The sequence below is a fragment of the Equus caballus genome, chromosome 25 (genome assembly GCF_041296265.1).
Source record: "Equus caballus isolate H_3958 breed thoroughbred chromosome 25, TB-T2T, whole genome shotgun sequence".
Lineage (NCBI taxonomy): Eukaryota > Metazoa > Chordata > Mammalia > Perissodactyla > Equidae > Equus > Equus caballus.
In genome coordinates this window covers 27701902-27846080 of record NC_091708.1, presented here as the reverse complement: position 1 = coordinate 27846080, position 144179 = coordinate 27701902, and the positions used below count along the sequence as shown (strand labels likewise).

Genomic DNA, 144179 nt, shown 5'->3' with positions numbered 1-144179 from the left:
TAACTCCTCATATTTCATTGCTTCAAACTAGTCACATGGCTCTACCCTAAATGCAAGGGAGACAGATTATTGGAGACTTCATGGTGACCTTGTGTGTTCAGAAACAAAAAACAAATTGGTGAGTATGAGTAAATATTTAACCAAATGCCTTGGCTTTCTTTATGAGTTAAGCTCAAAGCACTATTCCCTGGAAACGATTTCCAGATAAAGGTGGAATGACATTGCTAATGGGGAAAATGACCCCTGATTGATAGATTTGGGCTTCTCCCAGTGCAGGACCTGGAAGCTGTGAAAACAGATATTGGTTCCTGAGGAGCTTGGGGCTTTTAAACTGGGGGGGGGGGGGGGGGGGGTGTCCTTCTATCCAAGTATGGAGTCTCATTACGAGGACAACACCTGTGTTGTTGGGGGGAGAGAGACAATAGCCCTTGGACTGCCATGCAGACTCCCACTGAAGAGACACTTGATGCGGCTCTCTTGGCCCACTGTGTTTCTTCTGCCATGTTCTTCTAAGTGAAGTGGACCTTTGTGGTCTTGTAGGCTTGATCATCTATCCTCCCCATCAAAGTATGGCTCTTGAAAGGACAGCATAAGCGTTACCTGGAACTTGAAATGTAATCAGCCCGACTCCAGACCTACTGAATTAGAATTGACATTTTAATGAGATCCTCAAGCAATTCGTATGTATAATTAAAATTTGAGAGGCAGTAGTAGAGACAAACCCAGGTCCAGAAGAAGTGGCCTCACAGAATGGGCGTAACAGTGGACACTAGCCAGTCTCTGTCGCTCTTAAGAACCTCTTACTCATGCCCAGATCAAATTAATATTCATGTATATTTTCCTCTTGTTGTTTCTAGTTTTTACTTGTAATCCTTTAATCACAACATTACTGATGTTCTCCAGAAGGCTCTGTAAGAGAGATTGGGTCCTTTTATTTTAACCTACAGCTAATTAATTAGCCCTCAGTCCCAATGCAGCCTGGGTGACAGCTTCCACAATGTTGCAAATGTATTAACTTTGGGCTTGTCAACCTCCATCATATCAACGCAAGAGAAAGAAGAAAGAAAGGCAGAGCCTTGTGGTCTCCGGAGTGGGGGTTTCCCTGATTCCATGAAGTCCAAGAGAGCCAGGATCCTCCAAGGGGCATGCATAGGGAAACCAAAGGCAGGACTTCATGAGAGGAGCTCACTGCCAAGAGCACCTTGCCAAGCCATGGCTGAGCTCCACTCCTCTAGGGACCGGGGAGTCATCTTCTAAGGTTTTGCCAAACTGTCAGATGAACCCCTTAGACTAATACTTTATTTGCTCTCAGTTCCCATAGAAGGGGTTCAGCCTGTCTAGCTATTGGAGAGCCATGCTGACATTTTCTGACATGAGGACAGAATAGGATATCCCAGAAAGTAACGTTACACAGCAGGAAGAAAGGGGCACACAGGCCTGTCTCAACCACTCTGCGGGCTGGTTTCAGAAAGAGAAGTTTAATTTTATTTCTTACATATTCCACATTCCCTAGATAGAGGTAGTGAAAGGCAGTACACAGTATTCAGACAAGAAAATAATAGATTTTCCTATAACCTATGGGAAACTTCTGATATTAAAAAAGAAAATAACAGTTTGACATGAATTCAGTATGATCCCAGGGTATGACTGTGTTCTTCCCTCTGGTACAGATTATGGACTGTTTCTAGTATTTTCTTACAAAAAGCAATACATATTCATCACCAATTTGGGACAAAGAAAAATATATAACAGGAAGATAAAAGAGAGAAACATGCTTGGTAAAATTGCAGCTGGGACACGAGCAGGAGGGAATAGAAGAACCCAAGAAGGAAAGGGATGCATGAGAAAAGAGAGAGAGAAAGAGCTTGGGAAGGGAGAAGGGAGCAATGGACATCTTGGTGATTTGATGGGGATGATGGAGGAGGAGTTTTCTTGTCTAGACACGCACTCAGTGGTTTATTCAGCTAGATTAGCGTCTAGCACTTCAAGTCAACAAAAGAAAGACTCAGATCCTTTCATCAAATGTAAACCAAGTGCCACTTCGTACCAGGAGGTGTTCTAAGGTGTTTTCAACATGATATCAATCTTTCAACCACTCCCAAAGTGAAAAATGATTGTTGTCACATTACCAATGAAAACAAGTGAGACTTGGGGTGCCTACGTGGACCCCCTCCCAAAGGTTCAAGCACCTATCTTACTGTGAGTACCCAACAAACGTTTGTTTTGAGTAGAAGGAAGGGAAAAGGGATTGAAGTCACATGCGTATTTCCAGGACACCTCTGAATGCTTCTCAAACTTTCACACTCTTCTCTAGCTTCCCTGAGGACAGACTTTGAAAAGAGATGCTCCACTACATATTTTCCCACTTTTAACAATTTTTGTGTTCTCCTCCCGTCATTACCGCTCTGCAGAGGCTCACGTTCTGGCATTTTCCATCTGCGAATTCTCCCTTTCTTTGCACAGCTGAAAGTTTGATGTTAAGAAGGCAAAGCCAGGTTGAGACTTATTCTCTTTCTCAGTAAAAATAACAACTATACAAAACAAATTGGTGCATTCTGTTGTGGTTCACACGTGTTCTCGCTTACTTATCCCTTTCTAACTGAAAATACGTGGCACTGCACAGCTAAAGCACCAGCTCAATTTGAAGTAGTTCAGTCGACGGATAAATCGAGTTTTACTTCAAAACCAAGACCCATCGAGCTTCAAATTTCGTAGAAATTGAAAAAAAAAAAAGTTAGCCCACTTTAAAGAGAAAAGAAAAGGTCACTTCCTGATTTTGCTAACATCAGGAAACAACACTTTAGGACATCTTTCGTTGTCAACCTCCACCCCCAGTACAGTCAATAAATCTAGCACAATCGGAGGACAGAAGCTGGATTCTACGTGCAAAATGTTTGAGTAATTCGGAAATGAGCCATTCTTCTCTTCAAAGAAAACAGATCCTGAACTTCTGAAATGTTTCAAAATTTCTCTCTCCCCACCTCCTCTCTCTCTCTCTTTCTCCCTCCTTTCTCCAAATAACATTTGTTCACCTAATTCTTTGCCCATCAGTTACGTTCCAGGCACCATTCCAAGAAGACACTGATTTTCTTACTCATCTATGTGTCATAGTTTCTGTCTGCTTCTTCTCCAAGATGTGTATGTGCATAGACTTGGAGGGAAGGACTGCAGAAGGACAGAGAGCGGAATTTGCAGGATGGAAGGCAGCAAGAGGGAAGAGATGAGGGAGAGAGTCAGGCCTGGTATCTCTTTTCCGGGACAGGCACATGTTTAGACATCATTTATGTAAATATAAGAAAAAGGGGGGGGGCCTTTAAAAAAAATGGTGTTTTCCCCAATATTATGTATTTAAAATGGGTTTATTAGGTAAATGTACAGTTTAAACATTTATTCGGAGCCAGCAAAACATGCTGTGTTGTCAAGGTGCTTATAGAGTAGCTGGAGACAGAGAGTTCCAGGTAGCTACTAAAGTACCGGTAATATGATTGCGTAGTGGTTAGAGCAACTTGCTCTCCTGTCAGGCAGATCTGTGTCAGTATGCCAGCTCCATCACTGAATAACAAGAAGACCTTGGAAAAGCCACTTGGCAGCTCCAGGCCTCAGTTTCCTTACCTGCCAAATGGGAATTTGCACTTACAGGATAATCATAAAAATTAGGTGAAATTACTTATGTAACGTGCTTGGCACACAATACAAGCTCACTAAATGTAGGTGGTGGCTGTGATCATAAAATTATTATTATTATTATCATCGTTATTGACTGGAAGTAGAAGCATGCTATGAAACCCTACAAGGAAAAGAAGGATGTATTTCTTACTGGAGTTTGGGAGTGGAAGCTCGGAAAAGAGACAGTATTTGAATAGTGACTTTAAAAAAAAAAAAATGTGTTGAATTGCCGGAGCAAGAGATGTAAGAAAGGGCATTTGATATTGCGGTAAGGATGCTGCCTGCACAAAAATGCAGTTGGGTAAGGGATAGCAGGCTCAGGATGAGAGAAAACAGTGTACCTGGAGAGGGGGTAGGGTTTTAGTGGATCAGAGGCTGAAACCAAAGCTTAGGGAAAAGCTAGGAAGGCTTGCAAATAAATGTGGCCAGGATTCCACAGGCAAAGGGAGATGCTGAAAGATTTTAAACCAGAAAAGGACGGGAGTGAACGATCTGGTAGAATTTGGGTGGAGTTTTACTCATTAACTTAGTGTCGAAGTCAAAGAGTTCATCTCAAGGAAGACTCCTAGAAAATGAGATCAGCTTGAGTTTTCCCACTTTGCACATATAGCGCCGTGAAATCGCCTGTTATTGACATCAGTAATGTTATATTATACTGTTCATTTAATGGCCCATCTCACTTACCCAATCATAAGCTTCATGAAAGCAGAGATGATGTCTGTTGTGTTCATTGTTATATTGACAATGCCTAGTACATAGTCAGCTCTCAAACCCCAGAGAGATGATGTACCATACAGCACATCGTCCTGTCTTTTCTGTAAACAATACCAATTTTTTATTGATGTGGAAGGATCTTGTGTCAGCTTTGCAAAAGAGCACAGACTCATCTCTCTTCTTTGAGTGACAATAGAGTTCTTAAGGACCATCTACCTTAAGAATTTTCTAGTCCTTCAATTCTACTGGAAGTGCCTGGAGGCCAAGAAAGTGATGCTTTTTCTTTTTCTTGAATCTCCAACTTCCCTAATATTTGTTTATCATCAGTTCTGCATCATTGAAAATGATAAAACTACATTTCTTTTGAAACGTTCCATTATTTTCACTTGCTGAAATTGGCTCTTATTCTAATTCGTTGCAATGGCATGCTTTCAATTCACAGATTACAATTATCTACCATTTCAGAAGATGTTATATATTTCAAAGCACTGACCCAACGAGCGAAGGGCCCATTTCTCCATTTGAATTCATCTGCTTTTCACGATCAAAGAGAGTTGTGTAACCTAATGTGTTTTCTTCTTTGCCTTGGTTACCAGGAAGCTCAGAGCTATACAGGTTGTGTTCAACTGCTGAAACTGTCATCAGCCAGGATTTCTTAACCCATTCACTTTACTCTCTACCTTCACATCTTAGCTCCTACTTTTTGCTTTGTTTTAATGGCTTCACTTCTTCTATATCTGTGTATTTATTTTAAGTTGCCTCAAAACCTTTTTAAAGGCAGGAATAACATACATATGTATGTATGTGTGTGTGTATATGTATATATTCATGTATATATGTATAATAAACACATATGCACATATCAAATACTGAAAGTATATCTATTTCCCAGATATCTTCTGCCACACATTTCTCAGCTCCTGTGTCCCCTCCAGTAGTCTATTTTTCCACGTACCCATTAGAACATCCAGCTCCTCTCGAGTTAGTGGATCTAAAAAATAAACTTCCCCCATGAAAGCATGAGTTAGCAATGTAAACATAAGTGAAGATTTTACAGACGACCCTTAAGAAATACGTTTCTGTTCTTTTCTCCAAACCCCTTCTTTGGTTAACCTACTATGAGTTAATTTTAATAATCTAAACCAGGAGTCAGAAAACTTTTTCTGTAAAGGGTTAAGACTTTGTAACAGTCTAGACTTTGTGGACCATGAGGTCTCAGTCACAACAACTCTAGTCTGCCATTGTATTACAAATGCAGCCATGGACAATGCGTAAACAAATGGACATGACTGTGTTTCAATAAAACTTTATTTATAAAAATATGTTCTGGCCCATGACCCTAGTTTGCCGGCCCTGATCCAAACCTTACCCCCTCGTATCTGTCCTCACTGGATCCCTCTCAGTGAAGTGTCACTCCAGCCAACTCCAATGTGCCATCTATTCAAGTTAGCTCAAGCATAACAGAAGGTTCTCCATTTAATGGGTCAGAATCCTCTCTCATCAGTTGGCAGTTTCATCACATATTTTATGCTTGAAAAATACCCTGTGTGAGTTTCTCCTCCTCTCACATATACCAATAGTTTTAAAAAATATTTCTTTCTACCACATACAGTGATCACAAAACAAATTTAGATAAATATTAAAAATATATCAGCATCTGTATAAGCTATGGTATCTTTATAGCCTATAGCTATACTTGAGGTTAGAAAGAAGGTTCAATCAAAGGGCAGAAAAACAAGTCTTCATGCCAACATTCCTCAGCCACGTGACCCTGGACAGTAATCTTTCTATGCCTCAGTTTTCTCGTCTGCAAGATGGGGGTAGGAGTTCACCCGCCCAAAGGCCAGTGTCTGGACCAGAAATCCCTTGGAAGCGCTCTCTGGAACTTAGGTCATTTCCCAGAGTAGTGATTTCCAAGTGATTTCAGGAATGAGAATTCCCCGGGGTGCTTGTTAAAACACAGATTGCTGGACCCCGGCCTGAATTTTGATTCAATAGGTCTAGGGTGGAGCCTGAGAATGTGCAGGACCACCTAGTTCTGCTCCTGCTGGTCCAGGGATCACACTTCGAAAGCCACTAGTCTCCATGATGGAGATCCCACATGCCCTCATTTGAGAAAGTAATGGCGGAGCAGGGCTGGAGAGGGGTGTCATACAACAAGTTCTTCTTCATTTTTTCAAAATGGAGTTCCTTCTTGAAGGAATAACGAATGAGTTTTGTGTGCCCACTAAGTCTCAGACACTGCAGCCACACCTCACTACTATTCACAGGCCGAAAGGAGGCAAGGGGTCACTCTCACGGGGCCATGTTGGAACATAAAGGCCAATGGGCAGCCAGGTGAGCCATCTGGGGAAGGATAGGGAAATGGGAGACAGTGGAGAAGCGTGAGGCAAATATACCATCACACAATTCCTTTGTATAAGCCAAACTTCTAGAACTTTCTCTTTCCATAAGCACAAAATCAACACAAGCATTGACTGAGAGTCGATCATACACAAGCCCAGTGCCAAGTAAGGCAATGTGAGATGCAAGGAAACTGCAGACTGCCCTCAGGGACTCTCCATCTTATGTGTTCACACACTTGATTATCATATGTCAAGACAAACAGATAATTAGATGCAGTCTTACTTAGTATGGAGATAGAGGGTTCTGGAGAGAGGAGGTTGGTGGACTTGAGAGAACTGGACAGGCTTTCCCAGAGGAAGTGAGATAGGCTGGCAGGGTCCTGGATGGACAGGAAGGATCTGAAGTAGTGGAAGGGTGAGGAGAAGATGGCCAGAAGCCTGAGTGCGCCTGGAATATCAGCAGAGGGGATGAGAATGAGCATAGGGGACGTCTAAGCCTGTCTCTACCCCTCCTTATGTGAACGCCCTCAAATCATTTCCATTTCTTTGTCTCAGTTTCCTGATCTGAGGAACAGGAGTTTTGAGCTAACTTGCAAGTTTCCAAACTTCGGGCCATCTTGGAGAGACCCTGGGCCACTCGAAGGTAAATGAGCAAGCTGGGCTCGGCCCTTCTTCTGGTCCCACCTCTGGTTCAGCCAGAGAAGCTCTGCGTTCTTACATTTTTCACCCCTTGTTGAGTTTCACTTCCAGAAAGGATTTGAGAATCACTCAACAAGAAACTCTGTAAAGGCTTTTTCCATTTGTGTATTGGGTGGCTGAGTAGAAAAGAGAAAGATGCCAGTTAACACAAGGGATGGGATCGCTGGGTTGGCTGGGCTAGCTTCTGGAACAGCTTGGCAGCAGAGGGGAGCTGAGCCCAATGGGGACAGGAATTAGGGACCCATTGAAGGTTCATGAGTGGAAGAGTACCACAGGGAGGTGAGTGAAATAGGGCCACGAGTGCTGGAGAAGCAAACTGATCTGAAAATCTCAAGAGCCCAGAAGGCTCTGAGTAAAAACAAAGGGTGATTTTTCCCCCTTGTCAGCCTTCCCTCCCAGGACACTGTACTGTATGCAAAGCGGGTAACTGTAAGACAAACATTTTTTTCCACTGCCCTTCTCAGCCTCACGGGCCTTCAGAAAGACCTGCACTTCAAGCAAAGCCCTTTTATTTTTCAACACCCACAGCTTCCATTCAATAATCACAAGTTTTCCACTTTCATCAAAGAGACTGAAGAGAGAGGCCGAGGGAGCAGCCTATTCTCAGCAGCTCTGGGCAGACTACAGAGCCCCCGGCTACCCACTCGCTGCCCGTGCCCACCACAGGACACAGCTTTCTCCCCAGAGCAGCCAGGGACACACACCAAAAAACACTGGCTAGCTTCATTCCCATCTCGATTACCAGACCAAATGAATGCATGCACCTACTTCTTCCAAAACCAAGTCCAACTTGGGATCAAGGGGGCCTCAGTTTCCGTGACTGTAAAGTGGGTATATTACCTACTGCTCTATTTAGCCCACAAAAACAATTTACCTCTTGATGGCTCTTCCATCTCCAGGATCTATGATGTTACGAGGTCACTGGGAAGGAATATCCAGACCAGCTCCTAGTGTCTGACCCAACTCGAGTGATGCTCAGCAGTTTGGGATCTGCGCAAGGCAGCATTGGGAATCCTCCAAGCTTGGTTTTGGACACAGGACATTTCCCCAGGAGGACGTGGGATTTCTGCTGCCTCTCAGAGATATACTGCAGCCAAAAAGGGAGCAGAAAAAGGAGGGGTGCTACAAAGAATTGGGGACTTCCAAATGAAGTCTTCAAAGAGCCCTACCGGAGGCGGCAGCGACGCAGTGATTCACATTTTAAATGGTGTTTGGAAGTGGAGATGGTTAGTAACCACAGATGTGACCAGCTCTGTCCCACAGGGAATCTATCTACTGTATCTATCTAAATTCCAGACTGGGCCCCAGGGGAATATCTAACCGGAATGGTCCAACACCCTCTGCCAAATCTATTCCCATTCATGAAGTACGCTTACATCACCATCTCACTTGTTCTTCACGGTGGCTGTCAGCGCAGATGGGGAAAGGGAGGGGCATAGCAATTTGTACAAGGCCTCAAGACCAATAAGGGTCCGACTGACATCGGACCTCAGGTTTTCAGCCTTTGAGTGCATAAAGGTTGGAGGATTTAGCATGGGCTTGGGGACCAGCCAGGTATGACTATGCACCTAAGTTATTTCATTCATCCATGGTTGTAACTTTGCTTGAGACGCTTTTCACTTTCTCTGATCCTCAATTTTCCCGTCCGTGAAAAAGAAAGGTTACCTGCCTCAAAAAGCGGAGATGAGGGTGGAGCGAGGCAGCGTGAAAAGCTCCCAGCACCGTGCCCGAGTCAGTAGGGGTTCAATGGTGGCAGTCAAATACATACACACACCACACCCAATAGGCACCACACACATACACACAGAACATGCACCACACAACACAAATGCACACCACACATGCACCACAAACACAAACCACACATGCATCACCCACATGCAGCACACGCAGACACCACATACCCACCACCCACACCTAGCACACGCACACACTGCACGGAACACAGCCCCTCCCACATTCCACGCCACACTGCTTCCCCACCCTCACCCTCCTCGCCAATTCCTTCCCCTTTTTATGAGTTTTATAGCAGGTCCAGGTTTATCTGCCAGTTTCGCAGATCCCAATACACCTTGTAGGAATTTTTGTTCAGAAGATCAATGTTTCCAGACTCCTGCTTTCAAACAATATCTTTGAACCTGTCCCCACACTGCATACTGCCACAAGCCTGTCCCCCTTTGGATAAATCTTCACATTTTCGGGCTCTTCCTTCCCAGATAGCTGGCAGCATTTCCAGTTTTCAGCAGAAGCTGATCGAATCAAACTGAAGACTTTTGAGTCATTCTACTGCGGTCCAAGGAATCCAGTCTCCCCAGGACATTCTCTGATGAGGTCTTCTGAGCCGCAGGCCTCGCAAAAGAGAATGTGCTGTTTCTCAAGCAGGAAGGCGTTTTGTGGCTGAGTCTAAACTGAAACAGGAGTTTCTTTGTGCGCGCACACACACACACACGCGCGCGCGTAGGGAAACCGTCATTTTCCTACTCGCGCCCTCTGACATCAGCCACCTTGTCTGTAGCTACAGTTTCTCTGCACTCAGATATTAATCCCAGGAGGTGAAAAATGAGCCTCTCCCCCACCCTTGCTGCCGCCTTTCGCCTCACGCCCCCAGAGAAGAGTTTCTTCACCAGGCAGCCGGTGAAGGTTTTTTTCCAAGTCACATGATCCAGGATACAGGGGAGAATCCTTCTTGGAACGGAGATGGGCCCAGAACCGAATCAGATGAGGACAGATAAGGTGTGATGTGGGGGAGACTATATAAGAATGGACCCAGGGCTGCAGCAAGCACTCAACCGAGTGGCCCCTTCTCAAGACGCAGTCATGCATGTGCCAGGAGGCTCCGTCGCCAGCCACTTGGGAACCACCAGGCGCAACTACTATTTCACCACGGCCACGCTGGCTCTGTGTCTCGTCTTCGCCGTGGCAACCATTATGGTGTTGGTAGTTCAGAAGACGGTAAGTGGACTCCTCTTTCTCGCCTCTCCTTTCTTATTTATGTTCCATTTTCCCCAGAGAGAGAGCCTTGGGGATAAACTAATAAATTGATTGAGAGCCAAAGCAAAACATATATCATGTAGAGAAAGGGAGAAAAGAAACGGGAACTTAACTCTGAAATAGTTTGCATTTTTGAGAGAAAAATGTGGTGAGCTATCATTATTTCAAAACTTCCCTGTCTTGTATAAGCCAAGAGAAGGGAGAGGAGCTATCAGCCTCGAGAAATTAAGATTTAAATCTTGCTGAGCCAGCGACTTGTACCAAGGAAGGAGGCCATAAGGAAACCTGATAATATATTTGCCCAACTTGCTATCATGGATTCAAGGTCTTCAGATCAGGTTCCAAGGATCTATATTTTTGGTCCAAATGTTCCTGAGATTTCTAAGGCTTCATCTATAACCAGGAGATTTTTTAACAAGGAGCTAAGTTTCAGAGGCCCAGGGCTGTAAAGGAAGGAGGCAAGAGAGAAGAGCAGGGCTACCTAAAGCTTTGGGCATTTCAGTGTTAAAACACCAAGACGAATTGAACGCTCCCTCCGTAGCCACTGCTTTGAACAGCTTAGGCTGTCACAAGAAACAGCACAGAGGCAGAACGCAGAAATGTTTTTAACACCTGTTCCCTCTAAGACTTCTCAGAATACTAAAACTACAAGCAATTATGGGTACACATTGTGGAGTCAAACTGTTGCAGGAAATTTACTTCATCTGAAGTAAATGGTAAGATTTGTCACCAAAACAGAAGAGATGAAGAAGGAAGCTTCTTTGTATTTTAGGAAAGGGGTGTTTACAGAGAATCCACCAGTATGTGTTTTATAGAAAATACTGCACTGATAGGATATACTGCTCATGAATTGTTTTAATGAAGTAAAGTTTTTGTTAATTTTGATAATTTAAGAACTCTACCCCCACACCCCCAAACATACCCTGCCAAAGTGAGAACATTCTGTTGATTCCTTTATTCTTCCCATTTTTCACAGTATGAAGTCCTGCAAAATGTGTTCTGGTTTTCCTTTAATTCTCAGGCTGAATGCTCTATAGCTTATCGATTGCTAAAAAGAACCAGGCTTTAAAAGACTTTGGTATCTCTTTCTCAAGTGTCATCCAGCTTTGAAATTTAAATGAAGCTCTAAGGCTCATATCTCTTAGAGAAAGAAAACAGAATGGCCAACATTTGATTTAGATAGTAGAATTTAGAAAACTCATCACTTAATGGGCTCATAGACATCTACTAAAAATAGTGCTCTTGAAAACATTCCAGGGCACGTTTTTTTCTGTAGAGGCTCTATAATTTCTGTAATTCTAATTTGAAGTAAATCAGAGGTGTATCATTTTATAGCAAGGGCCAAAGAAAAGAAATTGAAGTGGACTTCTAAAATTTCTTTAGTTAAGCTTGAAGGGAAGAAAGAGAGAGAGAATGAATGAAAGAAGGAAAGAGAGATGGATGGATGGATGGATGGATGATTGGATGGATAAATGGATGGAGGGATGATGGATGGATGGATGGATGGATGGTTGGATGGATAAATGGATGGATGGATGATGGATGGATGGATGGATGGATGGATGGATGGATGGATGATAGGAGCAGGGGGTTGGGATGTGATTGTGATACATAAAGCTACAGACACCTCCAGAATGGTCCTTATTCAAATCCCAATTTTAGTTAAACTAATTCTTTCTATAAAGGAACTGGAGTGGATCTTTCTGCTTCGTTTTTGTAAATGTGGAAAAAGAATAACAGAAAGAGAACAGGGCTTGAACTAAGTCATCCTGAGAAACGGGTAGAGTCAAGAATGCTTGATTGTTTAATGAGAACAGCATTCCCTTTGCCAATACAGACAGCAACAAAGCACTAAGACATTGTGCTCCTACTCTTCTCTTGGAAGCTTTATCTTCTTGTGCACCTGTTTCCTTGACTGACCCCTCGTATTTGGCTATGTAAAGATTCACTTCACAATCTGATTGTATGGTGTGGTGTGCTGTGATTTCTTAGCCTGAGAAATATCAGTTACTTACTTAAAAGCTAAGGCCTATAATACTAATTGTGGTAGTCAATGTTAAGTGTTTTACACATTTCATTTCCAAGAAATTATTCAGACATTAAGTGTTGTAAGAGTCAAGAAGAGCTATCCCCTTGAGCTTGATTTGTCATGGGAAACTTCCTGTAGCAAGAGGGAAAGCAGGCTAACTTTAGAAAAGGTAGAACTTAGACCAAGAAAAAGACTCTAACAGGACCTCTGGTAAAGAAATCCCTGCGAGAGACCCAAGGAACTTAACCTCACATCCCAATTATTAAAAAAAGGAATCAGTTGATGGCTACATAGCACTCTATGTGTGAGGTTGGATGGGGGCAGGGTTGGAGAACCATGAGAACGGTTTTTGGCCTAACAAGTCATAGTTCTAGGTAAAAAGGCAAATTTACAGACAAAATTTAAAACAAGATAAGTCATAATATATAATAAGTGATGGAAGGTAGACACATAGGGCCACCATAAGACCACAAGTTAAGGAGACAGTGTTTTCCCAGGTTTAGGAAAATCTTTTCTGGAGATTAGAGTTTCAGACTAGCTTGAGAAATGTGTACAATTTAAAAGAGGTGGAGAGGGAAATCAGAGGAGGGGTCCCTCCTGGCCAATGGAGCTGTGTGAGCCAGAGATGGAGAAGAGAAGATATAGACCATGTGGGAAAATCAAAGATCACCCTGAGGTTTGGCCTGAAGATCAAATAACTCCCAGGTCAAACTCCTTGGGAGAGACAAAGAAGGCACTTGGGTTTCAATCTCAAGTATTTATTGAGCATCTACACTGTGCAGGACGCTGTTCTAAGCAGTATGGATACAGCCTTGAACAAAGCCAACAGAATCCTTCTTCCATGTTGCTTCTGGAACTTACTGTCTAGCAAGGTCTATAAAGTCTCTATAGAGGTTTCATTTTGTTTTACTTACATTTAAACCACTATATTTGTTATAAAATATTATGTTCACATGGCTTAAGAAAGGTAAACAGTGAACAAGGAAGAAGAAAGAAATCAAAAATCTGTTATACCCTCTCCACTCAACCACCAGCCCCCCTTCCCTGAGATAACCACCATTGACAGATTCTTCCATGTCCTCCACAAAAATCTGTGTGTCTACAAATATATAGTACACACATGTCATTATAGTAAACTCACAATTTTGCACCTTGCTTTATTGACCTGACAGTGTATCATGGAGACCCTTCCATGCCAATACATGGAAGTCCATCTCATTCATTTGAAGAGTCATAGAGTGTTCTCTTGTATGCCTGCTTCATAACTTTTAGAGAAGGATGCATGTTTTTCTTTAGAATTTTTGCTCACTCTGCACATCTCCAAGTATATCTGTGGGATAAATTCCTAGTGGTGGGAATAGAGTGCATTTTTCACTTCAATAAATACTGTCAGTCATGGGGGCCGGACCCATGGCCGAGTGGTTAACATTCCATGTACTTCGCTTCAGAAGTCCAGGGTTCGCAGGTTTGGATCCCAGGTGCCAACCTACTCCCTTCATCAGCCACGCTTTGTGGAGGCATCCCACATACAAAGTAGAGGAAGATAAGCAGCATGTTAGCTCAGGGCGAATCTTCCTCAAGCAAAACAAGAGTAGGATTGGCAATGGATGTTAGCTCTGGGAAAATCTTCCTCACGCACACACACATACACACACACAAACCCAAAAAGCTGTCAGCCAGCCTCCAAAGAGATTGTACCAATATACTCTTGAGGGAGTAAAAGTCCTACCAACAAAGACGCACCTCTTAGTGTCAATATGGAAAGAATGAAAATTGATTTATTATTGAGTAAGCACAACATAGTACACGCACATATGTCAGGATGAAATGCCACACAATTTATACAGTGAAGCAAAAGGAAAAACTATAAAATTTCTCTTATCTCTTCCAGAGACAGAAGTTTATATAAGGAGATGGGCTGCAAGATTGACACTAGAAGTCTTTACATTTCAAGGGGCTCTGAGGTCTTCCATCTTAGGGACATCTCTGTGTTATAAACCCAGAGAGTGGGCTTATCCAGTCCCTGGAGAGATTTATTTACATTCCAAAAGGTTGCAGCAAGGACCCAGGATCATTAAGTTTTCAAGGAGAATCTTTCTAGAAAGAAGAGAAAGCAGCTGCCACCTCTTCCCTTTATTAGCAAAGAAAATTCCCTTTTTTAAAAATTTTATCCTTACAGTACCACTTAGTGTCCCCACCAAGAGTGGAGCTGAGCACCTCTGAAGGGGTAGTGATTGTTGGAGGTGGTGGTATGGTTTTTTGATTTGCTTATAAGCTCAGATAAAATATCGGGTGAGTTGAAATGCCCTGTGATGCTTCCTTCTACCCAAGTTACTCTCTCCAGTGCATTCATTTTATCAATGAAAAAAAATCCACTGAGAATCTTTTCAGGGGCAAGCCCTGTGCTGGGCTGTGAGGGAAGGGCCCCCGTGGACAGAGCAGAACCTCTGCTTTCTGGGACTTCTCTAAGTTGGGGACACTTAGAGTTTGAGTTTGGGGCAGAATGACACAGAATGCCATAGATCAGAGGAGAGGAAGACAATTTCTGCTTGGGATGAGAGACGAGTTTGCAGAAGAGCCAGAACGGAAGCTGAGCCTCCTCCAAGAATTAGAAGGATCATGCCTTATGCCCAAAGTTTTATTTTGAAAATTTTCAAACCTGTAGAGAAGTAGAATGGTAAACACCCATATACTCTTTCACCTAAATTCGCTGTGTTAGTATTTTTCCATATTTGTGCTCTTCCTAAAGTATATATGAAAGTAAGTTGCAGACAGCGTGACTTTTTGCCCACGTCTATCTCAGCACCCATTCCCTACTTACAGCAATGCCGTTATCATGGCAACGAGAGTTAATGTTAATTCAGTAATATCATCTAATAATAAACAGTCCATATCTTAATTTCTGCACTTGTCCAAAAATATCTTCTATAGCTGTTGTGCCTTGTTTTGTTTGGGTATCCAGAATCCACTCTCAAGGTCACACACAGCATTTGGTTATGTCTGTTTTAATCTAAAACACTGCTATTTCAAGCATGGTCCTGGGAGCTTGTTAGAAACGCAGAATCTCAGGCCCCATTCTGGACCTACTTAATCAAAATCTGCATGTTAACACGCTCCACGGGTGGTCTGTATGGACATTAAAGTTTGAGAAGCAATGATGTAACAATCCCTCCAGCCCTTTGTCGTTTCTTTTTCATGACATTGACATTTTCGAAGTGTCTAGGCCAGTTCTGTTGCAGAAGAGTTCATTTTTGGATTTTTCATAGTGTTTACTCATGATTATATTCAGATGAAACACTTTTTGGCAAGAACAGTACATAGGTAATGTTATATACTTCTTATTGTAGCACTGTCACAGGCTTAGGTCAGACTGTCTCATTATAGGTGATAATGGTTAGTCACTTGATTAAGGTAGTGACCACCAGCTAGCTGTTTTGTAAAAATGCTTTTTTCTTTCTTATTAGTAAGTAATCTATGGGGTAATACTTCGAAGACATAAAAATTTGGCTGTTCTTGATGATCCTTCTCCGAATCAGCTAACGCACTGAGGCTTGAAGAATGATGAGTACCTAATTCTATCATTCCTTCCACCTTAATTAACTGGAATTCTTGAAGGGTGGAGAGCTCTCCATTGGAAGGATGGTGGCAGGTGGAGGTGGGGCAGGGCATTCCAGGTCAGGCAAAAGAGTGAGCAGAGGCATAAACCCAGAGGAAGGCAAGGTGTCAGAGGTCAGTCCAGACTGCACAATGGGGCAGCGGGAAGTAGACCTGGGTGGCAAGACTCATTGATTGAGGAAGGTGAGAGGAGAGGATGCCACTCCCATCAGCAGACTAGAAAGATTTCCCAAATCCATTTATGAGCCCGGCTCCAGACTCATCCTCCTGTAGCCATCCCCCCACTCCCTGGGGAAGGAAGATCTGAATGCCTGTTGAGTAATATCTTTAAGCCCTTGCTATTCAAACTGTGGTCCCCGGCCCAGCAGCACTGCATCATCTGGAAATGCAAATGTTCATTAGAAATGCAAAACCTAAGGGCCCATCCCAAACCTACTGAACCAGAATCAACATTTTAACAAGATCCCCAGTGGCAGAAGCACTGCTTTAAGCCACTCTGGTCCAATTCTCACTTTCACTAACCATACCAAAACAAAGGCTGCCAATAAAAACATAGTCTTTCTCCTCCCCAGGAGACCTCTATGACCTCCGTCCACTTTCTCAATGAGTGTCAGGAGAATTTTCTGCCCCAGCTTCATCCTGCCCTCCCCTAGAGAGGCAGTCGAGCATGACTTTGAAGAGCATTGCCTTCCAAGTCAACACCCCTGATTTTGAATCTTTTCCCTGCAATTCACCATCTGTAGGACCCTTTGTAATCATTAAGTCACTTCTCTAAGTCAATCACTAGCTCTTGCAGTAAAGATCAAATAGAATAATACATGTAAATCATTTAACCCTGGGGGATTAAACACCCTCATCAAGTGCTTAATGATCTTATCTTGAAAATAAGAGACATTCATGGCAAAGGTCTCAGTGGCCCATCTTACAAGACAATGTGAGACCAGCAAGGAAAGGAATGGGGACCCTCCCTGGCATATTCCAAACATTAGTTGCCTTTGGCCATTTTCAGTCAGAGAGAGTATCTTTTGTGAAAAGTAAATTTGGGAGCTGATTGCATCTGCACAGCGTTGCTCTGTGAAAAGAAATGAGCCTTTCAAAGTATTGGGACAAATTAAGCACGTCATTAGGATCAAGGGAGTAACCAAAATAGCTGCCATTTTCGAGTACTTGCCAACACTTTATGTACAATATCTTATTATGTCCGCAACAACCCAGTCTGGGGAAGGATTATCAGTCCTCTTATCATGATGATTAAAAGAAACAAGGAAACAGAGTTCTCGGCAGGGAAGATGAATGGGATCAGGTCACTTCACCTGGGAATGAGCAGGTTAAAGATGACCTTCTTCTCTCCAAACACAGAAACATTTTTGGGGATACTCATCAGACAAGCAGAGTCTGAAACAAAAGTACACCCAAGGAAGTGTAGCTGGCTGATAACCATGGAGATGAAGTTTCCTGAGCTACTCAGTGGCGCTGAGAATGACAACCTAGGAGGGTCCATTTGCTTGTGCTGTGTCCAACCTAGGTACTGTCTACCTCAAAGTCAACTCACTTGGTTCACACTTCCCCAGCCAGGACCCAGATCCCCAGGCAAGATTTGGAAGAGAATTCTAGGACTGGCCAAAGAGGAGTTGATGGATGGCACTCAGCATAGTGCCTAAGGGCATAAACAGTCCTCAGCAAATTTTAAAAGTTATCTCTTTATACCCTGCTTTTCCATCTCCAAATGCAAAGACTGCTAATGGGAAGGGAGAGGAATGAAGAATGAGCTTTTCTATCCCTGGCTCTGAAGATAGCATCTTCTCGGTTTCCTCTTCTGTAAAACTAGCTTGATGGACTGAAAGATGTCTAGGTTCCTTTCTGACTCTGATTCTCTGATCTTTTCTACCATGGGTATCCAGGGAAGCTATGGAGACCTCATCCAGGGAGCTCTTTAAGAATAGTCACACTTCTGTCCTGGATGTCATGGGCCCTGGATGAAGTTTTAATAAAAGACTTCTTTTCTGTACTAAGATGCTTTGGTTTTGACATCCTCCTGCCTGAAGTTAGGAAGCCAGGAAGCCCTTAAATGACAGACAGAGGCCTCTCCAGCTCCCATCTAAATTAGATCCTCCTCCCAAATATTCTCTCTTACAACCTTGTTACCCAGATGTGTTCTGTGGGCCAGGAGCATCAGCATCACCCAGAGCTTGTCAGAAATACAGACTCTCCAGCTCCACCCAAACCTGCTGAATCAGAATTTGCCTTTTAACATCTCCCCAGGTGATTCATATACACACACATGCACCATCTTGAAACGCTTTGACTCTTTTCACTGTGGTTCTTGCCACAACTTGCAGTTCTAGTTATATATTTATTTGCACATTTTTTTTAAAGATTTTATTTTTTCCTTTTTCTCCCCAAAGCCCCCCGGTACATAGCTGTACATTCTTCGCTGTGGGTCCTTCTAGCTGTGGCATGTGGGACGCTGCCTCAGCGTGGTTTGATGAGCAGTGCCATGTCCGCGCCCAGGATTCGAACCAACGAAACACTGGGCCGCCTGCGGTGGAGCGCGCAAACTCAACCACTCGGCCATGGGGCCAGCCCCATTTATTTGCACATTTTTAAGACAGCTTTAATGACTAAGCCATAAAGTCCACAGGATGTCTTCCAAGGACTAATGTAATGCCTGGCACACACCAGGCGTTCACTCATCGTGTACTGGATGTCTGAATCTCTGGTATTGTGTCCAGCTGCTGGTGGCAGCTGGGTTAGCTCCACTGGGTTTCCTCTTCCAGCATTCTCTCCCTGTCCCTGGAGACTTTTCTGGGCAGCTGATGAATTCAACAGTCTTAGCACCACATTTAAATGTAGAAGTTTTTCTCTGTGCATTCACACAGTCACCCTTGGCCGTAAATGAGGTGTTTACTAAATTTTGAAATGCTGTTTGTTGTCTCACAGAGGCAACATGGAGGGAAATTTTTCGATGTCAGGTTTTCCTATGAACTGCATGCGTAACTGAGAGACCGCAAACATACAGCATTGTTAGTTAGGTTCAGAGCTTCCAACTAAAGCAATAAAATTATAGATGATTAGAAAAATGAGGGAAGGCTCTTCCAAGATAAGTTCACTCTCTTTCCCCCGAAAACTTGAAGACCAAAAGTTTATATTGCCTTCCGCCAGCTCCAGATCAGTGCTATGCCAGAACTTTGCTGTCAGGAGACGTTCTGGACTCATGACAACTCCCCTGGGGTAGAGAGGAGATCCACTTCTCAGAAAACAAGTTGTCAGTGGAAGGCAAAGGACAGAGCCCCTAAGGAAATGGTGGAATAGAAGAGGACCTCCAGGTGGTCCTAGGTGTTTGTGCGGAAGACTAAGAAAATAAGATGGGGCAGCTGCTAACTTCTTGCTCTGGCAGAGGTTGGGAAGTTGTTTTTATCCTTTAAGTGCTCACACCTCCCTAGGTCTTTATTAATATTTCAATCCAATGTGCCATAGGAGATCCCAAACTGGACAGGTCAAAAGATGAATAAGGCATTTCATTCCTTATTGGCAGGACACTGGAGGGTGTCTCCATGGCTGAGGTGGGGAGAAGGGGGAGAGAGACTAGTTAGTCTTGAGGAACTTGTTAGAGCTGAAGAACTGTGCCCACCTGCTTCTGCTGACCACATACTCAGAGCAGCCCAACAAGACCTCTCTTTAATGCCATCTAATCCCCCAGCCTGGGAGGCCCCCCATCAAGGGACATCTGCTTCCATGAACCTCCTCCTTATCTGTGTAAATATTTCTCTATATATATGTATGTTTGTAATAGAATAAATAATATAAAATATAATGTGAATGTATAAGTATATAATATACATCTGTGTTTATTTATAAATATTTAGACATTATATTCAAATATAAACCTGTGATAAATCCACGAGGGCAGAGACAAAATCTAATTATTTATGGTATCCTCACAATACTTAGCATATAAACATTCAATTAATTCAGAATTTCCAACCACAGGAGAGATAGAAATGTACCTTCCCAGGTATGTTTACAACCTACTTTTGATGAATCAAACATGGAAAAAAAAACGCATACATTTATACACTTGATTGTTCTTATGTTGACCGAAGGAGGAAAAAATAACACATGTGGAGGTTAAAAAAGACAAAAAGCGCTGGACTAGGAGTTAAGAGTTGCAGATTTCAGGCCCCTGAGTTGCTGTCAACTTTTCCTTTTCCCTCTCTCAGCCCCCAGTTTGTCACCTGTGAAATGTGGCTAGTGACCCTCATCTTGCATCCCTGATAAGTAGGTTGTCAAGCAAAGAGATGGGAAAACCCTTTGTAAACTAAGTCAGTGAATTAATTTTTAAAAATTTAAGGGTCAGATGGAATGTGAAATCTAAATTACACAGTACTTTGAGGACCACCAAGATGGAAGAGAAAAAGATGAGTGGATTCAGTTGGATGTCATCCTCATGTTGCTTCTTTTTTTTCTTCCTTCTCTTCCAGGACTCCATTCCCAACCCACCCGGCAAATTCCCCCTGAAAGGAGGTAAGACCTTGGAATTAGGAGTAAATATGTACTGAATCATCCTTATCACACCACAGTTGATTAAAAACCAGAAACAGCAGGACAGTGCCCTACAGAAAAGGGAGCGGAGGCGGAGGTGGGAGCTGCTCAGGGCTGAGCTGATGCATCTTGATTCGTCTGAGTAGTCTCTGATCCACACCCTCATTCCCACAAGTCTCCCACTAGCCCTCAACTCTCCCACTAATGAAAATTCTACCTGTGGCATGGGCTGTTGCGTGGACATAGACAGGAATGCAAAGAAGTGTTGTGTTAAAAGCTTGAAATTTGGAGTCAGGCAAATATGGGTATGAATCTTGGCTCTGCATTCCACCTGGGAGCCTCAGTTCCTCATCTACAAAATGGGAATAGTAATACCCACCTCACGAAGGTATTGGAGAAGCCAATCAGATCTTGTCTGTAAATTGCTTGGCATGGCAACCAGCACACAGTAATCGTTAAGTAACTGGTAGTAGCCAAAATGCATAATGAAGTTGAGGATCTGTGAAAACAGACCTCCTCTCCCCCGCATTTCCTATCAGTGAAGTCACTAATTAATGCGCCGTCTCTACCAGCCCCAGAGAGGGGATGTGCAGTTAGGTTAACACTGAAGATGAAAAACTTTGAGATCATCCGGTGAATGTTTTCAATGCAGAGAGGAGGAAAAGTAAGACCCAGTGAAGTGTCATGTCCAAGGGCCTATGGAGCCAACCTAGAACTCAGATGTCCTCATCTCTAAGTTCTTTCCACTCAAGAACATTAACCCATTCCAGTCCTGTAAACTTTAGAACCCAGACAGCAAGCACAGCTGGATAACAAGGCAGCTCAGAGAAAAAAGGAGGAGAGAAAGAGAAAGTAGACGTGCCATCATAAGTACCCAGGTAGAGACACCAGGGCATCCTTGGGACCAGAGGACACAAGTGCCTGGACACAGCTCCTCACACCAGCAGCATCGCACTTGGAGTTTCCATCAGGAAACCTTTTCTGCTATCTGTCACCCAGAGACTTAGCAAGTAAGGGCAGAAGGACCCAGACACACAAGCCTTCTGGATCTTTCAAGTCAGACTGATAATCACAGCTTTGTCAACAATGTCTTAATCGTGGCTAGAATTACTTAGCACATGACCCCAATTCCCACAATGCCTCCCACTGCAGACAGTCCCATTCACGTAAAAGGGAGAACGGTACAATGCAGAGGTCAGCAAATTTTTCCTGTAAAGGGCAAGATAGTGAATATTTTAGGCTTTGCAGGCCGTGAGGTCTCTGTTGCAGCTAGTCAACTCTCTTGTTGTAGTGCAGAAGAAGCCCAGGCTCTGTGCAAATGAGCAGCCATGGCTTCGAGTCCATAAAACTTTCTTTGTATAATGAGGAGGTGGGATGGATCTGACCCACAGACCAGAGTTTGCTGACCCCTATCATGGAAACCCCACAGGCTTGGAGTCAGAACATGTGACACATGTTCTTACAGAGCCTGCAAAAATCCAAGTGCACTGAGTAAGTGTCACCTTCCCTTCCCCACTCCCATCGTTCCGCCACCACATCCACTCAGACTTTCCAAGACCAGAACCTTTCGTTTTTTGAGAGGGGGAGGCGATCTTGAACAGGAACATGATCTCAATGAGAAGGACAGTTTTGGTGGGGCGATGTGACTTCAGCCATTCTGCATCTCAGTTTCCGCACCTCCACATGGGTTACCAAGTACAGGGGCTCCAAGCAGCGGTTCTGGCCCTATAACGGCTTTCACCAGTCCAGAGTGGAGGAGGAAAAAGAAGGACAAGGCAGCCCCCTTTTCCCATAGCCAAGTATTTTTAAGGTAAGGGGCGCTTCTGTCCTCTGAGAGTATGTCCTTTCCTCAAGTGGTAAAATGTCATTTCTTTTACAACATGAAGTTGATATAGACAGGAGTCAAGTTGGATTGCTTTTTGTCTGAGTTACTTTTCTTTGTTTGTTTTAGTGGTCACAATAGGCAAAATCAAAAGATGCCCACTGTATCTTGGTCACTGAATTTTCATTTTGGGATCAATTTCTTTGGTCCGTTAAATCCAAAATTTGGGGAGCCATGGATGAGATCATTTATCAGCTCCCTTCTCATCTGGGCCATCACTGTAAATATCAGAATACAAGCCAATCCAAACCAACCTCAGTTCACAATTCAATGTCTCAGCAACCAGACAAAAAAATGCTAATAGGACCCTCCACTAGGGCCATGACTATTGTTAAAGACCCTCCCGTACCGCCCTTAGGTTGAACTTTGCCTCAATCCTGTGAGCAGGCAACGTGGGGATTGGTATTCCCATTTTGCAGATGAGGAGCTGGAGCCCAAGCAATCAAGATGAGTTGCTAAGGAGTTGATAGCAGAGCAGGAGTCAGAATCTCAGGTCCCCTCTCTCCCCCTGCGTGATGTGCTCCAGCCATGAAATGTCAGTGACCTGCTCTCTGTGGTCCTTGGCTTTCTCCTGCTTTTAATGCAAGTCCACACTTCTCTCAGCTGGCAGACTGCAGACCCGGGAGTAAGGGGAGGTGGAAAAACACCTTGGAGCAAGACCTGGGCTCCAGAACTGACCTTGGCACCTGCCAGCTGTGTTTCTCTGAGCAAGTCTCTCCTCCTCTCTGGGCCTCGTCTGTAACATCCCAGCGACGTGCTAAAGGAGCTGGAAGGTCCTTCCAGCTTTGACACTTTATGACGCTGGAATTCTCTCATTCAGTATCTAAATCTAGAAGAAAAAGTCTAGCAATAGTCTTGAGGGAGTCTGAAGACACAGCCTCCTCCCCCAACAAGCCCTCTTAAATGGGCACAAGCAGCAAACTGTCCCTTTGAAAAGCCATTGCAAGCCCTTCTGGGCAGAAGGGAACCCCTAGAGGAGCATGTAGTTTGTCACTGGGAAACATGTGGTTTGTCGCTGGGGCGGACAGGGACAGAAGCCAGACTTTTTCCAGGGACTCTTCTGTCACCAGCTGATGGAAATCATCCACCGTCAGCGGGAAGACAGCAGCAGCCCCGAGCCCAGGAAGCAGGGCCGTGTACACACACAACAGTAACTTCACACCAGATGACACTTAGCTGCAGGGGAATCCACGGAAAACCAATCCTCTTTGTAACGAAAGGATTTCTGGGTCCCAGCACAAGCTGCCCATTCCTTCCCAGGAGACTGTCACGAGACATTGCCACCTCGTAGGCACTCCATTGTGCTTAGGACTCAGTGGACCATTCCAGGGGTTCAGCTGGGACTGTGGGCCAGGAAGGGGCCTGGGAGAACCTTCCACCACATGCTTCTCCTCTCATCAGGAAAATGGGGTTAACAAGGACTCCCACACAGAGCCGCCACGAGGGTGACATGGGGCAGCAAATACAGCTCTTGTCTGCCACGTGTCTGAGCCTATGTCCTTTGGACACAGGGTCCGCTCTATTCTTTCATCTCCGAATAAAATGGCTCCATCCCACCCCAGATATATGGTGAGGAAGCCAGGAGGGCTGCTTGTCAGCTCGAGGCTTGTGCTGCTTCTCGTCCCTTCTTGTTCCAATTTTCTGCTTCCAGCTCATTTTGAATCTCGCATGTGCTCACCTTACGTGACTTATTTGCCCAAATCACAGAATGCAGACACTTTTGCCTTGATTTCCCCAGAGTTCCAACAGCACCCCGCCTTTGCGTCCAGCAAAGTTCCTAGCAGGATTTAGGGGACGCAAAGAAGCTGGGTGGGGGGCAATGCACTCCATCACAGAGGAAGATGCAAACAGAATATCAGACACCCTTGTTCTTGTAAGGCCTCTGCCACTCCAGCCACTGGGAGTTTCTGGAGAGACAGGTCTCCTCCCTGGGGCTCAGCCCTCCGCCATGCACACTCGCCCACTCTCCTTCCTACCAGTTTGCATGTCCTTTTCCTCCCCTCACCAACACTGCAGAGATTCAAATTCTACTGACTTTATTTTGCCAAATGATTTTGGTGGCCTTAATCTCAGGACCAGTCCTTCCCAACATCCCAAAAACTGAATGACAGGACTTCTCTGCACTGGAAGAATTCTGGACACAACTTTTAAATCAGCTTTTCCTTTATTCCCTCACTATGTGCGGATGGGGGCCTGGCAGAGTGAGAATAATGAATAGTGACGGGCGTCCGCTATGTACCAAGTGCTGGACTGAATGCCTTGTAATTCACTCATGCCATCCTCACAATGAGCCCCAAGGATAACTATGAGCCTTGTTTTATAGGTACAGAAACTGGAGCACAGAGAGGTTTACTGACTTGCCTAAGATTGCACAGCTAGCAAGGAGTGAGACAAGACCTCAAAATCCAGGCTGACCCACCCTGATACCCCTTGCTTAAGTGGGACTGTCCCACCAGATGCTTAGTAAAGCATGACTGTGCTTCCTTCCGGCGCCCCTACCAGACCTCCAAAGCTGGGAATCCTTCCAGCACTCTTTGTCGCTTCCTCAGCACCTGCTCCCGTGGCTGTTCGCTTTCTTGTCGCTGAAGCCTGCTCTCTGTTATCAAGCTCTGGGGCAGAGAGGGTCCTCAGGGTGACCACACACATGGGTCTGCATGCGAGGTGGACTGACAGGCTGCATAAGCGGCCCATGGCAGGGGATCCAGAGACTGAATTTAAGCCCTGGCTTTGCAGCTGAGGAGTCATGAGACCTGGAATGAGTGCTCCCTCCCCTACAAACGCCAGTTAGAGGAGGTCTTTCTTTCCTGTGAATGTCACGTGGCCCCTAACATCCAGAGGTTCCTGGAAGCCCTGACACATTGAAACAGTGGATAGACTTCGACCCCTCCGTGCACTCCCCACCCTCGCTTGAGTTCCATCTCCAGCTGAAGACGAGGTGCAAAAGGCGAGAGCGGGGTTGAACTTTGGAATACCTCCATTCCAGTCCTGGGACTTGAAGCTCTTCCTTTCCCTCTCAGGGGCTGGGGTGTCCTGTTTTCTAGAATACATGGAATGATGGGGGTAAGCCAGATGACCTGACCCAGGCGTGGAGTTTGCTTTGAGTATCACATTCCAGAAACGGAACAAATAACTTAGGATTCTTTGGCCATTTTACCGGGCTAACAATTTACAATTTTTGTGCAGCTTAGCTGACTATTCTCCTCCTCCCCGCTCACTCCCCCTGCTGAAAAGAAAATGTGGGCCTTGAAAGAGATCAAGGAAGGTTGGCTTTCTAATTGTACCTAGCGAACCATCCCCAAAGAAACAATAAAAGGTACCCATTGAAGGCAATGAAACAAAACCACAGAGGCTGGCCACTCAGCAATCCCCAGCTATCCCTGGTGTCACATGGCTGTGATCCAGATGGTCACAGCGCCACCACGACCCTAAGACACCAGGACACCACTGACAGCAGAAGAGGCAGGCGGAGAAGCAGCATCCTCTCCCCTAGAAAGACTGAAGGTGAGCATCCGAGCCCCCGCTTCTGTCAGATGGATTGATCTGGATCTAGATTGCTCAGTCCATCAGTTGTTGCTTTTTCTTTTTCAAAGCAAGAGGGGGGACTCCTGCTCAGGGGGTAAATTGCTTTTCAGATAGTCACTGGCCTCAAAAAGTCGATTTGCTTCTGCGTTTACTTTGAACACACTCCTGAAAACTTACTCTTGAACTGTCCTTTTCTTAAGGCAGAGCTGACAGGAGTCAAGACTCTCTCTACAAGAAACAAATTAGAAAATAGGCCACTCAGAATAAAGCAGAATAGGGCCCTGGGGATGCCGCCCAGAGAGCTAAAGCCAGCTCTGCCTACCCCCCACCCCCCTGCCACGGAGGAAAGGAGGGAGGAGAGAGGAGATGCAGGGGGAGAGGAGAGAAGAGGAAAAAAATACTCAGCTCACTGAGAAACGGATTAAAATTTATACTTGAATTTAGCACATACAAATCACGTCTCTAAATTCAGAAGAAATCCCCATCTTTTAAATACTTTGGGGAAAGAAAAAGGAAATAAAGAAGAGAGGTGGAGGGAGGGGGGCGGGAAAGCAGGCCTATTCCTAAAACTGGCTTCATTCTATATTTCATCCAAGTCGCTGACACCACATGTGTCAGCCTCATGTCCACAAGCCCAGCAGAGCAAGCCCTGGACCGGGAACGGGAGCCAACACTTTCTTGGTTTACTTTGGGCAGTGGACATCAGGCTCCCTGCTATGCATGATCTCATTTAATCCTCCCAGCAACTCATCAAGGGAGGTTATTATTATTCTCATTTTCAAGAGAATTCAAAGAGGTTGAGTGACTTGTGCAAAACCACACAACTTAGTAAGTAACAGGGCTGGAATTTGAACCCAAGCCTGTTTGACCAGAAGCCTAAATTTGTAAGGGCGCTGTCATCCTTCTGCTTCTAGAATTGCTGGGGGGGGGGGGGGGGGGGTTAAAAAGTTATATAAAATGTTAGCAGATCTCACCAAATGACTCTAGACTCACCTTACCTTTTAAATTATAGACTTCAGAGGTGCTTCTTAAATACCCCCAACGATATTAATTCAACTTGCATTTAGTATAAGTGAATTCCCAGGAAATACCCAGAGTCAGATAGCTTTGTCGTACATACTGTAACAAGTCAGGATTGAAAAGACCCCCAAGTCCTGAGGAACCTTCAAGGATTCAAATGAATTCCAACTTGTTCTTGATTTGTACTTAATGATCACCTTGTATGTGCTTAATGCTGATTGCGCTGGGATGGGTGTTCCTTAGACGCTGTTTGCAATTCCAGAGTCGCCCAGTGTCCTTGGTCTAAGAAATAGCCCATCTTGGAGTTTCTCTGTCACTGGTTGGCCTGGTAGCATCAAGGAAACAGTCAACAGTTGAAACTATCCTTAGGTTACAGATTCACTTTGATTCCAAATTCTGCTCATAATGGAGAGACTGTCCCCTAGATGTCACTGTTGGGACTCTCCTGGGTATTCCACCAGAGGAAGAGAACTAAGGAGCCAGGACAAGGTAGATGCAGAGTCATTAGGGTAATTCTTCTCCTTCTTGGAAGGATTAAAATATTTTCAACAGAGGGAAGGGGATTCTGAACACTTCCTGGAAGCATCACTTGGCCTCAAACACTTATGTATGTAATTGAACTCCTCTAATCATTCAGATAATGCCATGAGCTTTGTTTAGTGAGCATTTCATCCGCCAGATCACCTTGCAAAGAAGCATTGCTAAGCTGTGCCACCAAAACAACTAAGAAAAGAGGAGGAGAGGAGGAAGGGACTGCCATTTGTTGAGTGTCTCCTCTGAGCCACGTGCTGCCCTGGCCACTTGACACCCACAATCTTATTGCATCTTTGCAACTTCCATACATTTGGTTGATTGCTACCATCTCCACTTCATAGATGCAGTAACTGAGGGGCAGTAAGAGGAAGGGAAAGGTCAGAAGCTAAAAGCCTTGATTGGAACCCAAGTGCTCTATTTGAGATGCACTGTGTCTGTCTTGTCCTGATACCAACCTGGAAGGTTCCTGGCACTCAGACCACATACCATCTGACCGGAACGGTCAGTGTGGTTTGTTTTGCTATCTTGGGCATTGTTGCATCTTAATGGAAGCCTGATTGTCCCCTGACTGGTGACTTGGCAGGGTTCAGCACAGAGGTCTAAAGTCATCTCCTGGCATTCTCCTGCAAGAGGGAGCCCAGAAGGCTCTTTAGTGCTTGTTTTCCCAGCACCTCCAGCTGCCTCATCAGTTTTCAGTCCAGCATGATGGTGGCTGCAAACCCACTTCTTCCTACACTTAGCCTCCCGCCTCAATGCAAAGACTAAAAAACAGGGGACAGAACCCTGGACTGGGAGCCAGGAGCTCAGTGCTCTGAACCTAGCTCTGCCACAAACCTACAGTGGGTCTTGGGTCAGACCCTCAATCACTCTGGGTTCAGTCACCCCACTCACAAAACTAGAGTCTTGGTTAACTTGGCATCCGATGGCCCTTTCAGGTCTAACATTTTGAGATCTCAAGGCAGGGTCCCGTCTTCAGGTTACCACTATTCTGACTTCACAACGTGATCCTTTCAATCACCTTCAACAACATCTGTCTCTCCCTGTCTCTCTCTTCTGTGCAACTGGCCAGAAGGATTTCATTGGCACATATTTCTCTCCAGGCTTCCAAACAAAGCCAGAGAAAGGTCCTTGATCCTTCTAGAGGAAGCCAAATCTTGGGAAAACAACTACAAATCTTGCCCATCTGAAGGGCTTGATCCTCAGAAGAATTCACAGAGTACTTGAGTTGTCCAAAAGATGGAATGCCCCACAGAAGAGGCAAGGAATCTTGATCTCTGTTCCTGCCTCTGTCACTAACTCATGGGGTGACCTAGGACAAGTCAGCCATGGGGTAGCATTGGGGAGCACACGTGTTATGTGGTTACCAAGCCTGGACCAGGTAACCTCTCAGTGAACTTCCATCTCTCTGAATCATACAAATCCTCACAGACCCAGGCTTTTCATAACTTAGATTGTCCCCAGACCTAAAATGTTCTGTTCTACCACTGCAGGTGTCTGGAAATCTGAATTTGTGGAGATAGTCTCCTAGCTGGGGTAGATCAACATGCCCACAAAGATAGGCAGGCTGAGCTGGGACCGACTTTCCGTCCTTATAGCAGGCCTGGCAGTGCACAGCTAAGTCTAGACAGCCTGAGAGAACAAGCAGGGCCCTTCTAGATCATCACATTCACACTGCTCTTCTCAAGCGAGGGACACGAGAGCCCAGAGAGGGGAAATTCCTAATTCTAACTCCAAGGCCATCAACTCAGCCACGACCTGCAGACAGTTCTCATTTCCCCCACCCAAGCGTTCAGTTCTTCAGACTCAACCCCTCCAGACATCACATTCAGCTGGGAAATGAATGAAACAGGAGTGTTTTTTGCTCCCTATGTTCTCTGCATTAAAAATTCCAGGGACCTTACAGGATTCCAGCCACATGTAGCCCCAGTTATTTATGTTACTCCTTCCCGTCTTCGTAACCAAAAAAGAAAGTCATATCATGGACTCCCAGGGGGATGCGGAGACTCAAGCCATGTGGCTGGTATCCCATGAAATGTTCATCTCACTCTTGACAAGAGCTTCATGACTCTGGAAGCAGCCCAGTGCATCTTTGAGCAGCACTAACTGGTCAAACATTTGAGCTGCCAGCACTGTGCCTTACAGCGTGATTTCTGTGTCCTTCATGAAGGTCTTCCCATGGCCTCATCTGAGAAATGGGGACAAGAGCGGTGGTAGCTATTAGCTGAGGGCATCATCTCCTTAAACTTCCACTTGGAGCCTTAGTGTTGGGCCCCACGGAGGAACCTGCACCGTCTTCCTGCTGACAGCCTTGTCAGGTGTTAAGGCCAGCAATTGTGCCCTCCTCGGGGCTCCTCTCCAGATTCAACAGCCCCATTCCATCAACAGGCCCTCCAGGATCCTGGTTCCCAGCCCCCTTCCCTTAGCCAGCTCCAGCAATGTCATCCTTAAAGGGGCCTGTCGTGTTTTTCCTTTCGCTTGAAACCATCTAAGAGGTTCTTCAAGAAAAACTAAAATACGCCATGCCATTTGACTTCAGGAAATGCAAATGCTTCAAAATAAGTGTTTTTTTCCATCCTTGGGTTTCTCAGAATTACAACTGAGGTCAACCCACCAAACATGCAAAGACCAAAGGGGAAGAAAAAAAAGAACTTGTATGTGTGAGAGGCAAGCCCAGGCTTGTACTTCCACAGCCACCTGTTTACAGAAGCTCACCTGATAGACGCCACCAGAAGTGGCCTGGTGCGAGGGGGCCTCTGGCCAGTGAGCAGAGCTGTTCTGGATGGGATGCGCTGGCCTCAGCTCAGGGCATGAGTCTTATCCTCCCTTCTAATCTAACCTAACCTGTAGAATGGATGGGAGAATGTGGCCAGGCGTTATTCCAGCCTGGAGGAGAAAGGCAAGCCAGTATCCCCATCACCTCACTCACGCCATAGGAACTTACCTGACTTCCAGAGAGGGAAGTAGGAGAGATGGACTAGATGACCCAATTCAACAAACATTTACTGAGCATCTTCTGGGCTGGTCAGGGTGGATGTATAAACAGTAGTCGCTGCCCTGAGGGTTCACGGTCTACTGGAGGAGACAAAAAGGCAAACAGAAAGAAGGGTCAGACCAGGCTTCTTAGAGGAGATGACTGCCCGGCTGTGCTTTAAACAAAGAATGATTTGTCCGGTGAAGGCAGAGGGAAGAGCAGGTGTTAAGATGGAATGGCAAATCAACACGGTGTGTTTGGGGGCACCACGAGCCCCCAAACTCCAGTAGAGTGGTCAGCAATCCACTTGGGCCTTAGGGTCAGACAGCCTGGGCTTGAATCTCCGCTCCACCACTGACCAGCTGTGCGAATATCAAGAAGTCATTTCACTTTCAAAGCCTCAGTTTCCTCATGTACAAGATAGAAATCATTATAGTACCTTTCTCACGGGGTGGTTGTGAGAATTAAGTGAAATAATGCATGTGTCATGCTTAGCAGAGTACCTGGAAAATAACCATCCCTCACTACGTATTAGCCATTATTTTTACTAGCACTACTGCTACTATTAGTGTAATTGGCACAGAGAGGTCAAGGGAAAGAGGGAGGTAAGGATGGGACCAGAGAGGTCAGTAGGGATCAGAATACAAGGGAACGCGAATGCCATATAGGGGAGCTTGGTTCTGATCCTCTAGGAACAGCAGAGCCAGGAAGAGATTTCAAGCAGAGAAGAGATGCAGTCAGATGCACCTCTCTGCGATTCCTTCTGACTTGATGTTCCACACCCCAAAAGAGGAAGACGGGCCAGGGGGACTCTCAAACAGTAGTCATGGTGCATTCGACAATAAGCAGCCCTCAGTGTTGTGCTGCTGTTCTACACACCCCAGGAGCGTGGGCTGTGGCCTGAAATAGGCAGGACCACAACACTAGTTGGAGAATGACTGAGAGATGTGATCAAGAGAAAGGCAGCTGGTCTACCAAGCCCCCTCCCCAAAGAGACCTTTGGACCAGAGTCTCTTTCTGGGTTGAGGGCAGTTAAGGATGAAAACTGCCCGCCCCCTTCTCACTTCTAGCAGTGAGCTTGTTTAGACAGTAGAGGGAACTCTTGACTTAGCTTTCAACCAGTCCAAGGCCCCATGGCGCTGTGAGGAAGGCTAAGAGGGATCTCAGGCCTGGGCAGAGAGCAATGGAGAAGATTGTGAGCCCAACAGATGCTACTCAGAGATCCAGTGAACAAACACACCAGGGTGTGGCTGCTTCCACTGAATGTGTCTGTGGCTGCCTAGTCCCTGATGGATGGAATGAACGGGGACGTCATCCAAAAAATGTCAACGTCAGGTCATAGATCTCCGGTTTTACAGCGTGGAAACCAAGGTCCATAGAGGAGAAGGAATTTGCCCAGAATAAGTTGAATTCATGAGTCGTTGCAGAAAATGTATGACTTGGTTCTTTGCATACAAAATACTTACTATAATAAGAAGCTAAACCACTACCACCAATGGATACGTTAAAAATATCTTTATTTCTTAAATACCATAATGACATAGACGTTGTCTTTTCCCCCTGCCAGAGAAGCTCCAGACAGCAGACTCCCTGCTTAGATCTCTTTGATCCTATATCCTCTTAAAAGTGAATGTAAGAATGTGTTTAGTTTCACTGTCTAGTAAAATGGCCTCCAGGAGGAAACCTGCCCTTGGGAATCAGAGAGACATGAGAGTCAATCTCAGTGTTTTCCTCAACTTGCTTGACCTTGTATCATTGACCATGTCTAGGCATCAGGATTAACCTTGCAGAGTTATTCAGAGAATTAGATTAGCTGAACTCTGTAAAAGTACACAGACCAGTACCTGGTACACTCTTAAAAGAAGAGTAGCAGTAATTACTATGAGCTGTATCGTTCTGACTACCACTGCCTGGCTGAGTGACGTGGGACAATGTACTTAATCTCTCTGGTCCCCAGGCTATTTTCCATCCGTCAAAGGGACTTACTAATACCTCTTTCATTGAGTTGCTGCCAAGATTATGTGAGGTGAAATATGTAAACACGTAAAGTGACAAGAGTGACACCTGGCACATATAGGAACTCAGGTCATACTTGTCTCCTTTCTCCAACTTCCACAGTCTTTTGTAAAAGCCCAAGTGGAAGCAATCGATTGAAAAAACTCCTAAGGTCCTTGATGGCAAAATGAGAAATGAACAAGTTTTCCTTTTGCTCCCCAAATGGAAACAGAAGAGTAATTATCATCTCCATCAAAGCGTCAAGGGAAAAGCCTCCGGTGTCTCCAGTTTCCAGAGCAAAGATACTTAACATGTGGTCTCCTTATTTGTAGGAAATTGCTCAGAGGACATCTTATGTATCCTGGAAAAGGCTCCGTTCAAGAAGTCATGGGCCTACCTCCAAGGTCAGTAACCAAATCTAGGAACCGTAAGCGTATAAGGGCAACTTCCTGTGGCCTTGCTGAAACTTCTAAGCCAGAGGTCACAAGGGGAATCCCATGGCCAATGGACATGCTTGTGGGTTCTGTTTAGGCTGCATGATATTTTTGTAATTTGAATTTTAATGCCTTGAGGGGGAAAGAAGAGAGCGTTACTCTCTCCAGATACAAGCTCCTCTTTCCTCAGTCTCATTCACTCCCTCATATTGCGTCCCTAGCCTCTGAAGTCATTCACATCCCACCCCCACCACCTCTCTATATTCAGCCAAGTTCAAGTTGTGGACCAAGTGCACAGTACTTTTCCTCATGCAAGGGAAGCAGGCTCTAATCTCTGTCTCTGTCAGGTTATTCACCAGGGATCCACAAAATTGCCTTGTCCCCAGACTGACAGCTTAATGAACATGCTGGCACAGGGCCTATTTGCATACTGGAGCACGCTTCAGGAAAGAGGACCCTCATAAATGAAATAATCAGAGGCCCTTACACTGGGAAAGATGAGATACGGAGGAGATGGCCAAGATGCGCTGCATAGCCATTCTGCTCATTTGAAAAATTCAATTTTGCAGTTAGATTAGTTCTCACTCTTCAGCTGAATTGCAGCGAGGTTTAAAGGGAAGCCATGGAAGTAATTAAAACTAACACACCAGCTTCCCAGCTCTGAAAGTCACCCTGACCCATCAGCGCTGATATTCATTTATCAGGTCTCAGAGAGACTTGGCTTCCGACACGAACACATCAGCTTAGAGGGTCTGCTAATTCTCTGCTTTTCTAATAATCCTGGCTGAGGAATGCCTGTTAATGTGCACTTCAGGGGTCTACACACATTTTTTTGGCTGCCCTTTTAAAGAGAGGAAGACATTCAAAAATTCAGACAATGAATGGTTAAAGGATGCATCTTAATGTGAAAGTTCACAGTCTGAGATTCTCCTGGACGTCTTGGTGCCTAAATTGGTTACTAATTGAAGAAAATTGGATGTCCTAGCTCTGATACTCTGTGCAATGTCTGCCAAACAGTAGTCCCTCATTGATCAAATGTTCATTGACTGATTGAATAAATGAACTTGATAGTCTGGAACTTATGGAGAATACAGTTCAGGAGCTTATACCCTGAAAGGAGAAGATAGTAATTATAATAAGAAGAGAATAACATAATGTAATAATTCAGTGCAAAACAATTCTATAGGAGATAGAGATCTAATATCGTGTGTGTTCTTATCCTCCAGCTTTAAGCATTAGAGAAAAGGGAGAATAATGGTTTTGTACGTGTGCTTTGGTTATTAAGCAGCATCTAGAAGGAATAACATGGAAGATATTCCAGGCAGTTGGAATAGCAGCCAATATTATAGAAAACATGGGTCTTGAGTGGAGAACCTTGAAGAAAGACTTCAAATTTTCCAATCTGCACCCGAAATTTGCCCAATAATTCTATTTTTCTGTCTTTCTCTTTCCAGCGTCAAAGCACATCAACAAAACCAAATTGTCTTGGAACAAAGATGGCATTGTCCATGGAGTCAGATACCAGGATGGGAACCTGGTGATCCAGTTCCCAGGTTGGTACTTCATCATCTGCCAACTGCAGTTTCTCGTGAAATGCCCAGAACATCCTGTCGACCTGAAGTTGGAGCTTCTCATCAACAAAGATGTCAAAAAGCAGACACTGGTGACGGTGTGTGAGTCTGGAGCACAAAGCAAAAACATATACCAGAATCTCTCTCAGTTCCTGCTGGAGCACCTCCAGGTCAACACCACCATATCAGTGAAGGTGGACAAATTCCAGTATGTGGATACAAACACCTTTCCTCTTGAGAATGTGTTGTCCATCTTCTTATACAGTAGCTCAGACTGAACCATTCTCCTGGCCTTCAGGAAGAAAGCAGCTCTCCACCATACAGTACTTCCTCCATCCAAACACTTGGGCAAACAGAAAACTTTAGACCAAGACTGAAACCACAAAGGGTTCAAGACTACGCTTCTCCTTCTGTCTCTTGGGAAGATACAGCTCCAGAGTCAAAACTGTTTTGAGTGAAGTATCTTTCAGACAGAAGGCAGGGAAGTAATGTGGTGTGGTGGACAGAGTCCCCCACGAGAAGCAGAAGGGCTCGATTTATGCCCCAGCCCTACCACTAACTCACTGCATGACCTGGAGCTACCCCTTTCCCCTCCTTGGACCTCAGGATCCACGTCCGAGAAATGAAGGGGCTGGATTTGAATCTCTCCAAAGTCTCTTCCATCTGAGACCAGGCTCCCTCATCACAGACCTGCGAACTAAGAATCAAGGCAGTGTTCCAGAAGCCCCCAACTCAAGGAAAGGCCCCCACACCAGTATAAAACCAACCTCATCTGGCTGCATGTCACTTTAGCAGAGTCAGAATTGAACGACAAGGTTCAGGGTACCTTGCCAAATGGTGTGAACTGTAGGATCTAAAATGCGAAACAAAAGAACTGCCAGCTGACCCTCCCGAATCTAAGAGGCCATCTGAGCAGGCTTGACTCCATTCCAGTTAAGACTGACAGTAAGTCAACAGCAGATAGCCTTTGTTTCTTGTCAGGAAGTGTGTGCGTGCACTTGTTGCTCAACCAGCGTGCAATGGTCAAGGTGATGTGGTCACTTGGTCAGGGAATAGCTGCTGCCATCTCCAACACGATATTTCTCTGTTCCCTGCTTCAAACACCTCTCAGAAAACCATTTCTGTGGAGAGTTTTTAAGGCCCACAAAGTTGTCGATAGACAACAAGGACCCTGAAGATGGCAAAAAGGACTTCTGAACAATAGCAACTTCCTCTCCTGACTTGGGTAGCCAGGGGATTTCTCTAATTACATCAATCTTTGCATTTGACCATCATCTTTCGAAGGGACATCCTATTTGTTTGAAAGAAGGACCATTTGACTTGAAGTGTGAGCTCTTGAGGTTATGCTTCAGAAGGAAAAGGGACTTTTAACTGCTGTGCAAAAGACTGGAGAAAAATTTTGCATTTTTCTCAAGAAGGAGGAGAGAAAAGAAAGGAGTAGGAATTCAGAGAAAGACTAAAAAAAGATTGAAAAGAAGAAAAAAAAAAAAAAAAACCCAGGCGTCGTGGAATGGATGAGAGGGACTTGGGAGAATAAATTGGCGAAGGGACAATTTTAAGCCATTTGCTGACGGGTGTGCTATGCCAACCTCCTCCTAGGTCTGCTCTATGAAATATTCAGGAAAGTCCACATTTCTCTTTAACACTTTCCATGAGTAGATTCTCGGGGAGGAGTGGGCATTGGAAGAGGTGTTGAATTCAGCAAGCCAAGTGGTATGTGGTAAAAACATAGACAGGTTTTAAGGACCCAAAGCTAGAGAAAAACAGGGCATGTGGCATTCAATTTATGCCCTAACCCTGTAGGACAAGTGAATCTTACTTAAAGCAACTCATGCATTACTGAAAAGGTATCTACAATCTAAACACAGGCAAGCTAAGAAAATTTTCTACCGTCTCATATTCTAACTCGAGAAAGATTCCATTTTCATTTTTCACCAGCCATCCTCTGAGCAGAGGTACCTGATTTTTACATTGGGAGTGGTTCCTCATGTCAGTCTCTGTCAAGTGATGCTCTGAAGGCCAACAGCTGAAGACACAAGGGGGTAGAGCATTTAAAGGAATCTTGTAGCAAGACAAAAATATGAAAAGAGGACAATCATTAAGAACTCAGTTGAAAGATACATAGGGAGTGGACATTCTAGGAAGTTTAAAACTAAATTCTGTTACTCCCTGAGGGTTAACCAGCGCCTGGGAATGTTATGAACCAATGGCATCATCTATGCAAGTGAAACAAATAATTTTTCTAACTGGGAACCCAGGCTACCTGAAACAAATGCCTCTTTGGTGAAAACGCAACTGGAACTCAGTAAAGTGAGCCCTCCAACCCCAACACACACACACACGCGCACACACACACACACACACACACAGAGTATGCTTGTAGAACCTGTGCTTGAGGAAGGTGATGGGTGAGTTGATGAAAAATAGCAAGTCAGTGTAGACTAAATGTATTTCTGCCCTTGGGAAAATTCACAGGACTTTTTTCTGCACATTTGCTAAGTTTTTCTTCACCCAGTCTCTCTCTTGCCCACCGATGCCTCCTATAAAGCCCCTATCCAATTCCTTCTCAGAATCTTCCAGTCACACAAAGCCTGGCTCGGAGAATGGTCCAGTACCCAAGAAGGGTTGATATGAACAGTCTCTAAAGGGAGAAAGTGCTGAAGGAAACTGGGCAGAATTTACCAAAGAAGGGAGCCCCCCAGAATCCCTGGAATACTACTGATTATTCTGGAACCAGGGGACAAAGCTTTTAAATTAAGAGGATAAAGCAGTCAGTCAATGTCATCTCTAGAAAGATCCTGAGAGATCAGCTAAGCCAATGTTTGAATGGAAGCCCAACATGGGGCAAGGACTGGTCAAGTCCTCACATGTGATTTGTGACAGAGCAAAGATTGAGCCCAGCCTCCCGACTCCTGTCTCCATTATTTCCCACCAGGATTTTCAGTCCTCCTCTGTAGGCTGTCTGTAATTCCCCACCTGACATCTTTCAAGTCTTGCACTGGAATAGTCCCCAGCATTCAGGGATTTCCTCTGCTTTGTCCCCACTCCAGTCACTCTGGGATCATCATTTTATCATGACACACAGATGGTCTGTAGATTCAGGACATGGTCAAATCACAGAAAAGGGTTAGGGTCTCATGATATGAAATTCTCTCTCTCAGAAACTGAAGAGATATATGATATGGTCAATATTTTTTCAAATAAAAAAATTAGAAGCTTGTTGTTTTAACTTGAAGTTATGCATATATGTGTGTATATGTATAGAAAATGCATGTATGTGTATTATGTACGTATGTGTATTATACACACATATATGTACATGTACATATCTGTGTATGTGTGTGTATATATATACTTTTCCTTAGCAATTGTTTTACAGGTCATCTGCTTAACCTAGGATCAGGGAAATAAGTCTGAATCTTGCTCTGGCATTGCAAAATTGATATACACTCGTATTTATTTTTAATTATGAAAAGAACAGAAAATAATATTTTTCCCATGCCTCATCAGCTTATTTAATAACTATTAATATTTTGCTATATTTTCTTCTGCCTCTTTTAAAAGAGTAAACAATACAGATTGAGCTAAAGTCTCACTCCTCATCCATTTCCCTACGCCCTCCCCAGAGCCATTCTCCGGACGTCAAGGCACCCCCTTTGCTTATGTAATTTTATATTTGTTTTTCCATAAGAATATGTAGTACAATTTTGTGTGGTTTTTTAAATTTTAATAAATATCATGCTTTATATAATATTCTGTGGCTTGACTTTTTTCATGTAACATAAAGTTTTTGAGATTTATCTGGACTGATACACGTAGGTCTCTGATTCACTCATTTAACTGCCATATACTATCTCATTGTTTGAATATACCAGTTTGCCCACTCTCTGGCAGATTTAGTTTGCCTCCTGATTTTGTTGCGATAAGCACATCTTCCTGTACAGCTCCCACCCCTTGTTGCTATTTTCTATACAGCAAAAATACTCTTTAGAAATTATAAATAGTACCCAAGAGCTACTGGCTGGTGGCGGTAGATCTCTTTGTGGTCACAGCTCATGAGCTGGAGCTTTGGAATCTGGAGAGCTCCTTCCATCTTTCCTAAGAACTTCTCTGCTCTGCTCATCCGTCCACATTAAGCCCTGGGTGTCAGTGTGGGGCCAGGCCCTCAAGCCAGGTGTCAGTTTATGATCCAGCATGACGGATGCTATGGCTCTGACAGGATGCTGCAAATCAGTTCTAGTCAGTATGTGTTCAAAGTGTGCCTTTCCAAAGCTCTCTGGAAACGAGAAATACCAGAGTGCAAGAAGGACGAGCACAACCCCAGAAGGAAATTTCTCCCTCAAGATCAAAGGTCTGTGTTCCTTGGGGTCTGTTCCAGACTTCTTTCTCTTTGCATTCCACACTCTCTCCCTGGGTCACTTAATCAACTCCCACGGCTCCAAATGTCATCTTCTTGCCACTTACTTCATAATCTATATCTCCAGCTTTGATTTTCTCCAAAAATCCTACCCCATGGATTCAGTAGCCACTGGGCTCTACCCATTAGTTCTTTCTGAGTTCTTGCAATGGAAGATGGATGCTCAAAGTCTAGTGCAGTGACTCTCGAGGTTTTTTTACCATGACCCAGAGGAAGAAATGCTTTACTTTGCAAACTAGGATGCACACACACACACACAAAACCCTAAGACAAAAGTTTCATTAAGTAATACCTACCCTTCCTATTTGTGACTAAGAAAAAAAATCTTGTGACCACCTGAACTGATTTTACGATGCTTTCATGAGTCACAACCCAGTTTGCAAAATATTGTTCTAGGGTGACTTTCTCTGCTCCAGAAGTTGGAAAGCTAAAAATAAACTTTCCTTATTCTCTTACAGCTTGGGTTCTAGAATAGTTTAGTCCAAAATGGACAAGATCTTGGAACATTTGTCCATTCAGCTGGCAAGCCCAACTGTAGAGGCATTTGGATTTTCTACCACTGCATTTGCAAAGGTCCCAGTGTTCACATACTAGATCAGCACGTGTGGCGAGTCTGGGGGGAGAAGAGGAGCATCCATTCTGCTGACATGGTCTGTTGCAGATTCACATTGTTTCTAGAACTGGCAGCAGCAGCAGCTTCCTGATTGTGGTGGTTTCCTGTTCAAAACAGCGGTGTCGCGGCTCTAGAGGGGGCAGGTTCCTGAGTGGAAGATTATTGAAGAGACGGCAGCTACCACAGCAACCCTGTTCATAGGAGTGGGGTAAGAGGCTACTTCTGAAAGTTCAACCTGGATTCTGTTTCCTCAGCTCTCTTGACAATTCTACAAGCCATTTTAATACCCTGTGATAAATGCCTTCCTGCTAAACAAACTGGAGTGGTGTGTTCTGTAACTGATCCCTGATGGATTCAATCTCAACATGTACAAAACTGACCTCAAGATACTCACCCCAAACTTGTCACTATTCCTATGTTTTCCATCTTAAGGACAGTCTCATGACCCTGCTTTCCTATTTCCCATCCAACCAACTTCTGTCCAACTCATCCAGTTCTCTGGTCCCATCCACCATCATCTTACTTGCTTACTCTCATCACCTCCTAACTCACATCCTTGTCTCCCGCCTCACTCCTTACAAATCCCATCTCCAGACAGCAATAATGACTCTTCATTGTCCTCAGGATTGATAGCAATCATGATCGTTTATCAAGCTCCTCCATGCTATGCACTTTTCATGTACTCCCTCACTTAATCCTCAAAACAGCCCCATGAGGTAGGCATTATGATCCGCACACTACAGACAATGACACTGAGACTCTGAGACATTGAGTAGCATGGCCAATATCACACAGCCAGTGGGTAGTAGAGCTGGGATTCAAGTCCTGGTCTGTGAGCATCCACAATCCAACATTCCATGCTCCCCAGTCATTAGGAATCAGCCTTCCTAAAATCTACGCTCTTTGAGGCAGCTCCCTCTCCATCTAGATCCTGCCTTTCTCCCTAGCTTCACGCCCAGCTCCCACTTCCTTGCACTGTACGTTCAAGTCCCATTGAACTTCCCCCAATTCCTCAAGCCTTCCGTGCTCAGCCTGGCCACCAGATGTTTGCAGATGTTCCTCCATCTGCCTAGAATACTTGTTTCACTCTCTTTTGCCTAGTTAACTCTTATCATTGTCCTCATTCGTCAGAGATGTCTTCCTGACTCTTCTGGCCTTACGTAATTCCATTCTCTCTTCTTCCACACTTGCCCCATCCTTAAGTGCGTGACACTATACTGTTCACCCTGGTTCCTATATAGTTCCTCTCCAACATCCAAACTCCTTGAAGGCAGAAACCCTATCAATCTTACTCAGCACTGGGTCCTCACAGCTCAGCCCAGCTCCTGGGACAGACTAGACAGCAATCAATAACTATCTCTTAAAGGAGTAATCAAAGAAAAATCTCTTTAAACACAAGCCCCATTCTAAGGAAAGGATACCAAATAAGCCATCCAAAAAATTTAAAAAGGAATAAAATCTCCTTATAAAATACAGAAATGTGGATCAAAAGCCCCCTTTTTCTTAGGAATGCTTTTGAGCATTCAGGAAAGTCAAAAGGCTGCCAAAAGAAAGGCGGAATTTTCAGAAAACAGAATCCACCTGTGCCATCTGAGAATCTGGAAGGGAAAAAGACAAACTTCACTTAGTTTATTAAACCCCTTCTCTGAGCTGGATGTAGCATATTTGCCATTTAATCCATTTCTCTTCCTACCCCTATCAGATAGCTCCATGCTATTCTAATCATTTTGTAAGTGAGTATACTCACCCTAGAGAGTTTAAATCAAATTTTAGTGGACCTTAGCATCAACTAAGAAAGTTTTTAATGCCTGATGCCCAGCTCACATCCCAGACCAATTAAATTAGAATCTCTGGGGTTAGAACCCAGACATCAGGATTATTTTATGTTCTCAAACTTTTAGCTAAATTTGAGAGTCAGTGGTTGAAATCCTTGCTACTCAAAATTGTGTCCTGGACCAGCAGCCCTGCACCACCAGAGAGTTAGTTAAAAATGCAGATCTCACATCCACCCAGACCTACTGAAACAGAATCTACATTTTAATAAGATGTGGGAGAGATTTGGGGACACCCAACAGCGTGAAGAACGCTGGTTTTGATGACTTTCCCTGGTAAGGGGAGAAGATTGTTCTGAATCCATTATGCTTCCCTGCTTCCCCCCAAGTTGACTTTGGGAAATGGATTCTCCCTCCCCTTCTGCTGTTTATGCAAATGTGAGAGTCTAGACACTACCAGAAGCATCATTAAGTCATCGTGACGGGATTCATTTGTAATTATCGTCACTGAGTTTTTAAAACTTGCTTTAGGTCTAGCTATCTCCCTCGGGAATCTTGGGCAAGAACCAGGGCAAGATTCTGACCACTATGTTGAAAGCTCTGGACACAGTCCAGTGGGGGGTGTACTTTCCCTGTGGCCAAAGAAAGAGAGAAAACAAGTCTGGGGGTGGCAGACGGGAAAGAACAGTTTGGAAACCCGAGTTTGAATCCTAGCTCAGGTATATTCACATGAGGATCCTGATGAGTCATAAACACTTTCTAAACTTCACTTTCCTCTGTTGTAAAATGAGAAACATGATCCTTCCCAAAGCTATGGGGAGAACAAGCATACAGTCAGCTTGAAAAGTGTTTAAAAGGAAGGTATTTTATTATATTCAGTATCCGCGAAAGAGGTTGACTGTGGGAGAGGAGCAGGAAAAAAATCAATGGCAAGTTTAAGAAGAATGAAGTTTCCTCAAACACACTGAAGCCAACTCCCATCTGTATCCCGAAAAACCAGCCAGGGATGATTTCAAACTTTAGGGAAACTGGCCTAGAAAAGCCAATTGAATATTTGGGAGACAGAGTATTGAGGGTCCCTTCCCTGTGTCTCCTTCACTGCAGCACTGGTCACACTGGAGTGTTGGTGTTTGCATGTCTTTCTTCCCACTTAAAATGGAGTGCCTCGAAGACAAGAATCCGCCTCTGAACTCAAGCCTCTAGGCTGTTGTCAAGCACCAAGTCAGCACTCAAGAATGGTGTAGATTTCACTCACAGCAAGATGGAATTACCAGCTGAGGGTACCAATTAGTTAAGAGCACGCTGAATTGAGGTCTGGTCCCCTTTCACCACCAGAAGGTTCTAAGGGAAAACCAGCTGAAACATCTCATTCTTCCATTCCCATTGCTGGAGACACAGATGACATAACTGCCACGACCTTCTGACTTCTCATTCCACTCTCACGACTGGTTTCATTTCACTGGCTGGCCTGATGCAGCCAGCATCAGACACGGAAGTAGTCAAGGGCACAAAGGCCACAACCCATGATGGGATTGACACATCAAGATGAGGAAACAGCAAGAAAATGCTTAAGGAGCTGAATTCCTACTGCCGGAGTTACATTCGTGCACTCAACTACGCAGCCCTCAATTGTGTCTGATGTTTTCATGCTCCTCCTTCATTAACCAGGGTGTGTTTATTTAAATAGCTTTATATTATATAAATATATATAACTGCTTTAATTACTGAATGCTTGCTTACCAAGTTCCAGGCATCATATTGAAGACTGTAGTCTATTTCATTCCCACAATACCTTATGAGATCGAGATCACCATTCCCATGTTACAGATGAGGAAAGAGAGGCTCGAAGAAATGCATAAGCAAGTCCAAGTTTAAGCAGCTTGGAAGGCAGATGTAAAGGCTGGAAGTCTGACTCCTGAGCCACATCCCTAACACGCTACTCGGCACTGCTGTGAAGCCAGCTGACTTGGCACATGCTGGTTCCTTTGTCCACAAGGCCCTTGCCCGCCTTTCTCAGCTTGGTGAATTTGATGTTATTCATAAAATCTCAACTCAGACATTATTTCTTGAGAACTATTCCATGGGTAAGTTATACATCCAATCAGGACCTTGAATCCTTACCTCTGTCTAAACCCTTATCACCCTGTACTACAATTGTATGAGGATGTGTTTGCCTCCCTTGTTCGACTGCGGACTTCTTGATGACTTAGTCCACTTCTGCCATGGTCTGCAAAAGAAATTGATACACGCCTCCAAATTATTTTGGCATGATCCCACACCATTCACACCCTAGTCTGGCCTCTGATAGGGACACTCTTCCCTTGAGGCCAGTGACTCTACAACCCTGAGCCTTCATGCTGGCTGCTGCAGAAATGCTGGCTGCTTGCCTCTTGGTCACTGTCACTTCCAAGTGGAAATTCATGAGCTTGATGATACCGATCACTCTAGGCCTGACTCCACAGGACCAGGACACATCTTACTTCTACAACCAGAATTACCTAGGGCTGTTGGTGTCTTAGAATCTTGGCCCAACTCTCTCTAGCCCCAGAAGAGAGACAGAAGTATAACCACCCCCGTCCCAAAGTGCCAACTCATTTCCTGCCCAGAATTAACCACTTCCCAAAATGAGTGACTGTGTGAAAATCAATTCCCTTCAGGGGAAAACCCCACCCCCACCTATTGTCATCTTACCCTATGACCCCAACCTGACAATCATCCAACAGTCCGATATTGACATCCTCCCCAAAGTTTATATGACTCACCCTTATCCGTTGCCACCTCATTGTTCTAGGACAGTTTTTGACACACAGTGGGCCTTTGATATATGGTTGTTGGCTAAATGAAATATTGGATGAATACCATCTTAGATGTCTGCATAGTACTTTAGAGTTTGCAAAACCATTCTTTCAAGTGACAGATGAGGGGAACCAAGCTGTATTCTCAGCTGATAAGGGACAGAGCTGGGAGCCCCTGGGGTTCTGATTTCTTGTCCAGACTATACTACATTCTGGGTTCAGAAAACAGCAGCCTCTGGGGCTTCTATGTGTATTTGTAAATAAAGTTTTATTGGAACACAGCTGCATCCATTCATTTACATACAGTCTGTGGCTGCTTTTGAGTTCCAGTGACTACAAATTGAGTACTTGCGCCAGAATACAAGAGAGATCCTATGGCCCACAAAGCCCGAAATATTTACTATTTGGCCTTTTATGGAAAATGTTTGCTGCCACTCATGTGTTATTGGTGACTCCATCTATGTTCCGATATACATACGCACATACCACACACACACACACACACACACATTCTAAATTCATCCACAAGGAGAACTTCGTGGCCTCTCCCTCGGTGTGAACTTCTCAGTATCATCAGTTGTAAGAGGAGAGTGCCAACAGTGTTGAAATCGTGCAGAGAGTATGTCTGTGAGTGCTGAGGAAGGGGTTCCACGGACCAACACTGGGCTTTGACTTTGAACTTGTTAGTAACCACTCCAACAATATAGGGAAGTAACAAACTAGACAAAGAAAAGACTTCAGAGGCACGTCCACCAAAAGAAGTGAGAAAGGATAGCTTCCAACAAGAGGAGACAGCAGAACCATGAAAACCAGAATAATTTTTAAAATCACAACCTGAACCGCTTAGCTCAGGGATGAAAGCCACACACACTCTTGTAATAACACAATTCAGTCCAATCTCCAATTGTGCTATGGTGGCTGACACCATAAAATAGATTTCTTGTATTCTTATAATTATCATTATTTAATCTTGATGACTTGACTGAGAGAAAAAGCTGCCTGGAGTTTTCTAACTTCAGAAGTGTGAATGAACCTTTGAGGACAAAGAAAATTTTGTTTTTGGAAAAACACATTAAAGGCATTTTTAGTTTGGCAAAAACAAAGCAAAGATCGTGTCCTAAATAAAAGAGGATTGAGATGTGAGCATTTGAACTTCTTTATAATAATGAAAAGGTTTTTAGTGGAAATGTCTCTTTCTAAAATATGGCTGCAGAATGTACTGCTTCAAGAATATTATCCTTTGCTCTTGGATGTGTGTGTTTTTCTAATCAGCCACCCAGGAGAGTTTGGAAGCAGAGACCAGAGGGTGACTGGAGGGATGTGAAAATGTGTCTTCTGCTTACACTAGTGAAGGGGATGTAAGTGAATTCCCTGTGAATTGTGGAACCCTATATATGGCTATTTTCCAGACTGAATTATCTAGACTCCCAGAAATATATTATCAGACATAGGGTCCTACTCAAACAAAGGTCCAGGGAGCCAGCCCCGTGGCCAAGTGGTTAAAGTTCCATGCTCTGCTTCAACAGCCTGGGTTTGCAGGTTTGGATCCCAGGCCTGGATCTACTCCACTCATCAGCCACGCTGTGGAGGCACCTCACATGCAAAAAACAGAGGAGGATTGGCATGGATGTTAGCTCAGGGCCAATCTTCTTCACCAAGAAAAGATCCCGAAACACAAAGGGCTAAACCCAACACTGCAGGTGAGAGAACATCGTAGGTCCTCCACAAAGACAAGGTGTCATTACTCTTCCTGTCTAAATCTCATGATTGGTACTTATGAAATACTTATTGATTTGAAAAGAAGCTGAAATCACCTTAACAAAAAACTTCCTATATTGAATTTTTTCCTTTTAGTTCAATCGCTTTTCCAACTGAAAACATTCTATCCAAACACTCATTAAATGAGCTATATATGTGTATATTTTTAAAATAATTAACTCAAGACTGCTTTTCCATAAAGGGTTAGCGAGAATAGCATTCCCTTTGAGAAAATATGTCGCATAGGGAATAATTGTGAAAGACAGAAATTTAGTGAGGGTACTGACTAGTTCATGAATTTGGATTATTTCCAACTTTTGTTGTCTCTGGGATTTTTTACAACCCTGAAAGTTGTCGGAAAATGATAGCAATGCAAATACTTCTTGTCCATAAAAATGCAAATTATGCCCCATGCAATGTGACTGATTATCATTCTGTGGATATTCACCAGTTTTGCAAGTTTTCCATCTATTTGTAACCCCCTCCCCCATCCAGGAGCATCTATTAGCATCTCCAGAGACCCTTCTTTAGTAAACATTGGTCTATACCCTTTTCTGCAATTGTTAACTCAACACTGCCATATATAGACATGTACATATATGCACACGCACATATACACACATTTGTGCGTATATCTCATATTCACACACACATACACACACTAGTGATTGCAGTACAGATTTACAATATTCTGGTGGTCTACCTATTTTTAAGTAGTATTTTTGCTGAATGAATATGATTATTTTGGTATTTTTAATCCAAATATTGAAATATAGAAGAAAGCTAAATCCTGCATTAAAAAGGAGACATTATTGTCCCCATTTTGTTGATATAGAGAAACTGAGAATCAGAGATGAAAATTACCTACCTCATCAATAAATGGAAAAACCAGGGCTCCAATGTAGATTTTTGACAACTAAATTAGTTTTCATTCTATTTCTTGAGAGAAGCTTCCTTCGTCTCTTTATCTGAATTCTCGAGGAAGTAAGATCTTCGCATAATAGAGACACATCCATTACGCCCGAATATCACCACTTCAGAAAGGATCAGGCTAATGGTATTTCAGAAATATAGAAGAAAAAAAAATACCGAAATCCCAATGTGATCATTTTGCTATTCTACTGCAGATAGTAAATTTGACTAGAACAAAGGAAAGCAAGAAAACTACAAGACCCAGATGGGCTTTTATAGAGCTTTAAAAAACTAATTTGAAAAACAAGTTATATGTACCCCAAACATCCTGATAAAAGTATGAAATGACATATTAAAAAGCCCAATAAATGCAATAATATCAGCTGATGATAATAGCAAAATATAATAAGAGCATTCTATGAGCCAGGTATCAGTCTAAGTTCTTTTACATCCAAATGACTCTTAATCTTCACAAGTATCCTCTGAGGTTGGTCCTGTTACTCTCTCCAATTTAAAGATATGGAAATGAGGCCCTGAGAGGTTAATTTACTTCCGGGCCTGTCAGGAGAATGTCTAGCTAAAGGGTAGAGCTCCTGGAATAACTGCGGGGTTTGACTTTGTTTGGAAGGCTCACCCTTGGCGCAAGAGGGAAGAAGGGGATCCATAGAAAAATTAGCTGTGCAGATGTAGCAGCTCCGTGGGAGAAGCTCAGGTCTTCAAGGAAAGGTATTGGGCAGTTTCTGTTGGGGGATGAAGCCTCGATAAGGCGCGGCAGGCAGATGGAGAAGAAGAAAAAGGTAATGGAAAGAAGACAGGATAAGCAGAATAAGGAAGGATGCTCAAATGGCTCATGAAGATCGTATCTTGAAAATATCTTGCCTTAAAAGATTTTTAAAAATTCTTTGTGACAAATTTGTTTCATTTAAAAATAATACAACAGAAAAATAAAAACATCCCTTGATACTACCCTTGAAGTTTCAGAGGTAGGGGAAGACAATAAATAGCAAGCCCTTCCTTTCTGCATCCAGGCTCTGGAACAAATTGAAAAGTAAACCAAGGATTAAGACAGATGGGAAATTAAAATATCAACTTTGTGATTGTTAAAGTCCACACTGGAGGGTGTAGCTTAGTTTAAGAGCCAAATTTTGGGCCAGATTTGCTAACCGAATCCCAGATCTAGACAGGCTTGCCTGTCATAGCATCACTGAATCCTGGACAGGAACAGGGGTCCCCCAAGAGCAAGATAAAGAGAACAGTTGAGAGGAACATGCCCACTGCATTCTTCCCAGATAAGTCACTGCACCATCCCTGTGGCAGAACGAACAAGGGCACAGAGAGACACAAAGTTATACTAACTGAGTTTCCTTCATGTGAAAGAAACATCTGGATAAGAGAGGTGTTCCTCACTAATCTCCATCATTCTTTTAAATAGTTCACACCAAGAAACAAAAAAAAATGTATTTACAAAAGCCTGCAATTAAAATCAGACTCACTGGTGAAATATAGAGTGTTTGCCCCTAGGCTGGTAACAAGACAAGGATGCCCATTATCATCACTCCTATTTGGAAATCTATTTGGAAATGCAAAGAACCTAGAATAAACAAGACAGCCTCAAAGAAAATGAGCAAGTTGCAAAACTTATACAATCAGATTTCAATTTACTATAAAGTTAAGATAATCAAAGCAGTGTGATCTAACAACAGATCCACACATATACGATCATTTGAATAGTGGCAAAGTCTCAGTGGAGAAACAATATTCTTTTTAATAAACGATGCTAAAACAGTTGTATGAAAAATGAACTTTTACCCCCTACCTTGCATCATACATAAAAATTCATTTGAGATGAATCATCTACCTAAATGTAAATAATGAAACAATAAAGTTTCTGCAATAAAATATAGGAAAACACTTCACGATCTTGAGGTAGATAAAAACGTCTTCCATAGGATATGAAAGACACAATGATAAATTGGTATTCGTTTAAAATAAGAACTTCCATTTATCAAAAGATACCATTATGAAAATGAATAGAAAACCTCAGATATTTTGGAAGATGTTCGCTACGTACATATGACAAAGGATTCACATCCACAATGTATAAGAAAAACCTATAAATCAATTGAAAAGACCAATCTCATTTTTAAAGGGGCAAAAGAATTCAACAGGACTTCAAAAAAGAGAATATCCACAAAGCCAATAAGGTGTTTGGCATCGTTAGGAGTCAGAGAAATGGAAATCAAAACCACAATGAAATACCACATGCGCCAGAATGGCAAAAATTGAGTTGAGTGACTATATCAAGTATCAGTGAGGATGTCAAACAACCGGAAATCTCATCAATTTCTGGGAGAAGTGAAAATGGTACAATCCTTTTGGAAAACTGTTGGGCAATATCTACTAGAGCTAAACATATGTTTGCCCTATGACCCAAACATTCTACTCTTAGGCATATTCCTAAGAGACTTGAGGTCATATGTCCACAAAGAGACACGTAGAAGAATGAAGCAGCTTTATTTACAATAGTCTCAAAATGAAACAACTCAAATGCCCATCAACAGAAGACATGATAAATAAATAGTGGTATATCCATACAGTGTAGCGCTGGGAAGCAACAATGGGGGGAAAAAGCTACTGCCCCACACAGTAATATGAATGAATCTCAAAGACATTTTGTTAGGCAGAAGAAGACAGGCACAAAAGAATACATTCCATTTGACTGCATTTGATGAATGGAATACACTCACGAATAATTGTGTTTATATAATGTTCAGAACAGGCGAAACAAATCTGCGTTGATCAAAGTCAAAACAGTGTTTATGGCAGGGGTGGATATTGACTGAGTATGAGGGAAACTTCTGGGTGATAGAAATAATCTAAATATGTTCTGAGTGACGGTTACACAGGTTACATACATCTAGGAAAACTCATCAAACTGTTCACTTAAAATTTGGGCATTTTTACCTCAATTTAAAAATTAAATTTAGAATACTTTAAAGAAGTTCTTTCTCTCTATTGATCTATTAATCTATCATATTTCATTACACTTAAGTCTCTGTAGATTGTAAAATGCATCATTAATTTCTGTACCACCAAGAAAGAAAAAATACTACTGTCAATTAAACTGTAACACACCACACATTGTAAGATACATCCTGATGTCAGAGCAATGAACAATGTAAGTCTTAGAATGGATGAAATACACACACACACACACATATATATATATACCTACATATTTTCTTTTATAAAAAGTGCAGTCATGTTATATACATTGGCCTTTAATTTACTTTTTAAAAATAATATAGCAAATGGGGCTGGCCCCGTGGCCGAGTGGTTAAGTTCGCGCGCTCCGCTGCAGGCGGCCCAGTGTTTCGTTAGTTCGAATCCTGGGCGCGGACATGGCACTGCTCATCAAACCACGCTGAGGCAGCGTCCCACATGCCACAACTAGAAGGACCCACAACGAAGAATACACAACTATGTACCGGGGGGCTTTGGGGAGAAAAAGGAAAAAATAAAATCTTTAAAAAAAAAATAATAATAATAATATAGCAAAGACTTCCTTTCATGTTAATGCTTATAGATCCATCTTTGTTGCTATTCTTCATTCTTTTAAATGACTGTCTAGTATTTATTTGTAAAGAGGCAATTTTCAAACCATTTCTCCAGTGATGAACAGGTAGTTTGCAGTACTTTGCTATTTCAAGTACTGCAATCAACATCCCTGGAAATATATCTTTATGCACCTAAAATGTAATGAGAATATTTTGTAAATTAGATTCCTAGAAGTGGATTTGATGTCAATAGATACAAGTATTTAAGATTTTAACAGCTATCATAAATTATCCTCCACAAATTTTGAGCCAGGTCACTATCCATCCAAGAGTATATAGTGGGGTACACCTCCCACACTTTCACCAACCACAGGTACTACCAATATTTATTATTTTTGCTAATCTAAGGGGGATTAGATGACATTGCACTGACATTTTATTTGGCATTTTTAAAATAACTTAATCACATATCTAGGCTGAAAATTGCCAGAACAAATATGCACTAGACTCTAGAAATAATATCCTATAAATTAAACATGTTTAAACATAAGCTACTCACCGCGCTATAGGGAAGACTTTTGTTTTGAAAGGGGTTGGGATTGCTTAAGGTTTTGTACCCAGGGGTATCTGTCCTGTCCTCAGCCTTTGCTGAGATGGTTCTGGGTAGCTTCTTAAGGAGAGGAAGCCATATTCGACAGCCAAGTCATCATCACCTGGCTTTAGAGGATTTGACCAAGGATAGGTTACGCCTGATTGAGCCTACAATGGTCGGTTACCTATGAATGAGTCTGGTTTGAAAACTTGGCTCTGCAGAGACAACAGGGAGTCAGTGGTGCGCGTCTGCATGCTGCTTTGCCATCCCCTACTCTAACCCACTCCCTCCCCAACAGACCCTTCCACTGGAAACCCTACTCTGGAGTCAGCAAACATCCATAAATCATCAACTTTTCTTGGTAAGTTCTGTTTACCTTTTTGCTTTAGTTGGAATCTGGCTGTTTGGAGACACCATTTCTCCTGTAGCCCTCTCAAGTGGAAGGGGATTTGTTCTCCCACACCCCACACCATAAGAGTCTTGAGATGGCATAGGTGTTCTCCTTGTTCCTCGTTTGTCCTTAAACACTCTCCTCCCCCTTATTCTTACAAAACACTCAGGGTCCCGTGAACGCATACCCTCTCCTGTTGCTATTATCTACCAACCTTCTGACCATTCCATTAGTCCTTAAGGACCTGAGCTCCTGGCTCAGTTTTCCTCCTCACCCCAACTCCTGTATCATTCTCACTGGTCTCAGCATCCACACAATGAACCATCCAGTGCCCTGGCATCTCAACGCCTTTGACTTTTCCTCCACTCTATCTTGGCTACCCACTCCCACAGTCGCATCCTGGATCTCCCCACCAACAAAAACTATACATCATCTAGGAACTATCAGCTGAAACACCTCACACCCTGCCGCCACCTCCCGTCATCCCAAATCACATGCTCCAAAACGGCCCCCACCACTCCCGGTACCACAACTCTTTGACCTTATCCTTCAACCCCCACCATTTTCTCAACATCCCTTAGTCTCCCCTGACTTCACTTCCCTTCTTGCCACTCTCCGTTCCGTGAACATTCATTTCATTTACTCTCTGGCAAATTCCCTCAACTTCCTCACCCACAGCCCCCTCCATCATTCTCACCTGCACACACCAGGCATCTCCCTTCTCTGAGGCTGTTCTCGAGCAGGTGTGTTTTGCTGGAGCAAACGATCACACAACTGAGCTGACAAGGTTCACATTCATGTCGCAGTCTCAAGTATCAATGGACTCTCACAGCTGCCCAGGGACCTGACCACCTCTCTCTCTCATGGGCTCTCTTTCCCACTCACTTGAGGTGAATAATTTCTCTCTCCTCTGCCTCCCACACCTCCTCCTCTATCTACAGTTTCAGCAGATGATCTTGCCTCATACTTAGTCGAGAAAAATACCAAGTGACCAGAAGCAAACTTACCACCCATGCTCAAGCCTACAGTATCCGTATTCATGTTGTCCTTCTTTTACCCTACCGTGATGGAGGAAGTGTGTGTAGGCCTACGAAAAGCCAACCCTTCTCTGGGGCTCTGAATCCCATCCATGGAGTCATCCTTGCCTTCCGAAGGACTTTACTTCCTTAGTTTTTCCCTTTCCTGGAACACGGTCAGTGTCCCCCTCTCTATTAAATCATTCCCATCAACTAGCAAATGTGCTCTAGTGCCTGCCTTTATCAAAAAGGCAGATCTCAACCCCTCCAGAGCCCGCACCATTCCGCTATCCCCCATTCAGAGCCAAACTTGCCTAGAGTTATCTACATATAGAACTTCCAAGTTCTTATTTCCCCTTATTGCTTTTTTTATTTACACTTTTTTCTACAAAATTTTAAAATACAGAGAAAAAGTCAGATATTTATTATATTTTTTTAAGTGAATTAAAAGGAATGAATTAAAATCCATGACAGAGGTTGCTACTATTGTGGGGATAGCAGGACAAAGTCAGCAGTGTGGGACAATGGGAACTTTAGCTTCAACCTTCTACTCTTAATACTCTCTACTCTGGCTTCCAGCCCCACCACTCAACAGAAACTGCTCTTGTTAAGATCACCAATCGACAACCTCGTGTTTTGGAATCTAATGGGCGTCTCTGCGTCCTCGTCTTACTCAAACTCTCAGCTTTTGTCACCGTTGACCACTCCCTCCCTGACAGCTGCTTCTCTCTCAGCTTCCACAACACTGCAGTCACCTGGTTTTTTTCTCCCACGTGACTAGAACATCTTCCTCAGTCAACCACCTAGCTTCTTCCCAGCTCCCTGAATTTAGGCTCTTTGAGGATCTTTCTGGTCTCCCTCTATAGTCTTTCCCTCCATTCTCTCTTCCATGATGATGGCTACAAGTGCTATCTACATGCTACAACTGTCAAATTTCTATCTCCACTCCAGATAACTCCTCTGAGGTCTACTCTTCCAAATTCAACTGTCTATTTAACATTTTCCCTCTGACACTTCAAATTTAAAATGTCCCAAACTCCTTATTTTAACACCTATTCCCTGCACCACCTCCCATTGTCTAGACCTCCTCAGTGTTATCCCATCAACTTGACTGCTCAAACTAGAAATCACCCTTTCACTAACATCCAACAGCCAAGCAACCAGGAACTGACTTGAGCTACCTGCTAGTAAGCTCTTATATTTTCCCTCTTTTCTTCATCTCTGCTGTCAGCACTGTAATCCAAACCATCATTCTCACCTGAGTTACGAGAATAGGCTCCTGCCCGTTGTCCTCTCTTTCTTACTGCCTCCTCCTCACCCCGATGCGTTCACCACCCATGAAAAAGGATCCTCTTAAAATAAAAATTGGTTCTTGTTGGTTTCTTGGTCTCTCTCTTTTCTCTCTCTCACACACACACATGCGCACACACACAAACTTTAAAACCCACCACTCTCTCATTAAGTTTGGAATCCCCAGAACGTAGCTCAACATTGGCACATAACAGGAAGACCATAAATATTGGTCAGATAAATCACTGAAGTGGACAATCAAGGCATCCTACGATCCTTTGAAATCCAGGCACAGTGAGCTCAGAAATTGATAACAGAGACAGAAACCAAACCACACATGTAAAGGAAGGGAAAATAACAGCCAAGAAGTAGTAGACAATAAGGAAAAAAGAAAACCATCAGAATTGGAAAGTGTTTGGCATAGTGCCTGATGCTTAATAGATACGACAATTGCCAAAGAGAAATTTGTTGGTGGTAGCTGAAACAGTGCCAGTAGTCAAGTGTTCTGGGAAGGTCTGGAACTTTCCAGTACCCCCATGACGAGCCAGTCTTTTGGAAGCCCAGCTGTGTGACTGGGATTCCATTCTCCCTTATTCTCATCATAGCCCTATAGCAGGCTGAGGGATCTCCTGAGTCCCCTGGGGTTTGGCTTGTCTATCCAAGTTGTACTCTGATATTGAGTACTACCTGAGTTGACCTGGGCGAGTCTCTGTTCTTACAACTGAAAAAATAACACACAAAGAGAGTCTGTATGGTCCCTCCCAGGGCTGATGTTCTGTCTTGTTCACAACTCTGCCCCTGGTGCTGGCACGTAGTAGGAGCCTGCATAGTATATGTTGACGTGGATTCAACTGACCAGAATGTTCCAAGAAATTGATTAATTCTGGATTTTTTTATGATTTTCCCCTTTCTCTTAAAAGAGAGAATAAATTCTGGTCTATTTTACAGCTAATGAAGCTCAAATGCAATGTGTCCAGACATGAAGTCAGTATTAGAATGTTACTTGGATAGATAACCCAAATTCCAGGGAACTCTTAATGGAACACGTGTCAGGAGTGCCCAGCACATGTGACTTCATGCCATACCATGAATTTTCTAGCAGGAACCAGTAACACGCTTACACCCCAGGAAAGCTGACCTACCCAAAGCACCTTTCATTGCTACCTTCTAAAAGGGCCTTAAACAATCACCTATTGTTGTTGTCTTACAAAGGAGGAGACTGAAATTCCTGAAACTAAACCAAGGGATGCCAATGAAATCAAGGCAAATGTAATGGTTGAGGCTTCTCAATTCTCTCATCTCTGAATTTCCATCCTATAGCCTCTGGACTCCCAATAGTGTAGCTGAACATTTTACGGAACCAGTGTGATGAGCTGGAAACAGCCTGGGCATTAGAGCCAGAATTCCAATCACATATCTACTTTTTTTTTTTTTTTTTTTTGAGGCCTTGAACAAGTCACTTCACCTTGCTGAGTTTGTTGAATCATCTGAGAAATGGGTATAATTATGCCAACCTTGTAATATGTTTGAAAGGATTAGAGGTAGTATAAGTGAGCCACTGCTGCTTGGCTCACAGTAGACATTCAATACTGTGAGCAATACTGTGAGTCTACTGGTAGACTTCTTTCTCCAACTTGACCATAAGATCTCTAGGACAGCTTTTAATTTCCTAATTTCTTTATTTTCTACATTTTAAGTGCACAATAGCCAGATGTGACTTGTGGCTACCATATTGGACAGCCCAGGTCAATGCTAGTTTTCGTTGAAGAAATTATTAGACTATTTTTAGGCTTAAAATATGGCACAGTTTTGTCCCATTGGTGTTTTAAAAAAGGTTTATTCTTTGTTTGTAGAGTTCAATACACTTCTACTGGAAATATCTTATAAATTATGTTCACATCCTCTTTATCTTTATGTTTATATACACTGGATCTACCATAGTTCCAAGTGCCAACGGTTTGCATAGAAAGTTCTTTCTCAGGAAATGAGGGTCATAAAGCACAGAGCTGAGGGGTAATACCTCACCCAGAGACCTGCTCTCTTTCCCAAATCTTGGATTCTACTTTTGACTCCATTTGACACAATGAAATACTGGTAATTTGTCTCTTTGTTACCATCCAGGTATGTTAATTGTACTTTAAAATTTAGCTCCTTAAGAAACACTTCTTTTCTTCTTTCCCTTAGGAGAACAAGGCCAAAATAATAATAAAATAGAAAGGCCATAAAGATGGATTAACAAAACTAAGCTAGAACAGCAACCAACGGACACACCAAGGAAAGGAGAAAACACCCATTGGGACCAAAATTATAAGGGGAAAATAATGAAAGCCAATTTTTATTAAAATCTTAAGTACATCATTTTGTCTACTTGTCAGAACAGCTTCACGAGACAGGTACTATTATTATTTTTACCCCCATTTTATGAATGAAGAAAATAGATCCTATAGAGAGTAATTCACAAGGCCAAGACCATACAACCAAACATGTTGTTGAGTCAAGAAGGTCAAGCTTCAGAGCCTTCCTTTCTTTAGAATGTCAGATGTGATTTCTTGAATGCTAAGCTTGTTTTCTAAGTCCCTGACCAGATCCTGTTCAATTTGGCCACATAACAAATATAGCTCTTTCTAGATGCACTTCAACATTTAGCCTCTATAAACTAGGTGTCCTTTGTCTAGTAAGATGCGAAAATAATGTCATTATAGAGCCTAATATTTTTGCAAAGTTCCAACTGGAAGAGCTCAACAGATTAAAGCACATCTTTCTTTGAACACGTAGGGAAGCTAAGGCCAAGAGAAGGCAAGGAGCTTGCCCAAGGTCACACAGCAAGCCAGTGCCAGAGGCAGCTCAAAGTTCACATTGTCTGGTACCCAGGAGGAGAGAGAGGAAGAAGTAGAGCCAAGTGGCATCTGAAATGTCTTCCGGCCCTGTGATCTCCCAAAACGTGGAGTCCATGATTTCACAAATGGAAAAATACAAATACTTTCCCCAGTAAAAATGGCGTTGATTTCCCTGTGGGATACTTCGCATTTACTCAGAAAGTTCTTGGGAACAATGAGAACCCTAGTGTAATTTTGTCTTTCAGCTTCTTCCCGAAGATTCCAGTTAAGCAGAGCCAGGAAAATTACTTCCCACGTGGCCTCAGTGGGCTACTCTTAACATTTCCTACGATCCGAACAGACGTTGAGAGGCCAAAGCAGCCACAAATTTTTTTTTTCTTTTTGTCCAAAGCTATGTCCCCTATCAATTCTCATGCTGTATTCTTGGCATGTTAAAACTAGAAAAACACCCTTAATGGAGCCAGATGTGATTTTCCTTGCTGATTCTGGGGCTATGGAGAATATGACGCAACTGAAGGAATAATTATGGACCAAAACTCTCTTAGTTTAATTCTAATTATTATTGGTTTATCTTTATTTTTATAATTTTGTTGTTATTAAATTAGGTCACTGCCAGTAGGGCCTGAACAGTGGTATTTTTTCAAAGTTTCCCAGTGTGCAGCCTCAGGGTTGGAACCATTGGTAATGGGTTGAGTTATATTTCCCAAACTTGACTATAATTTAAAAAAAGAAAATCACCTGGCATGCCTAATAAACATACAGAACCCCAGGTCCCTCCTCAGATCAGTACATCTTAGATGGTGCCCTGGAATCTGTGTCCTTAACAAGTACTTCCAGATAATTCTTGTTATTTGGGAAAGTTTAGGATCTGGCAAGTTTGGAAAATACTAAATGATGGAATCAACTTTTAATCACACCCCAGAGAGATATCTGATGACCAGTAGCCTGGAAGATGTAAGGAGGTTTCCATTAGCTAGAGAAGAACACTCAGTCTTGGACCAGGAGTTCCCCTCCATAAGACTCCTTCTCCATTCGGACAACCTCTTGCCCTTCCCTACATCCCTACACAGTGAGCAACGATCTCACTTCCACCAGCCTGCTCAACTCTTCCCCCACCCAGCGTGGCCCCTTCCACTCAACTCAGCTCTCTTAAGCCTGCCTGTTCTTCTGGGTTTAAAGCCAGTCCCAGAACTGCTTATCATACCAGCCCACACTGATTTCTCCCTTCACTGAGCATCTGCATCATGAGAGTTGCTAACGGTGACACCTTAACTGTATTCATCCTGACTTGCTTCAAGATTCCACACAGGCGTCTTGCCTCCCTAGATTGCAAACTCCTTGGGGGCTGTGCTAAGACAAGAATCGACCCTGAGTACGGCTGCTAAAGGGAAAGCTGCAGGAAAGAGCGCCAAGGTTAAGCTCCGGGAGGGCAGGCTGTCTTATCCCCATTGTACCCCCTATTGTCCCCTCAATGCTCCATCCAGCACTTGGCACATGGCAAGTGTTCAATAACTATCCCTCAAATGCATGAATAAATAAATGAATATATTTCAAGATGAAAATATTTCAGCACATACACAGAGTTAACATTGTGATCTAAGAAGCTAATTTAGGTACAACTCATGACTCGGGTCTGTTAAGTCCTCCACACCAGCCATTCTCACATGTTTTGGTCTTAGAACCTCTTTCTCTCAAAAATTATTGATGCTCTTAAAGAGCATTGTTTATGTGGGTTATACCCACTGGTAGGGACTGTATTAAGAATTAAAACCGATCATTTAAAGGATATTTGTTTATTTTAAATAACAGTAATAAACCCATTACATGTTAATGGGTTAACACAAATAATGTATTCTTATGACAAGTAACTATTTTTCCAACAAAAATAATCTAATGAGAAGAGTGGCACTGCTTCACATTTTGCAAATCTCTTTAAATGTTTAGCTTAATAGACATCACCGGGATTCTCAGGTCTGCTTCTGCATGCAACCTGTTGCCTCTAGAAAACTCCAGAGAATGAGAATGAAGAAGTCAAACAACATCTTACTAATGTTATGAAAATAGTCTTGGCCTCGTGGACTCCCTGAAAGGGTCTTAGGGACCCCCAGGGATCACCAGACCACACTTTGAGAACCATCACTCCATACATCTCATAATACAAGTTCTGCACACAGTAGGAAAAATCAATCAAAGGATTTGTTTTCCTGCTTTGAAAGAGATATAAGGATTTACCCCAGTAGGATAAATCCCTACCCTAGGATGTCACAGCAGAGAAATTCGAATGCACATTCTCTTTAAATGACTGGAATATCATAGACATTAAAATTCACCAAAAGCTTATCTTCTTGAAGCAGAATCTTCATAGCAGCAGCACGAAACCATAGATTCTGTAACGTTCCTTCTAACTAGTACCTTATCATCTTTCTGCATCTTTGTGCCTGCCACATCAGCAGGAGTTCTAGCAAGGAAACCAAGGGTGGCATAAAATGGTAGATGAGTGTAGTTTAATTCTCCTAACTATAGACGTAGCCAAAACTTTCCCCCATCTAACATTTCTCCTTTTTGTCCTCCTGTTCCCTAAAGCTTAAAGTTGTTGAAGAAGTAATTTATTCATGGCTAAATAATATATATATTATATATATAATATACATATTGCATGTAATATATTGCATGACTTCAAATTGACTACTTATCCCCTGGGTGGCCAGTAGAAATATAGCTTAGAGTTCACTTCAGGGTAAAGTTCAGAAATGCAACTGGCTGAATTTAAATCCTGGTTCCTCCACTTACTAGCTGTATGACTTAAAGCAAATTACTTAAACTTTCTTGCCTCAGTTTCCCCATACATAAGATGAAAATGATCATTGTACTCGTCTCTTAGAAGTGTTAGGAGGATTAAATAAATTAATACACATAGAGTGCTTAGAATAGTGCATGACACATAGTAAATTATCATAACTGTTGGCTATTACATATCTTTTAAAGTTTCTTAACAGGAACTTGAAAAGTAAATTTCTACAATTGACCTCATTCCTCATAAGTTAGCATGACTTATAAAGATTTATTGGCAGTAGTAATTTTAAGACTGAATTCACATAAAATAGCCTTACATGAAAAGGATCCATTAATTAAGATACCATTATGAGTCCTCTGCTAACAAATTAAAAATGAGGCGTGAAAATCCGTACTACAAACAGACTGTGGAAAATGCCTCCTTTTCCAAAAGCATTTGTGCATAGAGTGGTAATTTGCCTTGCTCTAGCAAGTGCTAAATGGCAATTAAATTTAAGTTGACCCTTGGGTTAATTGTACACCGAGAGGAATTGTTAGCGTCAAACATCCACTGAGCACTAACAGATTCAACAAGCACACAGTGAGGATCGCTCCACATAAACCCTAGAGACAATGAGGACATGAGCTTACACCAGACAGAGTCCTCCCTCAGGGACAAGGCGAGTTCCTCGCATATGGAGCAGAGATACAGGCAAAGTGTCCTCAACACTCATGCACGAACAGTAGAAATGCTTTTGAGAGCAGGAAGAGGTGGTCATTCTGATGTGAAGAATCTGGGAAGACTGTGCCAAGGTGGTAGCTCTTGAGGTGGATGCCAAAAAATGGCTGAGATTCCATCAAAAGGACATGAGAGAAAGGGAAACAGTGCTAGCAGAAAGCAAGATTGGACACAGTAGACTGATCTGATAAGAGCGTAAGGCAAGAGTGAAAAAGGCTGTGTTTGGAATTGGTGTAGCAGGTCTTACATGCCGGGCTGGGAAGTCTAGACTTGACTCAACAAGCAAAAGGTCAGCCTTGGCAACAATGGGTATAAAGCTGTGTCATCCATACCATGGTGTTTTGTCACTGATATACTGCAGGATGGAAGAGAAGGAAGGCACCAGAGGAGAGGAAACCAATTATGAGGCCATGGCAACAGTCCAAAGGGAGAAGCGGTCGGGGCATTCGCGACAGGAAGAGGAAAAGAGGACATGACATTTATTTTAAAAGAAGAATCCAGAAGACTGGGGACTAACTAGATATTGGTGGGAAACTATTACGTGCTAGAACAGGGCTGTGTGTATAACAGAGAATTTTTTTAATTGAGGTCACATTGGTCTATAACATTACATAAATTTCAGGTGTACATCATTATATTTTGACTTCTGTATAGACTGCATCATGCTCACCACCCAAAGTCTAGTTGACATGCATCACTGTACACATGTGCCTTTTGCCCTCTCCACACCCTTTTCCCCTTTGGTGAAACTAATCTATTCTCTGTATTTATGTGTTTGTTTATCTTCCACATATGAGAAAATCATATAGTATTTGTCTTTCTCTGTCTGACTTATTTCACATAATATAATACCCTCCACGTTCATCCACGGTGTTGCAAATGGCACAGTTTTGCCTTTTTTATGGTTGAGTAGTATTCCATTGTGTATATATACCACATCTTCTTTATCCATTCATCCATCAATGGGCACTTAACTTGTTTCCAAGTCTTGGCTACTGTGAATAATGCTGCAATGAACACAGGGGTGCATATGTCTTTTCAAATTAGTATTTTCATGTTCTTTGGATAAATACCCAGGAGTGGAATAGCTGGATCATACGATACTTCTATTTTTAATTTTTTAAGAAAGCTCCATACTGTTTTCCATAGTGGCTGCACCAATTAACATTCCTACCAGCAGTGTACGAGGGTTCCCTTTTCTCCACATCCTCTCCAACACTTGTTAATTCTTGTCTTTTTCGTAATAGCCATTCCGATGGGCATGAGGTGATATCTCATTGTGGTTTTGATTTGCATTTCCTTAATAATTAGTGATGTTGAGCATCTTTTCATGTGCCTGTTAGCCATCTGTATATCTTCTTTGAAAAAATGTCCATTCAGATCCTCTGCCCATTTTATAATAAATGAAAGAATTTTTGAGACGTCCCCAAGAAGGTATAATTGGAAGGCATATTGGACTCAGGAAAAAAAAGAACTCAAGACTACGTGATTCAGAATAAAGGAATAGGGAAGGAAATAATAATCCCCTAGAAATAATAACCAAAGACCTCTTATAATCAATAAGAAAAATGAATACACCAATAGAAAAATGGGCCATGGATATGAACAAGCAATTCACAAAAGAAGAAATTAAAATGGCCAAGAAATACAGAATAAAATACATAGCTGAATTAAAATGCAAATATAAACAAAAATATGAGATATCCCTTTTTGCCTCTAATATTGACAAAAAATATAAAGGTTGGAGAGGCAGATACTATTGGCGGCCTACCAACAGCATCCTCCCTTGCCAACAGAACTCTGGATTTGCTCAGTCATCCAGGCTTTTCCAGTCGGCTTTATTTTTCTGGGTCCCAGCTCAGTCTCATCCCAGTAGGGAAGAACCTTGATTAGGCTGAGCCAAAATTGGTGGTTCCATTCTCTTTATCACTGATTTACTTTGAAAGGGGCATATTCCAGTTCTGGCTAATGATATGTGATGGAAACATACTGAGAAAAATAAGAAAAGTTTCAGGAAGAGCTTTTCAGATCTTAAAAAGAGAGCTCAAGACATTTCAATACCCACTCTATTTGCCCCTAGACGCACAAGGATGCAACACCTGGAGCTGCTGCAGCTATATTGAGAAAATGAGGGGACCCAAATAACATGCTGAGAATGGCATAGAGGAAAGGCAGAAAGAACTTGGTATTTGATATCATTCAACAGTTGAATTAACCTATTTTGGAATCTTCCGACCTTGGGATGTCTTGTGATGTAACAATTTTTTTTAAGTCTTATTAATTAAGCCACGTTACTTTGGGGTCTTAGTGTCTTGAAGAGCTTTCAATACCACTTGAGCTAGTTGTGAGTACAATTTCTACCCACATAGTAGCTACGGAATAAATATTTGCTGAATGAGTGAATGAATGCTTGAGGCCTATGAGTATGACAGTGGGAAGTACTAAAAGGATCAGAAACTTCAAGTTGGAAAGGATCTTGGAAATCCTATAGAATTTGAGTATGTCCAAATTCACCCAAGGAATCAGGGAGAAAATGGAAACTAGAAGAGGTTTTGGACTTCCCCAGACCAGCCTCAATCTAACTCACCACTTTCCCCCAAGATTGGTACTCCCAAGATCTTAGTTTGCATTTGGCACTGGTTGAGCCAAATAAGGTTGCAGAGTCAGGATCTCCCCTCATGAATCCCAGGATTTCCTACTTGCCAAAGGCCCCAAAGACAGTAACCCTGAGAGAGGAGGAGTCTCCACCCAGGAAAATTGGGAAAGGCCCCAAACCTGACATGCACAGAAAAAATCCCTTCCTTCATTCTTGCCTGGGTGTTGCAGCAGAGATCCAACTGGGAAAGTATGCTGGCAGTGGCCCTGTAGGTTCCTCTTTCATCACACAGTTTTGTTCAAATCAGTTCTCTTAAAAGTTGTAGATTCCACCGGTGAGCTGATGAATGTATTCACTTTCTCTCACAGAAGCAGCTCTCTCTTGTGCCCTTTCAGCATTCCTTCCAGATGAGGCATCTTTTCCCTTTTGATTACTGCATAATTCTCTTGGATTCTGCAATTGGACATGAAATAGACTCTGTCTTCCCTCCAAATTTAAAAAGCAAGTGTTAGTTAACTATTTGTAAAAATAAAAAAAGAACCTTATTTCATCCGGAGGTCAAAATAAATTCCATGGGATTAAAAATCTAGATCTTAAAAAACTCTAAAAGCTTTAAGAAAAATTGAAGTGAATATTCACAACATCTGGTAGTCGTAACACAGTTTCTAAATATGGTACTAAGGGTAGAAGCCACAAAAGAAAAGATGAATGGGTTCAGCTATAAATTTTTTTTTAACTTCTGGAGTGGAAAACGAAAGCCCAGGAGCCAGAAGTGGGAAGATGGCCAACTTATTGTGCTGCTTTTACGTCTGTGGGTTAGCTTTCCAAACGATAAAATAATAACGCAAAAATTTAAACTTCTGAGTCCAAAAATATTAAAGACAAATAATATACTAAAATGAAAATGTATTTGCAACATTTATCACAGACATAGGCTATTGTATTTAATATGTGAAAAGCTAGTAAATATTAATAATGCCATGAAGACTTTTGTTCAGAAGTGAGCTTTGCAGACAAACAGGTCAAGTTAGCTGTTGGGCTGCCTCTTGCCACATGTATGACTTGGGCCATGTTCTCTCTTTGCCTCAGTTTCCTTCTCTGCAAAATGAGGATAATGCCCTCCTGGGGTATAATAAGAAAATATTTGGTCTTTGTCCCCAGTTCCTGGCACAGAGCTCCTTAAAAGCCTGGAATTTCCTGAATGTTAAGGGTGATAGAAGTATCTTTTGTTCTAATGAGATGACTCTTGGCGGGTCCCTAGGTAGCTTCAGGGTGGGAGCTGGTCGCTAGAAAGAGTAATCCTTGATTAGAAGCTTGGAACTTTCAGCCCCACCTCCCAGTCTCCAGAGAAGGGGGACGGGCTGGAGATTGAGTCAATCACCCACAGGCAATGATTTAATCAATCACACCTAGGTAATGAAACCATCATAAAAACTCCTAACTGACAGAGCTCTGAGATCTTCAGAGTTGGTGAAGACACCAAGGTGTTGGGAGGGTAAATACCCCGACACCACAGGAACAAAGGTTCCTATACTTAGGACCCTTCTGGACCTCCCGCTATGTACCTATTCAGCCGGCTGTTCACTATATCCTTTACAGTAAACCGGTAAGAAAGAGTAAGTAAAGTGCCTTCCTGGGTTCTATGAGCCATTCTAGCACCCCGTCGAACTTGAGAAGGAGCTTGTGGGAACTTCCAATTTATAACTGATCTATCAGTCACCTGATCCTTGTGACTAGTCTCTCCGAAGTGAAGGCAGTCTTGTGGAATGGAGCCCTTAAACCTGTGGAGTGTGACGCTAATTCCAGGTAGCTAATGCCAGATTTGAATTGAATTGTAGGACACCTGGGTGGTATCAGAGAGTCAGAGAAGTGGTCTTGGAAAAGACACTATATATTTGATGTCAGGAGGAAAAAACCTCTTACCTCCTCACAGAATTACCGCGAGAGTTAGATGAGAGAATTGATGCAAGACATTTAGCAACTGGTGAACCTCGAGAAAATATTAGTATTATCACTGCTACTAGAAAAAAAGATGAACCCAGCAGTTGTAAAATGGACAAAAGTCATTAAAAAATAATTCTCAAAAGAAGGAAACCAAACGATCAATCAACAAATAGGATGTTAAACTTCATCAATCATCGGAGAAATGCATCTTAAAATAAGATGCCATTTTCTACTCATTTAATTGCCAAATATGAAAAATAATGGCAATGCCCGGTGTTGGCAAGAGGCCACTTCAAGGGTAGTGTAAATAGCATGAACTTCCTCAATGGCAAAGAAGCGACCTGGACCAAAAGTCTTACAAATTATATGCATACTCCTTGACTTCACTATTTTTTTTCTGAGAATGTATCCTAAAGAAGGAAAAAAAATCATAAACGTGCACAAATATCTATCTGTAAAAATGCTCATTGTAGCATTAGTTACAATAGCAAAAAAGAAAAAAATAGAAGCCATGTAAAAGGCCTACATCCAGGGGAATCATTAAGTCAATTACGATCCATCTTTAGTAGAACATCACGCAGCCATTACAACAAAAATATTTAATGACAGGAAAGGTTTTCATGACATAATAAGTGATTAAAGGGAGGTTATAGAAAAGTTTGTATAATATTTGAAATTATACACAGTCACACTTGTTTGACAAATTGTAACGGTGTATATCAAAATATTCTAAGTGGCAAAATTATAGGAGGTGGTACTTGCTCCTTATTGGTAAATTCTAAAGTATTTACAATAAATAATTACTTCTGAAATGATTTTTTAAGCAATAAACTTTTTAATGCCATTTTTACCAAGCTATCACAAAGAGTGAAAATTCTAGAACCTAAGAAAAAAACAATTATTCTAGTGGTTCTTCTCAGCCTACTCTCAGTTATTTTTTTTACTAATTCATTTATTTATTCTTTCAATCTTTATACACTCATGGTGATTGTCTGAATGACAGACATCGGTCCAGTGGGATCCTTGTCCTCGATGAGCTTCCAATTTAATACCAATTTGGGACCACGGGGCAACAGAGGAAGGTGGAATCAAGCAAAGTCATCCACTGGGTGGGGAAGGTGGACTCATGTGGAAGACTTTGCAGAAAGAGCCCTGCCTGAGCCTCATTACCAGCTACAGTCAGCCCAGGAGCCAGCCTGATGGAGACGGGCATGTGGCAAGAGGCAGCCCAGGTGGAGGGCACAGCTTGGGCAAAAGCAAGGAGGCATGAAAATGCAGACACATAGAGGTCGACGTGTCCAGAAAGTGGGGTGACTATAGGAGAATAGTAGAGAAGTTGATTTGGTCAAGAACCGGTTTGGTATTTTTCTCAATTTATAAAAAGAAGTCATAGAACCTTGTAGAATCTCTGCCATCCTGTTCATATTTGTGAATAGGGCGATATTAATAACTCTGTCCCTGGGGGACTGACCTCAGTGCCCGGAGCTAATGGCTCCAAACACCTTCTCCTTCAGAGAAGACCTACGGAGGCCTTGGTGGTCCAAATCTAAGTGGGAACTGGCCATGAGTAGGGAGGGTCTTAGTCAATTCAGCTGTTATAACAATGTACCTCAGACTGGGTGGCTTATAAACAACAGGTATTTATCTCTTACCATCTTGGAGGCTGAAGAACCAGGATCAGGGTGCCAGCATAGTCAGGCTCTGGTAAGGCTCCTCTTCTGGGTTACAGACTTCTCATCGTATCCCCCATGGTGGAAAGAGGGCAAGAGCCTATTCCCATTTGCGAGAGCTCCACCCTCAGGACCTAATCACCTTCCAGAGCCCCCACCTCCTAACACATTGGGGGTTAGGATTTCCACCTATGGATTTTGGAGGGACGCAAACATTGTCTCCTGCAGGCAGGTTGCCTCCCCAGGCTCCTTCTCTCTTGTAAAAATTAAAGCCATAAAGTTTTCTGTCTTGTTAAGCATTCTATCCACCCAGAGTCAGCCACTCCACTGAAAAGACGGAAACCATAAGTAGAATTTTTGGCAGAGCAGTACTTCACCAAATGAAAAATGATTGCATAACACTCCTTCCTGCCACCACCCCACAACACGCACATTTTTATTTCAGGGGGAAAAAAGACAAAGAGAGGGGACTGGAATTGGAACAAGAATGGAGCGGCCTTCCAGGAGACGTGTGTGTCTGAAATCTCTCAGTCAAGGGTGAGGAACATCTCCCGCTTGGGGCCAAACCCCTGCGGGGGCTTCCAGTCTATTTCACTTGAGCCTGGGCAGGGCTAAGGTTTGTCACTGTGGTTGGAACCCAAAGAATAACCTCCCTTTCCCTCTATGCCCAGCCCTGACTGCCAACAACGCGCCAGGCCCTGTGCCCAGCCAAGGCTCTCCAAGGAGCCCTCTGGGGAAATTTGGAGAGGAATTTCAGAAACCTCCTGCTGCAAACAATGGTTGCCAAGTTCATCAACAATTCAAAGGTGATGAATAATAATCAAATCTGCCCCTTTCTGAGCTCTGGCTATATGCAATCACTGGGCTAGGTGGTCTGCAGGCTTATCTCATTTAATCCTTACAACATCGCTGTGCAGCAAGATCTATTATTATTATCGTGGTGGTGGTGGTTGTTGTTGCTGTTATTATCCCTACTTTGAGATGAAAAAGCTGAGGCTCAGAGACATCAATTAACTCATTCAAAATCGCAAGGCTAGTGAGTGGCAGACCTAGGATTCTCCTCTTCTCCCCACCTCCCCTCTCTTTGTACCCTCCTCGCCGCAATCTACTTTCTGGTCTGGATGAGCTCTTTGTAGTTTCCCGAAGACGCGAGGCATTTCCCTTCCTCTGCTCCTTCGTTGAGGCTGTGGCCCCTGCTCGCTCTCCTGCCCCCTTGCTCAGTTCCCTGTCTCCTAGCCATCATTTAAGACCAGCCCCACAGTTACTGCGACCAGGAAACCCTCCTAAACCTCAAACTCCTCAGATTAAATTAAACACAGAGATATTTTTGCTCTTCTCTGAACATGCCACAACCATGCTTATCTCTAGGTTTTATGGATATGATTTTCCCCCCACCTAAAACAGTCTTTATTCACAGGCACACTGCACTCACAAGCATGCACATATATGCACGCACATGCACGCTCACACGCACGTGCAAAAACACCTCTTTCCCCTAATCCTACTCATTCTTCAGGTATCCTAGGCGTCGGTGACTCTTAGAAACCATCCCTGAGCCATGCCCACAGCCCCCCTCCCCAGAGGGTGGTATCTCTGCCTTGTAGCCCCACGCGTGGGGCTTCCTCTATATCACACTCCTCAGATTGGTTTGTGACTATTTCCATGCCATGATTGAACTCTTAGGGCACCAAATATCTCATTGTCCCCTGACTCAGAGCTGGGCACATAATGGGTGTTCAATAAGTATTTGTTGAATAAGTGAAATGCTCACGCTGCCTGCTTCCTTCTTGCCTGTGCCCCTAGACTGGGGAAACAGAATTATGTGTTCCCATGTCTTGTTTCCACTTTGGTTGATATTGTCATTGAAACCAGAGGCCCCATAGCTCTATCTCAGAAAACAAAGACTCTTGAAAGAATAAAAAGAAATTCTTGCCAGGAGTGCTTTTGAGAATGAAACACACTGGGGTAGACAATATCATTTTTCCAAAAATTAGAAGCAACTTGAGGTGCAGGGGAACATGAGTCAAGAGGAAGAAAGAAAGATCTTACTGAAAATTGAAGCTATGATCCTACATCCAGTCATCATGGAAAGGAGCCATTTATTTACAGGAAATGCTCGCATGAAATACTCCTTCAGCTGCAACGCTTCATGGTGATATAATCTTTATTTTGACATTAAGACGCTTCCTCTTTTTTGTTTGCTTTGGGAAATTGTATTAATTCACCTCATAGTCGCTGTGAGAAGTTCAACTTATATATCGTGCTTGTAATCGTTCACCAATTGACTTGGGATCTCACACCTCTTGTCATTTTTAATCCAAGTTATAATGAAATGGTTCAGGTTTCCTTGGAATCAGGAAAAGACATTTGTAAGGTTGTTCTTCCTTTTATAGATTGTGCAGTTCTAAGTGAATTATTATATAAGATTCATTTTTAAAATTCCATGAAAGTTAACATCAACAGCAATAATTTGTGTTGATGGTATGTACCCTGAATAGGACGTGGTGAAGATGACGCTTTGCCTCTGTGGTCCTTCCTCCCCAAATCCCATAACCTCAGTATAATCATGGGAAAAGCATCAGACAGACTCCAATCCAGGGATATTCTGCAAAATATCAAATACGTCTTAAAACTGTCAAGATCACCAAAAACAAGAAAAGTCTGGGAAAAAAGAGGAGCCTAGGGAAACACGATGACAGTGTAATGTGATACCCTGGGTGGAATCCTGGAACACAAAGGAACTTTAGGTAAAAACTGAGGAAATCTGAATAAAATATGGACTTTAGTTAATATTGTATCAGTATTGATTCACTAATTATGACGAATGTACCATGCTAACGTAAGATGTTAACAATAGGGGAAAACTGGTTGCAGATACATGGGAATTCTCTGTAACATCTTTGCAACTTTTCTGTAAATTAAGAACTATCCTAGTGGCCAGCCCAGTGGCATAGTAGTTAAGTTTGTGCACTCCACTTCTGTGGCCTGGGGTTTGCGGGTTCAGATCCTGGGCGCGGACCTACACACTGCTCATCAAGCCATGCTGTGGTGGCATCCCACATAGAAGAACTAGAAGGACTTACAACTAGGATATACAGCTATGTACTGGGGCTTTGGGGAGGGGGCAAAAAAAAGAGGAAGATTGGCAACAGATGTTAGCTCACGGCCAATCTTCCTCACCAAAAAGTATACCTTTCAAAAAAAAGCTATTCTAAAATTTCTAAAATAAAGGTTTATTTTTGTAAAAAGACTCAATGCATAGGGGCTGGCCCCGTGGCCAAGTGGTTAAGTTCGTGCGTTCTGCTGCACGCAGCCCAGTGTTTCGTTGGTTCGAATCCTAGGCACGGACATGGCACTGCTCGTCAAACCACGCTGAGGCAGCGTCCCACGTGCCACAACTAGAAGAACCCACAATGAAGAATATACAACTATGTACCGGGGGGCTTTGGGGAGAAAAAGGAAAAAAAATAAAATCTTTAAAAAAAAAAAAAACTCGATGCAGAATCATAACTTTTTTCTATAATATGTCTTTCCTTTCTCCCAACTCCATAATGAACATTGTCCTAGTTCTCTTTTCTCCATTTTTCTTTTCCTTTCCTTGCTTTAAAAAGCATAGTGCTCAAGCCACTCCTTCAAGTGATCACATAAATGGCCTGTAACAGGAGGCTGAGAACAGCTGAATCTACATAGCAGATTGATTGGATTAATGCTCCAATTCTACATGTGTTCCTATATCGTGCCCTTTGTCATGTGCTTCTTAGTTTATTTCTCCACCCCTTGAATCTGGGCTGGCCTAGTGACATGCTAACTCTAGGTTTGGCTTACCAGCACTAGCACTTGCCTAATGAGAAGTTAACAAACAGGATGCAATCAGAGTCTTGAAAAAGATCTTGAGCATTTCAACTTCTGCCATTGCCATGTGAGCTGACCTGAGCTAGCCTGCTGGAGGATGTAAGTCATGTGGAGCAGAGCAGAGCAGAGGCACCCAGCCTAGATCAACCAATAGTCGGCCCACTCTCAGACATGTGAGTGAGCTCATCCCAGATCAGCAGAGTTACCCAACTGACTCATAGCTGACTGCAAATGCATGAGCACGCCCAGCGAAGATCAAGTCTACCCCAGATCATCTGAATCCCACTGACTTCTGAGCTAGATAAATATTTCGTGGTTGGTTGCTATACACTTTTGCGGCTGTAGATGACTGATACACCCAACTAACACACAAGCGTTGGTCCATCTCAACTGGGGAGAGATTCCTTGGTAGAGAAGAGAGATGAGAGGGAAAATTCTAGGAGCTTCTTCCTCCAGAAGAAAAGAGCACTAGGACCCCATGACCTGGGCTTTAGTTACCAACTCCAGCTTCATCTTTGACCATTTCCAGCATTTATCTTTACACTCGGTAATACCAAACTCCCTAAATTTCCCTACCAGTATGAGGAATCACTCTTACATAGTGATTAAGCTTGTCAGGCTCTGGTGTCAGACTGTCTGGGTTCAACTCACCACCATCTAGTTGGTTGTGTAAGCCTGGGTGAGTCACCTGATCAGCTCCTTCATGTGTGAAATGATGACAATAATAGCGTATATCTCATAGGGTTGTGAGGTTCAAATGAGTGTGTAGGTGTAAATTGCCTAGAACAGTGCCTGGTCCATACAGCATGTACTCAGTTAATGTGAGCTAGTAGTAATAGTAACAGCAGTAGTATTCTCAGACTAAGTCACCTTCCCAGAATGTTCTGTCCACTCTTCTTTACCTGGATAATTTCTAAGACTCTGGTTATCTCCTCCAAGAAGCCTTTCTTGGTCCTAGCACAACCCATCTTTGTACCCCTCCTTTGAACTCATAGAACCCAGTGCTTTTCCCTTCCCCTAGAGCTCGGGACATGATTTTGAAATGATATCTTTATGTTAATTGCCTTCCCTTCTAGGGTGTAAGTTTTTGAGGACAGACTCTATACCTTGTTGTTCTCTAAGTAACCCGAATATCAGATTCAGAGCTACAGGCACTATGCCTAAGATCTAAGATGAGATTGTCTAGAACCTCCATCATTCAACCTGGGGAAAGCTTGGGGACTTCTCCAAGCTTTCGGACAATTCCCAGGGAACTGATATTTTCATGAACGCTCTGAGTCCCAGCTTCTCTCAACTGAAACAGTTCACTTTATGCCCCGTCCTGCTTTCTAATGTGAACTTTCTCTCTTCCTTAAAAGTTGACGCAGATCTGGAATTTGACTCACTTCCTTATTTGCAGTACGTGAGCTCACAGAACCTTGATATGTACAGAAGACTTTACAAGAGGTTTATGGAGATTGTGAGTGAAGATGGGGTTATATTACAACAGCCCAAGCGGGTTACAATTCTATGGTGGACGACCCTGGTCTTCAAAAACTTCCTCAGCTGCTGCTTCCCTACCGACACCAGCCCTTACGCCTCTCTTCTCTTCTCACCCTTCTGTACCCAAACTCCTGCTGACTTCTTATACAGAGTCCTTTAACTCCTTCTTTTCCCTTCTTTCTAACCAGGGCCCTTGGGGAGGGCTCACTCACAACCCCAAGTCACACTTATTAAATGAAGTAACCTCCCTAGGATCAATTCTGGGGCAAGTTTCTAATTCTCCTTTTATGCTACTGCCCAGCACAGCACCCAGCTCATGGTAGGGACTCATAAATATCAATTTAAGTCAAATTTTCAGGAGATGTCTAGACAGACTTGGCTTCAGAAGAGACTCAGAGAAGAAACAGAAGACAATAAAGCCCAAACCATAGACTGAGAGTTTGCTCATGATTCTTATAAACCTTAGTCTTATTAAACTTTTCATCATCAGAAAGGAAGAAATCGAATTCACACCAAGCTGTAGGCAATGTAGGGCAGTAGTTAAAAGCAATCTTTGAAGTGCAGAGGACCTGGGACCAAATTCTGGCTCTGTAACTAACCAGCACTATCACCAAGTTATTTAGCTTCTCTGAGCCCCAGCCTCCTTTGCCGCAAAATGCAAAGAGCAGTACACAGGGCATGGCCTTGTTGGAAAGAGTAAATGAGATGTATGCAAAATGTCTCACATAGTCCCAGCCCATAGTAAGCTCTATATCAATAGTATCTCTCATCTAACGAGGAGATTGGGGTCTTCATACGTAGGAATCCCAGGAAAGAAAGAAACCCTAAGAGATATAGAATAGAGAGCCCTTAGATGTCCATTAGGCATCATCCGTTAACTTCTCTCCTCCACATCCAGACTGGTGCAGTTATGCACCTCCTAGGGAGAAATGAGAAAATGGTCCTCAAATCATTTCCTAGTTCAGTGGCTCCAACGAGGCTCCCAGTTGAGAAAGGCTGGAAGAGAGGGAGGCAGTTCTAAGGAGCTGGATTTCCAAATACAAGGTGTGAGACGGAGGGTTTCTTGTATGGTTGAGGTCTAGGAGGAGAAGAATGATCTGGAACTTTAAAAAGTTGAAGACCCCTGTGATCTCCTCACCTAACTCTCTCCTATCATTTCTCTTCTCTCAGAAAGCCAAGCAGGGTCCCAACAGGAATGGATTCAGATTCTTGGAGGACCCACCATGTAGACTTTTTAACCTCAATTCCAGTTATGTTTATACCTCACAGACCATTGCTGTCCGGATTTTAAAAGGCACACATTATACAACTTTTAACTTATGCCAATAGACAAACCACACTTCCTAGAGAGCTCAATGAATGCCATATATGCCCAAATACAAGGCAACCCCATAGGGATTGCCCCATTTTCCCCAACAAAATACCAGTAGGAGAGAGAGCAGTAGAGATATCAGTATCTCTACCAGTAGTAGAGATACCCAGTAGGGAGAGACTCCATTTTCCCTGACAAAATACCAATAAAACAAGATTTGTGGGGCTGGTCCCTTGGCCTAGTGGTTACACTGGGCATGCTCCACTTCGGCAGCCTGGGTTCTGTTCCTAGGCACGGACCTATACCACTCATCAGAAGCCATGCTGGGGCAGCTCACATACAAAATAGAGGAAGATTGGCACAGATGATAGCTCAGAGTGAATCTTCCTCAGCAAAAAAAAAAAAAAAAAATTAGTCAAGCTGAATATAAAACCTTTTAGGGATCCACAAGAAATAGTCATATTTCTATTCATGATATTTAATATAGCAATTAAGTTATATAAACACATCTAAAAGAATCTGGTAAAATTTTATTAATGTGGAAATACTGCTTTTTCCCATGCTCATGTATATTGTAATAAGACTTTATTCCAAGTCTTCATTTACATCTTCAACATCAGTGTCTTCAGCATCACTAGAGCCATTTGAGTTGTCCAGCTTAGTTTCCCAGAGTGTATCACCTATACTTCTGCTTAAGGGCTATTAGTTAATCCACAAAACATACTCACAGCCCAAACATAATCCCAAGCAACAAGTACCCATTTTCAGAACATTGGAAGAGTTTGTTTTCCTTTGTCTTCTGGTGCGTCTTGTGATATTCAAAGCACAGCCACTTAATTCTGCTGTTTCATGAAGCCATCTGTTACACTTCTACTCATCCTTCACATTTGGGAAGGCAGAACCCAAGAAAAATTATTGAATCTGCATTTGATCCCTTTGCCTCATTTTAAATGACTACATCAGCTTACTTCTGTAAACATCTCAAACTTGCAACACTTGAGATCAGCTCAGGCTAATTGTCTTCCTCCAACACTATGTTGATGATGGAACAAAATACGTTGTGAAATCATCCTGTAATCTGAGACGCTCCACAAGGACTTGAGTATGAAGAAACTCTCTTTTCTCAGGGGTAATCAGGGAGAGAGGGGCGTGAAGATCTTGCCTCATATTTGGAGATACAGCATAACACTGTTTATAAAGTCTGTTTCACCCTATGAATAGCACAAATGTGATATACTCTTGGTGTTACGAGTTCTGAGCTGTTAAACCCTTATATTTAAAATAGCACATATAAATTCTATATTTTTTTAGCTTTTGCTTAAACTTTAAGGCCCTCAACATGTAAATAAAGTCTGCCTACATCAGCCCCTCTCTGCTCGTACAAAGATCTCCATCCTTCTTATCTTGCCTTTTTTGCTTTCTCATTCACCCCTCAGAAATTCATTCATTCACTCAAGGAACACTTTGCAAGTCCCTTCAATCATCAAGTGTTTCATTAGCTCATGAACATCAAAAGACAGGCTGACCTCATATTGCCACCAGTCAAGGGCATTGAATGCCAATTCATTTCATAATATTTGTCATTTTCCTTAAACTTGTTCTAATTTAAGTAGAGTTGAGTAGTTACTCTTGCTCTATAAAAAGTGCTTAAGTCGGGCTCCTTTATCAGTTTTCCCAACTTCTTAGATAGCTCTCAGCATGACCCAAATTGGAAAGGCTGGAATGAACCCCAGATTGGAAGGGAAATCAGGATCCTGGCCTGGCCAGAGCAGCAAGTTCATGCTGAAAAATAGTGCGAGAGAAACTGACCTGGTATTTGGACATTATCTTTTATGCAATGGGGAGCCACTGAATAGTTTTTCATTGATAACAGATGTTTAAAAAAAATCAACAGGCCATTTAGCATGGTAGTTGAAAACATAGTCTTTTGAATTAGAGAAAATCTACACTCAAATCTGTTTGCCATTTAATAACTACGAGATCTTGGACATCTCATTCCCCATAAGCTTCTGTTATTTAAGTAAACATAATAATAAACACTTGAAAGATTTGTTGAGTGGGTTTTAACAGACACTGAATATAAAATGCTTAGCATGGAACCTGGCATATAATAGGTGATTAATAAATGGTGTTTGTCAAGTCATATTACAAAGCCACGTTTGGGGAAAATTAATCTACTTGAGGTGGGTATACATGATGCATTAGAGGCAGGGAGATGATTATAATCTACAGGAAGGTTTAGATATGGCTTGGAATCCTACAGATTTGTGATGAAGAGTACAGATGGGACAAGGGAAAGAAGAGACTGAAGATGACCCAGATAGTCAGCCCAGCTGACTAGGGAACATTAGTGCCTTTCAGAAGGAATGTCAGGACAGAGAGAAGAAAAGCATAAACTTGCTTTTAGACACAATGAGTTCAATGAATAAACTTTCAATGAGACACAATGGTGGCAGTATAGCCAAGGCAATTTTCACTAGAAAGTTGAAAACATGAAACTCTTAGGAGGTAAGTCACTGTCAGAAAAAGACACTTTGGAAAAGCTTCTATTTAGACAAGAGTTAAGATGGTAGAAACAGAATTCTCCACCAGATGGGATAACTGAACCACGTGGACTTGACCAGACAGACTCTCGTACACACTGGTTTTATTCTAGTTTGATTTTCCTCCCTGCTCAACTCGAAACTCCAAAAGAACAGAGACTGTGGACAGGAATGCTTATCACTGTATCCCCAAAGCCAAGCTCAGTGCCAAAAATCTACTTAGAGTACGCTTTCCTCGAATGTTGGTCCTCTAATCCATCAGGCACAAGATAATCAGAGAGATCACAGCGAGTTCAGCTTTAATGCTAAGCATTTTATATTCCTTGTCTTTTAAAATCCACTCAACAACTCTTTGAGGTGTATATTATTATGTTATCATTGTGTTCACCTAAACAACAGAAGCTTATGCAAAATGAGATGTCCAAGTTCTCGTGGTTATTAAGTAAATGAACCTGCTGTCGTCTCTCTGATTATCTCATGCAGTTTAGAAGCTTTATTCCTCCCTTCCCAGGTTTTTGATTCATGTAAACTAGGAAAATGAATTACTAGTAGAAAAACTCTTTCAGAACATGGAGTTTTCCTGGGCAGCAGAATTGCTGAATGGTCAAACTGTCCCTGATGGGGAAGAGCTGAGAGCTGCTTGTGGGCAGGGATTTCAAAGGAGAGGGGGTGGAAGTAGTCAAAAGCAAAGAAAAGATCAAGAACTCTGGAGAACAGAAATACTACCAGTTCCTGTGTGTGGTTCCCACTTGGGGAAATGGCTCCGTTTGCCTGGATTACTAAAACGGGACCCTCTTGGGGAGTTCTGTGGAAGAGGATCTAGCTATGTCCCTGGTGGAAGAGAGAGGAAGGCAGCCTGAGGAGGAAAACCAGGTTGACTCAGACTACACCTGCTTTGGGAGCCTCTCCCTGCCAGGTTGGGACTCTCCATGCTCATACCTCTCCAGCGATGTGGGTGCTTTCCTCTGTTTCTCCTCTCTACTCCCAGCCTGCCATTTCCCAGTGCCAACATACCTCTCTCATCATCCCCTTGGAATGAATGCCATCTTCTAGGCATACTTTCCAAGTGGAGTCAATATTCACCACTCTTTACAAATGTCAAGAGGAGGAGAGAAGGCTGCCATGGCAGGCCCAAATCTTCAGATAAATGAAAACCAATCACATCTGACGGAGGCTGTGGTCAGAGACATTCAATGATCAAGTTTCCCAAGGGACTTTCCTCTTGGCTTCAAGGCTTTTCAAGATGTTTCTTCCACCATCATGATTGGGAGAGTAACTCCAGCTAGCCTAAGGAAATCAACATGACATAGATCAAAATGATTGCACCCCTTCTTGCACCTGCCAAAAGAGTTCTATGGTCTATTTCCCAGCCAAAATATAAGCTTCAGTAAATATCCCCATTAGGCAACCTGGGTGTGGCTGCACAAAGTATTCTAGAATGGCCTGACCTTGCCCTTAAAGAAGCAAAAAAATTCCCCAAACTATTGGCTTTGCTTCCCTTCCCCAAAAAGAAGGATGAAATAATAACGCATCAGACACCTCCGCTCTAACATCAAATCTGCCCCGTGGGGTGTGGAACAGACCCAGCTTCACGATTGGCTGGTCTACAGCGGAGGTGACTGCCAAAAATAGGGATTTAAATCACAAACCCACGCGGGAAACCACAATTTGAGGAAACTGTGTACACACCTCTCTCCCAATCCCTCTGCCAGGAAAGGGGAAACCATCTGTGAACAGAGTCCAGGGCCGCTTTTCCCTCTCTGTGGCAGTGGTGCATGTGACAATTGGTGACCAATCTTGTTTTGAAAGAGGGGAGAGAAAGGGAGTTTAACCCCAGAAGTGGAGGTTACCAGGCCTAGGCAAGGCCTGGGGATCTCAGGAGAGCACGTGTTTGTCACCCAGTTTTCTGAACATAATAACCAAGAGAATGCTCTGGGGACGTATCAGGGAGGTGCTAGATCTTTGAGTGTCTCGCCAGGTCCAACGTCGACTCCTTGCTGGTTCATAAGCTCCTTGAAGGCAGGGCTCTCAAGGATGGTCCACTGCTGGATCCCAGGCACCTAAGACAGTGCCTGGCACATAAGATGCCCTTGAAAAAATTGTTCTGATAAGTGAATAGATGCTTCAAATTTGGTTTCTATTTGGAATTAGTGATTAATTTTAACAAAAGACACCTGGCAGATTATTGATCGACAGCAACCAAAGAGCTTCTGGAGGTGAGAACAGATGTTCAAGGTGGTCCAGAGTTCCAGTGACTTCCATTTCCACCACTTTTTCAGAAAGAGCAATGATTTGGGATCAGACAGATCTGGCCTCAAAGCCTGGTCCTACTACTATCTCTCTGGGCAAATTCGAGCAAGTCATTCCACTTCCTGAACTTCAGGTTTCCATCTGTGAAAGGAGGACAGTCATCCTTACTTCGTATGGCTTTGGTGAGGATTCAGTGGAGCAGGGCATGTCAGACATCTAACGCAGTACCTGGCCCAAAGCAGGCGTTAAATGTTTTATACCACTGCTGGTGTTATCATCAGCCCCCAGCTAGAGGAAGCGAGGGCAAATAGTGAGGGACCTCCTCATGTCTATTATCTCCATTTCTCTCTAGACACCATAATCTCTTCTGCCCAAGTTCATGCTGGCAGGAAGGAAGACCAAGCTGGGCATTGAGGATTCTAGAGATCCAATTACTACCAGCTTCTATCTATCTTAGCCAGTGCTGGGCTAGTAAATTTCATAACTGGCTCTCTGAGGGAGAAAAGGGGCCTTGATTTGCAGCTCTTGCCAATTTCCATGGTGTAAACATTCTCCCTCATGGCCAATTTCAATCTGTCAATATGATGTCACAGAGTCAGGAAGAGAAGAGCAATAATACATCCCTATAAAATATCTTCACCCTTCACATACATTAAATGTAAATAACCTCGAGATTATAGAAATTGCAGTAATAGTAAAATGTAGCAAAATAATTAAGAAGTGGTGTCTTGAGTATTTCTTACCTTTGTTTTCATGATAATTGATTTGCTTATAAGTTTACATAATTTTCAATAATGGCTGTGTTTCACAACCAGCTTGCAAAATTCTTGAAAATTTAACGAATGAGCCAGTGTGGGCACACTGCTGATTCTAGCCTTCTCTGCCCACAGTATTGGTGTCATAAGAATGGAGTTTGGGTGGATGCAGTGGGCCTGGACATGAAAAGACTCTAGTGGTTAGAATAAGACTTCCCCAGAAGTCAAGGCAACTTTCAGGGAGACAAATTCTCTTTTGACCTTCTCTTAAAATCCCTCCAGGAGAAAGTAGCCATCCCTTGGGATCCTCAAATGAGGAGATCACTTGGTTCCCTATGTCCAGGAAAGATCCAGTGCAAGTCAGCACACTGGAATACCAGAGACTTAATCTGTAAAGTTGGAGTGATGGAGCAATGTTTGGAGAAAAGAGCGTGGGCCATCAGCTGCCTCTGTCACCACGTGGCTCTGTGGCTTTGGGCAAGTGATGTCATCTCCCTTAGCCTCATTTTCATCATCTTCAGAATGGGGACAGCACCTACCTCTAAGTGTGGTTGCAGGGTTGATGACAACATGTGTTCCAACTGGCTTTGTGAACTGCGAGGCATCGTAAAAACGTAAGGCATTGCTTCTATGTGAGGAATGAGACAGACACCTGGAGTGAGAAAGAACTGGGTGGAGAAGGAAGGAGGAAGAAGGTTGTCAGTTTAGATGGAGGGCGGTGGAAGAAACTTAGAAGAGGTTTGGAGTGGGAGGAGGATAAGGGAAGTGGGGGTGAGGGAGGGTAGCAAGCAGCCCATTGGATTTGTAGTCATTGCCTCAATGTTTTTCCAATCCTCTAGTCACACTCACTTGAGCAGGTTCTGCCTAATTTATTAACAGTTCCTGTTTTCATCCTAGGATAAGGGTTTTACATCATCCTTATCACCACAAATGGATTCTGGCTTTCTTAGCCTCTACCGTATGCCCTTGCTGCCCCATCTGGACACCACATCATGGATGGAACCATCTCAACTGCACCATAGGCATTAGAATTATCTGACTTCCAGAGCTCTATTTTCACCAAAATCCTTCCTGAGCTCAACCATGTTTCTGTCTCTAACTGGCATGGAGTGTGAAATACTGCTAGGCCTCAGAAGAGAAAAAATGAAATCAATTTCAATCAAGGCCACAGCTTGCTTTTGTAAAGCCTTCATTAATCAGGCATTTTCCTGAGAGGATTCTTAAGACAGTCTCTTTCAAAGGCACTTCTTTCTCTGGCCAAGGTGGGGTAGAAATGGGACTGATGGGAAGTGAACATCTTCTCATTACAGGAGGGACCAAGAGGAGACTGGGCAATCTCTTAGTGAGCGTGTTGTAGAGGCGTCGAGAGCATCCAACACGTTGGCTTCTCAGGGTTCTTTCAACCTTGAGACTCTCTTACAATCCTTCAAATAAACCCAGTCTCAGATCCCGTTCTTCAATTTCACAGCAGAGTTTCTTCACCCTTTAGCAGGGCTGTTATGGTAACTTGGAACACTCCTTCCCTCGCAAATATACCCGGCAGTAAGATTATAGATAGTCTACAAAATGGAATTCCTTACGAGGTCACTCGTTTCCCATGGTATCTCCAAATCTCAACCACAGTTACGCTCCATTTTAGTCTTTGAGGCCATCAGAGAAATTGGGTTCAGAACTAGTTAACTTCATTTAACTTTATAGATGGGGAATCTGAGGCTCTGATGATCTCATCTCTTCATCTTTTTTTTTATCTTCCCCCGTATCCTGTCTCCCTGGCCTTTGCTTTAATCATCTCTCAACTGGAAAGGTGCCACAGGCTTCCACTGGTGGCCCTGCCACCGTCCTCCTGCACCTCCAGCTCATCCTTCGCACAGAGCTGGGAAGATTGTTCTGAAATGCAAATGTGGCCATGTTGGTCCTCTGCCTACAATTTTTCCTTGACTTATTACTGTCCAAAGGTACAAAAGTCCCAATGAGCCTCTTCTACTGGATCTTTTGATCTGTGCCCTCCCTTCTTCCCTGCTTTCTTTTCCATATAGCCAGTGCTAGAGCTATGCCAAATCACAGTTCATTGCTCAAAGACACCATGCTGCCTCATACCTCCGTTCTTTGTGAAAGTTATTCTCTCCTTCAGGAACAGTGGGACCTGACCCACCATAGCTCCTATTCTACCTAGTAAAGGTGGCTTCTCTTAACGCCCATCTCAAACACCACCTCCTCTTTAATACCTTCCCAGAGCCACTCAAGCCAATTCAAGCCCCGCTTCCTTTTGCATTCCCACAGAATCTTGTACACCCCTCTATCTCAGCAGTCATCATTCTCAGTGGCATCTTCATTTTACCTGCCTGCTTCTCCCACACCTCTGAGGGCTGAGACTGAGTTATACTCATCTCCATCCCCCAGAAGGCCAAAAACAATGCCTGGTTCTTCTAGAAATGACTTGTCCAAGGTCACACAACTAAAAGAGGTCAAGCACGAACTAGCTCCTGATAAACTCACTTTTTCGCTTGCTTTCTCTCAACAGTTTTTGTCTTCCCTCATTTTCCTTCATACTCTTTTGTGGACACAAATCTGACCTGAACAACCCTAATTTTCACTTTAGGTTTTACTGATAGGCTTTTCCAAGTGCTGCTCTCTCTGTGTCTCCACCTACCTCAATCGTTCCTGAACACTGCTCAGAGCATCATTTATCAGGTGGGCATACGACACCAGCCCCAGTAAAAAGTTCTGGAAAACACCTCAGTCTTTGCCACTTGCACATATTTGATCTGGGTACAATCCACCAGTCTAACCACCTGGCAATGTCTTTGGAATCCACCCTGGTGCACAGCTGGTCCACTATGGTCCCAGAACAAGCCTATCTGGATATTTTCCCATACAGAGACTTCAAAGAAAGAAAAATGATGAAAGCACAATATTTTTCCCAAAATACTTTATATCCATTACTGAGTTCAATCTTCTTCACATCCACTCATCTCACCCACTTCATTTTACAGACCAACCAGCAATCCAAAGAGGGTAGGGTGCTTGCCCAAGGTTGCACAGTTGGTTATAAGTAAGACTACAGATATCTTCAGGGTCTTCCAGCACCAGTCCTTAAGGTTCTTTCCCCTTCTCTAAGAACAGTGGCTTCATTCTTTCTTTCTTTGTTTTTCTTTCTTTCCTTCTTTTTCTTTCTTTCTTTCTTTCTTTCTTTCTTTGTTTTTCTTTTTCTTTATTTCTTTCTTTTCCTTCTTTCCTTCTTTCTTTCTTTCTGCTCCTACTGTGCACAGGGCACTATTTTAGGTACTGGGGACACAGTGACAGCAAAACAAAGTCCATGCCCTCTTAAAGCTTACATTCTAGTCCTTGTCTGATTTTTTTATGGACCCATCTGAATCACAGGAAACATTTGTTTGTCAAAGAGGCTGCAAACAAAAGGAAACACAATGAGTTTAGAATGAGAAAACCAAAAGAGATTTGACTCCATTGTTTTGGGGCTGCACAATGTACCTTGATGCTCTGTAAGGCAAGACTCTGGTTGCCAAGGAGAATGCCTCCAAGGAAGACATAACTAGCTGGTTTAAAACAAGTTTTTGGGGGAAAAAGGTAGAATCGGGTTGTAGAACTCCACGTATTAAAAGTCAAGGCACACAATGTAAGAATAACCAAGACTCTTTTTCTTCCCAAATCACACAGCTTGACTTAGGAATGCACTGGGTCTCAGCCCCAAAGAACCCAAACACGAATGGATTACTACACAGGTGCTTATTTTGCTTGAATGTTTTAGTCCCTTTCATCCTCTGGTTGGCTCAGCTCCTGCCAATCACAGGCTGGATTAAGTTCTGACTGGCCACGCCAAGTCAGTGTTTGTCAACCAAGAGCTATGGTTGTACCAGGTTATAGATAATCTTACATATCAGGTAATCTAAAACACCTGCTGCTGAGTCCCGTGTGAAACTGGGCAGTCTTTCCCCTTTCCTGAGCCTCAGTTTCTCTTTCCAAGACTAGATGGGCATTGATCTATGTGAGCTCCATGGACTCTGATTAGTTAAATGTTCCTGTACCCCATATTCATTTATCCAGTAGACATTTGTTGAACCCTGGCTATCACCTGTCACTGTGCCAAGAGATGGGGACACAGCTGTGCCTGAGACAGACCTGACCCCAACCTTCACAAGCTGATTCTTGTGTATTTCTCTTTGGAACACAACAGAGGCCTCTGTCTCCCATAGGTTGCTCATTCTGCTTCTCAGTGCAACAGCTATTAGTAGTCACCTTTGTACAAGGCATGGCCCTGGTGTACCAGGAATTCACAGTTGAGTCTGTTATGAGGCCTTTCTTCAAGGAGCTCAGAGGAGTAGAACATATGTGCATACCCAGTTCATCACATAAAGTGTCAAGTGGCTGGAAGAGATACAGTGAAAATGCCATGGGAGATCAGATCAGAGAAAAGCAACTTATGGTTCCACTATGATGTAGCAAGCACCTGCTTCGATTGAACACAGCAGTGCTAAGTGCTTTTATAGATATGGCCTCCTTGGATCTTCACAGCAACCACATTGCTGTCCCCAGTTTACCCATAAGGAAACTGAGGCCCAGAGAGGTTCAGTAAAACTTGCCCAAGACCAGAGAGCAATAAGTGCTAGGATTCACACCCAGCTCTGTCTGCCTCCATAGCCCCTACTTTATGCCATATGAAGTTTCCTGTTTCACCAGGCATTTATTAGGGTCCACAGTTTTTGGCTCCATGTTGAGCTCTTACAGATAAAGAATGAAGAAAAAACTGACTTCCAGTCTCATCACTTGGGTCTGAAAAAATGTGACTGACCCCACCCAACTTTTTCACACTTGCAGGCATGGCAGTGTAGAGAAGAAATTTGAATCAGGTGAAGACAGGCATGTGCCGAGTAGAGGAAGAGGGATGTGATGGGGGCAGGGGGAGCAGGAAGCTGTGATGCACAGAAGTGTTACTGAAAGTTCCGTCTCTGATCCTGATGCGAATCAAAATAACAAGAACAGAGTCTTGGGTGAAAAAGGAAAGGCTTTACTTTGCCAGGCAGAGAGAGCAAAGCAAGGGTCAGTGCCCCAAAATTTGTTTGCTCCCCGTTAATAAACAGGTAGGGGCTTTTATTTGGGCTTTTAGGTAGGGGAGGGGGTGCCATGGCTTTCTTGGTCAGCATTTTCCCATGGGCTTGTGTCTGCGGCTGCTTCCAGTGGAGGAGACAAAGGATTTCTCAGAGGAGTGTCCTTGGTTCTTTATCTCCATGGTGGAAGGTAGACTCTGACGACAGGAAGCCGAGGAGCTAGGTTAGGGAAGCTTCAGTTCCTTGCTATTCTCTGGACATTAGTTTCTCTGTGAAAGGACTTCAAGATCCTGTGACTAGCCACAACTTTAGTGGGAGCCCAGCGTGACGTCCTCTGGACTTGAACAATTTGTAACTTCTATTTAGCTCTATAGCTCAGGGACTCAGAGGTTAAAGAAACAAACATTTACATATAAGTGTAACCAAAAGACCCAGGGACCTGGGAATGTGTGCATTTAGTTTGAACCCATATGTGCTGGGTTCACTGTAGGGGAACCAATATCAGGGCTGATATTAACCAAGGGCCGGTAACAGAAGAGGGGCTCCAGGGGGAAAGAGTGTATGGTGAAATGAGGCTGGCTGGGTGCTTTGGGTGCCCCATGAACAACTTTAATTAGATCTCACTGCAATTTGGCTAAAGATTAGTCTGAAGTCCCCGAGGCCATACTGGGCAGGATGGAAGAGTGATGGATATGAGTCTGAATCAGAAGTTCACCCAGGATAAGCAGGAATTGACTCCAGCACGCTCAAGTCTTAATAGAATTTAAATGATCCTCAAGACATCAACTGCCTGAACAGGAAGAGATCTACTTACTAAGATGAAAATTCATTTTATTTTAGTCACAAAAGGTGAAAACCCTGCCAAGAGGATGACTTGGGGCATCTGAGATTTTCTGAAGCGACTTGTGGCTTTAGGTAGTTAGAGGGGGAGAATGGTCGAGGGGGCAAGAGCCGTGCTTTGGAGTCAGCCAAGCATGAATGGAATGAAATCCATTGACTCTGCCATGTCCTCACTGTTGCAACTCCGCAGTTTCCTTCATCTCTCTGTGCCTCAATTTCTTCAGTGGGAATAGGGAGGAAAGACTACTGACCTTTCTCACATCATTTCGGAAAAATTAAGCGAAATTACCTATGTAAACTCACTTAGCAGTTTGCTCACACCAAGTTAGCACTTAATAAAAACATATTGGCCAATGGTTTCTGCCAAATTTGATCAAAAATAGCAACCCATATATCCAGGGAATTCAGTGAACCCCAAGTAATATAATTACTAAGAAAATTACTGGGCACATCATATATAAATTGCCAAAAACAAAAGATTTTAAAAAGAGTCTTGCAAGCACCTGGAGGGGAAAAAAGACACATTACATGCAAAGATAGAGATTGTCAATGATAAGACAGCAAGAGCAGCATTTCTGGGTCCTTTGGCACTCCCAGTGTGGCAATGCAGGACGCAGGGGCCCCCAGAGCTCACAGACACCAGTGGGCAAAATCTAGGCTTCCTTATAGAAGACATGGACTGGGCACTGCAGGCCTCATGGCTCTGTAGGGTCCTTCCTCAGCCCCAGGACAATGCTGTCCAAGACACAGAGCCCACACCCCACACTTCTTTCCTGGAGGAAAATAGGAGGAGGTCCTCCATACCCAAGTTCAGACACCAAGGTAGAGATCTTCTCCCTTTTGGGAATTACCAATATGGGAGCTCTTTCGAGAATTAACACCAAGACCCAGTTCCTATTTCTTAGACCCTGCCTAGCAGCTCCAAAGACTACGCGTGGTTGTATGTGAACTTAAGAAGTGTTCTTTACCTTGCTGAGCCTCGGTTGTACCCATGAGCTACCTGGGGATATTAATCCCTGCCTGAATAACCTCATTTGAGTGTTGGGCAAAATATACCCCAAAGCATTGCAAAAGGAAATATCTTCAAATGGAAGGGAGAGAGTATTTCAAATAAGTAGAGTGTGAAAGAAAAGCATCAACCAATAGAGTACAAAACTCTAAGAGTGAGTAAGAAGAGAAAGTCAGGGAAGGAAGCATGTCTAATTCATTTTGGTATCTTCAATGTCCAGAACCAGGGAAGGCTTCATACATGACAGTCAAGTGAAAGACTACAAGAGTACAAGAGTAGGTGACCTACAGAATGGGCTAGTCTCATATCAGAGGGAAAGAAGATTCAAAAAGCAATTCAATCCAAACATTTTTAAATACTTACTTGTATGCAAGGCACTGTGTTAACTACTGGGAAGTCGCAAAGATAATAGACAAAATAACCAGTCGAGAAGCAAAAATTCTCATAGGTTATTGGGAGTATATACTGATTTTATTTAAAACCCTTTTGGAGGACTCTTTGGCTGTAATTATCAAAATTTTAGATTTGCACATCCTTTAGCCCAGCAATTCCACTCTGGAAATCTATCCTAGTGAATAAAGACTGAAACAAACAAACAAAAAGTTAACACAATAAATTGTAACTGATGTTAAACTAACATGAGTAACTTGTGATAAAGAGAAAACTAACCATCTATTAGACACTTTGTGGGTGCTAGGTGCTATACAGGCATTATTTTATTTAATCCTCACAGAAATTCTTCTAAGGAAGTACTATCATCCCAATTTAGCATACAAAGAAACTGAAGCTCAGGGAAATTATATTATGCCTAAAGCTTTTTTTTCAATCTCAGTTTGGTCATTTATAATCAGGAGCCCGATTTCCTTGGGTCCCCGGCTCCACCACTTCTAACTTTGTTACTTAATGTAAATTTGTGTCTTAAACTCTCTGAGGCCCAGTCTTCTCATCCATAAACTGCAAACCTTCTTCCCATAGTTGCTGTAGGAACTAAGAAGATAATAGTTGTTCTAGGACCAGCCCTAGTGACCATCCAAAAACAGTGTCATCCTTGTGATAAATTCACACAGCTATGAAGAGATGGAGCTGGAATTTGAACCTATGTCCAAAGCCCAGGTTCTTTCCTCTAAATCACGTGATGGGAAACAACCCCAGTGTGCAACTCGATACACAACGGCAGACTTCACGACCTCCAAGGATGGGGAATTTCCCAAAAGGATCTAGCTGCTCCAAAAATCTTTCTAAACCTAGCTCAGTGCCTCAAACTTCTACTATTAGTTTCATTTCATTGGGTTCAAGCTCAGTTGAAAGCCAAATGTTTGTCTTGGGAGCTAAAGTAAACACATTGTTTCTTGCTAAAATGTTATGGTCCTAGTTTTACATTAGATGGTTCTTACCAGGCAGAAATCAGGATACAGGAAGTGTCAAATGAAAGACATGTAAGTTTCAATGAAATAAAAAAGAAATGTCAGGAAAAGTCTATAGGAAAGACTTCCACCAAGGGTTGGACAGACATGGGGCTAGGCTCCCAGAGTTAGGCAGCACAGAGTGAGAGAAAGAATACCAGACTCTGAATCAAGAAACTTGGGTCATAACTGAAACCAATAAGTAAGTTGTAGATCTCTACTATATAGCATAATGCCTATAGCTAACAGTGCTGTATTCTATACTTAAAATTCGCTAAGAGAATAGAGCTTGTGTTGTGTTGTTACCACAAAAAGTTAATAATAATTATAATCATAATAATAAGTGAGGTGAGAAGAAAATTTGGGAGGTGATGTGTATGATTATGGCCTTGATGGTGGTGATGGTTCGTGGGTATATACTTGATCCCCAAGTCCTTTGTGTTGTATACATCAAATATGTACAGCTTTTTACATGTCAATCATACCTCAATAAAGTGGTTTAAAAAAAAAAACAAAAAGAAACTTGGGTCAATAAGGGGTCTTACTCACTCACTCATTGTGTGACCTCAGCTAAGACTCTTTCCTCTTCTGAGCCTCAGTCTGCCCCTCTGTAACAAAGGGCTCAGACCAGCATTTCTAAGCACTTTCTAGCTCTGACAGTCTAGGCTGCCAGGAAAGGAGAACAGCCAAGAAGTGACTGAATGAGACAGTCCTCCCTGGGGCATGTTGAGAAGCTCTAGGGAGCAACCCTAGTTGGCCTGTGGAGACAGGCCATCCTGGGCAAGCAGAAGCCTGAATCTCATCACCTCACTGTAGCTGCCAGGCCACAGATCCCCAGCCTGAGGTCTGAGCTCACTCCATCTCCCTGATCATTCCTGAGACCACAACTGAGCTTGGAAGGATCCAAAACATTCTGGACTTGCATTATTCAGTGACTTTGGATGAGAAGGCTGTAATCCAGGGAGGTCAAGATGATTCCCCAAAGTCAAGCATCCTGACCTTGAATTCACATAGAACTTACAAAAAACATCTTCAGTAAATGGCAGAGCTGGCAATGAACTTCAAATCCAACTGTCATCCAGTGCCCTCTTGGCTCCATCAGAAGGACTCCAATTCTAATTCCTCTGGGGCAGTGGTTCTCAATCAGGGCTGATTTTGTCCCTACAGGGGACATCTGGCAGTGTCTGACAACATTTTTGGTTGTCACAATTAAGATAGAGGGTGTACTACTGTTATCCAGTGAGTAGAGTCCAGGGATGTCACAAAACATCCTACAATGCACAGGACAGCCCCCTCACAACAAAGAATTATCAACCCCAAATGCCAGTAATGCCAAGGTTGAGAAATCCTGCTCTAAAGCATACCAAAAGCTCAGCCGGTTTTTCAGGTTACATCATCAGAGAGACTCATGAATAAATTCCCCAACAGCTCAGCCAAAAGTGAATTACCGGTCATATAGCTCCCAGCTCATTGACCCTCGCCGTCTGACATTTATACTACAAAAAGGAACGTAGGCTCCTTGTCAGGTACTAAGATGGCTTCTTATCTATCTTAATGTCAAAGATAAGGTTACCTTGAGTCATATTTCCACCGAATAGGATAGTCTTCCTGTTGAATTCCTGGAGATTTCAAGATGGGAAGGGGGCCTCCTAGAGAGTTTCAGGACTGGACATAGATTATTCATTTGTTCAGTTTCTATAACTCACTGTGTTGGTTTCTTTCCGTTCTCACACCTGTTTAACTTATGCAACACCACGTATCATTCATTTATGCTACAGAAAACATCCTATACTTGCTGCCCAGAAAAATTGTAGTCTGGTGGAGGAGACACACTTGTCCACAGATGGTTACAGTGCAGCATATTATTGCCTTGGTGGGGAAGCCCTGAGGAGGTCTTTGACCAGGTCTAGAGATCAGAGAAGGTTTCCAAGGGGAAGTGAACTCTAAGCTGAGGCTTGACAAGAGTTATCTAGGCCAAAGAAAATGTGGCAGGAAAGTGTTCTAGACTAGGCAAAAACATATTCAGATGACTAAAGAGAAGGGAGAGCATGGTGCCTTCAAGAAATTGTGAGTAGTTCAGTATGGCTGAAACTAAGAAAAAGGAGAGAGACCAAAGGTAAGGAGTACAAGAAGACAGAGCCAGAATGAGAAGAGCACCAGTACCAGTTAGGGAACCGGACATTTTATCGTGTGAATAAGGAGGTAGAGACCTGGTCAGATGCACAGCTGAGAAGCATCCTTCTGGCTGCACTGTCAGGACAGATGGGAGGACAAGAGTAGAGGCAGCAAGACTTGTCTGAGAGCACCTTCAGCATCCAAGGGAGAGGTACGGTGGCCTGGCCCAGGGAAAGGCAGAGAGGATGAGGGATGCAGACAGATGCCAGGGGATCTTAGCAAGTACAATGGACAGCGCCTGGTCACTGCTCCGCCATGGGAAGTGAGGAGTTGGGAGAAGTCAAGAACGATGCCCAGAGTCCTGGCTTGAGTGACTGGGGTCACTGAGAAAGGGGATGCAATGAAGGAGCAGATTAGGGGCAACATGACTATTTCAGTTCTGGTTGCATCAAGTATGGATTTTCCAGCAGCCTGCTCTCTATGCTGCTCTGGAGCTCAGAAGAAAGGTACAGACACTCAAGAGAGGGTAGGACCAGGAATGAGGTGATACACTATGGCACAAGGTTTTCATCCACCCCAGGAACGCTGACACCACACCCAGGGCTGCAGGGAAAGAATGAAAGAAATGTCAACAGTGTTCTCCATTGTTGTTGACAATATAAATTAGTTGGAGAAGGACCTGGCACGTCAGGTGTGTCTCTGCCTCATTTCATCCTCCAACAACCTACAAGGCTGGTATTACCCTCAGTTGACCAAGGGAAGAAATGGAGCTCAGTGAAGAAATGATGGTCAGCTCATTGGCGTGGATATTCCAAATCAGGTCTGCCTGGTTCCAAATTCTGTGTTCTCACTAAATAAACCATAGTGCCTTTCTCTTCAAAAGATCACCCCTGTATTTCTAAACTTTTAAAGGGGTAAAGCATCATAGGCTCTGATGTTGGGAAAACGTGGGTTCAAATCCAAGCTTCTTTACTTATGAGCAGGTCAATACCTTTGTTTGCAAAGCAGAGGATATTCATTCCCACTTCACAAGGAGGTTATGAGGAGTAAATAAGATTCCAGCATAGACATCTCTTAGCTCTGTGGCTGGCATAAAGAAGTACTTGACAAAGGTGATCAGTATTATTATGTTTAAGTACTCTTAAGTCAAGGGTTCTCAACCAAGGTGATTTTGCTTCCCCGCACCCCCCACCCCAGGACATTTGACAATGTCTGGAGGCATTTTTAGTTATCACAACTGAGGGGAGCGGTACTACAGGCATCTAGTGGGTGGAGGCCAGGGTGGCTGCTAAACATCCTACAATGCCCAGACTAACAAAGAATTATCTGTCTTATAGTGTTAATAATGCCCAGGTTGAGAAATCCTGCTTTAATTTAATACAAAATACCTAAACTGGGAGGAGATGAAATCCATTAGATTAGAGATGGTCTAATCCAATTTATCCATTTCACAGAAGAGAAAATGGAAACCAGAAGGGAAAGGGACTCGTCTCCCAAGGAAGGATTGGATGGAGGGGAAGAGGCCACTGCTGATTAAGAGCTGGCTTTCTCGAAGCTTCGCTGTGAGGATGTTTCTGTACCCTCCTGCCATCCATTTCTGGAGAATGGCTGGGGCAATTCTTTTCTGTCCTCTTCGAAAGGGAGAAAAGATGGTCCAGTGGGGTCCTGGGCGAGGGCATCCTGGGTCAGTCCCCCTGGTGGCCACACCCCAATCCAGCAGTGTCTGGCCCTATTAAGCATAGCGATCAGGAATACGTGTTGCATAACGTGCCCAGCACTTTACGAGCATTACGTCATTTTCTCTTCATGACACGTGGTTCTATTGTTGTCATCCTATCGTGGCTGATGAGGACACTGAGGCCTAAGGAGGCAACGTGGTTTGCCCAAGGTTACGCAACTGAGGGATGAGCAGGGACTGGAACCAGGTGGTGGGGCTCCAGAGTTCACACGGATCCATCACTTAAGGCTGTCACCAGCGAGACTCCAGCCTGGGCCTGCAAACCCATCGTTCCCTCCAAGTTTATGGAAAGCAGAGCCTGCTTCCCCTGAATGCAGGGTTTGGGTGTCACCAAAATCCTACCAAGCCAAATCACCAGAAGTCACAGTTCACGGGATTAGCCCATTCTTTTGGTACCCAGACGAGAACCACAGATCTGGGTGGTTTCTCAGCCGACTAATTTTTCTGGAGACAAGAGAGGGGGTACCAAAGACCTGAGGTCACGCAGCTAGTTTGCAACTGGTTTTCCTGACTTGTCTGTTTCACATTTGGAAACAGACAAGAAAAAGTAAAAACACCAACTCTGAACGTTGCCTTCTCAGGAGTGAGCAGAGGCTTGACCTCGGGCCAGTTTCCTTCTGAGACAAACACATTTTCATGAAGTGATTCCCCAAAAGATCTTGGAGAAAAGTTTTCTTGTCTCCTTCCTCTGCCAGCCAAAGCAAATGAGACTCTGGCTTGTTAAAACAGCAACTGAAAAGGGGTGAGTAGAACTACAGAATGGAAAAGAAAAGCTATTTACAGATCTCAAGCCCAAACAACAGTTTCAATTCTGTAAATTTTCAAGCCGGAACCCAAAGCTCCACTTTCCTTTTTAAAGAAAGAAAGGGATACTTACTTGTTCCCCAATTTCCCTTCAATAGCAGCCATCTTCCAGCAAGACTGCTTTTGAGTCATTCATTTACTCTACAGCTCATCTCATCCCCAAAGGGATTTTGAGGCAACAAACAAAAGTATCACAATATTGGGGGCGGGGGTGGTAGGGAGGAAGAAATCCAAGTTATGAGCAAATCAAAGTCAAATAGGAAGATGAGCCAGGGAATATCAGTAAACATAATGAACAGTTGCTAAAAAGAGCTTCCTAGTAGCTAAGTCAATGAGGAAAATCAATCCATTATCAGGTTTGTAACGTCCATAAGAGAAAAAAAATATTAGTTGCTCAGGAGAAAAAGCAGATTTTTCCCTGACATGATGTGAAAAACAAACTTTCACTATTTAAGACACTAAGATTTGGGGAGATTATCTGTTACGACAATTAGTATTAATTGTCTGACAAATATCTGCCCCTCCACCACCCCCACCCACCCCTTCCCTTTTGCAGGCACTCAGTTAAGTGTTAAATGAAGGAATGAGCATCAACTCCAAGTCAGGCTTTCTGATTTCCAGGTGATAGCCAGAATCTTGCTGTTAGGTCGGGAGGTTACACCTTTTCTTCCCTACACCAGAGTTTCTCAATCTTGGTAACACTAACACTTTAAACTGAACAATTCTTTATTGTAGGGGTCTGTCCTGTGCACCATAGAATGTTTAGCAGCATCCCTGGCCTCTACCCGCTACATGCCGGTAGCACCCTCCCCAGTTGTAACAACCCCAAATGCCTCCACGTATTGCCAGATGTCCCCCAGTTGAGAGTCACTACCTAGACCTATGACCTAAAAGAACAAATTCTATATTCCTCTCTCCCAGCAATGCCTAGCACCCAGGACACACAGCACACATCCAAGATACAATGGAGGAACAGAGACAGGATAACCACAATCAACGCTCCTACTTGGAAAGAATGGGAAACAAACAGGAGTCGCTGATGTGGGACAGTTCTGAAATTCTGCTGGGCAGACTTCAAGAACATTCCTTCTCTGGATGAGAGAGAGGCTTTGAATCTTCCCTCAGGGCAGCTCATGCTTGTTCATTGTTCCCACCACCCCTCGGTCCACCCTTTGGGAGCCAAGATCTTCCTTGAACACCTATGAAGTAAGTACCAGGGATTACGGCCTCCTTGGATGTTTCATGGTTTTCTTAGTCTACTTTCTGTTCATGAAAGATTGACATCCCAAGAGTTGTGTTAAGCCTCAAAGATTTTCTAGACCAGGCTTGTGGTTTCTTTGGCATTGCATTTCACTCAATGACATAATAGGTTTCTGATCTATTTCCAGGGACCACAGCCAAAGTTCTTTTTAAGATATAGTTCTCAAATCTGTCCTTTTCCTTGCTTTTTTTACTTTCTTGCTTCTCTCTCTCTCTTAAGCTAATGGCAGCTACCTTGAGACTATATGGAAAAATCAATGAGAAGTCTGCTCTTTTCATTTGATCTATGCCCTGAGTCATTTTTCCAACTGAGAGGTTTTTTACTAGGCCTTTGCCACTTAAATTCTTATTGAATTCCGTCTCGCATTGTGTGGTATCTAAAGTAGTATGCTATTCCAACTTCAAGGTTTCACATTTCCGGACTCTCTCTATTCTTCGTAATTTCTGCTTGTAATCCACCCCCTGATTTCCTGAGCTTATCTCATGCTTGTAATACCTTACCAAATACAGCCACGTCACCATCATTCTATTTTCGTATCTCTTCCCCTGGAATGACGAGTCCAGTAAACACAAGGTCTGCTTTTTCAAGCCATCACAGGGGACCACTTTACAAATACCTTCTCAGTGAATACTCTGAGCCCCATCTTCCCAGTTCATCTTCTCCAGCTCAGTTTCCTATTTCCTGTCTGGGATCACTAAGCTAACATCTTATATTTTATGTTTTTGTTACAGAGCACTCCACTTCTGATACCAATTTCTGCATTAAAATAATGAACAGTATCTGTCAGAACAGGCAAATCCTAAAATTTCAGTGGATTAATACAATAAGGGTTTATTTCTCACTCATTCAAAGTCCAATGAAGATAGGCTGCCCTTTTCCATCTTGGAGCTACAGAAGAGCCAGCTGCTTCTGGACCCCAAGCAATAACAGATGAGATTTTTTAAAGGCATTGAAATGATAAAGATCCAGTAAGACCTGGATAGAAAGATTAAATTAAAGGTGTGACACACTGTGTTATTGCTCCCAAATTTTCTCTGCCCCTTTCTGAGGGCAGAGTTCCCTTCCCCACCTCACTGGCATAAGGCTCTGGCCAATGTAACGTGATTGAAGGTGATGTGTGTCGCTTCCGGTAGCAGTTTTCAGGACCATGGTATGGAGACTTGGGTTCTCTTCAACCACCATGATCGGTAGTGTTTTAGATAGAGGCTGCTTGATCAGCCTGGGTCTTGGAGTGCATATGAACTGGAACAGTTGTTCTGGCCAGCGATGAATGGACAGTGTGAGCAAGTGATAGAGTCTCTCCAGAATCTTCTCAGGTACCTATGAACGCTCCTCTCAACCAGGCTCTGACTTTTGAGCTTTGATGTCCATCTCTGCATTATTCAGTTTTAGCAAGAATCCTGCCAAGTCCGTTTAGCCAGAATCCTCCACCCTCCATGTCTGATCACTCCCAATATCTAATCGGGTTCTTTAGCCTCCATCATCCCCCAGGTGATGTCTGACCACCCTGGCCTGCCTTCCGGTTAGGTCAGTTTACCCAGAATCCCCCTTACCCCTGATGTTTCATCTTAGTAATTTTCCATCGAGTGATCCCCACTCCAATCCTTGGCTATAAATTTCCACTCGCCCATGCTGTATTTGGCGTTAAGTCCAATCTCTGCTAGTCCCCACTGAAGCGGTCCCTACACCCATTGCAATAGGCTCCCCTTGAATAAAATCTGCCTTACCACTCTTTAACAAGTGTCATGAATAATTTTTTCTTTAGCAGTTACAGTATTATCTTTCTCTAACGCAAGAAATAAACCCTTGTTCCCAAAAGCCCCTGAGATGCTGGGATTCTTTGTTACTACAGCATCACTTAGCCTGTCCTGACAGAAAACACCAGTGAAGGAACTGCCGAAGAACATGGTGGGGACACGGTCATCATCATCAACAACCTGAAGAGCCAAGTGGAAAAGCAGGACTAGATTTGCTCCTGGTTGATCCCAAACTGGAAGTCACAGGGAGGCAGCTCAGCCTAAGGAAGAATGTTCTGAGAGTCAGTACTGGGCAATCAGTCATCACAGGTAACTGCAGACTGCAGACGTGCAAGCAGAGGGCTGGGATGGGAGGATGGGAGATGACACTAAGGCGTCTTCCAGGGCTGAGATGCTGTGATTAGAGGGAAGGTCTGTATTGTCGGTACCCTCGTTCCTCAGGACTTCTACCTGTCAGTGAGGAGAGCACAGAGACTCTGAACCATCCAGCACCTCAGCTAAGTCAAAGAACCCGTGCGCCCAGGGAGCCCCAAAGGGCCAGGGTGCAGCCTTTCTCAGGAAGTTCATCTGCATTTTCTCCATTAAACACAGCTATTCACTGGGTGTTCGTGTCATTGTCCCCTTTCCTCTCTTTGTCTTTGTCCCCATCTCTCTGCCCCTCTGATTGTCTTTCACCATCCTGGTTTCCATGTGCCCCTGGACTTCCCTGTGTCTTTGTATTTTTCTTTTATCTTTGGATATTTCTGCCTCCATCTCAGTCTGTCTCTCTGTTTCTGTACGTCATTTCTCCCTGTTTCTAATCTCCCCTCTCTCTCCCACATACATTGCCTCTGTCAACACACCACTCAGAAGTTTTTCGATGAAAAACAGCCCCTAAGAAACCAGTCTTTGGCCTTCTCTTGCGCCATAACTGGTACGAAAACCATTTGCTTCTTCAGTCACATCTTCGGTCTCTTTTTTTGTCACTTCCTTTTCAGGAAGTGGAACTACTCCCCTAACCAGACATTACTCATCTCCAGCCCCAACGGCTGAATCCTTGTGCCCTTCTCAATTCCAAAATCATCGTCTCTGGCCCTGGTTCCAAGGCAGCGCCTTGCCTTTCTTCCCTGCCCGAGCTCTCTGTGCAGTTCCAGAAACATTCCCCAGAAAGGCCGTGACAAGGGTGTGGCCGCTGTGAACTTTCTTGGTGTGTGAAGGGTGGAGGTTTACAAAGTCCAAATAGAATGTCCCTGACCACAAGGAGCTGCCCAGCCCGCTGCTGCAGCCTCATTCCTGTCCTCTCCCACACTGTCCTCTGGATGTGTCTAATGGCTCCCGCCTCCCACCTTGGCTCTCAGCCTAACCTCTACTGGCCGCGCCCTCTACACGTGGCAGAGTGACAGGGTGGCAGAGGGAACAGAGCACAGCCCCAGGAACTTGGTCTGCCTTCAACTTCAGCTTCAGCTCTACTGCTCACTTTTGGGGTAATTCTGAGCATGTTGCATCACCCTCTGTTGCCTATTTCCTACTCTGAAAAGTTCAAGTCATAGTGACTATCTGCTGTGGTTGTGTGAGAACCAGGTAAGATTGCATCCAGAAAGCTCCCACTGCAGAGCTGGAGTAAAGATGGTGATGGCAAAACATTCATTCCCATGCTACCTCTTTACCACCCAAACTCCATGCCCATCCTCAGCTTCAGGGCTGAGCTGCAGCTAGTACGCACAGGGTCAGCAATACTATTTCCTGCCAGAGTCTACTCTGATGGATCAGCAGACGTGAAGTTCCAATTGTTGTTTACTTTGAATATCTCTACCCTCTGCCCCCGCCATTGCTCCCCACTGTCTGTCTTCCATCAATATCCGTGAAATCCACTTCAAAGTCCAAACCAAACCACCCCTCCTCTCTGACCCTTGACCTCTCTTAACAGTAATAACCTGTGCTCACTGAGAAGTCCCACTCACTGGGCACTGACAAGATGTAACGCATGGTGTTCCCCCAAACATTTATTTGGCATCTACACTATGCCCTGAACTTGGGAGATCTAATAATGAAAAAGGCATAGTCTCTACCCTTGAGATGTTCACAGGCTAGTGGGCAGGAGAGCGATGTAAATAAATCATGACAATGCAATGTGAACTGAGGTGTGGTCTGGACATGCTGCGGGGAGGGCGCTCCGACTTTGCCTGGGGCTGCCACCAGAAATGCAAATCCATATCTTAGCCCTCTGCTCTCTTATTGCAAGATCCACTCAACCCAATTCAGGACTAAGGGCCAATACTGTCCGTGTTGGGAGGTAGGGCTACAATCACAGACTAAATAACGGCGATCTTCAGCCTCAGCTCTGGGCCGTCACATCTCCAGCTCCAGTTTCTGGTTGAGTCTGAGCCACCAAGTAGATACCTAAGGAATGAGGAAATGCCCACACCCACAGCCAGGCTCCACAATTTAGTGGCATTCTTGGTCGAAACCGAGTAATAACGTAAAGGCCAGAGAAGGGAGAAAAAGTCCAAGGAAACAGTCGGGCTGTTTGGTCAAGACTTCAGGGGCTCCATCTTGCTCCAAGCTTGCAGACACTGTCACCACATGGTTCACCCCTCTCCCTCTGCACTCCCTTCCTTCACTCCTGGGCCTCTGCCAACCCTCATTCCACCTGAGCACTCTTCTCCCAACCAGAGCATGTCATCTCTCTGGAGACAGGCCTCCTAAATTCTTACTGTAACCAAATGGTCAACAAATACACAGTCATAACTCCAGGCCCTTTTAAGGGGATGCTTCTCAGGTTTAACAATGAGAGCGGGTTCGTCAAGACCTCAGCTCCCTGGCAACATCAGCTGCCTGGACCAGAATCAAGAACTAAGAAGAAAATAAAAACATTTCCCTGTGGAGACAAAGCAGTCACCCTGAAATCTCTGTCCTAATGCTTATCCACATGAGTCACTGGAAAGTCTATCAGGATCACATGCAGCATCCACTGACTCTCCTTTCTTGTCTATTTTTGGATCTCAGAAAGACAGAACGGGGATTGTCATAATCCCCGGATCATGGCACACCGTCTTCGCAGTCCATGCTTAGACTGCTTTTTATTTAGTCGGTTAATTAATGAGTTAGGACGTTATAAGTACCTATTAACCCATGATGTAAAAGGAAAGCCAGGAGCTTGGGGGTTTCATAGGATGCCATATGAAACCCTTCACAACCACCCACCTCAGGGTACCCATCATCCTGAGTCCTGTGTTCATCATTGCTTTACTCTCTTTTTAATTACTTATATCTATATGCATTTGAGTGTGTGTGCGTGCATGTGCTTGCATTGTTTTTAACTTTATGTAACCTTTGCTGCATATAATCTATGGGAATTACTTTTTCACTTTATATCATCTTGCTAAGATTCATCCATACGGAGGCGTATTGCCATTGTTCCTTCATTTGGCTGACGGTACAACACCCCATTGTGTGGCCCTGCGACCCTTTAGTCATTGCCTTTCCTGGTGACAAGCATCTGATGTGCATCCAGGTTTTTGCTACCATGACAACTGCTACAACAAAGGGCCTTATATGTACCTCCCGTTGAACACGTGCAAGAGCCTCTCTTGGGCCTGTGCCTAGGAGGGGACCAGTTGGCTCCAACCTGCTTGAGAATTTTGATAAACCGAAAGGGAGCTAGATCTAAGCAAAGCAGAGAGAAAGGGAGTATTGAGGAAGAAAAGAAGAGAGAATCCTAAAAGCCTAATTTGGAGGCACACTCAGCAGATGGGCAACATTGCTCTGTGTGATTCCATGGCTGCAGGGGACCCGGGCACAGACTCGGTGACATTCACCATGGAAACTGGAATGACCCAAGCACAGCTGCATCTGCTTTGGGATCCCACCAAGTAATGTAAATGAGGCTGTTGTTCTAGGAAATATCCAATCCTGGCAAAAATGGGTGATGTATGGGACCACCTCTACATAGAAAGAGCATCAAATAGGTTCATAACCTTCGCCCTGGAGATGTCCCTGCTGAGACTCCAGGCAAGACCCAAAATACAAAAAAACAACTGATGCTTTATTAATAAACTAATAAGAAATGATCCAAATGCATTTTAAGTAGATGTTGCTTAAGTGGACGCCAGCACTTCACCTGAGAGAAGTTTTACGCCGTCCTTCACAACTTGATTCATGACACGTTGCCATTCAGTGAGATGAGCAGGAATCAAAATGAGATATACAAGGTGATCCCAAGGATGGTTTAAAAGAGAAGCATAGAAAATTAAATTGGAAAGAAATACTTTTAAGTGTGAATACCGCTTTCTAGAGGGTTTGGAGCAGAGATCAGAAAACACCACCCATTGGCAAAATCGAGTCTGCCTACCCCTGGTTGTGTATGGCCTGCAGACTAAGAATACTTTTACATTTGTAAATGGTTATATAAACACCTACATGGAATCTTCAATGTTGCCTCTTGGCTCACAAATTCTAAAATACTTCCCATTGACCCTTTACAGAAAAATTTTGCCAACTCTCAGTTTAGAGAGTGTGAATAATTATTCCCCACCCTATTTTTTTTTCAGTTCCCCAAATTCAAAATATGTTATTTTATCCTCAGAAAAATTAAACTACTTTAAAGTGTAAACTATATTTTAGAAAGGTTTCCATTCAAAATGGTTGCAATTTTTTATGTTGGTCCTTAGAGGGCTGTGTGTCAGTCATTGAACAAGTCTTTCATCAGATAGCTCCTTTCCCAAGAGAACCAAAAAGGGGAGGCCCTGCAACCATCAACAGCTTCCCAGGAAGGTGCAGCTGTGCCCCAGATTCACACTCTTGCAGGAAGCCCATGGATGTTGCACAAGCCAAAACACACTTAGATGTCAAGAAGTAATTACTCAAAAATAACCATTTTTCCCAATTTGGGAAGCAACGGGGAAAACGTCGGCTTCCCCATCCCAGCCAGCCATGTGACTCCTTCCTTGTGCATCATGGGGAAATGGCCATGGTACAGTCTGGAAAAAGGGTTTCTCAGCAGACAAGCGTGTAGAGATGGGTTGGGGGGCACACCCAGTGGGCAAAGAGAAGACACAGAGAAGCAGAGAGATCCTGAAAACATGAATGCCAGAAGCATCTTCAGCAGCCACAAAGTTCAAATCCATGGCCCCACTTTGCAGATGGAGAGAATGAGGCCTGAAGAGCAGAAATGATTTAGAGTTATCTTTCCTCAGTGAGACCAGGTGCTCTAAAAGACATCAACTCCAATCATCTCTCCAATAATTAAATTTCCTCTAAAATATCCCCAGGAGGTGGTTATTCGGGTCCTGTATTTACTCTTGGGATCGAGAGCTCCCAGCCTTGGAAGCAGCCTTATGGACAAGTGAATAGCATTGACGGTCTCAAAATTGAACTGAAATATGCCTGGCAGTGCCTCCTGCTCACTGGCCTATTTCAACTCACTGGAGGCCACACAGAATTGTAAAATAATAATAACAACAACAATGATAATAATGCAAGATCACGTCCAAAATCCAAAAAGCTCTAACAATCTGAAAGCTGTTATGATGCATTTGGCAGCAAAAGCTGAGCTGAGGTCATGTGTGTGGCATGTCCTTCGTATCTATCCCACTCAGTATGTGTATGTTGGGCTGCAGAAACATTTCTGGGTTTGATTATAGGGTGCTGCTCCAGACCCCATCGAGAGTGTTACGTAATAGAAGATATATAGAGTGTATTATTAGGGTAAACCGTATGAAATTACTACTACTGTAGGTCAAAAATGGTCAATATTGGTGATTTCACATCATTCAGCTTAAAGCTTTTCTGAAACCCGGCCCTAAGGACTCTGGAACAAGGACTCGAGGACCTGTACTCAAAAGATTAGCCTCCACTTTGGAGCACTAACTATGCGATAGGTGCTACACCAAGAGTGACTCTCAAATTAATATCACCACTCAGGCCTCTCCCTAGGGCCCCAGATCATCATTCAACGGCCTCCTCATCTTGTCATCGCCACTTGGTTGTCTAAAAGCCACCTTAAATGTTGCAAGTCTTGATCCGAGCTCTCAAGCTCCCTCCCACAGTCTTCCCAGTGTCTTCTGAAGGCATTTCCATCCTTCTGAGGATCCAGCTAAGAACCTTGGACGCAGACTTTTGTCTTCTCTTTCTCTCTCCCCCCACATGCATTCAAAATATTTCCGGAATCATCCTTTCTAGTGACCCTCTGCCTGCACTCCCTTCAACCCACCGTCATGTCTAGCCTGATTATCGCAGTGGTTTCCGGACTGGTCTCCCTCATTCCATCCTTCTCCCTTCAGGCTCCTCTCAACACAGCAGCCAGGATGATGCTTTTGAAGTGAAATCAGAAACTGCCACCCTTCTGCCCTACACCTCCCAAAGACTCCCCACCTCAGTGAAGAAGCTAAGTCCTACCCACGCCTGGAGGCCCTGCACGGTCAGCCCCCTCCGATACCACTCTGACCTCATCACCCCTACCTCCTCCTCACTCACTGCTCCAGCCTTCCTGGCCACCTTGATGTGGCCCCCACTCTCTTCTTTACTCATTGCTCCAACCATCCTGGCCACCTTGAAGCTCCTTGACCATACCTCCTTCAAGGCCACAAGCATCCTTCTACCAGACACCCACAGGGCCTCCCCTCACTTCTTCAGGTCTTCACTCAAATGTCTCCTCTCACTGAGGCCTTTTCTGACCACCCCGTTTTAAATTACAACTAAAGTAACTCCTTATCTTCCATCTCTGTTTTTTCCTAAAGCTCTAAGACCATCTAATATACTATAAATTTAACTTACGTCCTGTGTTGACTGGCCATCTCCCTCCCCACTGGAATATAAACTTCATGAAAGCCGGGATTTTCGTCTGCTCTCCTCACCGCTGAATCCCCAATACCTAGAACACTATCTAGTCAGCACTCAAGTGCAATAACTCATCGTTTACCTTGGAAGCGATTCACCGTCTACCTGGGAATCCGCTGAGAATCCAGAAGGAAGCAAGAAGTACCTTGTAGCAGCCAAAATGCCTATATCACCAAAGAGATTATACAGATGGCAGATAAGTGCGTGAAAAGATGTTCAACATTGTTAGCCGTTAAGGAAATGCAAATGAAAACCATAGATATCACGGTACACCTACCAGAACGGCTAAAATGAAAAAACAGTGTTAACATCAAATGCTGGAGAGAGGGCACAGAGAAGGCATTAGATCTTTCGCACATCGCTGGTGGGAAGTAAAATGATACAACCACTCTGGAAAAGAGTGTGGTAGTTCCCTACAAAACCAAACAGGTGCTTATGGTACGACTCAGCAATTCCCCTCCTGGGTATTTACACCGGAGAAATGAAAACATGTTCTCACAAAAACCTGCACACTGATATTCATAGCAGCTTTACTCATTTTAACTCAAAATTGGATATAACCCAAACGTCCTTCAGTGGGCAACTGGTTAAACAAACAATGTTATACCCATACCATGGATTACCATTGAGCAATCGAAGGAAATGAACTCCTAATCATGCAATAATTTGGATGAACCTCAAGGAAATTAGACTGAGTGAAAAGAAGCCAACTTCACAAGGATGCAGACTGCATGATTCCGTTTACATAACATTTGTGAAATAACATAATTATCGAGTCAGAGAGCAGATTAGTGGTTGCCAGGGGTTAAGGGATGAGGAAAGAGAGGGTGGCAGCTGCGACCATAAAATGGAGCATAGGGGATCCTTGTGATGGAGCTTTTCTGTATCTTGACCGTGGTGACGGTCACACGAATCTACGCATGTGATAAATTGCACAGAACTGAATACATGTACACGAATGAGTACATATAAAGCTGGCGGAATCTGACTGTCAATGTCAATGTCAATTTCCTGGCGGTGATGTTACACTATGGTTATGCAAAGTGTTGCCTTTGGGGAAGGAGCACCGAGTAAAGGGTCACAGGGTCTCTGTATTATTTCCTACTGCTGCATGAAAATCTACATCTAGGGCCGGCCCAGTGGCGCAGCGATTAAGTTCGAGCATTCCGGCGGCCTGGGGTTCGCTGGTTCCGATTCCGCGTGTGGACATGACATCGCTTGGCATGCCATGCTGTGGTAGGCGTCCCACGTATAAAGTAGCGGAAGATGGGCATAGATGTTAGCTCAGGGCCAGGCTTCCTCAGCAAAAAGAGGAGGATTGGCAGTAGTTAGCTCAGGGCTAATCTTCCTCAAAAAATAAATAAATAAATAAATAAAATAAAATATTAAAAAAAAACAAAGAAGAAAATCTACATCTACAGTTATCTCAAACAGACGTCTATGGGTCCATGCCCCAAAACTCTTATTCTCTTCCCATAGGACCTTCCCCAGGCACAAACTCAGAATCCGTTGACCTTGCTTTAAATAAAATTGTAACAATTAGTTATCACGTTTTGCAAATAACCAGATACCTTAGAACAGGGAGAGTCGGCTCGAGTTCTCAAGGTCACACAGCAGAGGAACTAAAAGCCAGGTGTCCAGATTCCCACTCCGGTGTTTTTAGTATTCACCATCTTTTGAGGGCTTCTCATATTGTGGATGATAATATGGATCTCTTCATTTGAACCCAAACATTTACCACTTTTAAGACCCTGGTTTGATCAAGCACACCAACTTTCTGTAAAAGAAATAAAAGAATAAGAACATATTCATAAACCCCTTCAAGACGATCCAATATTAAATGTAATTACGTGTTTAAAAGTTACAACAGCAAATATTTTTTCTGAAGGGAAAGTTTCTCACTAGGTTTGTTAAACCAAGAACGTGTAACCAGGCAACATAAAAATCATCCTGTGCTGGGACTCTCTGGAAATATATCAGATGCTTATTTCAATAGATGTTGCTTAAGAGTCTATTACGTGACAGTCGCTATGTTAGGAGCTACAGCCACAGGGAAGGGATGTGACCTAGTACCTGCCCTTTTAGATCTGATGATTTAATTGGGGAAATGGAAAAATAGTCAATCACAGTCTAGTATGAAATAGTCAATGATAGAGGACAAATGAGAAGCTACAAGAACACAGATGCGTATCTCATCCAATCTTGGAGGCAGGGAGATGCCAGAAAGCTTTCTGTATGAAGTTTTGAAAATAGGAGAGCGTGATGATATGAAGGGAAGAGACTAGAAGCTTTCACAGTGGAAGCAACAGCATATGCAACAGTGGAGCTGGACCATAACGCTTTTGGGAGAATTGAAGCTTGGCAAAGTAGCAAGAGATGAGGCTGGACATTGGGGAGGGATGGTGGTGGGCACAGACCAGGTGGTGAAAGGCCTTTCTGAGTAGCCTGAAGGGCTTAGGCTGTGATGGATGCAGGCACAGCAAGGGAATGGAGCCATCAGTCAGACTGGTTGCCACCACATGCCACAGCACATCCTGAAGATTTCCCCTCTCTGTAACCCATCTTTTGGCAGGGTCCTCTACTCTTTTCCACTATTACCCTCCCTAAGCTTCAAGGCCTAGTCGCAATACCACCTCTTTCTCCAGGAAGCCTCCTCAACCCCTACCGGGAAGGAATGACCTCCTCCTGAGTAGAATGGGTGCAGGTCTCCGCGCACGGGCATTATACGGCAGCACGTGCCGTGTGGTGCAATGGTTAGGAAGCTCTGGAGCCAGCCTGCCTGAGGCCTAGTCCTGGCTTTACAGCATACTCGGTATCCTTCCCTTTGCTCACCTGTCAAGTGGGAAGAGTAACATTACTACATCAAAAGGTTATCTCGGGATTGAATCATTTCATGGGTGCATTTAACTCACTTAGAAGAGTGATAGCACAAAGTAAGTGTAGGCTTCATTACAAGTTGTGGTCCGCATACACACCCAGCTGTGACAAGGCCAATTACTAGTGCTCAATTAACTTTGGACTAATCAGAGAGTAGAAGTCAATGTCCTCCTGTGACCAACAGTCACCTCTATGACCTCATAGCCTTTTTTGGGGTTCTGTTGTTGACCCTTGGTCAACACAAGCAAGAAACACATTTTCCTTTCACAGGCAGTTGTAGGGCAGAGGCAAGAATCCTGAACCATGATTCAGACGAACTAGATCATCTTCTTAGCTTCTGTGTCCTAATCCTCAGATGACCGAGGGCAAGTGCCTTCGCCTTCCAGAACCTCAGTATTCCCATCTGTGCAATGAGAATGAGCTCCTAGGAAGCTCAAAAAGACAGAGAGCTTGGCAGCATTTTGCAAAGGGGTGACAGAAAAGTGTTTTCCATTTCCCAGTCTGCAAGCCACACCTCCCCATCCCTCACTTTCACTTCCAGAAGGAGCACACTCCCCAGACTGGCACAGCTGGCAGGACTCCAGCCCAGGGAGCAGGTAGATTGTAATTAGCCCCACCCACTGACTTGATGAATTCTTTTTTCTCCTCCTCCAGGGACTTTCCTAACTTCCTTCTGTAAATGAAGGAAGGAGCACATGAGTACATTGTATATAAATATGCTTGGGAAAGATTTCTCCTTCTTCTTTTTTTTTTTCCTTAAGCCAAATTTGGTTTCTGTTGTAGGCGGTGCTTTCCCTAGCAGGGCAGGGCGTAGAGGGTTGTGGAGGGGGGAGGGAGAGAGGCCAGGGGGAGGAGTAGGCAGCGATTAATTCACCCCCTGTGACAGCTGCTCTTGTATTTAATGGGGGGTCTCTCTGGCCAGGAGGACTCAGAGAACTCTCCAGGACCGGCAGGAGCATGGCAGAGCATCTGGGGCTGGGCTTCGGGGAAACAGCCAGCGTGGAAATGCTGCCAGAGGATGGCAGCTGCGGGCCCCACGCCAGAGCCAGGCTTGCAGCCAGGAGGAGCAGCAGCAGTGCGTGCTGGGCCCTCACCTGCTGCCTGGTGGCACTCCCCATCCTGGCGGGACTCACCACCTATCTGCTTGTTGGCCAGCTCCGGGCCCAAGGAGAAGCGTGTGCGTTCCAGGTAAGCAAGACTCCTCGCTCACCTGGGGGACCCTCTGCGAGCATCTGACAGCTCTTGCAGCTCTGACTTGAGCTCCTTGATCCATCACACCCCTCGCTGCCACATGCAAAGGCAACGTAGGATGTGAGGGGCACAGAGGTCCAGTGTGGGTTTGCCTCTCAATATTTCCAGGGAATGAATTGTCCCTTTTTATGTTTATTTGGGAACAACCTCAAGCCACATGTTTTTAGATAATTATGATCGTGGTACACTGATAATTTGAGAACATTCTTTTTCTTAAAAAAAAAAAGGAACTCTTTAAATTACATAACTAACACATGGTCATTGAAAAAACTTAGAAAACACAGATAAAGGATAGAAGATAATTACCATTACCTGTAACCCTGTAGAAATAACCACTCTAAAATGTTAACATTTGGGGGTATATAGTTTCATATTTTTTAACAAGATGGCATTATTTTGAGTCTCCCAGGACGTTATGATTTTATTTATTGTTAATAAATTCACAGCAGCGTGAGGCTATAGATGGTTGTATTATATTCCTGTATGTGTATGTGCAATACTTTATTTAATCAGCCCCCTTTCTTGGGTTTAGAAATAGTCTTTTTCGATGCTCAAGATAGAATCTCCTGCCGGATTGTCTATCTCTCAGGTCCTGCTGGGGGCAGAGAGTAGGCCAGCTGGGGGGTCTAGGGGCACAATGGTGCAATGGGGTGGGGGGGTGACAGGTGTCAAGGGGAAAACCTATCATTCTGGACTAGGAACATCAAAAAGCTTAAAGTCTGAAAGATGTGCCATTCAAGTCATAGTCTTTTCTCAAAGATGCTCCTGCATAATCTGGGATGACTGATTTAATCATTTCAGCCCAAAGTATTACATTCCAGAGGAGGAAACAAGCTTTTCCATTGGTTTCATTGGAAAGCTGCCTTCTAAGCAATGCTGGCCAGCCTCAAAGAAGAGAAGCTGTGAGCAAGCCACTGCTAACGTGTAACTCTTACCGCCCCATGAGGGTCAGCCACAGACTGTGATTCAGGCCGCAGCATCTATGGCCACATGCCATCCTTCAGAAAGTGTAGAAATATGCAGATGACCCAGGAATGCTGTTCATAGTAGAAGAGAGCTGCAGGGCATGGGAGGCTGTCACCCCAAGACCACCAGGAGGCTGGTCCCTATAGAACCAAAGTGCAGTGTCCAGTTGACGCTCTGAGACTCTGTCCCTCTTTAGCCAGAAAAAGATGGTTGTTCTTGAATGAGGCGTTGTGTGGCATCCAGTAAGTCAGCTCTCCTGGGTGCCAAAGGGAAACACTACCTCTGCCCAAAACAATGTCTGAGATCCTCTATGTTGGCAGAAGCCAGAGAATGCATCTGTTGACTTAGGAGACCATCGAGTGGAATGGCACGGTCCAGAGGGGTCCGATGACTTGAGCAGTCAGGGGCCAGTGCCTGCCTTATAGTAGGACTCAAGAGAAAAAAAGGTTGATACTGTTCACTCCGTTATAGTTAAACCAAGCTGCCAGGAGAGTGGCCAGGTGGGGACGTTTGGAGCTGTGGTTTGGCCAGGCTGTGTAACTTCTTTGTACGTCAGAAGAAAGAAAAGAGAAAGGGAAACACGGGTGAGGCTGGAGCACATGTAGCAATCTGTGTCCTGAGTAGAAACAGCTGGCCCGTCAGAGAAGCAAGCTTAAAGACAAACGTTTCAAGAGTTCAAAAGGGGTTCAAAGAAGGGTCTGTCTGCTGAGATGCAGACAGATTTAAGGGAACTTCAAGGCCTGGAAGCATCCTGGGGTCAGCAACAGTGGGAAGCCCATCACCACCCTTGGCCTGAAGGGGCAAATGGAGGGAGGAGTTTAAGAGGAATGCAAGGAGACCTTAAAATCTGGATAGGGCCTGCCCAGGGGAGCTGACGGCTGAGTAGAGGACGGCCGGCGCCAAAACAGCAGAGAGGGAGAAGGAAGGGGGGAGCAAACTGCTCTCCACCCCAAGCCTCTCATCCCATCGTCCAGACTCGACTGGAACCCAAGCTCATAGGAGCCAGGGAGCAAGTGTGCCTAGGGGTCACACTAGCGGGGAGCAGGGCAGGGCCGGGCCGAGAAGGGCACAGAATAGATCCAGAGGGGCTAACAGGGAATAAGCAGCCCAGAGGAGATGGGATTTCTGGGGGAAACCAGTCACTGAGCAGCGCTTGGCTGGACATAACAGCAAAATGTCACGGCTCTTAGACACCTGAGTTTAAACGCCAGCTTAGCTACCTCTACCGTGTGAAAGAGGCACGTGGCTTCATTCCTTTGAGCCTGTTTCCTTTTCTCCCAAAAGAGGATACTAATCTCAATACTCCAACAGCACTGATAAGGCACGAGAAGGAGCAGTTTGTGTGATGGGAATGTGGGAGAGGTACATGCACACGGTGACTGTGACGTGATTCTCACGCTACGCCGGGCACCAAGCAGCTACCGAGAAAACTTGATCTTGGCCAAGTTGGATGTGGGAGACTGACAAGGAAATAGGCTACACGCTGTGGAATTCCAGAAGTTCTCCTAGTCCAACCCAGGGAGAACAGTCGTTCAGGGAGAGCTTCCTGGAGGAGGCGAGGAAGGTACCCATGGCTAGAATGCAGTGCCTGAGGTCCAGGCCACCAACCTCATTACAGAAAAAGCCATCCGACAGCACAGGCCACTGCCAGTAACAGGTCTTTTCAGGTCATCCAGCCTAAAGCTGGAAACCAGGCCATCTGACCCCCCCGCTCTGTGCTCTCCTCTGCAGTGTCAGGCTGGCCCTCCAAGGGCCGCAGGAAACGCGGTATCAGTAATATCATGGAGGAAAGCACACAACTGTCACCAATGACTGCTCCTCGTTCCCATGGCAGCCTCCCAGCGAGGAGCTCAGAAAGCACTTCATTTCCTCCTCAGAATCGCCCGCTTGGAACTCCTGGGCCCGGGGGCAGTTAGAGCCGCCCGTGTTTTGCCAAGGAGAGCAGAAAGGATCAGAGAGGTGGCATGGCCTGCTCATATTGGGGAAATATAATTGAACACAAAATCTTCTCCCAACCCAGAAATCCCCTCCACCAAGGTAGGAGAGAAAGAAAACATTTGTGTGTGTGTGTATGTGTGAGGAAGATTGGCCGTGAGCAAACATCTGTGCCAGTCTTCCTCTATTTTATGTGGGATGCTGCCATAGCCTGGCTTGATGAGCTGTGCGAGGTCCACACCCAGGATCCGAACCTGTGAACCCTGGGCCACGGAAGCAGAGGGTGCGAACTTCACTACTATGCCACAGGGCTGGCCCCCAAGAAAACACTTTTATTATTGAATAAGCGTTAAACCAGAAAGTGATGCAACCATTCCATACATGTTCTCAAGATAAACAAGAGCTTGTCCTCAAGCAAGAGGCCTTAACAGCATCATTCGTCGCACACGGTTCATCCTGACTTCCCCTCGGAATTGGGGTGGCCATCTGGGTTAGCTAATCGGCTTGCTCAGGCAGAAAAGCAAACTTCTCATATCTTTATGATAGGAGGTAGTTTTGCAACTTGGAGCAAGATGCCTACCTAAGTTAGGCAGCTCCCTTCCCACAGAAACTGGGAGACGGGGGTGCTCTATCTCTTGATGTTCGCATTTCAGAGAGATGGCTCCCAGGTCTGGAGAAAGAAAAGGCATATCTAGTCTTCTAAAGCTTTTATGAATGTTTAAAAGAGAAGAGAAAGTGCTTAAAATTTTTTGAAAGTAAATGCTCTGGGGAAAAGGAGGGGAGGGTAATCTCTTCCATTATTTCCAGCAGGGAGAGCTAAGTTTCCTATTTTTAATTTGCATTTGTCCTTATGATCTAGAATCCATAGTTAGTAAGACCTAGATCCAGAACGTGCACCCAGATCTGTCTCCCCCAAAGTCTGGAATATTCTACAAGGCGGGCAAATACAAAGCCCCACTGTGATCTGCCTGAGTAGACTCCGACAGCCGACAAATAGCAATAACCACCTCCCCCCATTCCCTTTGTGTCCCAGCCTTTGTTCCCTCCTCCTCTTCATGTCCCCCCACCCAGCCCCACAGGCCTCTTCTTCTGCCCACAGCCTCCAGCAAGGTCCATGGAATCTGAGATTCCATTCCCACAGTGGCCCAGGCCCAAAGTCAACTCTGAATCAAGAAGAATTAGGAGAAGAGGATCACCCAGCCCTTCAAATGCATTCACAGCCCAGAAGAGTAGGCTCAGCAGCAGAGGATAAGCAGATGATGATAACAGCAATCATAATGACATGATATTAACTCCCATCTCACGCTTGCAGAGAGCTCTCACAAACACAATCCTACCAGACAGTCACATCCACCCAGAGATGCAGGCCCGGGGTGAGCACTCATGTCTGGCAGATGCGGAACCTGAAGCAAGAGAGTCAGTGTGAGCGCCTGAGGTCCCGAAGCTGCGGGGGATGGAGCTGGTCTCGGAAGCCGCACATCCAGGTCTCTTTTGGTTTCCACGTTGTCTTCGCACCACCTCCTTCCCACCCACAAGCAAGCCTTGTGATCATGGACAGCACGTTCCATCTGCCCTTTTGACGGATGAATGACTGGATCCCCCTCGTGTGTTGGGGACACATAGGGAATTCTATTTTACAGAATCCTCTTGTTCCCTAGGCATCCCCAGCACACAAGGGAGATCCATTCACTCATCTACAAAAAGAGCAAAGGGGAAAAGGGGCACATGTGTATGGTCACAGATGGCTACTAGCCTTTTGGCAGTGAACATGATCTATACAGAAGTCAACATATACTGGCATACAGCTGAAACTGACATAATGTTATAAAGCAATACGACCTCAACAAAAAATAAAAGAAAGAAAGAAATTCTGTGAAGGTGAGGCTGGCTTTGATTCTCCACACAGGAGCCAAAGTGAGTCTTTGAAAACCATCGCTAAATAGTGTCACAGCCGTGTCTCTGTAGTCTCACCCTGTACCATCTTCCCTCCTCTCCCTGCCCCGTCACCAGCCTCTTGGCCACCCTGGCTTTCCTCAGTTTCCCCAACGCTCCAAGTGCTCTCCTGGTCCTGGTCTTTACCTAGGCTGTTCCCTCTGCCAGGATCACTCTAAGGGACTTCCTCATGCCGCCTTACAACAACCACAGGAGGTTGGCATCACTAAGAATCTTTTCTAATCTAACATAGAGGAGTCAAGACTTGAGACAAGGAGGCTCAAAGGGAAGAGAGTGAGCAAAGCACAGAAACCTCTCTGAGTTTGTTTTCCCATAATACCTCCTGACTGAAGTGCTTTGCGGATTCCAGGTAATCCCATAAAACCCCCAGGGAGCACCTGGCAGGATGAGCACCAGGTGAGCGTTCCTGTCCTTCCCTAAGTAGAAGAGGAAAGCCCCTCACAGATTTGTAGAAACGAAGAGATGGAAATGCCCTTCGTCCAGAGGTCAGCAACGTGGACCCATGGGCCAAGTCTCACCCACTGCCAGTTTTTGCAAATAAAAGTCTTATTGAAACACAGTCACGCCCCTTCGCTTACGTACCACCTGTGGCTGCTTTCACGCTACAACAGCAGAGTTGAGCAGTTGCGACAGAGACCGCATGGCCTGAAAAGTTAATATTTACTAACTGGCCCTTGGCAGGAATGGTTTACAGACCCTTGATCTCATCTAATCTCCTCATTTTACAGCTGAGGGAACAGAACATCAGAAACGAGAAGGAAAAGTCCACAGTCACCGAGCAGGTCGGGGGCAGAGCCAGAACGAGATTCGATTTCTACGGTCGGGGGCCTCATTCTACCAGAAAATGAAACCAACTCATGCTTGCCTGGTCCCTAGACTAGACATTGGAAAAGCCACAGCAACTGGCATAGGGATGTTCTAGGTTTTTATTAACAGCAACAAAAACAATTACCGGGAGTGTAAAAAAAATTTTTAACTGGAATCTTTCTTCAGGGGTTGTGTAAGGAAAGAGGTGACGTGATAAACTCATTACCCAGGTCAGTTGCAGAGCAGAAATCAAAACTAGATTTGAGAAGGTTTGGGATAAATGCTTTCAGGTGAAGTGTCCATAAATATGGCATCAGCTAAATGTGTCATGGTGTCACCAGGCAATGGAGAAGTGCAGCTGCCACTGTTTTTAAAAAGCGAGGCATCTCCCTATGTAAAGAGAGAGGAATTCTCTAAGACATATCATTAAGCAAAAAAAGCAAAGGGCATAATAGCGTGTAGAATATGGGCACTTCATTTTCTGGAAACACAATACATATTCACCTAGATGAATGTGTTTATAAACGTGTAGACTGTCTCAGGAGAGGACGAAAGAGACTGGGAACTCTGCCAGCGTCCCGGTGGAGGAACTGGGTGGCTGGACGACAAGGGAACGGGAGACACATTTTTAAAGCTTGATCCCTTTGTACAAAATGGATATGTTCCCTATACAAAGAAAAATGGAGACAGTTAAGTGTTTTAGGATCTTTAGACTCCTGGAGAATGTTAGGTAGATGCTCATCTTGGAAAACTCATGGGTCAAAAGCTCAAATCCAGATTGAATTCTGGCCTAGCTGTTTCTTAGCCATGTTACCTAACCTCCCTGGGCCACAGCTTCTTATATATGAAATGAGCTCATTAGAAGTAAAGTACCTAAAGTGTCTGGCAGGGGTGGGGGGGGTTAGTAAATGGTAGCAATTATTATTATGATGACCAGGGAACTGCCCTGCTCATGGAAATTATGTCACAGAAGACAACTTCTCTGCCTGCTCTGCAATCTGCCATTACCAGGCCAGAGAGCAGGGTTTGGCGCTGGAGAGCTTTGCTTGGTCTCTGATATTTGTGATCTGTGTCTGTGCCTCCTTCTCCACTCTGTGTTGTGAGCTTGTACCCCCAACCCACCCTCCAATCCATTCTTTACCCATCTGCACTGGACCACAGCCTGGGCCTTCTTTGGGCCCTTCGTGGCTTCCACTGCCCTCAGGATGGGTCCACAGGTTCTCCTGTGGCCCACAGGTGCCCTAAGGCCAGGCTCCCATCTTGCCCAGCCTCTGCTCTGGCACACACAGGTGTAACAGAATGCACAACGCTGCCTCAGCCCCAAGCCTGGCAGCCCCTAGAGTGAGCACTCAGTACTGTGCAACGAACTGTCAGGGATGCCATAGAAGACACTGCTTCCCGGGGTGCACCACTGTCCCATCTCTGTCCTTCCCCTCCATGTCCTACTTCTAGAATCATCTACACATATTCCCCCACGTCCTCCATGGTCCCCTCCAATCTCATTTCCATCCCTTCCTTAAAAATCCCTGCAAGGCTCCTGGCCCTTGCTCTCTGCACCCCTCCTCCCCACCCCCCACCCCCACGATGCCCCTGAGCCTCTCCACCCAGACCAACCAGACCCCAGAATGATGCCAGCTCAGTCTTCAGAGTTACAGAGGATTCCACCACATCACAGCTGTGACCTTATAATAACTTCTTATATCCAGACACCACTCTAAGCTTTTTGCTATTTAGGGTTTTGAAAAGAGTAAATGAGATCACACTTAGAAATTCCTTAGCGTGGCGTCTGACATATAAACACGTGCAGTTTATGTTTGCCATTATTGCTACATGCACCGTCTCAGGGAATCCTGGAAACTGCACCATGAGGAAAATATTATGATTATCTCCATTCTAGAGATGATGAAACTGAGGCTGGGGAAAGTTAAACCACGTGCTCAAAAGTCACCCAGTCAGAATGTGACATTGGGATGCAAATCCACCATATATGTTCCTCCTAACCACCAGTCTAGTCTGCTTCTGGTCTGAGCTCAGAGAATTATTTACTTCCTGGGGTGGTCAGGAGGATTTGACAATGACACCCTGAAAAGTGCCTGGCACATAGTAAACCCTCAGTCGATGCCAGCCCCCTTCCTCCCCTGGGGGCACCTAGCTGTCTCCAGCACACAGAAGGCACTCACTGTTTGCTGGATGGAGTGAGGGATGGAGGGAGGCACACAGTCCCCAATTTCCCTAAGCCTTACACTCCCCGTCTATAAAACGGGAGGTGAACACCCTCTCTCCGTAGCACTGTGCTCAGAGTTCAGCAAGGAGATGTCCAGAAAGCTGTTGTCATAAAGTAGACGCTCAACAGACAGGATTTCCCTGCCCCCCTGCACCTTGGGTGAGCCCTTTTATCTCACTCAAGCTGTTTCCTCTTTTGGAATGAGGATCACAGTGATGATCCCCTTTCAATGTGGTCTAGAGGAAACTGACAGTTGAGGTAAATTGCAAAACCCTGAGCGTGCTCAGTGTCACTGCCCCTGCTGTAGCCTCAGGAAGTCCTGGCAGCCCTGGCAGAGGAGCCCAACGAAGGGCAGAGAAACCAGAGGCGGTGAAGTTGCGTGCAGAAAGACAAAGGACCAGAGGGCGAGCGAGCCGTGGGTGTGAATCCCAAACATTCGCGGCAGCTTGGAGCTGGCAATGCCAGGATGCATTCCTTCCCCTGTTAAAATAAACATTACTCCATGCCCAGCACCGCGATCTCCCACGTCCTCACCTGACAGGCCACACACTGCCGGGCTGTGGCTGCAGAATGGCTGCAAGAGGTCATCTCCCAGCCTGGTGTCCTTAATGAGGCCCGGCAGCAGCCAACAGCAACAAGCTTGGGTTTTGCAATGGGTGGGGAGTTCATTCCATTCCCTCCACCCATTTGCATTCTGAAAGGGCGGAAGTCTAGAAGCAAACTGTGGACTGAGGAAGCCTCTCCTTTTGGGCAAAGGAGGGGGCCTCTCGTGCGCTTAAAGGATCCCTCCCCATCTGCCGCTGGTCATAAAAACACACAGGTGGCTTCTGTTTGTCACTGAAGTGATGAAACCAAAGGGAAGCTACGTGGAACCAACAACACATACCACAAGCATTTATTGAGGCCAAAGAAAAAAGGAAAATGAATTGGATAGCTTCTTTATGTGTGTGGTCTTTCTAAGCATCACAATAACCCTAGGAGGAGTCATTGTTTGCTTTTACGGATGAGGAAAGAGATCCACTGAGGTTAGGTGACATGTCAGGCCACTAGGAAATAATAGAGCTGGGATTTCCACATCTGCTCAGCTGCAAACACCACATTCTTTGCTCTGCACCACTCCAAATGTTGCATGCAAAGCCCCGTCCGGTGCACCTTGGAGGATGATGAAATGAAATAGCCTTGGAATAAAATATTTCCGGGTTGGATTTATTCCTGTGCCAGTACAAACAGAGAGAAGCAAGAGGAAAGGATAAGGAGGCAAATGTCTGTGTATTTCTCCCAGAAGTGCCGGAAGGACGTGAGGGTCATAAAACATTTATGCCTTTGCAGTTGCGGCATTTATGACGGCAAGAAATGGATCTCTCTTCCTGTTTATGAATATACTAGACAGTGGCTACGGAGTACAGGAGAAAGGCTAAACGGGCTGTTAGTTAAAACACACTCAAGGGATTTTTCTGGGGAAATGCCAATAAGAGAATCTCAAAGACCATCTCGCTTCAAATTCCATCATCCACTGTGTGTGCCCAGTTCACGTTCATGGGGCTCCTGATATGTGCCAGGGTCTGTACTTGGTCTAAAGGTTCAGAGCTCAAGCGCTCTGTTTACTCTTTGATCTGTGGCTTACAAAGGCCATAAAAAAAGTGGCACCCTCCTTTGGGAGTTGCTGGAGTATTAGTTGAGGAGCACACGCAAATGCCAATAGGGGACCTGGTACCCAGCGAGAACTCAGAGAGTGGTCTCCTCTTTCCCTTCATCCTGCCTTCCTCCCCGTTTGACAAATTAGAGTAATTCCAAAAATGCCTATAGCCATAGGTCATAGTTATTTTGAGTCAGGGATTACCAATCAACATACGAAAAATAAATGAGAAGGGAAAAAAAAAAGAAAATTAAATAAGAGTGAAAATTCTCCTAACTATAGGAACTAAGGGGAAAAGGAGCAGCTTGCTTGGCTTGGGCTAATGAATGCTGATGGTAGCAGACATCCCCCTGTCCACTAACACAGCATGCCCATGGCATACCAATTTGCCTCTTCTGGCTCTGACTCCTGGCCAACCCTTGCAACTTTCCACAAACATTTCTAGACCCACGACTTGGCTCCAAGCAGAGCCTGATGAAAACCTTTAGAGGCCCCAGGACTAAAAGATTATGGCTACCCACCTCTCCATAATTAAAATTTTTTTAATTTAAACAGAAACTCAAAATTTTGCATGTATTCTAAAAAAAAGGTCTCTCTCCTAGTTTTTCGGATTGCAAAATTCTGGCTAAAGTCACTGAAGCTGGATCTTACTGCATCTTCTGCTCTCTTTTCTGTCTGCCTGTTCTGCCTGCCAGACAGACCAGCTCTTTGCCTGCATGCAGCTTGAATTCTACTGGAGAGAGAAAAACAATAAGCACGTAAATAAATAATACCACTGCAGAGAGTGATAAATGCTCACGAGGGAAAATAAAATTGGACCCTTGTTTTCAGCCAGTGATTAGAAAAGGCACTGAAGGGGGAATAAATGATGTTCTTTCGGGGTGCTCTTGGACTCCAGCTCTATTCAGATTTGGAAGTTAACGTTGTAGTGACCAGTGTCCCTCAGGAGCCACCATCTCCTTGGTGCCCCAGAGTAACCCAGAATCAATGGAGGTGAGTCAAGGTGAAGGACAGTAAGAGGTTTTATTGATCTAGTGTTGCCAGCAACCATCTGGAGAGCAGGCATTGAGCCGGCTCAAATACATAGATCTTTCCCCAAATAAGCTACTCCTTCTTCCTCTCAAGATTCCTCTTCATTCATTCCTGCTTCCTATCACAATAATCTTTCTCCCACGGTCGACAGAGCCATCATCAAGAGAAGCAGCAACGGAAGGCTTTAGATGTTGTTCTTGGAAAGAGAGTCCCAGAGGACGTTCTTCTTGGGGACTCTTGGAATGTCGTGGTCTTCCCATGCTGTGTTAGGCCTCCTGACTCTTGCATAAGCTGTTGGTCTTGTCTGGAATGCTCATTGCCTTTTATCACCTGGCTAATACCTGGGAGACCTCTAAGACTCAGTTCAGGGTAATTTCCCCTGATTCCCCCACTCTGGGCCAGGTTCCTGTTTTCTGAACTCTGTGTTTCCCCTCTGTCATAGTGCATGAAACTACTGATACTTGTCCATCCGCCACACCAGATAAAGAGCTTGTCCAGAAGATGTAAGGTTCAATGGCCCAGGGCTTGGTCTTCCGGAGTCAATTGACCTAGGTTAAAATCCTACTCCTCCACTTTCCAGATATAGGACATTGGGCAAGTCACTTCACTTCCGTGAGCCCCATTTTCAAGATTAGGGTGAGAATAGCCTCTACCTTAGAGAGTCCTTGCGAAGCTGAAGGAGATGATGCCTGTGAATGGCTTAGCATAGCACAGTGTCCCATCTCATTCAAAAAACAGTAGCTACCCTTACTGCATTTTTCAGGTTCCTTGAATCATTCACTGTGGTTGCCTCATGGCTGGAGCACAGAGGACTTGGAGAGGAGTAAATAGCGGGCAACAAGACTTGGGGGGTAAATTGGGACTTTGAATGCCAAAATAAGTATTTGGGACTATCTTGATGGCCATGAGGAGCCATGGAAAGTTTTATGAGCAGAGTTGTGTCTCAATAAAGTGATGCTTTAGAAAAAGCCCCCTGAAGGCAGGCTGGGAGATGGATTAGAGAAAAGGAGAAAGCAGAAGCAGGAAGATCTGTTAACAGGCTGTTGGGAGAATCCAGGAGAGCAACGTGCTGGGGCCCGGAGTAGAGGCACAAAAGAGAAAAACTCCCAAATAGAAATGACAGCTTGGCTTCATGGAAGAAGAAAAGCTAATTTCTGGCCTGGTAACCGATGGGAAGCAGTAGTGGTGCCATTAATAGAGTTAGGAAGCAGAGAAACAGGAGCCGGAAGTCATTCGAAGTCATTCAAAGACAAGATCTTTGCCCTTAAGAGGGCTTCCAGTAGAGCTCAGGTTGCCTGGCTTGGGAGTAAAAAGAGCCTGACTGTCTGGGCTCCAACATGATCACTGTTGTCACAGAACTGCTACAGACCTAGACTCAAAAATGGCACGGCTACATTCACCTGACCACACATATGGGTATAGACACACCCATGCACACAATACCACAGCACAGACACATGTAGATGCACAGGTGCAAAAACACATCGATTCACACACTTTCCCACTGATGGAGCTGTCTTCTGTCTTACTCACACAGACACACAATTCCTCATTCACAAGTACACTCTCACACACACATACGGGTTTTAAGATGTAAATCTGATCAAGCGTCCCTGGTTACATGAGGATCACCATTTGTGGGGACTGTGTAGTTACGAGAACCAAATCAGAAGACTCTGGGTTGAGTCAAAATCCTATCTGAGAAGGTTTTTTGGAAACATTGTAGAATGTAAGATGGTGATTTTATTGCTCCTGAGCTTTCTATTCAGGCATGTGAGTGGCGGTGCCTTCATTTCCATGCATTCTTTGCACTGACTCATACATTTTCTGAGTGGATCGTTATCTCAAAGCTGGGGGTTATCTAGGGCTACAGATGCTGTTATTCCCATTTTACAAATGGCGACACCAAAGCTCAGAGAAGAAAAGTGTCTTGATCAAGATTATCATGTTAATAAATGGTGGAACTAGGATTCAAATTCAGGTCTGTCTGCCTCCAAATCAATTACCCGTCCACCAGCACATGATATCTGAAATGGCTCACAGACTAGGATTGTAGTGATGAAAAGTCTTCATCTCTTGCAAGGGAACAAGGAAGAATTGTTGAGGCTGCTGAGAAGGAGAACATAGCCATTATTTCTTTTTTGGTATCACTTTCTTAAAATAGCTCCAATTTTTAAATTGCGGTGAGGAAAAGAAAATAAAGCAAGTGTCATTTTTCGTTCAAATAACAGAAGCAATGACAAGATGTCAGAGTGCTCTAAAGCAGAACAAGAAAAGCTCTTAGGATAGAACCTTCAAGTTGAGCTTCAGAGACAAGCATAAGAGAGAGAAAGCTCTTTAGGGATGCTGGAGGATGAAAGGGGAAAGCTTGGGTACCAGATTCCCATCCCCAAAATATTTCACTCCCGTATCCTTCATCTCAGAGTGACCGGGCAGGGTAGCAGCAGCATCTTAATCATTCCCATGCCATGGGAAGCTGTGTGGGTGTTGGGGTCAAAAGGACCACAGATGGTCTGAGCTATATCTTTCTTTCCTAACAGACTCCAAGAGAACAAGAGTTTGGATCTTCACATCAGCGAGCTTGTAAGTGTGTTCATATCTGATGCCTTTTCTTCTTGGGAACAAAAACATATCTAGTAGTTCTGGGATGTAGGAGGTTCAGAATGTTGTAAACCCAGAGGAGAAGTAAGGGTCTTCTTCAGTCACTAAGAAGGCAAAATGGTGCCGTGACCAAATTCACAGCCTGTGGAGTCGATGGTCTTTGGGCAAATAATTTCATCTGTCTGTCTCAGTTTACTCACCTATCAAAATGATTATAACAGTGTCTATCTCCCAGGGTTAGTCTGGATTAAATTAGTTAATTCCTATAAAGGTATTAGAACAATGCCTAACACATCAAAAGTACACAATGATTTTTCCTTTTTATCATCGACAGCATCATCTTTATCACAAAGAACACATTCGTCTATTATAATCATCCCTGAGAACCAAAAGGAAATTCTGGGGTCTTCTGGAGAAGTGACAGGGAAACAGCAGAAGAGAGGAAAAGGGACGTGCCAAGATCACATAGCTACAGACTGCTTTCCATCCAGTTCTGTCAGGCCATCCAGTTGCCTCAGTGTCTATAGTTAAAGGGACCATGAAGAAGGCCAAAGGCCAATCAGCTCCCACAGAAGCAGTGGGAGGAAAAGAGAGGCAAAGTGAACTGTATTGAGCACCAAGCATGTGCCAGGAATCTTCTGAGAACTCTCCACCCGTGGTAGGAATTGATGTGCCCACGTTAGATGTGAGAAAACAGAGTCTCAGACAGGTTAGATAGCTTGCCCAAAGTCACAGGGCCAAGATTCATTTGTATTCAAGATTCCTTCTCCTGAGGCTCCCGTCCCCTCAAAAAACCTGCAAAGATTAGAACTGAATCAAGCTGGAGGAGAGGAATGATTCTCTCCGGTTGCGGGTGCCACGCAATCCCCAAATTACTGTCTTCCCTTCAGCCACCCTCTGACTCAGCATTTTTCTCCCATCCTTACAGACCTTCCTCCCGAAGCCGGTGGAGGTGGAGATAAGCCGAGGGCACATCTGACAGGTAATTCCCCCTGCTGTGTTTTGCAGGAGACTAAGGGCCAAAGGTCTGGGATTTCTTTCAGAGTGTTTGCCAGAACTCACTCTGGGAGCTTCGATTTGGAAACCACACCCCCTGGTAACAGACTCCTCCTCTCAGTTGAAGGTTTTCAGATGTCTTCCTCACTTGAGGGGTCCAAAGGCAAATGTCTAGTGGTGTTTTCTTTCAGAATCTATTAGCCTTCTTTCTTTTTCTACTGTCGCTCTCTTTCATTCACACACTCAGTCATTCAGGAATGGCTTTACTCAGACTCAGAGATTCACATAATTCTAAATCTGGTCAAAGATGAAACATCCCCTGAGTTGCCAATTTAGGAGTCCATCTGTGCCCTATTCAAAATGAAGTTATTGGACGTGTACATTCGGGTAGGTAGAAAAGTCCAAAGGATTTGCATTGATTTGAAGACATGAAGAGCAATCTCACAATATCACCAGTTAGCCAGCTTCCCAAGTTTACTATCAAAATTCCTAGCATCTCATGCCTAGAGTTGCATATCCATCTAAGACTATGAAGAAAAGAGCAAGACTGTGCAGAAGGATGTGCTAAAAAGCCATTTGAAAACTAGAGCTAGAAAGCAAGCCTACCTTCCTGACCTAAAGGAAAATTTGCAACCCACGGAGGGATATCCTTGTGCCCAACACATTTGTCTTAACGTTTAGCCAAGAGGAAACTGTTTGTGGTGAATCCTGAGTGAGGATTAAGACCAGGGAGATGTCAAGTTGCCATCACTTACCACTTGCCTATAAGAATGGGAGGGTTTGAAAAGGCTGGGTGGGAAAATCCTCAAACCTGAGTGTGGAGATGCCAACCCTCTTCCTATTGAATGGGGAGAATAGAAATTGGAAAGGGAATCTAGTTTCTACTGAGCTCCTAATATGGACCAGGCAATGTGATTGACGTGTCCCAAGTCACACAACTAAGAAGCGCTGAGATTCAAGCTCGACTCTTAGAACTGCACTGTTTCCGTGACAACATACTTCTTACCCAAACTCCCCCTTATTGCTGTGTTGACATTGCTAATTACATATCAATTTGGCCGAACTTCCTTTGTCTAGAGACTAAGTGATTTTTGCCTTTGCACCATCCGAGAGGATTTTTTTTTTTCAAATCTACAGCATCATCCGCAAAGAAGGTTTTGAGACTATCAGAGGTGACTAATAAAATGCCTTTCACAGATTTTGCAAAGAAGCAACAGAGCTCTCCAGGGGCCACTTAGTGCAGAGGCCAGGGGAGACCACACACATTCTGAACATGTGTCATAATTGCAAAGTAAACCATAGTCCAGTCAGCAATGGGAAAGATGCTTTAGAAAAATCCAGGAACCAGGTTTCTGGTCAACCACCAAGGGCGAAGGTTGCTAAATGCTTCTTTGAACATAACCCATCCCCAAGCTGTTGCTGACAATACATGATGGTGATTGCTATGGATTTCAAAAGCAGTTGTAAGAAACTAAAATAGGTGTTTATTTTTCCTGAAAATTATTGGTTGTATTGCAGATTATCTTATTTGAAATCAATGGTTTGATTTGACTCATTTTTTTCTGCTCCAGCTGCTTCATAAAAGCATTCACTCATATGTTCTATGTAATGTATATTTGTAAGTAGCACACCCATAAGAACATATTAAACTATATAAAATGAAATAAACTTACTTTTCAATCCGTCAAAATGAAAGATGCCAGTTTATTTGAGGAAAGAAAATAAATACGTATTGAGAACTGCTGTATCCGGCCATCGTAATAAAAATGTTCATGTCTCTTTCATCCACTTGATCTTCAGAACAAAACTATGAGGGAGCTTTACCTCCAGTTCACAGACAGGAAACTGAGGATCAGAGACGAGAAGGAAACCACATAATTGATTAATAACCCAGCTTGCCCTAGGGTCAGGATTGAAACGAGGCCTAATTGGCTCAGAGCCCTGGTCCTTTGCATTCCACGAGTCAATATTACATTGGCTTATATTTTTGCCCTATTGATGTGGGAGAAGGAATTCCAAAATGTTCTGGATCTCTGGCTCCTGCCTGTTGATTTTTTAATTACTGCCTGCGTTTCAAGCGACTTTGGACCACGTCGTTGGGAGTGACAGGGAGCATCTGGCTCTCTCAGGAAACATCCCCTCTTTGTAGCAGAGCACATCTGAAACAAAAAGGCTAATAAATGTGAATGTACTTTAGAGAATATTCTTCATAGCTGGGATTTTATACACACCATCTCTTTCCATTCTTTCCACAGGTATTATTATCTCTTTTTTTTTTTTTAAGGAAAGATATGTCAAATAAAAACAAATCTTGACTTAGGAAGGAGAGAATTTACTCAAAAGGATTATTGCAGGGTAGGAAGCAAGGAAAGGGAAGGGACTATTGCAATAGGGAGAATGCTCTGGCCATAAACTCAGCAAGCGTCTGCAGAGTTAGGCTAAAAGGGTTTTTCTTTCATTGGGAGGCATAAACAAAGCTAGAAAGAGCCAGGTGGGGGTAAGTGGAAGAAAAGTTGGCGTGATAGGATCAGAGAATGTCTTACCCTGAGGCCAGCCAATGCTGGGGAGAGATTGTACACAAGCTGAGGCTGAGAGCCGGGCAAAGCTCAGGAGGCCAGAGGAAGGAGACAAGCTTGATCAAAGTTTGGTTAACAAGCGTGTTGTTCCAATGGCTCAGGGGGAACAAAACAGTTCAGCTAATCCCTTAGGAGGCAAAGACTGGGAATTTGGAGGGTCTGTTGTCTGGCCTTGTCATAGGTAAACAAGGGGACATCCACCAGTCTTACTCACGTCATTTGGGGAAGAGTGGGTCTTTGCAGTAAACTGTTTTCCAAAACACAAAACAGCGAGGCGATTTCTTAACATTCACTGTTTTTCAGGATCACAGGGCTTGGGTAAAATTCAAAATTGTCAGATACGAAAACTCAGGCTCAGAGAGGCAAGGTTTCTGCCCCCCGTCCCCTGCCGAAGATGCTACTCTCTGAACAATGTTTCTGTCCACTGGCATACCCTCCACTCATTCCTCCTCAAGGAGCTTGGTAGCTCTTGGTTTTATTCAATCACGTTACTCTTTGAAAACCATCTGAGGCTCTTGAGCAAAGCTCACAGGTTCTGACAACGCAAATTAAATCTCTCTCTTGTCTTTGCAGTTGTGAGACAAACCCCCACACAGCCCATGAAAAATCAGTTCCCGGCCCTGCATTGGGAGCATGAACTTGGCTTGGCCTTCACCAAGAACCGGATGAACTACACCAACAAATTCCTGGTGATCCCAGAGCAGGGAGATTACTTTGTTTACTCCCAGGTCACATTCCGGGGGACCACATCCGAGTGTGGCGAAATCGGCCAAGGGAGCCGACTGAACAAGCCAGACTCCATCATCGTGGTCATCACCAAGGTAACAGATAGTTACCCAGAGCCGACCCAGCTCCTAATGGGAACCAAGTCAGTGTGTGAAATAGGCAGCAACTGGTTCCAACCCATCTATCTAGGGGCCATGTTCTCCTTGCAAGAAGGGGACAAGCTGATGGTGAACGTCAGTGACATCTCCTTGGTAGATTACACAAAAGAAGATAAAACCTTCTTTGGAGCCTTCTTGCTATAGAGGCAGGATGGACGTCATCCTGTGAAGGTCCTCTGGCTCCTAGCTCCTAATTTCTTTTCATATGTAATTATAACCAGAGGTTTTCCTGGAGCGTTCCACAGAGACAGTGGTTTAGCTATGAAATTTAGGGTCCATAAGTTCACACTCTATTTGCCTTCCTGATGACAATACTAATTGGAAAAAGGCAGAAGAGTGCAGACCTATAATTGTGGTTGCTTGGAAGAGTGGTGAGTTTCTAAACGTTAGAACACTGATCATCAAATGAACAGATGATCTACTCGGAACATTTCCACACCTTCTTACTACGTGTTGTCACCAGTGGGCCCAATTATTGTGCAATTTGATTATGAAGTATTTGCTTCACTTCAGGAGCCTTGAACAAAATCCAAAACCCTAGAAAACAGTGTAAACCCTTCAGAGGTGAAATCCTTAATCAGTTTCCCCAAGCACATAGTTTAATGCCTTGCTTAAAAAATGAAAAGAAAGCAGGTATTTCTCAAGAACATTCTCAAAAGAAAGAAATTGGTTTTCACGCCATCTATGGCAAATGAGAAAAGTTGCCTTTCCCTTTATCATGTACGTGGGCATCAAAACAAGCAAGTATGAGTTCTACATGCAGATCAAAAACACAACAATAGCATTTATTCGGCATGATTTTCTTGAGCACCTTTCATGTTCTGGAAACTCTCTTAACCCAGAAGACACTGCGAAGAACAAGAAAGACTCTACTCAAAATCACTAGATGGCTCCTGGTCAAACATCACTCAACATACTCCAAGGACAGACTCCAAGTCCTCAAAAATGTGTCATCTGACGCTGTTACATAAGATTTCTGGAGCTTTCCTCACTGTGAAAGATATCCAGCCAATTAGGTCACTCACGAAACTTGAAGACAGATTTCTAGCTAACTAGACCAGCTAGACAACAAACTTGCTGGATGCCAGGAAACAGTGGACTTATTCCTTGGGGAGAAAAAAAAAAAGTCATTCACCAAATCTGGAAAAGTTCTTCCACGTCCGCTCTGAGGTCTGATTCACGACTTTATTTGTAGAGTGTTATATGGGTATTTTTCTCCTAAAATATTCCAAAAGATTTAAATATAGGATTAGCTGATCAGCCGAGCCACACTTTCTTCCCTGGAGGAGAGACTGAACACTGAGCAGGTCCCTCCTATACTTCCATGAGTTTACGTTCTCTAATCTGTGTGATTTTCCTGCATGGATATGTCATGGATGGGAGGGGCAGTTCCGCTGGCTTAGCCTATGCTGACTTGTCTTAAAGCAGGAAGCCACCAATTTGTTTCTCAAGATCCAATGTGCTCATGGGGATGAAGCACGTTAACTCTGAGCATTCTGTGAAGTCTGAGAGCATGTCAGGATGATGTGGAGAGTGATCTTCAGCATCTTGGCCTGTATTATAAATGCTCCCTATTGTAGGAGACCTCACGGATGGGTCTAAAGGCAAACTTGGCACCAAAACCATTCTTAGCCTTGTTGCCAGGAGAATGTAGAGGCACAGAGGTGCGTGATGGGGCTCCTGAGCACAAGGATTGCTTGATCAGTACTTGATCAATATCTGTTGAGTTATAATTAAACAAAAATTAGTTTCCGGTTCCTCAGTTGGGAAGTTAAGACTCCAAGCCCTTCAGCTTCTCAAAACAGTCAGCACGAGGCTCAGCTGGAGCACAGAGAAGGGTGTGGTCACCTCCACCTGGGTGGGAAGAGTCTTCAAAAAGGAAGTGAAGCCCGGGTGACTCGTGCAAGAAGGTGGGCGGACTGCAGATGGCCTTGGGGAAAGGGCATCTCAGACGGAGGAAATACCCTTTACTTAAAGCAGAAAGCAAAGGTTTCTCAGTAACTACAAAACCAACTTGAAAAGAGAATGCTCCCACAACCGACTCCTAGAACAATATTTGTTGGTAGATCAGGAATGCTTTCTCAACGACCCTAGTGTGGTTCCATGATGCGAACTACCCCTCAGTGAGAAAATAAAATGCTCTGTCTGCATTTGCGTGAGAGAGCCAAGCAACTTGGGGTGCAAGAACAGATTTCCCCTGGAGAGGCCAGAGTGACTTGTTCACTTTCTCCTCCAATAAAAGGAACCCTTCTTCCAAGGCCTTCAAATCTGCCCGCTGTTCCATAGGAAATCTGGTGGATTTGGAGTTTATCCAAGAAATGGGAATTCCCTACCCTCCTAAAAGACTTGAGACTTCGGAAAAATCCCTGCCACATATTTATTTTGCTCCTGTCATAAGCTTTTTATTGAAGAATATATTGTGCTCAAGTTTTTCACTGCTGAATGTGTTAAATTCTCTATGATATATTACAATATATGTTTTACTGTTCAGAAAAGCCCAGCCAAACATTCATAGTAGGCCTCCAGTCTGAATCTTTATTTCCTAGACATTATTTCCATGGCGAAAATTAGTGCACTCGTTTGAAAAATGAAGTAGGAGAAATGGTTTTTAGGAACATGTGATAGTTCCCTAAAAGGAATCAATGGGATGCATTCGAGGATTTGAAAGGGAAGAAGCAGCTTATGCGTTTTAGGAAATAGTTAATTTAGGGGGAAAATGCTTTAGTGGTTCAATGTCTCTCGAAAGGCTGAATTCAAATCAATTCCACAAACATTTACTGAGTACCTATTCGCCCTGGGGACACAAAGATAAATTAATTTACTCTCAGATGTGTTTATTCTAACTGCTCAGCACCTCCACTGTCCACAGAATCTTTCATTTATTTTGGTTGTATTAGCTAATTAACTAGCTAACTTTAGGCACATGGATATTTTCTCATTACGAAAATGGGTGCCACTTGATGAAGGATGATCATTAACAAAATGATTTGTGCTTAACTCTAAGTGGTTTTTTAAATAGCTACCCAAGGACAATTTTTCACAAATAAAAGGGGGGAAAATAAAGAGACCATTTGCTATGGTGGAATCCATTATTTAAGCCACACATAGAGAGAGGTTATTATCTGCTGGACTCGAGCTTGGCCATCAACACCCTTGAAAATGTTAGAACTTTATGGATGACCCTAGACGTGCTTGGACAAGCCTGTGTTCCTCAGCAAATACAGGAACCATAATCAAGCATGGGGTCACTAGCATGTTGACCCTAGTATGGTTTAGATATATTTGGCAGAAGACAATTGCTTAAGCTACTAAAATTCCTAAATTTTTTTAACTAAGGTACAGTAGAATGTGAAAAGGTGCACTTTCACATCCTGAAAATGTCTGGTTCGGTTCAATAACATGGCATGCCAAAGCCCTTGGCTCCATTTCAATCTAAGCTACGTCACGCTGGAGGAAATTCCACCTCCGTGCTCGTCAGTAACCCTTCTGGATTATAAAATTTCAACTAGCTGTCTGTGCACAAGGCACGTCCGTTGCCAACATTCTCTTGCAAGGTATTTTCCCAAGTCCTTTCCCAATTGTATTTCCATGATTGTGACATTGGGGATTAGTTCTTTAGGACAGGGCCATTTATATTCTACACCTTGCAAAACATATGCAGAAGTCTCTGGCCTCAAGATTTCTTACTCTCCTAGGGCTCAGAGTCCTGGAAGTGTTTTGCCATTTTTAACAGAATTTTTTTTGAGTGTGCATCACTGTCTTGGATATTAACAGCGATTGCATCATCTCGGGAGCTGATCCACTTCAGTGGACGGTTAACCCCTGAATCCTTTAGCTCCAGTAGTGAGAAACTTCTTCCATGTCTGCCTAGGAGGATCCTTTCACAGGATCTGAAAGTGCAACTTTTCACATTCTACTGTATCTTAGTTAAAAAATCTAGGAATTTTAGTAGCTTAGGCAATTCTGTTCTGCCAAATATATCTAAACCATGCTAGGGTCAACATGCCAGAAGAAAGAGATACGGCTGACGAGTTCCAGGTATAGGGTCACCATTTCTGACTTAATACTCAAAAGAACTTTCTACCCAAAAATAGAACGTCCCCAGATAGTGATTTCTCAGTCCTTGGGGATATTCAAGCAAAGGGCTTATCTCATGGGTTTTGGAGAAGCCACGCTTTCATTGAGGTGGGAGGAGGGACTGAGCTAAAGGATGTCGGAGGTCTTTTCCAAATCTCTGATTCTGTGGCCGTTTTCGACTGAATTCTGTGAGTTCTATGTGATCATTAAGAACTTGGCAGGCCTTCTCAAGAATTCAGTGGCTTCCGGCCTAGAAGTGGTTGCCTTTTCCCACTTGTTCAGAGCATGTCTGACATAAAATGAGTCTGAGATCTTGCCCAATAGAGGATATCGTGGAATTTTAGAACTGATGGCATCTGAGAGCTTATCTACTCCAAGTTACATCATTTTAAGGATAAAGAAACCCAGACACAGACTGATGACACAAACAGCCCAATGCCAGACAATAGGTAGTAACAGTGTTGAAATCAGAATTCATATCTCCTGACCCCAAGCCCAGCAGTGTTCCCATTTCATCCCGGAATCAGTTATTTTCTGAGCATCTGTCACATGACAGCACTTACTTAGATGCCGGAGAGCCAAGACGAGAGGGAACACGACAGGCAACTCCCCATCTCATGGGGATATATTCAGGAGGAAAGAGACACTCAATTTCAAGTAAATAAAGTAGCCGAATGTAACCAAATGATTTTATTGTTAAAGTCATTAAAATATGTAACCTTCCCCTCTTTTGTTTTGGGGGTGTACAGATGCAACATATCTAGGTGTTTCTGTGGTTTAAGTGATAAGCCCCATGTGCTTTCATTGATTTTATGTTTTATGTTAAAACATCACAACCCCAAGGTAAACTGCATATTGTATGTTGTTGGAATGAACTTAACTGGATGCCTCCCATGTCTTCAGGCACTACTGTGTGAATTCCAATCTCTGTGAATGAAACGTTGTATGTGTTAATGTATTTAATAGATGTAATTTAATAAATCGGTGTCGAAAGCCACAGAATTTTAATAACCAAGTCAACTCTTTTGTTAATCTGTTCCTTTCTTTTTCTTTCTCAGTTAAAGCCTCTGGGCAAGTTATTGGGGTCTTAAAAACGCATCTAGTTCTCCATGTACTTGAATGCAAAATGGCAACTGATTTTCATAATAAATCTTATAGCAAGATTATGTGAAACCCCACAGCTGGTGCCACTCTGGTCAGGTGAGGGAAAGAGAAAGAAGGGAATTGCCTGAGTTCTTCTTATGAATTAGGAGATTCTGTAGTTAAGTGGCCTAAATTCGTATTGAACAACCCTGGAAAAGAGAAAGAGAGGCCAGAGAGAGCCATGTTAATACTTGATGGAGCCGAGTTCCCACCCAGGTCTCTCTGACACTACACCCCACTGGCTCTCAGGAGAACAGCAGTCAGCAGGAATCCAAAGGGTCCGACTCATCCATCTCTTTCCATTTTCCGAAGCGGCAGTTGGAGTCACCACTAATGTTCAAATGATATTAGATGGGGACCATATTAAATCATCATTTCTGTGGGTCAAAAATAGTCACATGTGGATCAAAAATAGTCACATAGGGGCTGGCCCTGTGGCCAAGTGGTTAAGTTTGCACTCTCCACTTCGGCAGGCCAAGGTTCCCCAGTTTGTGTCCTGGCGTGGACCTATGCACGGCTCATCAGGCCACGCTGTGGTGGCGTCCCACATAGAAGAACTAGAATGACCTGCACCTAGGATACACAACTATGTACTGGGGCTTTGGGGAGAAAAAGAAAAAACAAGGAAGATGGGCAATAAATGTTAGCTCAGGGCCAATCTTCCTCAGCAAAAATTAAAAAATAGTCACATAGAAATTTTGTTTCTATCAGTTTCCATCTGATAGTTACAGGTAGAACCAGACCAGGATTAAAGAAAGAAGAGGGTAAGGCTCTCCTCCAGAGCATCAGTCTCAAGTTGCCCTCCTAGTGGGAAACCTGAGAACACACTGACGTCCTTCTGAAATTCAGTTCTCACATTTAGCTTGTACCCACTCCTGGGAGAGAGAAGAAGAAAACATTTTTTACACTTGTGGAGAGAAATACATTATTTGGCCTAAATTTATTAAAAGCCAAATATCACAAAAGTCAGAATGCCAGTTTTCCAGATGAAAACTATTGTTCACCTAATCTAGCTCACCACAGACAACTTTTTAGATCAAATCTCAAAAGGACACTCCATTCCTAGGAACTCTGGAGCAAGGAGACAAAACTAACCACCTCTCCTGATGTGTATCCAGTTGTCCACAGTGGATATCCAGTGTCCAATCAGAGCCCAGCTAACATTCAGTTGGGATGTCCAGGGGCGGTGTCTGTTCTGATTTGTTAAACCTGATTCTGATTGGCTGATGCTCATGCCACCAGGGTTATTAGCTTTTTGACTACCATCCCTGTTGACATTGCTTCCCCTCACCCACACACACCAAAATAAGCAACAATAACAACAACAACAATAGTAATAATAATGCTCCTGGGTAGAATTGTAGAAAGTGGTTCCGGAGGCAACAGACCTGTGTTCCAGGCCCAGGTCTGCCGGCTGGCAGATTCTGAGGCCTTAGGTCAACCACTTCACTTCTACAAATCTCAGTTTCCTCCTCTGAGGACCAGGAGCAGAGGTGGATGAAGTGAGCTGAAGTCCCTTCCTTCTGCAGTTTAGAAACAGGTCTCAATAACTCTATGCTTATAATGCTTGACTTTCAACTGAGCTTCCCTTTTTCAGGTAGCTTGGGGGAGAGAAGCGGGTTTCTCCAAGAGAAAGCAAAATTCCCCATGTACCTTACGCGGCAAAGCTCTCCGGTTGGCACACGGGGACTTTTCACCCCGTCAGTGCAGGAAATGGAAAGGTAACGGGGACTGAGGTGTAAAAGTCCAGGGTGGGTGAATGCTGTTCCATCTTCACCACACTCTTCATTCCCCTCGCTCCCCCGGCCCCTCTGACTTTCCACGGGGCTTGGCGGCCCACTCACCATTCCACGGAAACCAGGGGACCATACCCTCACAGGCGAGTGCTGGCTTTCCCACCAGGACTTAGAGCAGATATTTCCTGTGTTCTTACCTTATGTCAGACATCGGGCTCTGCTCTTCACAGAGTTCATCTTCCTTCAAAACGCTATGAGACTGGCATTATCATCCCATTTTACAGATGAGAGAAATGAGAAAGTCTACTTGCCCAAAATGACTCAGCTAAGCCAGGATTCGAACCCAGGCAGGATGAAAGAGCCCAACTCTCAGAGTTTATTTTTAGCAGTCAATAACAATAGCGAACGTTTATTGGGCACTTAGAGTGCTGAGCGCTTTACCTGCGTCATCTCATTTAATCTTCAATCAGAACCGGATTTCCTAGCCACAGTCAGTAAAACACATCTTCTCCCACAGAGATTGGCATTCCCAGTGGTGAATGGCCAAATCCTCAAAAGATGAATGGTCTTCCATTCAGTGCAATAACCATTGGGTGAAAAATCACTTTAACCCAAGCAAGGACCCAAGGATGCCCTCCCTTCCTGAATGCCAGGTCCCACTTGATGTCCCATGCCTCGTACCTATAATAGGAACACTGGCGCCATCACTATTGTGTCAGGCCAACCTTACCCAAGCTGGGGCGCCCCAAGTCTGGCCCTGTCCAGCCTTCACACAAGCCCCAGCTCCCAACCACAGGATCCCCTGAGTCTCTTCTCTACTGGCCCCAGGGTCCTCTGCAATATCACCACCCACCCAGGGAGGCCTCTGAAGCTCCATTTTGGTTTGTCTCTATTCTGCTTTTGTCAACCATAGGAGGATTTGAGCACCTACCCTGTGCCAAGCATGGTGCGACACACTTTGCAAACGTAATTTCCTTTCAGCATCACAAAACCCTGGAGAGTGGGTACGAATATCATCATGGCTATTTTGCAGAGAAGGAACCTGAGGCTCCGTGAGATACGGTGACTTGTCAGATAGCCACACAGCCAGAGTGATAAATCTGGATTTGGACCCATCAGTTAGTCTCCTTCCAACCTCTCATCCACTGTCTTGTTCTGCTTCTCTGCTTTGCCTGTGTCTCTGCCTCTTGCTCATTGTGTGGTCTTAGGCAAGTTGTCTAACTTCTTTGGGCTTCAATGAGAATCTCTAAGTTCACTTTCAGTCCTCAGATTCTAGGATCCCAGCTAAGCAATGCCAGAATTGTCATCACCCCCATATTACAGATAATAAGGTCACGTCCTGCTTTTTAGGGAGACCTCCTACCCAGAGTTCTCTCCTCTCTGGGCTGTGCATTCATCCCAGGGGACCACAAGATACCCTCATCAAAGACTTTCCCAGATGGCCCTGCCTGGAGCTGAGCAAAGCTGCTTGACTGGCTCCATGTTTGTTTCATGCTTTTCAGGGCAATAGTTCTCAATTTGGGCTGCATATTGGCAGGAGTAGGGGATGAGGGTAGATTTAAAAGCCCAATGCCCACGCCATACCCCAGACTAATTAAATCAGAATTTCCAATAGTAAGTGACAGGCAACCGTACTTTTTAAACTCCCAGGTAATTCCAATGTGTAGCCAGAGTTGAAAACCAGTATTTTTAAAGCACTGGCACATGAAGCAAAGGGCAGGGCCTTTCAAGGTAGACAGATCTGCCTTACGTTCTTGGCTCCATCACACTCCAGCCATGAGTCTTCAGATAGCTGAGTCAGTCTACCTGAGCCTCACTTTCCTCATCTGCAAAATGGGAATAATGTAGAAGCTGCCTCATGGTGCCCTGGGGAGAGTGAAATGAGATTACGTCCATGGAGGCACATGGCCCCTGGGCAGTGCTCCATGAACAGCAGTGATTCTGTCAGAAAGTGACTTGAAAATTCTGCTGTCTGTCTTTTTTCTCTTCCACATTTAAGGAAGCAAAACCAAATTATGGAAATTATAAGATCATAATGAAACGAGGCAGGGTAAATGATGGGCCGGGGCCTTGGTTATTCATTCATTCAACTGATGCTTGATAAGCACCTTTGCTGCATTAGGTGCCTGCTGGGTGCTATGAGTGCAACAGACATGGCTATGGGGTTCCCCAAGCTTCCGTGCTGTTGAGTTGCAATTGTGAGGGGAGAACGATAATAACACATTGTGATAAGCAATCTAAAGGAAACAAACAGTGTAGGAAGATAGAGAGCAACAAGGGGGACCCACATTCCATCTGGGTGATTCAGCGTGTCTGATTTAGTTAGCATTTGGACTTGTGACTCCACAACACAATGACTGACTGATAGCACGAGTGACTCACTCAGTGGGTACTGCTAACTGGTAGGACCTTCAGGGGCAAAGAAGAAGATGACCAAGCACTGGCCAGCAGCCAGCTGTCCCTGAGCCAAAAGCAAATGAGTTGCATGTTGGATTCTTCTGGCATGGCTGATGACAACCACCCCACCAATCCCTAGCACTCCACTCCATGCTCTCAGATGGGAATCATTTCTCCTGTAGCCACTGCACAGGGATCCAGAAATCCTGCTATTTTTCAGGAATGACACCCAACTGGACTTTTCTTCCCTCTGTGCTAGGGAACTCTCCTGGGTTTTGCCCTTGCCCTAGGAAACACAATCTGACACCGTAAGAAAAGTATCCCTTTTCCCAAGAGTTTCACAGGGAGGAGAACAGAATCTGGATGACAACCCTCGTTTCACAGAGAAGTAAACTGAGGCTCATTGAGGAAACTATCATGCCCAAGGATTCATAGGAATAAAGGGAGCCATTCTGATTAACTCCAATTCTGTGTTCCCAGCCCTATGGTGCCTCCCTAGAGGATGCAGTCTGTGGGCAAAAGGGGCAGAGATGCCCAACTCTGAGAACATACACAGCAAAAATAAATCCCTGTAAGTGCTTGTGGATTTGAGGCAGGCAGCAACAGAGGGGTAAGTCCCCCATGCATTGGTACCTCCTCATGTCTCCAGGACACTCTCCCTGCCCATCTATTCATGGGCACCAACACTTCAGGGGCATCCACATCTTCTACCGTGTGTCCCAAGGCAGAACCCAGGGTCGTCTTAGACTGATCACACTCCATTACTCCTGACATTAATCATTACTAAAGTTGACCCCATCTGTCCTTCTTTATTTCAACGTCTTCCTCACCAGTCTCTCTGCCGCAAGCAAAGCTCACTCCAGTCTATCCACTTCACAGCAGCCAGAGTGGTCCTTCTATGACACATCAAGTCATAGAGGTGTCCTGCTTTCAAATGCTCTAGTGGCTTCCTATCCTCTTCGGGGATATATCTAAGCTTCTGAACTTGACATCCAAGGGCCTTCCTGATTCAGACCCTATCAGTCTCTCTGCTGTAGCAAGTACCCCCTCCTCCCATGTTACAGGCAGTCGCGTGCTGATAAATGTTTAACAACCAGCTCTCCAAATTAAAGCCCTGGTTGGTACCCTTTGCTAACATTTGTGGTGTAAGTATTTCCATCATGACCAATTTCAAGCAGCCAATGTGTTGCCACTGAATGAGGAGTTGGGAGAAGATGCATAGTAGCCAACCGTTACATAATATTTCCACCACACGGATACTATAGAAACAAATAACCTCAAGAGGATTTAATAGTATAACGTTGTGATAATTGGGAAGTGATAAGTTTTGAGTATTTGTTACTTTTGTTTTAATATGAGTTATTTCAAAGTAAGTTTACATAATTTAATTTTTAACCACAGCTGTGTTTAATGACTGGTTCACAAAATTCCTGAAAAGTTAACATTCAGCTCTTGCAAATTGTCACATACTGGCTCCAGCACCACAGGTTAAAGTGTGGCTTTTTCACATTCCTTGGCCTCATTTTCACTCTGGGGAAAGCACCTGCGGTCCCCCTACGTTGTGGTGAACTCCTATTCGTTCGTCAAGATTTAGCCTTCCCTGAGTGACCCATGCAGCGGCTCCCACGGACACCACCACCACCCCTTCCCCCAATTACAGGCTCGTTGTCTCCTAGTCTGTCTTTCCCCCATAAGATGGTGTCTTATTCACTTTTGGGGACTGAGCATCAAGTGGAGCCTAATAAATGTTTGTGGCACAAGCTATTAAACATAGTTCCAAATGCAGAGTCCCTTCCTGTCAGCATTTGTCTTCCAATTTCCACCTGGAAATTAATTATCATGAGATCTATCCATTCCTATCTATCCCTGGGGATCCCACCCAGAACCGAAACAGGCTTTCGGTGGGGGCTGAAAGCAGGTGGGGAAAGTGGAGGGAGAAGGTTCCGACCCAAATCTGCAAAATAAGTGTTCATCAGTTATGTTTTTGCATAAATATAAGTTCAGATACCACCCACATCTCCCCCTCCAGACCAACTCTCCCTAGCAAGAAGGAGAGAAACTCAGAATGGGAGGAAGCTAGAACAACCAAGCAGCTGATCCCAGAGCCCATTCTGGGATTGGTCCAGAGCTCCCTGGAGAGAGAACCGTTGAGCACCTGCCACACAACAGGCTCCAGTGGCTGCTTTTCACTTACTCAATTTTTATTCAATTCTCACAATAATCTTATGAATCTGGAATTGTTACCTCCCATTTTACAGCTGAATAAACTGAAGCTGGAAGAGGTGCTGTGACTCTTCCACAGGCCCAAAAGGAATGAGGTGGGGAGGCAAGATTTGAACTGAGATCTGTCTGATTGCAAAAAAACATGCTCTTCTATGCTTTCTGTAAGTCATTCATACCTCAATAAAGTGATTTTTTTAAGCACTTTTAACCACTCTAACAAAATATACTGTTCGTTTCTCCCCTGTCCTCTCCTAGAAATAAAGGAAGGAAAAAAGAAAGAAATAGAGGAGTAGGAGAGGAAGGAAGGAAAGAAAGAAAGAGGGAAATAAAGAAAGTGAGAGAGAGAGAAAAAGGAAGGAAAGAAAGGAAAGAAAGAAAAAAGGAAGGAAAGAAGGAAAAGAAGGAGGGAGGGAGGAAGGAAGGAAGGAAAGAAAGAGAGAGAGAGAGAAAGAAGGAAAGGACATCTATCATTACTAATAACCTCCCCGAGTCGGTCATGACACTAGGTACTCTACCTTACGTAGAAGATAGGTATTAATATTCCCACCTTAAACATGAAAAAACAGAGGCTTAGAGAGCTTAAGAAAATTGACCAGTCCTGCACATATAATAAAAAAGAGAACACAGTTTTCAGAGGCCCTCTTCTTTCTGTGGTTCACATTTCTGAACTGATACAATCTTCTAATTCCACTTCCCGCTGCAGCCGGTCCCAGGAAATGGCTTAAATAGAAATTGATATCTCAGCATCAACTTGAAAGAATGTAAGTAAATAAATAGTTGCAGAAGGACCAGGCTAATCATTAGGATTATTCAAAGAGACAGGAAAGTAGCCCCTGATTGCATCAGACAGATGCTCTAAGCACTCTTCCGTGGCCTTGTTAAATGAAGAAGGAAGCTAAGAAGAGAGTTCTGAAAAACACTGGACATTCCCCCATAGTTTCCCAAAGTGAATCCCAAAAGGTTAAATGTGGTTTCATCACAAGCGTGGGTGTCAATTTCATAAAGGAGGGGAGAAGAAGCCGTTCACGGGGAACTTAAGACTTCTTTCCACAAAGGTATGCTGGGTGAACTATTGGCCCCAATTCAGAACCACAAAGAGAAGGAAATGAAGCCCCATGCAAAACAGCATAGGAAAGCCCAGGCCAAGAGGCCAGAGACCTAAGATCTATGTGCTGTTCTACCATGTGTCCTTAGCCATGTCATATAACAAAATAATTGTGCATTCATTCAACTAGTATCAAGCACCAAGTTCTGAGCACTACTCTAAGCTCTGAAAACACAAAGATAAAGATGACATTGGGACTTCCAGCTCTAGCCATGGCAGAATAATGGCTAAAGGACTTACTTCCCTGTTGTAACAGCTGTAAAACTGGACAAAACATATAAAGCAATTGCTTTTGGGTATTGGACAACAGACAACATAGGGCTGTGGTCCTTGAGAGAAGGGAAATATATGAGATGTGCTCCACATTCACCTGAGCTTTCTGCCTGTGCAGTTTCCAAACAGTGGCCCAGAAAAGTGGAACCCAAAGAAAAAGCAGTCTTACAACATAGAGGAAACAGATACCAGGTTTGGGGACTGCAGAGGCGGCTTGAATTTGTAGGGAAGGATACAGGAAAGAAGGATGTTGTGTAGAGAAGCTACAGAAATCTTCATGTAGGCCTCTTCAGTTGAATATTAAACTAGGCAAATGTCAAAGCAACATAGAAAACAGCTACAGAGGGTCTAAGAGCTGATTGGAGATTACAGAGATCACACACTACTGAGATAAGATGGAATTCTTGACCAGCTAGAGTCAAGACAGATGACGGTAAGCCCGGGCATTCAGTTGAGACCCTAGAAAGCCCGTGTTTAGGAGCAGGCTACACTACACTACATCAGTCTCATCCTAACAAGCCCTTAGAACAAGTCTTAGCAGGATCAAGCTAGCCAGAAAAAAAAAAAGAAAGAAAGAAACTCAGCATCTTTTAAAGGAAGACAACAAAAATCCAGGCTCTCAACAACACAGCATCCACAATATCTAGCATACAATAAAAAATTACTAGACATGGAAAAAATTCAGGTAAAACGTGACACATAACCAGGAAGAAAAAGAGGTCAATAGAAACATACCCAGAGATGGCAGAGCTGCTGAAATTAGGAGACAAGGACTTTAAAATAGCTATTATAAATATGTTCACAGTTTGAAATGAAAAGATGGAGATAAGAAGTGAACATCAAGGGACTGTCAGTAAATAACTGGAAACTATAAGAACAATGAGAGGAAAATCGTAGCTCTGAAAAACACCATATCAGAAATTTTTAAATTCACTGAATGGGCTTAATAGCATAACGTACATGGCAGAAAAAAAATTATTGATGAATTAGAAGACAGGTCAATAGAAATAACCTAAACTAAGACATAAAGAAAAAAAATACTGAAAAATTTTGGAGTCTGAGAGACCTAAGTCCAGCATATGTTTAATTAGAGTCTCAGAAAGAGAGAAAAAAGAAATTGAAGCATAAAAAATACATACAGAAATAAAAGCCAACATTTTCCAAATCTAATGGAAAGCAACAATCCATGGCTCCCAGACACTCAATAAGCCACAAGCAGGATGAATATTTTAAAAAGAAAGAAAACTAAACAAAAGCACATCGTATTCAAATGAACAAAGAAGAGAAACATCTTAAAAGCAGGCAGAGAAAAAAGACACATTACATTCAGGGAAACAACAATAGGAATGACATCCAACTTCTCAACAGGAAAAATGACAATGGAATAACATCTTTAAAGTGCTGAAGGAAAAAATATATCAACGCACAATTCTATTTTGAGTGAAACTCTCCTTCAAAAATGAAGACAAAATAGAGATTAGATTGTAGCATGGGAAATTGGAGAGAATTGGAGTCGTCTAGCCTCGTCCGTGGGTAAAATAAATCAGGACGCCCAAGCCCTGATGTTAAAATCTCAGAGAATGAGAGAGATGATGATGAATTTCCTGACTCATTGCAGAAGGGCAATTTCTTCTAGGTGTTCATCCAGAAATAGCTTTTGCCTACCAAAAAGTTTGGGAAACTTTTTCTGGGGAAAACAAAAGATAGACAAAAAGGCACATTTCTTGGGGGTGATGAGGGGAGAGACACAGCTCAGGAAACTTCTCATTGTTCAGTGTTCCAGCCTATTGTGGTACAGAGGAAATCTGGACAAGGTTTTCACGGAAACAATGAGGTAAATGTGACACTGTCTCCATGATCACAAAGTGTTGTGTGACCTGAGTAACTAGGATTCCCTTTTTAAAATACCCCAGAGAATTTCAGGAGGGGAATTTTCCTGTCATTGACAACATAGCAACAGAAAGGAGCTACGGGCTTGATGTCATTTAAGGAGACCAAGGCATTCAAGTCATTCATTCACCCAACATTTGTTGAGTACTTACCTTGCACCAAGCAATATTCTATATTCATTAGACTATAACCATTAACAATATAGGCAAGGTCTCCGCTCTCAAGAAGCTTACATTCTAGTGGAGTGGGATGGAGAATTTTGTGAAAACGTGATTTTGGATAGTGTCCATGCTATGTATGGGCAATAGGAGCAGTGGGCAGAGGGATGAGGGCAGAGACAGAGATCTTAAACAAGAAGATGATGATGATTCTAAAATAAATGAAAAAAAAATATCAAGTGGAATGGATGTTGAATGCAAAGATCTCAATTGTGCTCCTAGAAGTCATCAATTCTCCTCAACTGAAGTAGTTCAGCATCTGGGGTCCAGTGCTCCCGGATGGATTGGGGCCTCTTCCTAATTCTACAGCTAAAAACCCACTAGTGGAAGAATCTCCAAATCCTGAAACTCAGGAGCTGGATCCCTGGAACAAGTTGGTCTGGATCCGTTATGGTTTGACAACCTTGGCGCGGACACTTCAGAAGGTCCCATAGGCCCTTTTGACCACAATCCCGAGCAGCAGCTCTCTCGGGGGACAAATGCACTAACAATTCAGCCCCTCCTGCAGCTCGTGCAGCAATAGGCAATCGCTCCAGATGAGCAGCCACACGTAGGACCTCTCCTAACACTGAGTGAAAAAATACTAGATCCCATATTGCCACAAGCAACGTGACGTGAGTCTGCTCTTGTCTCAGAGAGCCCGTTGACCATCCCTCTCATTCATGTTTCTATCGGTAGTCATTCAAAGTGGTCCGAGTCATGACTCATCAATCACCTCCTTAGTGAAGGAGGTAATCTCTTTTGTTTCCTTCATAGTGCCTTGCCTAGTTTATTTTTATGTGTTTATAAGGCAGGAGCCTCATCTGCCTTTTCATTGCTGAATCCCAACCCCTGGCACAGTGCCCTGAATATGGTGGGCACAAAATGGAAATGTGTTGAAGGAAGGAATACTCAACCAGAAAGTGGCTTACTGAAGGGAAGAAATGCAGATATCATACATAGTTAAAAATTTGCATTGAGCAGCTTTATAGTTTTTAATTATAGTCAGTCAAAGACTTTAAATTTTAAGTTGAAATTGAAGTAGAAAAATATAAACATTTTACAAAAGATGTTAATTCTATTCCTGAGATATACTAAAGTGACGAAACATGTAAAAATATTGTAGCATAAACTCCATCACAAAAAAAGTCTTTAAAGCCAGAATATATCTACAGTTTTTCCCTCTTAATAGAGAATTCCCTGTATGCTGAATTTTAAGCATACATGAATTTTATTTTGGTAACTTTAAGAATTTGAATTTTCATTTAACTGAATGACTCCGGTTAGGTGATAGTTACAAAAAGGAGTTAAACTGGAGCAGAAGAATATAATGTTTTGGAATGAAAGCAATTCTTAGCTATAGCAAAGCCTGGGTGAAGATGGAGAGAAATGAGAGAGTGTAACACAGAAGGAGATCCAGAAAGAGGAACTCCAGATTTTCTTGACATTTGTAAACATTTGGATAGAAGACCAAAACACACACACACAGACCACACACACACACACACACACACACACACACACCCGGGTGCCTCTTGAGATGTGCATTATCACAGAAACAAATTTACAAGCATCGTGTTGGAACTAAGAAGGGAGATGGGAAATGTTTCTAATAAGCAATGTGAATGCTAATTAGAAATTAACAGCATTGGATATTTTGATGGGCAAGGCAGAATATAAACAAGTAATTACTTAATAGAGGGACAAACTACTTCTAATTTCCCTAAAACATTATTCATTTTGTCTTTATGTAGTGTACTGCTTTTGCTCTTCTGTTTCCATGAACATAAAAATACTGAAAGGGAATAATGAAGGCAAATGAAACCATTTAAAAATATACAAACTAAGAAGAATTCTTCAGTAGATCTGCATTGAAAGAAATGTTAAAGTTCTTTCTTCTCGTTTGGGAGAAATGATACCACAGGAAGCAAAGATCTACCCAAAAGGAATGAAAACACCAGAAATGGCAAACATAAGAAGGGCTATAGGAGGAATTTTATCTTATTTGTTATTCTTTTAAAAGACAATTGACTATTTAAAAGTAGAAGTCGGCAAGATCCGACCACCAGGCCAATCTGGCTTGCTACCTATTTTTGTAGAACCCACAAGCTGAGAATGGCTTTTATATTTTTTGATGTTGAGTGGTTGGAAATGAATCAACAGAAGAGTAATATTTCACAGCATATGAAAAATTATATGAAATTCAAATTTCAGTGCCATAAAAAAATTTTCTTACAACACAGCTATGCTCATTTGCTTAGGCAGCGCCTATGGCTGTTTTGGCACAAAAATGGCTGAGTTGACGAATTGCAACAGAAACCATATTTGCCACTCCCATCACCGCTCACTGATGTGTAGGTCACTATAAATGACAGCGAGGCAGTTACAACTTAACAGCATTTTGAGTTTCATACTTCTCTCCATAACGCCCCTTTTTTTATGATTACTAGCACAAACTCATAATATTAAAAAAAGAAGAGAAAAGTGGACTTTGTCTCGCTTTAAGGCAGGGTGGAATGTGGATTATTTTGTTGTCAAACAGGTAGCAACACGGTGTGTTTCTTACTCAATGGCCCTTTAGCTGTGCTGAAAGAAGACAATATATGTCATCAGTCATCATTACCATAGGAAGCATGTGTCACAACATTCCCAATTCATGGGTAGCAATGGTCAGAAAAACTAGAAAATTTAAAATAACAAATCTCCTCCTCACAGAATAATATCTTCACAAATATAAAAAGCGCAAATGAAGCTGCAATCGACGTAAGTTTCCAAGTGGCTCATTTGTTAGCCAAACAAGGGAAATCATTTGCCAATGGGTAGTTAATGAAATCACGTTTGCGGAAGCTAAAGAAATGTATCCAGAGCAGAGAAAATAAACAAAACCATTAAGCTTTTGGCAAGAACAGTCGATTGAAGAGTTGAGGACGTTGGGAGCAACATTGATAGTCAATTAAAAAAACAAAGCAAATGATTTCTTTTCCTTGGCTATTGACGAGCTGACAAATGTTACCAGTTCTACTCATTTGTCGTTTATTCAAGAAGTCACTGCCAAATTGGAAGTGACTTAAGAATTGACCCCTGTGAATAGTCTTTGTGGAACAACCACAGGTAAGAATATTTTCAAAGAGGTTGAGAAAACGCTCATTCAGTACAATTTGAAGTAGAATCTGCCAAGATATGTTCCAACTGATGGTAAAAATGTATATGGAGCTGAAAAGTTTTAGTCCAAATTTACAAAGCTTGTGAAAATTTGAGGTGTTTGAGGTCAATGGTCTATTCATTATGTTATTTATCAGTAGGTACTTTGCCGAAAATATTTAAATTTCTCTTGTGTTATTAAACCAGTAGCGTTATCGGGGAGTAAACTGAAGTGAATGGGAGTGAAGTGAATGAAGTTCCATGTCAGTTCCACAAATTTTTGCCAAAAATAAAAGTGAATATCTTGCCTTGCCCTACTATAGAGCAGTTCAATGGCTTAGCAGTGGTAAACTCTTACTGCAATTATTTTTTAAGCTAAAGGATGAGATTGAAATTTTTCTGAATGAGGAGAACTTCCCTGGACCACGATTGTCCAGCCCTGAATGGCCCTGGAAGTTAGAATTTTCTGCAGACGCTCGATCATGTTTCTTAATGAATTTAACTTGAAATTACAAGGCAGCACAGCATGTATTTGTGAAACCAGTACTGCAATAGTCATTTGACTACAGCTATCATTGTTTGAATAACAAATAATATCAAGCTGCTTTATGCACTCCCCATGCTCTCAAAAGTCAAAGCAAGAAGCAGATCTCGGGGCCGGCCCAGAGAGGTAGTGGTGAAGTTCGTGCACTTTACTTCAGCAGCCAGGGGTTCGCTGGTTCAGATCCCAGGCGCAGACCTAGCATTGCTCATCAAGCCATGCTGTGGCAGGCGTCCCACATATAAAATAGAGAAAGAGGGGCATGGATGTAAGCTCAGGGCCAATCTTCCTCAGCAAGAGTAGGAAGATTGGCAGTGGATGTTAGCTCAGGGCTAATCTTCCTCAAAAAACAAAACAAACAAACAAAAAACCAAGAAGCAGATCTCCACTCTCACACAAGTTTACGGCATACATATTTTCTGAACTCCAACTACAGTTCCAGCAGCGTTTTTCAAAGCTTGATGTAAGTGCAAACAACATGTCTATATTTCAAAATCCGTTCACGCAGTTGAAGAGCTCCCACCTAACCTTCAAATGAAAGGGGTCAACCTGAATTGCAATAATGTGCTGAAAGGAAAATAGCAAGAGAAGAATCTGATCAATTTTTAAAATGTCTTCCAAGTGGTGAATGGTAATATGCTCAATTACCCTCATATATTCACGGTTTCATATATTCATTAACTTCTTTTCGAAGATAAAACACGTAAAATCTCATTACAGATCAGCATTCACAGATGAACGTTTGCAATTGAATTTGATAAGAGAGAATATGAACTTTGAACTCCAATTAAGCAAAACATTATCCTTGAAAAAAGAATTCAGCTCTTCTCATTAGTCAACCTACATTACTAGAAAAGAACTCAATATTTTTTATTTTGTCAATAAAAAGTTGTAAAAATTTGTTTTCTTTCTTGTTGTATGAGAACCTAAGTAATATCTGATTTTACCTTTTGGTGCACAAAATCTAAAATATTTACTATCTGGTCCTTTACCAAAAAAAGTATGCCAACTCCTGCTCTACACTGAAAACTAGGAAACAATGTTTAGAGAACTTGAAGACCTCAAAAAGTGGAGAAACTGACCACTTCTTGGGCCATAAAATTCAGTATTGTTAAGATGTCATTTCTCCCTATTATTGATTGATAAATCCAATATAATCCTGATTACAATCCCATAGGCTTGCTTATAGAAATTGATAGGTGGATTCTACTGCATAAGGAATTGCAAAGGACTTAGAATATCCAACACAATCTTGTGAAAGAACATAGTTGGAGGACTTACCTTATTTGATTTCAAGACTTATGATAAAGACATGGTAATTAAGACGATGATACAAAGATAGATAAACAGGTCAGCAGAATAGAGTAGAGAGCCCCAAAATACTCCCACATTTATATCTTGTATTGCTTTTTTATAAAAGGCCAAATAATTCAAAGGTGAAAGAAAAGTCTTTTCTACAAATGGTACAGGAACAATTAGACATGTATATGAAAAATAATAACTCATATCATGCATCAAAAAATTATTTGAAATGAGTCACAGACCTGGATATAAAAACTGAAAGTAAAGGGGCATATCTCCCCAACCTTGGAGGAGGCAAAGATCTTCTATACAGGACACAGGAAGCTCTAATGATAAAAGAAAAAATAATTAAGTTGGACTTCAGAATATATGAAGAACTCCTACAACTCAATAAAAAAAGCCAGACAATCCAATACAAAAATAGGCTGAGATTTGCACATATAAGTGGCCAGTAAGCACATGAAAAAGTGCCTAAGATCATTAGTCATTAGGATAATGCAAATAAAACCACAATGAGAAACCACAGCACACCCACTGGAATGGTTGATATTAAAAACGCTGACAATAGCAAGTGTTTTCAAGGATATGGGCAATTGTAACCCTCACACGTTGCTGGAGGGGGTGAAAAATGGTACAACCGCATTGGAGACCTGTTGATGGTTTCTTATACAGTTACCTTGCATGTCTACCTATGACCCAGTAATATCACTGCTAGGTACTTTTCAAGAGCAATTAAAATATATAGCCCCAAAAAGAATGTATTCAGAAGACTCCTTCATAAGAGCTCAAAACTGGAAACAACCCAAATGTCCATCAACAAGAGAACGGATAAACAAACAGCGGTATATTCATACAACAGAGTACTACTCAGCTTGCAACCCCATGCTGAACCTCTAAAGCATTATGTTGTGTGAAAAAGCAAGACACAAAAGAGTACGTATTGTATGATTCCATTCATACGAAGTTGTAGAAGAGGCCAAACTAATGTATAGACCAACCACTGAACTCATTGGAGAGGTCAGACTGCAGCCCGGGAGTCTGGTAGGAGGCCATTGCAGTGGCAGAGCCCCGACTAGAGTGGCGAAACGGGCATGGGGAGAGCCATGGATTGACTGAGAAGGGAGATTAGGGAATTTTCTGGAAAGATAGAAATCTTCTATATCTTGATACGGATGTGGGTTCCACAGCTGCGTTTGTCAAAACTCATGAAACTGT

General features: G+C 43.6%; 2 protein-coding genes and 1 long non-coding RNA gene across 3 annotated transcripts; 2 read left to right on the top strand and 1 right to left on the bottom strand.

Moving 5' to 3' along the window:
• Positions 1-9861: 9861 nt before the first annotated feature.
• TNFSF8 (TNF superfamily member 8) lies at positions 9862-38281 on the top strand. Its single transcript, XM_001487905.5, has 4 exons — positions 9862-10376; positions 20541-20583; positions 32858-32929; positions 34414-38281. Exons 1-4 carry the CDS (start codon positions 10185-10187, stop codon positions 34806-34808), a joined length of 702 nt encoding a protein of 233 aa, XP_001487955.1. The 5' UTR covers positions 9862-10184; the 3' UTR covers positions 34809-38281.
• A 43028-nt stretch (positions 38282-81309) lies between these two features.
• LOC102149355 (uncharacterized) lies at positions 81310-113926 on the bottom strand. Its single transcript, XR_289512.4, has 3 exons — positions 113749-113926; positions 102773-102978; positions 81310-81799 (listed from the first exon to the last, which is right to left on the bottom strand). It is a non-coding gene; the product is annotated as an uncharacterized lncRNA (long non-coding RNA).
• Positions 104743-128036, top strand: TNFSF15 (TNF superfamily member 15). The gene is made up of 4 exons (XM_001487917.4): positions 104743-105266; positions 118423-118465; positions 119412-119465; positions 122629-128036. Exons 1-4 carry the CDS (start codon positions 105036-105038, stop codon positions 123081-123083), a joined length of 783 nt encoding a protein of 260 aa, XP_001487967.1. The 5' UTR covers positions 104743-105035; the 3' UTR covers positions 123084-128036.
• The last annotated feature ends 16143 nt before the right edge of the window (positions 128037-144179 follow it).

Excerpts from the sequence above, each read along its gene's own strand:
- TNFSF8 (XM_001487905.5), top strand. The coding sequence starts at position 10,185 with ATGGACCCAGGGCTGCAGCAAGCACTCAACCGAGTGGCCCCTTCTCAA. Across the intron at positions 10,377-20,540 it reads TGTTGGTAGTTCAGAAGACG|GACTCCATTCCCAACCCACC; the intron begins GTAAGTGGACTC and ends CTTCTCTTCCAG. Across the intron at positions 32,930-34,413 it reads GTCATGGGCCTACCTCCAAG|CGTCAAAGCACATCAACAAA; the intron begins GTCAGTAACCAA and ends TTCTCTTTCCAG.
- TNFSF15 (XM_001487917.4), top strand. The coding sequence starts at position 105,036 with ATGGCAGAGCATCTGGGGCTGGGCTTCGGGGAAACAGCCAGCGTGGAA. Across the intron at positions 105,267-118,422 it reads GAGAAGCGTGTGCGTTCCAG|ACTCCAAGAGAACAAGAGTT; the intron begins GTAAGCAAGACT and ends CTTTCCTAACAG. Across the intron at positions 118,466-119,411 it reads ATCTTCACATCAGCGAGCTT|ACCTTCCTCCCGAAGCCGGT; the intron begins GTAAGTGTGTTC and ends CCATCCTTACAG.